Source organism: Leucoraja erinacea, chromosome 30, assembly GCF_028641065.1.
Source record: "Leucoraja erinacea ecotype New England chromosome 30, Leri_hhj_1, whole genome shotgun sequence".
In the NCBI taxonomy this organism is placed as follows: domain Eukaryota; kingdom Metazoa; phylum Chordata; class Chondrichthyes; order Rajiformes; family Rajidae; genus Leucoraja; species Leucoraja erinaceus.
This window is the reverse complement of record NC_073406.1, coordinates 21,192,970-21,312,394: the sequence shown is the minus strand read 5'-3', so window position 1 is coordinate 21,312,394 and position 119,425 is coordinate 21,192,970. Positions and strand designations below refer to the sequence as shown.

Genomic DNA, 119,425 nt, shown 5'->3' with positions numbered 1-119,425 from the left:
AAGGACATATATTTCTATTTGGGATTGGCTGTAAGGGAAAAGAAAGAGTTGTTGGCGGTGATGTTCTCACAGACCTGGTGTTGCTGTTCCTCCAGTCAGATATGGAAGGTGCTACTTGTAGATGTCGCAAACTGCAACCATACTCCACTTGAGGGAATCATGAATACCAGACACATTGTTTGTGATTGAAACCTGGTGTTTATTTTAAATATGTTTTCATTTTTTATTCAAAACCTATTAATCACTTTCCATATACAACAATTCAACATTAGATAGATTAACACCTAGAACACTTAGATTTAAATGAATCCTGGATAACTGGGTGATATAAATCATTTTCTTTCAATTAATGCTAGAAGCCTGGATAGTTACTGAAGAACTTCTCAACATTTAAACAAACATCTGGTTTAAAACAAAGATAGACACAAAAAGCTGGAGTAACTCAGCGGGTCAGGCAACATCTCTGGAGAGATGGAATGGGTGATATTTCGGGTTGAGATCCTGCTTCAACTTTTCCACTATGACATCAACCATCACAACTTTTCCACTCCCCTTACCTACTTTAACCTCAGTCTGAAGAAGTCACGACCCAAAACATCACCCATTCCTTCTCTCCAGAGATGCTGCCTGTCCTGCTGAGTTACTTAAGCTTTTTGTGTCTACTTTCTAGATCTCTTTGAGTGACTCCATAGACAAATTGAAGAGGGAATTTACATCCATTTGAAGTTCAGATTAAAATGAAAACCAGTTAAATGAAGTATTGACAAAAGCTTAATAAACTTTCACAATGTCTTTTGTAAAATGTTCCTGCACTTGTTTGACACTTACTTGGATGACTGTTTTCCTCAATTGTGATTGGAATTTGTATGGAACTTAATCCCATTAGTAAGAGCCACTGTTTGCAAAAGGACGCCATAACATTAACCTTTGACTTGAGCACTCATACTTTCATATATATTCCAAATGCCAGCCAAATATTTCTGTGTTTAATGTTATGATGGATGAATCAGAATGATTTGGTCACATTTTAATATCTAATAACCCCAAAACAAAATACTGCAGCAGCTGGAAATCTGACATAAGCACAGAAAATGCACCTGTGGAGAGAGAAACAGAATGAACACTTCATGTCTAGAAAGGAACACAAAAATGCTGGAGAAACTCAGGGGGTGCAGCAGCATCTATGGAGCGAAGGAAATAGGCAAAACGTTTCGGGCCGAAACCCTTCTTCAGACTGATGGGGGGTGGGGGGAGCGGGGAGAAGAAAAGAAAAAGGAGGAGGAGGAGCCCGAGGGCTGAGGGAGAAGGAAGGAACCGCAGATGCTGGTTTACACTGAAAATAGACACAAAATGCTGGAGTAACTCAGCGGGACAAGCAGCATCTCTGGAGAGAAGGAATGGGTTAGGTTAGGGTCAAGACCCTTCTTCATTCTCATGTCGATGACCTTTCATCAGATTTATCTTGTTGCTATCTCTACTTGTGCTGCCTGATCCGCAGGTTATTTTCGGCATTTTCTGTCCATATTAGCAGCCAATGCTGCGATAAATCAGGTTGATAAAGACATATCACGGCACATAGTAGACGAGAAAATTCTCAACCCACACAATGCTAAAAATGGAATAAAACAAATTCTTCTTGTACCAGCAGAGAAAACAAATTAGAACATGTGTTAAGAAGTTGACATGACGTGGGGACTGTAACTGTAAAGATAAGTAACTTGACAATGTTCTCAGAATGACAATCCACCAGCTCTGGAAGGTCATAGCGTGACAACATTACAGCCTAGATACTCAGCTGTAATTACTGTGAGAACAGCCAGGAGAGTGGAGCTGACGCCACGATCAGATCAGCCCTACGTTCATTGAATTAACTAAACTATAAACTGTTTGGGTTGCACTATGGATCTTGTGCTTATTTTTGTACGAATATAGTTTTTATTAATTTTTAAACTTTTTAAAAATTATGTTATCTATGAGCACTGTGTTTACAGACCGGTTATGCAGCTGCAAGTAAGAATAATCATTGTTCTGTTTTATTCCAGAACAAATGACAATTAGGCACTCTTGACTCCTGAACGGCACAGCCGAATCAAAAGACTGAACTATTCATGCTCCTATTTTATTATACAATTGTGATTGATCGATAGAATTGAGAGTTGAGAACATATCGGCTTTGGAGTAAATCACTCTTTCCTGTGGAAAGTCTGACATGTTTTTCCACAACATGAAATTTAAAAAAACTCACTTTGTTAGGAAAAGTAGAACATGCTTCATTCCTCACTTCAGTGCTGCCTTTGTGATGTTAGAACATTCTCCTTATGAGCACGTGGATTTCCCTGGGGTGCTCCAGTTGTTTTCCATAGACAGGATGGTTGGTGAGGTAACTGGCCACCGTCAATTGCCTCTAGTTTGTAGGCTAGTGGCAGAATCTGGAAATGTGGGGATAACAAAGCATGATATTAGTATTAGATGAGTGTGAATGATGGTCGATGTTGATTCAATGAACCAAGGGGTCTGTTTCATAATGTCATAAGGAATAGTAGAATTAGGCTATTCGCCCCATCAAGTCTACTCCGCCATTCAATCATGGCTGATCTATCTCTCCTTCCTAAACTCATTCTCCTGCCTTCTCCCCATACCCTTTGACACCTGTACTAATCAAGAATCTATCTATCTCTGTCTTATAAATATCCACAACTTGGTCTCTACAAACTTATGTGTGCAAAGAATTCCACAGATTCACCATCCTCTGACTAAGGAAACTTCTCATCTCCTTCCTAAAAGAACATCCTTTAATTCTGAGGCTATGCCCTTTAGTTCTAGCCTCTCCCATTAATGGAAACATCCTCTCCACATCCACTCTATTTACTAATCTGTATGTTTCAATGAGGTCCCCCCCCTCATTCTTCTAAACTCCAGTGAGTACAGGCCCAATGCCGACAAACACTCATTATAGGTTAATCCACTCATTCCTGGGATCATTCCTGTAAACCTCCTCTGGACCCTCTCCAGAGCCAGCACATCCTCAGATATGGTGCCCAAAATTGCTCACAATATTCCAAATGCGGCCTTACCAGCGCCTTATAGAGCCTCAGCATTACATCCCTGTTTTTGTATACAAGCCCTCTTGAAATAAATGCTAGCATTGAGTTTGCTTTCTTTACTACTGATTTGACTTGCAGACTAGCTTTTTGGTGATTCTGCACCAGCACTCCCAAGTTCCTTTGCGCCTCCGGTTTCTGGATTTTCACCCCATTTAGAAAATTGTACTCACCCCCAACTTGCATGAACAACACTAGTTCTCTGTACCTCTTTCTATTCTCTACACAACCTACCAATTTTTCAATGCACTCCACAAAGCTTTGCCTCGTACAATCATAATATACATAGAAACATAGAAATTAGGTGCAGGAGTAGGCCATTCGGCCCTTCGAGCCTGCACCGCCATTCAATATGATCATGGCTGATCATCCAACTCAGTATCCCGTACCTGCCTTCTCTCCATACCCCCTGATCCCCTTAGCCACAAGGGCCACATCTAACTCCCTCTTAAATATAGCCACTGAACTGGCCTCAACTACCCTCTGTGGCAGAGAGTTCCAGAGATTCACCACTCTCTGCGTGAAAAAAGTTCTTCTCATCTCGGTTTTAAAGGATTTCCGCTTTATCCTAAAGCTGTGACCCCTTGTCCTGGACTTCCCTAACTTCGGGAACAATCTTCCTGCATCTAGCCTGTCCAACCCCTTAAGAATTTTGTAAGTTTCTATAAGATCCCCTCTCAATCTTCTAAATTCTAGAGAGTATAAACCAAGTCTATCCAGTACAACGCAGTCCTGACATCCCAGGAATCAGTCTGGTGAACCGTCTCTGCACTCCTCTATGGCAATAATGTCCTTCCTCAGATTTGGAGACCAAAACTGTACGCAATACTCCAGGTGTGGTCTCACTAAGACCCTGTACAACTGCAGTAGAACCTCTCTGCTCCTATACTCAAATCCTTTTGCAATGAAAAACATACCATTCGCTTTCTTTACTGCCTGCTGCACCTGCATGCCTACCTTCAATGACTGGTGTACCATGACACCATCCTCGCTGCATCTCCCCCTTTCCCAATCGGCCACCATTTAGATAATAGTCTGCTTTCCTTTGCCACCAAAATGGATAAACCTCACATTTATTTACAACGTGGAGTAGCAGCCCAACACTGATCCTTGTCACTAGTCACTGGCAGCCAACCAGAAAAATCTACCTTTATTGCCATACTTCCTCATTCGCCATCCTGCTATCCATGCCAATATCTGCCCTTTGATACAGTGTGCTCTCATCTTCCTAAGCAGCCTAACGTGTGGCACCTTATTAAAGGCTTTCTGAAAATCTAAGAATACAACATCTTGTGACTCTCCTTTGTCTGTCCTGCTATTTACTTCTTCAAAGAATTCCAGCAAATTTGTCAAGCGAGACCTCCCCTTCAGAAAGCCATGCTGACTTTGGCCTATTTTATCGTGAACTTCTAACGTAACATCATCCTTTATAATGGACTCTAAAACCTTACCAATCAGACTAACCAGCCTAGAGTTCCCACTATTCTGCCTTGCTCCCTTTTTGTGCAGCAGGATAATATTGTCTATTTTCCAATCATCTGGGACCACTCCTAATTCTAGTAATTCTTAAAAATATCAATTCATAGCAAAAGGATTTGAGTATAGGAGCAGGGAGGTTCTACTGCAGTTGTACAGGGTCTTGGTGAGACCACACCTGGAGTATTGCGTACAGTTTTGGTTTCCAAATCTGAGGAAGGACATTATTGCCATAGAGGGAGTGTAGAGAAGGTTCACCAGACTGATTCCTGGGATGTCAGGACTGTCTTAGGAAGAAAGACTGGATAGACTTGGTTTATACTCTCTAGAATTTAGGAGATTGAGAGGGGATCTTATAGAAACTTACAAAATTCTTAAGGGGTTGGACAGGCTAGATGCAGGAAGATTGTTCCCAATGTTGGGGAAGTCCAGGACAAGGGGTCACAGCTTAAGGATAAGGGGGAAATCCTTTAAAACCGAGATGAGAAGAACTTTTTTCACACAGAGAGTGGTGAATCTCTGGAACTCTCTGCCACAGAGGGTAGTTGAGGCCAGTTCATTGGCTATATTTAAGAGGGAGTTAGATGTGGCCCTTGTGGCTAAGGGGATCAGGGGGTATGGAGAGAAGGCAGGTACGGGATACTGAGTTGGATGATCAGCAATGATCATATTGATTGGCGGTGCAGGCTCGAAGGGCCGAATGGCCTACTCCTGCACCTAATTTATATGTTTCTATGTTTCTATCATTATCAATGCCTCCACAATCTCTAAAGCCACCTCTTTCAGAACCCTAGGGTGCAGTCCATCTGGCCCAGGTGACTTGTCCACCTTCAGCCCTTTCAGTTTCCCAAGCACCTTCTCCCTAGTAATAGCCACTCCACTAACTTCCACCTTCTAACTCTCTTGAATTTCAGGCACGTTACTGGTGTCTTCTACTGTGTAGACTGATGCAAAAACGTTATTCAACTCCTCTGCCATTTCTTTATTCTCCATTAGCACTTCTCCTGCATCATTCTCCAAGATACAAGATACAAGATACATTTATTTGTCACATGTGCCAGATGGCACAGTGAAATGAAATTCCCATACAGCCATACAATAAAAATAAAGGACACAACACACGATAGAATTTAACATAAAACATCCCCACACAGCAGAATCAGAGTTTCCCACTGTGTGGGAAGGCACCAAAGTCAGTCTCTTCCTCCACTGTTCCCCGTGGTCAGGGGCTCCCCAAGCCCTCCGCAGTTGCCGCTACGGGCGGCCCGATGTTCAGGCCCGCTCACCGGGGTGTTGTAAGTACGACGTTGGGGCTGCGGGACGTCCTCAGTGGCGTGGACACAAAGTCGGCCCCCTCCTACCAGAGTCGGTGGCTTCCAAAGTCCATAGGCTGCGCTGGGTGGAGACCTGCTGCTGTAGACCCTCTGCAAGGAGCCCCAGGTCTCCGCGATGACGGTCAGCACCGCCCGCATTGGAAGCTCTCCGCACCAGAGCTCCACGATGTTGGAGCAACGGCCCAACGCTCCGGAGCTCCAAACGGCGACCCAGGTAGGCATCGCCCGCTCTGCGGTGACTCCAGCGCTGCGCCGCCGATGTGGCAGCCCTGGTCCGGTTCCCGGTCCCCAGCATGAAAGGCTGCTCCGATCCAGCTGGTAGGCCGCGAGGTGGGGGGTGAGGACGCGACTCGGAGAAATAGTCGCGTCCCCGCCAGGAAGAGATTGGGAGACGGTTTCTCCCTTACCCTGCCCTCCCTCGCCCACATAGAAAAGTTAAAGTTTCCCCCAACACAAAACTTTAGACTAACTAAAAATAAAAAAAAAGATTTAAATAACAGACAGGCTGTAGGTAGAGGCTGCTGCCAGTGCAGCGCCCCTAGAGGTCCTAGAGACCCAGTGGTCCAATGTCCACTCTTGCCTCTTTCTTGTTCTTTATGTAACTGAAGAGACTCTTACTATCATCTTTTACCTTCATATTTCATCTTTTCTCCCTGTAATTTCTTTTTAGTTACTCTCTCTTGTTTAAAAGCTTCCCAATCCTCTGACTTCCCACTAAACTTTGCTGCGTTATACGCCTTCTCTTTTAGCTTTATACTGTCCTTGACAGCCATTGTCGCCTCTTTCCCCCCCTAGAATCTTTCTTCCACTTTGGAATGAAAAGATCCTGCATCTTCCGGATTATTCCCCGAAATTCCTGCCATTGCTGTTCCACTGTCATCCCTGCTAGGGTCCCTTTCCAGTCAACTTTGGCCAGCTCCTCTCTCATGCCTCTGTAGTAGCTTTTGCCCAGCTGCAATACCAACACATACTGTGTGACTATAAGTATTGCCTAGCCTTGCTCACCTCCTCCCCTACAGACTAAATAGCGTTTTTTATCACTCATGACATAAAGTATGTGTATGATAGAAACAGATATAAAGAGCATGGAGACAGTCTCTTCGTCCCAACAAATCAATACTAATGATCAACTACCCATTTACACTAAACCCGTTTCTTTATATTATCACCACATTTTCACCAACTCCCCTGTGCACCTGTGCTGATGGTTATCAAGGACGAAGTGTTGTTGCCGATTTGTATTGATTGTGTTCTGCTGATGAGGCAGTCAAAGATCCAAATACATAGGGATGAGCAGAGACCGAGTACTCTGAATTTGATGTTTAGCTTAGATGGGATGATGGTGTTGAACTCCAAGCTGTAATCCAGGTGTCGGCAACCTTCTTTGCATAGGGGCCAGGACCCATGTTTGTGAGCGGATGGCGGGCCACATCTATCGCCATAGTTAATAAATTGGCTGTAGCGCCCAAGTCGCTTGCGAGCCCCGGGACTAGCTGCAGTTCCCAGGTCCCTGCGAGCCCCAGGACTGGCTGTAACGCCCAGTTCGCAAAAACTATTTGAAAAAAATTACGCCTGCGGGCCGGATGATTTCGGTTTACGGGCCGGAAACGGCCCGTGTGCCGAAGGTTGCCGATCCCTGCTGTAATCCATGAACCACTGCCTGATGTGTGTGTTGTTAATGTCCAAATTATCCAGTGCAGAGTGGAGAACCAGTGAGATCATATTCCCTGCTGATTTGTTGTGGCTGTAGGTGAATTGTAATGGGTCCAGTTCCTTACTAAGATAGGAGTTGATATACGCTATATCCAACCTCTCAAAACACTTCACCAAGCTGGGCATCAGTGCCACTGGTCAGTAGTCTTTGAGGCATGTCACTTTACTCCAACTTGCTTTATGTCTTTTATCTTGCGTTGGTGATCCAGGGAAAAAAGGAGAGAAAAAAATTTGAAGGATGCTGGAATTATTACAGCACAGAGCAAGTTAATTTAGCCCATCGATTCTGTCCTGGCTCAAGGCAAGAGCAATCCAATTAGTCCAATCCCCACCTATTTTTTTTAACCCTTCTGAGACCTATCCAATTCCCTTTTAAACACCCCAATTGGATTTGCTTCCATGACTACCTTAACAGTACATTCTGGACCATAACTATAAATAACCACAACGGGACGGCACGCTGGCGCAGTGGTAGTGTTGCTGCCTTAAAGCGCCAGAGACCCGGGTTTGATCCTGATTGTCCGTATGGAGTTTGTACGTTCTCCCCGTGACCTGGTGGTTTTTCTCCGAGTGTTCGGGTTTCCTCCCACATTCCAAAGACGTGCGGGTTTGTAGATTAATTGGCTGCAGTAATAATTGTCATTTGTCTCTAGTGTGTAGGATCGAGCTATTGTCGGGGATCGCTGGTCGGCGTGGACACGTTAGACCAAAAGGCTGTTTCCCCGCTGTATCACTAAAATGAACTAAACTAAACTAACTAACGGCTATGTGAAGAAACCTTTCCTTTTGTCACCATGTATTTACTCTATGCTTCCTTGCTCTTGACACCATCACTAATGGAAACACATCTGTTTCCAGTTCCTCAACACCCTTCGTAATTTTAAATACCTTCATCAGCACTCCTCACAGCCTCCTTATTTTCAAAAAGAACTACCACAGCTTTGCCGATCGTTAAGGTCGGCCATGGCCAAGACAGCTACACATTATTATAGCTGTAGGTTATGTTATAAAATGGAGAACTGTGGGCTGAAGCATAGTTGCAGCATGCTGAATAGGGACAAAGAAATTATTTTTGGCTCAAGGAGAGATGGTAAAGTGTTTGTTAAACAACATCGGATGGCTGCGATCTGTCCAGAAACTGGTCTCAAATAGCCACAAGATACCTCATTTAACTTGGGTCGATAAGTATGTGATGCATTAATACCATGATAGGTTCATAGCCTGCCAGGATAGGCTGCACAAAATGTATAAAATGTGCACTTTGTTCTTGTTTATTGGAGCAGTTATCCAAGATGCCAGCAGTTTATCCCCACCAATGTAAAACAAATCTTTGATGATCAGCCTAGGTATCAAGTGATTCTTTGATCGTTTGATTTTCTCTAATCCGGTCAATCTGTATAACTAAAATCCCAGGAATCTTTTCAGTAATTTGCTCTGCCACTTTCAACAAACTATTCATGTATTCCCCCAGATCATTTTAATCTTGTGCCGTTTTTATAACGACACCCTCTCATTTACATTCTTCCGCCCAAAATGTAACGCTTGATGTTTCTCATCATTTCATGACATTTTTTACCTATACCAGACCAAGTGGGACCCGTTGGGCCCCGTTGCCCAAATGCAATATTCCACCACTCACCCATAGCCCCCAACTGTGCAGGCGCGTCTGATGGTTAAATTTTTTTTAATGACAATAACATGTGAACGCATCTCACTCTCCCTCTTCAGCCCCCTATTCCACGGCTCCATTATTCTCCCTCTCCCCATCCTCCACCAACCCTCCTCTGCTTCCTCCCCTCACCCCCTCCCTCCCTCCCCTCCTCTCTCTTCCCCTCCTCTCCTCCATCCATGACCTCACCATCCCTCTTCCTCCCCTCCTCTTCACTCTCCTTCTTTCTCCTCTTCTTCTCCCATCCACAACTCCCTCCCTCACCTCTCCCTTCCTCTTTTCCCCTACCCTCAGTCACTCGCTTCCTCCCTCCATAACCCCTCTCCCATCACTACCCCCTCCGCTCCCTCTATCCCCTGCTCCACCACTCCTTACCTTCCACCTATCCCGACCGCCCCACTCTCCCTCCTCACCTCCCCACTGCCCTCCTCTCCCTCTATCCCCCATTACCTAACTCCCCCACTAAACCCCCTCTCTCCCTCTATTCCCCCTCCCCTACTCTCCGTCCTCACCTCCGCCAATTTCCCCTCCCTACCCCCCCACTCCCCCATCCTCTCCCTCTATCCCCTTGCTCCCCACTTCTCACCTCCCCCTATTCTTCCCGCCACAATGAAACACGTGATGGGTATTTTTTTTAATGAATTACTCACTGAAAATCGGCTTTTTTCTTTAAAATAACCTAAACACGATGTTAGCAGTTAATGAAAACAGAATAATTTGGTTAAGAGCCGTTGTGAGTCCAGGCAAGTACAAGTGAGAAAAAAACATGGAGATTTAAAAAAAATGAAATTTGGGATCCCATTGTGACGTTGATAAGTGTTTTTTGTAAAGTTTAAAATGGAAATAACATAAAATATACCATCAATCTGAACGAAACTTGTTTCATTTACATCATAGTACAATGGTGAGTGAGGTGGGCCAAAAATTGTAGCGCTATTGGTGGGGTATTGGGATCTCATGCGTATGCGTACAAACAAACAAACAAGATGAGAGTTTTAGTAATATACTAGACTAAGTGGGACCCGTTGGGTCCCAGCATCACACGGGAGGGCTTGTCCACCAACGCAATATTCCACCTCTCTACCAATTCCAATATTGGTGGCCAGTGGGGGGGGGGGGGGGGGGGGGGGGGGGGGGGGCGGCGGGGCTTTCTGGAGCACTAGTATGGGTATTGTGCGCTGAAGGGACTGGTTTCCAGAGGGCTAGTATGGACATCGTGGGCCAAATGGATTCTTAGGCTGGCTCCTCAGTCACTCAAGCCTTTTGTGTTGGCAGCTCACTCACGGCTGGTGGGCTCGCAGTTCACTCATGGCTATTCCTTGAAATTCCATTTCAAGCAGGGTGCAAGGGCACCAAATTCAAGTGCAGTTTCATACCATTTCAAGCAGGGTGCAAGGCCACTAAAGACAGCGAGCCGTGACGTCTCCCTCCCCCATCTTGCAGAGACTGAGCCACGCCCACACTTCCGGGTTTTATACTCCCTCCCCCCTCCCACCAGAAATGGCGTTGCCTTCATGGCATGGTTGATAGTAGAGAGAATCTCAACATTTCTTAAACACTAATAACTCTTTTATTTTTAATTAATGAGAAAAATCCTTGGCATCTGATGAACGTAGGGGGACTGAGTAAGATGGCCAAATATCACATCCGTACGTGGTAGCGTTTTTACTAAAATCACTATCAAGCGCAAACAGACTTTTAATTATATAGAAGGCAAAGCAGCTCTAATTAGGCAAGGCAGCTCGCTTTAGCACTTTCAAAACCAAAGGCAAGGCAGCTCGCTTTAGCACTTTCAAAACCAAAGGCAAGGCAGCTTGCTTTAGCACTTTCAAAACCAAAGGCATTTAAAAAACTAAAGGCAACACAGTTTGCTTTAGCAGTTTCAAAACCAAAGGCAACGCAGCTTGCTTTAACACTTTCAAAACCAAAGGCAACACAACAAACCAAAACACACTTTTGCATTTTCAAACTACATTTTCAAACCACATTAAGGGCACTGTCAGGTCAGTAAAACCACTCACAGCATAGTAGACATGTGTTCAGTGTTATTCACAGCTCAGACTGAGAATTGCGACCTCCCTCTCCCCCGTCTTGCAGAGAACTGAGGCACCTCCACACTTCCGGGTTTTATAGTCCCTTTGGAAAAGGCGTGGCTTTTAGGAGAGAGAATCTCAACATTTTTTAAACACTAATAACTCTTTTATTTTTCATCGATGGGACAAATCCTCTTGTCCTGCGCAGCGGAGGGGGGCGCTGAGTAAGATGGCCAAAATTCACAGCCGTAAGTGGCAGCATTTTTTCTAAAATCAATATACAGAACAACAGGAAGTGGTCAAGATCAGACTTTTAGTAATATAGATAGATAAATGCTTGTTCTACTATCTCCTTGAAGTCTATTATAAGCCTCTTTACAGTTCATTGTCATTATGTTTTGTGTTCTTTTGGAAATTTGGAAATTATACACTCGTCAACATTATTGATGCATCTATGAAAGGTTGTGGTATGAATAACTACCCCCGGACACTATACCCTTCTCTCTACTCTGAAAAATAACCTTTCACTCCTACTTGGTAATTTTTCATCCATTTTTCCTTAGGGCCCCTTTATTCCTTCAGCTTCCATCTAGATGACAAGCCTATTATGCTGCACCTCATCAAATGTTCTTTGGATGTCCTTGTATAGCTCATCAACTGGACTTCATGGCAAAAACCCAATCAAGATAATTGGACATGATTTGCCATTTTGTCCAACTTTCCCCGGCACTGAGATTAAAGTGAACAGTCAGTACTTCATTGACTTGCGGCTACACAAAGGGTGTAACATCTGCAATGTTCCAGTCCTCAGGCACCTTCTATGAACACAGGGTTGTTTGTAAGGTTATGACTAGGACTTTTGTAATTTCCTTCCTTACTTTCTTCAGCAACCTAAACAGTAAACCAATGGCTAAATCCATTTTGTTTACATCACTTGATTAGTGCACAACTTGTATCAATAACGCTGCACCAACTAGTGTGCTAATTACATCATTTAACTTCTTCCCTTTTCAGAAAATCTACAATTGAATCATTACGACTGTTGACTTTTCTGTGAACTATTTAACTTTTCAGCAAATTCTGATGAAGTACGATTAATTTCTCTGCAAAAATCCAGTAAACCAATTGCTCTTTTATTTATATTTGAGAACTTAGAGTAGCTTGGAGCAGCATGAAATCAGGATCATATGAAAACAATAATCAAAGTAAAAATCATAGTTGGACAACAACCGAATGGAAAATATTCCACAAGGCAGAGCATTGATCTGTAGAATTAACGGATTCTGTTAGCCATATTCATGGGAATGCTAAAATTGGTTGGGGTGGAAGATTGCAACCTTCACGTGGTCCGCCCTGTTTCAACGAATGCAATCAACCCAGCGTGCACAATCAAATAAGATCAAATAGAACAAGTTGTCCTACAACTTTAATCTGTGCACGCCATACGCAAGAAGGAGAAGATTGAGTTGGATGACTATATTGAAATTAATCATTTTGCCTGTGAACAATAACAAATTTCTATATAAAATAATCCTTGGGTGGATATTACTATTTCCGTGTGAATGAACTGGAGGTGTGGATCTCAAAGAGTGAAGATAAAAAAAAGCTTGCTTATTAACGTCCAAGTCAAATCCAAAGCAAATTCCTTGTATGTTGCAAAACATACTTGGCTAATAAAGTAAATACGGGTAAAAAAAGCGTTCAGCACAGTTAAAAAAAATTCAGTCCATCGGCATTGCACAGTTTAGTTTTGTTTATTGTCACGTGTACCGAGCTACAGTTAAAAAGCTTTTGTTGCGTGCTAACCAGTCAGGACAAAGAGATAATTTTTGCATTGCCAACAACCAAATGGTTTTGTAGTATACAATAGGTGGGTGTAACAATTTTTCTGAGAGAGTGTATTCTATGGAGCAGTATTGTCTAAGACATTAGCCCCAGGTAGGTAATTCATGAATACTGAATTTAAGTTGTGATCTGATAAGAAAGTTAGCAGGGCAGCATAAAGTTTAAATAGGGGTGATCTGGCAACAATTACTCTACAATTAATTTTTTAATTTTCAATAACCTGAATTGTGCAAATTCAGCCGAATAGCACCTCTTGTTCAGAGAGACAGTATGAAAACAGGCCCTTTGGCCCACCGAGTCTGCGCCGACCAGTGATCACCCCGTACACAAACACTATCCTACACACTAGGGGTAATTTACAGAAGCCAATTAACCTACAAACCTGCACGTCTTTGGAGTGCACAAGGAAACTGGAGCACCCTGAAAAACCCATGCAGTCACAGGGAGAATGTGCAAACTCCATATAGACAACATCCGTAGTCGGGATCAAACCCGTGTCTCCGGTGCTATAAGGCAGCAGCTCTACCACTAATCCACTGTCCCACCCATCTATTCTTCAATGTCTCCCAATTTAGAGCATTCATTGATTAGACTCAATGCTTATTCCTCTTTGTCCGTAAAGATATTTATCTTTAAGTGGTTCCTTTAAGCCCTGTCCCACGGTACGAGTTCATTCCAAGAGCTCTCCCGAGTTTAAAAAAAATCAAACTCGTGGTAAGCACGGAGAATGAACGTAGCGGGTACGTCGGAGCTCGGGGACGTCTCTTAGCGCTAACGGCAGGTACTCGGGAAGACTCGCTAACGGCAGGTAAGCTCGGGAAGACTCGTGAAGATTTTTCAACATGATGAAAAATGTCCACGAGAGCCCTGAGTACCGACGAGTGGCCATTACCGTAAATCTCCGAGTTCGAATCAAGGCAAACTCGGGAGAACTCTTGGAATGAACTCGTACCGTGGGACAGGGCTTTTAGGCTTTAAAATTCACCCCTTGACTTCTTTGGCCTTGGGCTGCATTGCTTCCTGCTAAACCTCAGGTTAATGTCAGAGTCAGCAGCAAAAACCCAGTACAACCTGATATCATACTGTTAACTAGTACCCACCAACTCCAATCTACCCTATAACCATTGACAAACCTTATTTCGGATACCCACAACTGTAAGCTTCTGTGGAAAGCTTTCTGAAAGAACTGTGCGAAAGGCTTCCTGGACATCTGGGCATCGTCCATCAGTGAGTGAACTAATGTTCATTTTTGATGTTACTATCTAAGAAAGTTTGACAAGATGTCTCGCAAAGGATTAAATGAAAGGATGAAAGCCCACGTTGCTGGAGGTAATATATACAGAATGCATGGCAAGAGGATTGACAAAACTGAAAGGATGCAACAAGTAAGGGTAAGAATTATCTTTTTTGGCTTGGCGACCTGCAGCCAGCAGAATATTGGTTGGGTATTGGTTTATTATAGTCATATGTACTGAGGTACAGTAAAAAAAACGTTGTTTTGCGTGCTATCCAGGCAAGTCATATCATATGTCAGCACATCAAGTAGTGCATAAGAGAAAATAAAGAGTGCAGAATATAGTCTTAAGCCATCGAGAAAGTACATATATTTTTTAAATGCATGGGCCACAGATGGCGAGGTTGGGAATTCAACATCAGAGAGATCCAGTCAAGAAACCACAGGGATTAGTCCTGAGACTGCAGTTGTTTACGATATGTACGTTTTAACAACTTGGAGGATCGAAGTGAATACATGTTGGCAAAATTACAGATGACACAAGTACATGTGGGAAGGTAAACTATGAGGATACAAACACTTTACAGATAATGATAGATTAAGTGCTTGGATAAATGGAGTATAATGTGGGAACATGTGATGGAAGAACAGAGGGTTATATCATGAATAGAGAACATTGTACATTTCTTGATCAGTACGGTTGTCAGAGGTTACGGGGAGAAGGCAGGAGAATGGGGTTAGGAGGGAGAGATAGACCAGCCATGATTGAATGGTGGAGTTGACTTGATGGGCCGAATTGCCTAATTCTTCTCCAATCACTTATATGGGGAGAAGGCATGAAAATGGGATTAGGAGGCAGCGATCAGCCAAGATTGAATGGCGGAGTAGACTTGATGGGCCGAATGGCCTAATTCTGCTCCCATCACTTATGATCTTTTGAAAATCTGCAAATAAACTGCAGCACAAAGAGATTTGGAGGTCCCTGTGCATGGACCACGGACAGCTAGCACACAGATGCAGCAAGTAGTTAGTTGGCAAGGAATTGTTTAGAACGGGTGTCAAGGGTTATGGGGAGAAGGCAGGAAAATGGGATTAGGAGCCAGCGATCAGCCATGATTGAATGGTGGAGTAGACTCGATGGGCCGAATGGCCTATTTCTACTCCTATTACTTGTGAATGTCGGCCCTAATTTCAAGGGAGTCGGAACATAAAATTAGAAAAGTCTTATTGTAACTTTACCAGGCACTAGTGAGACATCATCTGGAGTGGTGCAAAACAATTTTGATCTCCCTATTTAGGAGAAGATATTATTTCATTGGAGACAGTTCAGAGATGGATCACAGGTCCCGAGTACAGGCTGGGACGAATTGTGGTTCAAGCAAAGGTTAAACAGGTTGGGACTCGACTCGGAATTTGGAAGAATGAGTGTTTGAACTTATTGAAAGACTTTGAAAGATTCACTGGGGCGAGAAAAGGTAAATGCCGAGAGGATATTACCTCTCGTGTGAGAGTCCAGAACCATTGTCTCAGAATGTGGGGATTAGCCAGGATGGTAGTTGTGAGTCTTTGAACTCCTTACCACAGATGGCCGTGGGACCCGAGTACTTGTGTACATGTAGATTTCCAATCAATAAGGGAATCAAGGGTTATAAGGAAAAGTCAGGAAGATAGATTTGAGAAATGTTGGATTCTATTGTAAGGTGGAGTATTCGGGAGGGGCTGAATAGCCAACTCCTTATGATCTCAGAGGGGCGGCACTGTGGTGCAGGTGGTGGAGCTGTTTCCACACAGTGCCAAATCCCCCGGTTTAATCCTAACCTCAGTTACTGTCTGCATGGAGTTTGCATGTTCTCTCTGTGACCATTTGGGTTTCCTCCCACATCCTGCATTTGTTGGTTAATTGGCCTCTGTAAATTGCCCCTAGTGCATAGAGTGGATGAGAAAGTGGGATAACATAGGGCCACTCGTTGCCTACTATGCCTGAAGGATCAAAGAACTCATCCAGATACATTTTGTATGTTGTGGGAGTAACTGCCTCCACCACCTTTTCAGGCAGTGATGCAGTAACCTTTCCAGAGTGCAACCACCCTCTGGGTGAAAAGGTTTTTCCTCAATCCCTCTAACCCTGCTTCTCCTCGGTTTAAACCTCTGATCTTTATTTTTTAGATGTTTCTATTGTGGGGGATAATTTCCCACAACCCACCCTATCTCATAATTTTGTACACCAGCAGCAGGTCCCAGCTTAGTCTTCGCCACTTCAGGGAAAACAAACCCGCATATGGATAGGAAAGGGATATACCGAGGGATATGAGCCAAATGCAGGTAAAATGGACTAGCTTAGCTGGGGCATCTTGGTTGGCATGGACGAATTGGGCCTGTTTCCATGTCATTTGACTCTATAACCAGTTTCTCCTTGTACTGAAACACTTCATCCCAAGCCACTTACTAATTAAAAGGCCTTAACAAGGAAGGAGCATGTTCTTTTAAAATTAAAAGAATCACATTATGAATCACATTATGACTACATTATGACTCCATAATAAGTGACTCCAGAAATGCCGACTTAAAATGATCTGGCAGAAATATAATTTTTCTAAAATTTATTTCGGACTCCTCCGCTGAGTTCACCCTGCTCCATGAAGTTTGCTATTTGGTAGTACAGGGCCAGCCTGGGTTATCAACGACCTGACTCACACAAAAATCAACTTCTCATAAAACGTTAAAGCATTTTTCAAAATAGTAATAAGAATAATAATAGTAAAATGATTTGTCACATTTATTAGAGGCTGATATGGTACATTAGTTCAGTTATCAGAAATATTAGGGTGCATATTCAATGCAATGGAAGAGTTATGGTAAGTGTATGTGGAATGATACGATAGGTGTAGGTATACAAAATTGACATTCCTGACTCATGGAGAAATTAGATTCCAGACAGATCCCAGGAATGGAACCCACACACTACCCGGGGGTTGCCTATTCTTGGGCATAATACGAAGGCTGGGAGCTGCAGAGAATGTCATGCTCTCCTTTTTTGTCGCATATAATGATTTTGACCTAAATTAATAACCCTGGCCAGAATCCTGTGCCTTATCTACTTGCTACACCAGTTTACATGGTGGCTCAGCGATAGAGTTTCTGCCTTACAGTGCTTATAGCACTGGAGACCTGGGTTCGATCCTGGCTACGGGTGCTGTCTGTACGGAGTTTGTACGTTCTCCCCATGACATGTGTGGGTTTTCTCCGGGTGCTCCGGTTTCCTCCCACACTCCAAAGACGTACAGGTTTGTAGGTTAATTGGCTTGGTATTAAAAAAAAAGTAAATTGTCCCTAAGTGTGTCGGATAGTGTTAATGTGTGGGGATCGCTGGTCGGTGCGGACTCAGTGGGCCGAAGGGCCTGTTTCTGCACTGTATCTCTAAACTAGGGAAAATGAGCGCGAGGAAAACTGGAAAATCTTCCCACCGATACAAAGGGTGCAGCAACGCACAGTGTGGGTCTCTGAAAATTGCACAAGAGGAGAGGTTTTGGAGTTATATATTAAAAAAAACAAAAGACACATACTGTGATGCTAATCCTTTATGATTATCAGATTCCCACATACATGTGAAACTGTTACTTCCATTCAATCAAATATCGACAGTGTGAATACATTAGTTGTTCAAGAATGTAATCCCACCACAAAATTAATCCTGGAGCAGATTGACACTGAATATCTCAGTAACATATTACCTCAATGCACAGAAGGGTAGCCACCTGTTTCCATATTTCAGTGTGGTAAGAAGTACCTTCGGATCTAAATCTGAGGGCAATGGGCAAAGTTTCCACTATTGATCACTCAATGTCCTAAAATCGCACAAATTAATAGTTTTCACATTTGGCATCTTCCTTCACTTATGCAGTGGACATTTTCTTATAAACCTGTTTGCACATCTTGTTTTCACAGTAGAGTTCCTGGAAGGAAAGAAATTATGTAGATTAATGCCACCAGCAATGATGTCAAATACTCAACGACTAGGGTTGTGAAACATTCTGTTATTTTAGCAGTGGGTGGCGCAGCTGTTGCTTCACAACACCAGAGACATGGGTTGGATCCGGATCTGGGATGCTGTCTGTGTGGAGTTTGCACGTTCTCCCTGTGACATTGTGGGTTTCCTCCCAAAGACGTGCGGGTTGGCAGGTTAATTGGCATTTAAACTGCACCTAGTGTATAGGGAGTGGACGCGCAGGTGGGATAGCATAGAACTAGCGTGAAAGGGTGACCAATGACTGGCTTGGGCCAAAGGGCCTGTTTCCATGTTGTATCTCTAAAACTATAACTAAACGGTTACCATCAACATCCCAAACTCAATCAGCTTTTGTTATCATAAAACTACTGGTAACTATTTTAAACATATTACAACCTCTTGCCTATTTACCAAATAATTATTGGGGGCGATTCACAGGGAACAATTAACCTATAACTCCGCACGGCTTTGGGATGTGGGAGGAAACCAGAGCACCCGGAGGAAACCCACGCCATCACCGGAAAAACGTGCAAACCCCACATAGACGTCAGGATCGAATCTGAGTCTCTGGTGCCATGTGGCCATAATGGTGGAGGTAACACATATGAACAGTTGCTATTGAAGAAATCTGGCAGATTACTGCAATAGAGTGTTATGGATAGTGCACCCTGCAGCCACAATACTGATGGGGTAGTAAGTGCATGATGAGGCTGGTAAATGAGATCATTCAGCTCTTGAACATCTGACAGTAACAACTTTGAAACAGTTCATTCATAACTTGTAAAGGAATCCTGTTCCAGAGAATCTAAAAGAGCATACGGTGTCTTTGGAGACTGGCAAAATAATTATTTGGATATTTAAAACAGTTTTTCAGTGTAGTCATATCGTCTTTGTGTTGGACATAATGCAATCGTTAATTTTTTGCAACAGGCCTCTTTTGGTGCAACATGAGGTCACTAAATAGACAATCGGTGCAGGACTAGGCCATTCGGCCCTTCGTGCCAGCACCGCCATTCAATGTGATATCAATGTAAAAATCTACTCCTCGGGATTGAATTAACTTTTAAATCATCAAGGCTTGTTTTAGCCTAGTACATTTGTATTGCTACCAAACCCCAGCAGTGTGAGAGAGGCGGAGAGAGGAGAGCGGGGACATAAAGAGACGAAAAGAACAAGAAAAACAAGTCCGTTTCTATATCGAAGATAGACACAAAATGCTGGAGTAACTCAGCGGGACAGGCAGCATCTCAGGGTAGAAGGAATGGGTGACGTTTTGGATCGAGACCCTTCTTCAAGTCTTCGAGTTCTTTGAGTCTGAAGAAGGGTCTCGACCCGAAAGGTCACCCATTCCTTCTATCCACAGATGCTGTCTGTCCTGCTAAGTTACTCCAGCATTTTGTGTCTATCTTCGGTTTAAACCAGCATCTGCAGTTCCTTCTCTACATCTGTTTCTATATCTCCAGCTTTGCATTCATTAAATCTTGGGGTGTGGGAGTCACTGGTAAGGGCAGCATTTAATTATCTTCTCAAATTGTCCCTGAGAAATTGATGGCTCCCCTGATTCAAAGTGGAAGCTACCGTGACAGATCTGTGAGGACAGGGAACCAGCTTGTTTAACCATGAACAGAGTAGAGAGAAGAATTAATTTGAACTAATTGGCTTTCTACTACACAATTTTAGTTTGGTTTTTAGTTTAGGTTGGAGACACAGCAAGGAAACAGGCCCTTCGGCCCATCGAGTCTGCACCGACCAGTGATCCCCACACATTAACATCATCCTACACTCACTAGGGTCAATTTACATTTACACCAAGCCAATTAACCTACAAATCTGTACGTCTTTAGAGTGTGGGAGGAAACCGAAGATCTCAGAGAAAACCCAGGGAGAATGTACAAATTATATACAGACAGCACCCGTAGTCGGGATCAAAGCCAGGTCTCCGGTGCTGTAAGGCGGCAACTCTACAGCTGCGCCACTGCGACAATAGACAATAGGTACAGGAGTAGGCCATTCGGCCCTTCAAGCCAGCACCGCCATTCAATGTGATCATGGCTGATCATCCACAATCAGTTCCTGCCTTCCCCCTTTACCCCTGACTCGGTCATCTTCAAGAGCCCTATCTAGTTCTCTCTTGAAAGCATCCAGAGAACCGGCCTCCACCGCCCTCTGAGGCAGAGAATTCCACAGACGCACAACTCTCTGTGTGAAAAAGTTTCCTCATCTCCGTTCTAAATGGCTTACCCCTTATTCTTAAACTGTGGCCCCTGGTTCTGGACTCCCCCAACGTTGGGAATATGTTGGTACACAAAAAAACTGGAGAAACTCAGCGGGTGCAGCAGCATCTATGGAGCGAAGGAAATAGGCAACGTTTCGGGCCCAAGCCCTTCTTCAGACTGATCGGGGGTGGGGAGGCGGAGAGAAGAAAGGAAAAAGCTGGAGGAGCCCGAAGGCTGGGGGATGGGAGGAGACAGCAGGAGGGTTGAGGAAGGGGAGGAGACAGCAAGGACTAACAAAATTGGGAGAATTCAATGTTCATGCCCCCAGGATGCAGACTCCCCAAGCGGAATATGAGGTGTTGTTCCTCCAATTTCCGGTGTTGCTTGCTCTGGCCATGGAGGAGACCCAGGACAGAGAGGTCGGATACGGAGTGGGAGGGGGAGTTGAAGTGCTGAGCCACCGGAGGTCAGGTTGGTTATTGCGGACCGAGCGGAGGTGTTCAGAGAAATGATCGCCCAACCTCCGCTTGGTCTCACCGATATAGATCTGCTGACATCTAGAGCAGCGGATGCAATAGATGAGGTTGGAGGAGATGCAGGTAAACCTCTGTCGCACCTGGAATGACTGCTTGGGTCCTTGAATGGAGTCGAGGGGGGAGGTAAAGGGACAAGTGTTGCATCTCTTGCGGTTGCAAGGGAAAGTTCCCGGGGAGGGGGTGGTACGAGAGGGAAGGGAAGAATTGACAAGGGAGTTATGGAGGGATCGGTCTTTGCGGAAGGCAGATATGGGGGGAGATGGGAAGATGTGGCGAGTGGTGGGGTCACGTTGGAGGTGGCGAAACTGACGGAGGATTACTTGGTGTATGTGACGGCTGGTGGGGTGAAAGGTGAGGACTAGGGGGACTCTGCCCTTGTTGCGAGTGGGGGGATGGGGAGAGAGAGCAGTGTTGCGGGGTATGGAAGAGACCCTGGTGCGAGCCTCATCTATGGTGGAGGAGGGGAACCCCGTTCCCTGAAGAATGAGGACATTTCAGATGCCCTGATTTGGAACGCCCCATCCTGGGAGTAGATGCGGCATAGATGGAGGAATTGGGAATAGGGGATGGAGTCCTTACAGGAAGTAAGGTGGGAACAAGTGTAGTCCAGATAGCCATGGAAGTCAGTAGCTTTATAGTGAATGTCAGTCAGAAGTCTATCACCTGCAATGGAGATAGTGAGGTCAAGGAATGGTAGGGAAGTGTCGGAAATGGTCCAGCTGTATTTGAGTGCCGGATGGAAGTTTGTGGTGAAGTGGATGAAGTCAGTCAGTTGTGTGCGGGTGCAGGAGGTGGCACCAAAGCAGTCATCGATGTAGCGGAGGTAGAGGTCGGGGATGGGGCCCTGGTACGTATTGAACAAGGATTGTTCGACGTAACCGACAAAGAGGCAGGCATATCTGGGGCCCATGTGTGTGCCCATAGCTACGCCTTGTATTTGGAGGTAAAGAGAGGAGTCAAACGTGAAGTTATTGAGGGTAAGGACCAGCTCCACTAGGCGGAGGAGAGTGTCAGTGGCCGGGTATAGGTTGCTTCTTTGGTCGAGGAAGAACTGGAGGGCTTTGAGACCATCCTGGTGGGGGATGGAGGTGCAGAGTGACTGGACCTCCATGGTGAAGATGAGGGGGTGAGGGCCTAGAGAATGGAATGCGCGGAGACGACGGAGAGTGTCTGAGGTGTCTTGGGAATATGTTTCCTGCCTCTAGCGTGTCCAAACCCTTATTAATCTTATATGTTTCAATAAGATCTCATCTCATCCTTCTAAATTCCAGAGTATACAAGCCCAGACGCTCCATTCTCTCAGCATATGACAGTCCCGCCATCCCGGGAATTAACTTGGTGAAATCCTAAGGAACCTGGCTGCTTAAAGGGTGATCCAGTGGTATTCTCAATCCAATAGGAAACATACCAAATGAAGGTTATCGCCTTCTATCCAGTGAGTCCACCCTCGATTCTTCTTTTCTCCCTTCTGAGTGCACACCAGTTTGTTGTTCTCCCACATGACAAGACTCTGCAAAAACAAAGTTTGCCATGGTGAAAAGAAAGATTAAGACTCACTTGGTTGAACAGACCCAGTGGATTTCACAATGTAGTTGGAGCAGCTGGTGAAGCTTATAAGAAGTGGTGCAGAAACAAGAATACTTTAGGTTCTGTAGAATTCTGACCTTGTGCAATACTGTGTGATGTCATCCCTTTACCCACTACTCAACTCTGCTCATTAATGTAATTATAGCTGAGGAGATGGTAGGTAATTAGTCTCAGGTTCGTGCAACGTGTAGATTCATATTTCACATTCAATTGACTGGAATGTGGGCATATTTACATTATGTTTATACCCCAATGATGCATTAAAATATGTCTTACACATATTTCCATGGGGTGGTAACTATTTCCTGTTGAAATCTCCACTCATTTTACTGGACTTTACCGGATTCTTAGACATGGTTCATAGTAATATATTTGGTATTGTTCTAAATTCACACACACGGGTAACAACATCATCAATGCATGCAGTGACCATCTTTGTTTTATGGAAGGGTAACTGATACACTAGGCAAGGGGAGTGATAAGAGTTGAGCAAATAGCAAGACTGAATTACATGTAGGGTCAATCAGGAGGTTGCAGGTGGTTGCCGGAGGTTGCAGGTAGTGGAAGCAGGTAGGGAGACTGACAAAAATCTCCGGGAACCTCCGTGAATCGCACGGAAACCTTGCGTGGGGCGCAAAGTCTCCAGAGGTTTCCGTTCAGGTTTCCTAAGTGGGACAGGGGCATATGTTTCAGGTCCACGACTGATCATCAGAACTAAGCAACAAAATCAGGTTTTAAGTTGCAGAAATGTTTGGGGGAGGGATGGATAGGAAAAAGGGAATAGCTGTGCTAGGGTGAGGTCAAGATTGCTGCGGAGATAGAAGGTAGTTAAGGTTACTGGGAATATTTAGCGGGAAATGATACGAACAATTGAATGTTTAATGGGGAGAAAAATAAACAAAACCATTTCACAGATGGTGACTTACGGCAGAAAAGGCCAGTTGTGAGTAATATGAAATTGAATAATTTGATATTGAGTTTTTTTATATATTAATCATTCATTGTAGATTTGTTTAATTAACCAGATGTAGATATATCATTTACCATGGTGGAATTTGGAGGCTTGTGTTTAGATCATTATTCCATGTCTCTGGATAGTGGTTGGAACATAATCCCAGTGAGGAAGTACGCCCACTGGAAAGAGTGTTTACTTGGACAGTTTTCATTGTGAGAGTGGATGAAGGAATGCTAAGAAGGTACACAAAAATGCTGGAGAAACTCAGCGTGTGCAGCAGCATCTATGGAGCGAAGGAAATAAGCAATGTTTCGGCCCGAAACGTTGCCTATCTCCTTCGCTCCATAGATGCTGCTGCACCCGCTGTGATTCTCCAGCATTTTTGTGTACCTTCGATTTTCCAGCATCTGCAGTTCCTTCTTAAAAACGTCTGGTAAGAGGTTGGTTTAAGTGCATGAAGATATAACATTTTTACTATAGATGGTTAAATGAGAATAGAGCAGAGGATTTCAGTTACGAATTGCATGAATGCTCTAGATCAATATTAGTTATGCTGAAACAAGTTAAAATCTATTGTCATATATTCAAGTAAAGTAAGGTAAAGGTGCAATGAAAAACTAGTTTGCAGCAGCATCATAGGCACATAGCCTCAGACACAAAAACATATACATGACACATAACTTGCACATACATATTAGTGATAAGAGAAGCAGAGCCAAATAAAAACAAGATATTAGTACAAAAATACACAATTAGTGAAATAAGTCCACGGTAGAGCAAGAGGTGGTCTGTAGTACTCTGTTGCTGAGGTAGGATCAGAGGTGTGCAGGTCAGTTCAAGGAGCTGAAAGTAGTTGTTTCTGAACCTGGTGATGGGGTGGAAATTGCAACCTTCACGTGGTCCGCCCTGTTTCGACTAATGCAATCAACTCGACGTGCACAAACGGAAGATCAAATAGAACAAGTTGTCCAACAACTTTAGGCTATGCATGCCACATGAAAGAAGAAGAACCTGGTGATGAGGGACTTCAGACTTCTGAAGGATGCTACATGTGTAAGACATTATATGATGAGACTTATCTCAGCGCCTCATATTTCGCTTGGGCAGCTTTTCACCCAGCGGTATGAATTTTAATTTCAAGTAACCCTTGGTTTCCATCTCTCTCCATCCCTCCCCCATTCCAGTTCTCCGACTAGTTTCACTGTCCTCCTGATTAAATTTTACTGATTGTATGCCTCATTGTCACCTTCCCATCAGCTAACAATGAACCATTCTACATTTTCCTTCCCATTGTCTCCTTTGATCTGTTTTTTCACACCTTACCCTTCCATATCTCTCTGTCTCCCGCTCCACTGACTCTCAGTCTGAAGAAGGGTCTCGACTCGAAACGTCACCCATTCCTTCTCTCTAGAGATGCTGCTTGAGTTACTCCAGCATTTTGTGTCTTATCTTCCGTGTAAACCAGCATCTATATTTCTTTCCCACACAAAAGGGTATACCTCTGGTTTACATCTGATAGTCAATAGTAATACAAGGGGAAGCAATTTAATCTTTAAAGAGTGAAAAATATATAAAACTTCAGCAATTTCTCCCAATAAAATCATAGTAATTTATCCTGAAAGTGATGTTTAAATATATATTATATGCATAAAGTGAATCAGTGATCTCCATTCTAGATTGGAAGTAACTTACCCATTGGTCTCCACTCAGTTCAGGAATAATGTTGCCAATATAGGCAACTTTTTAAAAGCTTTTTTCTAATAAAAGATCATTTAACTTCCACGACCATTGTTGAACCTCATGCAATAGATGCTGGCTTCCTACCTTGCATTTGCGATTATCCAAACATTTCACATCCTCGTCAAATTCTACTCCCACCGTAAATTGGATTTGATAATTTTTGAAGGTGCTGTTTGTTTTGACGATGAATGAATCTCCCTCCTGTTCAATAACCTTCTCAGGTTTCAGCAGAGCCGCAATCTTACGGATAGGAAAGTCAATATCTGTCGAAGGAATGTTAGACCTTAAGTCTGCGTTTAGAAGCCAGAAGAGACTGCAGATGCTTAAAATCTGGAAGAGAATCAGCAGACGCTTGAAATACGCAGCGGGTCAAGCAACATCTGGGGAGGTAAAAGGAGTAAGTTGACCTTTCAGGTTGGGACCCTGCATCAGAATGAGAGAGAGCAGATAGAGGAAGCATATTTAATTCCAATTCTGGTCCCCTCACTATCTGCAGATATTCATAAACTCTAGATAACGTGAGGATAGGAAGGGAAATTCCCATTTTTATATACATTTATGGCACAGAAGGAGGCCAAGGGTTATTCCAATTTCCTAACCTTGGGACCTTAGTCGTATGGGTTGTGGATTGATTGAAAGATACAGCATCACTGACCACACCAACCACCGATCACCCGTTCACACTCGTTCTACGTCGTCCCACTTTCTCGCCCACTCCCCACACACCAGTTGCAATCCACAGAGGCTGTTTAACTACAAGACAGCAACCTACAATATCTTTGGTAGACAAAATTGCTGGAGAAACTCAGCAGGTGCGGCAGCATCTATGGAGCGAAGGAAATAGGCAACGTTTCGGGCCGAAAGCCCTTAATGGAAATGCAATGAGCTGTTTGGCTTGAGCCTGCCCTGTGCTTGAAGTGCAATGGCAATGGAAATGAAGCTAATGCTCCAGAATGCACCTCCCCATCTCTGAGTCTTCGCGGACCAGCGATCATCCCCCACACTAACACTGTCCTACACATCTAAACCTGCAATGCAATGACAGTGTTTGCCTTTTCATGCACTCAGAGGCTGAGCTCCTAGTCATTGTCAATATTCAGGGTGACAGCGAGAACTGAGGAACTTGCATCACCAGTACACAGGAGTCCTACATATACAATGGAAGGATTGCACTCTCCTCTAAACTATGCATCTGCCCAACTCATTGGGCATCAGATGCTTTATCTGTGGACAAACCTGTGTGCCCCACACGAGCCTCGTCAAATACCTCAGAACTTACAAGACTAGAAGTTATCCTCTATCCCAAGGGGCTGCTAAAGAAGAATCACTCTGAAATGTGGTTTTACAATTAAGAGAAGTTCTCCACTCATTCACTGAAACAGCTACTCATCATACACAGCCATGTCCAATTAGGACTAATAAAAAGATCATGAGTAGGGCCTACTGCTGTTCTATTCCTGGACTTCACGCTCAGGGCCTTTTAGTACAAGTTGGTTATATCCACAACTGGCACAGCCAATCGACTGAAGATGCCACCTCTGGTCTCACTACAGCTTAGTACTACAACTAGCTTTGGTTTTCCTCGATACACAAGAGGAATGACTTGGTTCCTACATGCAAGTTTGCACATGACTCTGAACACCAACAGAAGGCTGCACCCAATGTGATTCTGATTTAAACCCGCACTATCGCCTTTAGGAAGTAATTGGGAAAAGTTGAGACTTGGACAGTACTGATGGATATTTCTATTGGTCTCACATGCACCACAGCTCATTCAGGTCGTCAGGTGTAATTACAAATTAGACATTTATTTAGGTATTCAAGTCATGGAATGGGGCTTCACCAAGTCTGCAATTCATTGCCTGCCCACAACTGGGCCTAAACTGAACAAATGAACAACTGAACAATGACGTCAAAGGGCAGTTAAGGGTCATGTTGGGGTCACAGACCAGAAAGGGCCATTAGATTTACTCCTTGAAAAACATAAGAGACAGCTGGATGAGCTGCTGCCTCACAGAACCAGAGACCCAGGTTTGAATCTGACGTTGGGTACTGTCTGTGTGGAGTTTGCACGTTCTCCCTGTGACCAAGTGGGTTTCCTCCAGGTGCTCCAGTTTCCACTTGCATCACAAATACGTCAGGTTTGTAGACTAATTGGCCTCTGCAAATTGTACCCAGTGTGTAGGGAGTGGATAAGAAAGTGGGAACAGCGTAAAACAAGTGTGAACGGGTGATCAATGGTCGGCGTGGACTCAGTGGGCTCTAGGGCCTGTTTTAGTGCTGTGTCATTCTATCAATTCAATTCAATTGATACTTGGATGTTTTGACGATTCAGCAGTTTCATAGTCACCATCATAGATCCAAGCATCTTATTCCAGATTTATTTAATCGCCCAAATTTAAATTGTCCCAGTGACATGATATAAGATCAACATATCTTTAGCTATTTGGATATTAATGCTGAAGCATAACCAGTAAGCTAGTGTATACAACATGCAGCAGACCAGGGGAACAGTGCACAAAAACATTTCCAATGTTATCATCAAACAATATCTTGAGTTAATTAATAAATTAAAAAATTGCCCTTTCTTAGAAAGAGTTTTAGTTTAGTTTAATTTAGAGATACAGTGAAGAAACAAGCCCTTCAACCCACCGAGTCTGCACCAACCAGCAATCACCGCACATTAACCCTACACACATTTGGGACCATTTTCTTAAACATTTATACCAAGCCAATTAACCTACAAACCTACAGGTACGTCTTTGGAGTGTGGGAGGAAACCGAAGATCTCGGAGAAAACCCACACAGGTCACGGGAAGAACGTACAAACTCCCTACAGACAGCACCAGTAGGTGCCAGGATCAAACCCAGGTCTCTGGCACTGTAAGGCAGCAACTCTACCACTGTACTACCGTGCCGTCCCAGTACTGTTAATACACAAATTGTCCGACGCGCCTTGATTTATTTTATTTGCCAGATTGCTATAAAGAGGATCAGGCACTAAAACAATTTATCCAGCTTCCAAACACTCCATGATAAAAGAAAACAAAAACTTATAATCCACATCAGCATAAACATTCAGCAGTCGTCAGAGCTGCAACTGACTTGCTATAAACACTTACATACTCACCCAGTGCTTGCAAGTAAGGGTCAAGATTTTCATTGCTGACCAAATGCCAGGTACCACTGAAATCTGTCGGCATTGTGTCCGTTGAGGGCCGAGGTGCAAAAAGGAACCAAGGTGGCCAAGGGAGCTGTGGATGTAAAAACCTGTCGAACGCCAAGCTCCATGTCAGCCCACAGTTTGGAAATGATTACGGACTGACCTTGACAACTAAGTACACAGAAACTGACAAACAGGACTGCAACTAAAGTCCGCTACCGGCAGACTATTAACTTGCATCATCACCCTTAACAAGTTATGAACAATGTCAGCAGGGAATTATTATAACATGCTCTGATTGAAAAAAAAATAAACGCAAAGGAGTAACTAAATATCTAAAGAGAATGTAGAAATTGCAGGGTATAGATTTTCAGAAGGCGTGTTGTATATGCTGTCGTATTGGCAGCTCGGTAGATTGATCTAAAAGTCACAAACGGCTGGAGTAACTCAACGGGTCAGACAGCGTCTCTGGAGAAAAGGAATAGGTGATGTTTCGAGTCGAGTCCCTTCTTCAGACAGAAGAAAAAGAGTTTGAAGAAGGATCTTAACCCAAAGCATCATCTATTCTTTTACTCCAAAGAGGCTGTCTGACCCGATGAGTTACTCCAGCTTTTTGTGTCTATCTTCAGTTTAAACCAGCATCTGCAGTTCCTTCCTACACATAGAATGATAGATAACCTGAATGGGGCACCACTGAACTGTTTAGTTCAGTTATATATCAGGCTTTACTCTATCCCATTATTCTAAAGGAGTGAAGAGAGCAGCCCCTGGGTGAACATACATGAACCAGTATAAAAGAGCGTCATGGTGGCATAGCGGAGACCCGTGTTCAATCCTGGCTGCGGATGCTGATGGTACGGAGTTTGCACGTTCTCTGTGTGACCACATGGGTTTTCTCCGAGATCTTCGGATTCCTCCCACATTCCAAAGACGTACAGGTTTGTAGGTTAATTGGCTAGGTATAAGTGTAAATTGTCACTAGTGTGTGTAGGATAGTGTTAGCATGCGGGGATCGCTGGTTGGTGCGGACTCAGTGGGCGAAGGGCCTGTTTCCGTGCTGTACCTCTAAACTAAACTATACTAAAATGGAGATACAAGGAACTGCAGATGCTGGTTTCCAAAAGTAACCCAGAGTGCTGTTGAATCTCAGCGCATCAGGCAGTATCTCTGGAGAACATGGATAGGTGACGTTTTGAGTCAGGATTCTTCTTGAGACTGATCGCATTGGGGGGAGGGGAAGCTGAAAGGGAGTTGGGGGTGGGACAAAGACGGCAAGTGATGGATGCATGAAGTTGAGGTGGGTTTGATTGGCAAATGAGTGGACGAAAGCTAGAGATGAAAAATAGACAAAAGGGTGTAAGATGTGAGAAGGAATGTGAAATATAACCATATAACAATTACAGCACGGAAACAGGCCATCTCGACCCTTCTAGTCCGTGCCGAACACGTATTCTCCCCTAGTCCCATATACCTGAGCTCAGACCATAACCCTCCATTCCTTTCCCGTCCATACAACTATCCAATTTATTTTTAAATGATAAAAACGAACCTGCCTCCACCACCTTCACTGGAAGCTCATTCCACACAGCCACCACTCTCTGAGTAAAGAAGTTCCACCTCATGTTACACCTAAACTTCTGTCCCTTAATTCTCAAGTCATGTCCCCTTGTTTGAATCTTCCCTACTCTCAGTGGGAAAAGCTTATCCACGTCAACTCTGTCTATCCCTCTCATCATTTTAAAGACCTCTATCAAGTCCCCCCCTAACCTTCTGCGCTCCAAAGAATAAAGCCCTAACTTGTTCAACCTTTCTCTGTAACTTAGTTGCTGAAACCCAGGCAACATTCTAGTAAATTCCCTCTGTACTCTCTCTATTTTGTTGACATCCTTCCTATAATTGGGCGACCAAAATTGTACACCATACTCCAGAATTGGCCTCACCAATGCCTTGTACAATTTTAACATTACATCCCAACTTCTATACTCAATGCTCTGATTTATAAAGGCCAGCACACCAAAAGCTTTCTTTACCACCCTATCTACATGAGATTCCACTTTCAGGAAACTGTGCACAGTTATTCCCAGATCCCTCTGTTCACCTGCATTCTTCAATTCCTTACCATTTACCATGTACGTCCTATTTTTATTTGTCCTGCCAAGATGTAGCACCTCACACTTATCAGCATTAAACTCCACCTGCCATCTTTCAGCCCACTCTTCCAACTGGCATAAATCTCTCTTTAGACTTTGAAAATCTACTTCATTATCCACAACCCCACCTATCTAAGTATCATCTGCATATTTACTAATCCAATTTACCACTCCATCATCCAGATCATTGATGTACATGACAAACAACAGTGGATCCAACACAGATCCCTGTGGAACCCCACTAATCACTGGCCTCCAACCTGACAAACAGCCATCCACCATTACTCTCTGGCATCTCCCATTCAGCCACTGTTGAATCCATCTTGCTACTCCACCATTAATACCCAACAATTGAACCTTCTTAACCAACCTTCCGTGAGGAACCTTGTCAAAGGCCTTACTGAAGTCCATATATACAACATCCACTGCTTTACCCTCATCAATTTCCCGAGTAACCTCTTCAAAAAATTCAAGAAGATTAGTCAAACATGACCTTCCAGGCACAAATCCATGTTGACTGTTCCTAATCAGACCCTGTTTATCCAGATGCTTATATATATTATCTCTAAGTATCCTTTCCATTAATTTGCCCACCACTGACGTCAAACTAACAGGTCTGTAATTGCTAGGTTTACTCTTAGACCCCTTTTTAAACAATGGAACAACATGCGCAGTACGCCAATCCTCCGGCACTATTCCCGTTTCTAATGACATTTGAAATATTTCTGTCATAGCCCCTGCTATTTCTACACTAACTTCCCTCAATGTCCTAGGGAATATCCTGTCCGGACCTGGAGACTTATCCACTTTTATATTTCTCAAAAGTGTCAGTACTTCCTCTTCTTTGAATCTCATAGTTTCCATAGCTACGCTACTTGTTTCCCTTACCTCACATAATTCAATATCCTTCTCCTTGGTGAATACCGAAGAAAAGAAATTGTTCAATATCTCCCCCATCTCTTTTGGCTCTGCAGATAGCTGTCCACTCTGACTCTCTAATGGACCAATGTTATCCCTCGTTATCCTTTTGCTATTAATATAGCTGTAGAAACCCTTTGGATTTACTTTCACCTTACTTGCCAAAGCAACCTCATATCTTCTTTTAGCTTTTCTAATTTCTTTCTTAAGATTCTTTTTACATTCTTTATACTCCTCAAGCACCTCATTTACTCCATGCTGCCTATAATTATTGTAGATCTCTCTCTTTTTCCGAACCAAGTGTCCAATTTCCCTTGAAAACCATGGCTCTTTACAATTTTTACTATTTCCTTTCAACTGAACAGGGACATAAAGATTCTGTACTCTTAAAATGTCACCTTTAAATGTCCTCCATTTCTCTTCCATATCTTTCCCATAAAACAAACTGTCCCAATTTACTCCTTTTAAATCATTTCGCATCTCCTCAAAGTTAGCCTTTCTCCAATCAAAAATCTCAACCCTAGGTCCAGTTCTGACCCTCTCCATAATTATATTGAAACTAATGGTATTGTGATCACTGGTCCCGAACTGTTCCCCAACGCATACCTCTGCCACCTGACCCGTCTCATTTCCTAACAGGAGGTCCAGCACCGCCCCTTCTCTCGTAGGTACTTCTATGTATTGCTGCAAAAAACTATCCTGCACTCATTTTACAAACTCCAACCCATCCAGCCCATTTACAGAATGTGTTTCCCAGTCTATGTGTGGAAAATTGAAATCTCCCACAATCACTACCTTGTGCTTACTACTAATATCTGCAATCTTCTTACATATTTGCTCTTCCAATTCTCGCTCCCCATTTGGCGGTCTATAATACACCCCTATAAGTGTTGCTACCCCTTTCCCATTTCTCAGTTCCACCCAAATAGCCTCCCTAGACGAGCCCTCTAATCTATCCTGCCAAAGCACTGCTGTAATATCTTCCCTGATAAGCAATGCAACACCTCCACCTCTTGCCCCTCCAATTCTATCACACCTGAAGCAACGAAATCCTGGAATATTTAGTTTCCAATCACAGCCCTCCTGCAACCATGTTTCACTGATCGCCACAACATCATACTTCCAGGTGTCAATCCAGGCTCTAAGTTCATTCACCTTTCTTACAATGCTCCTAGCATTAAAATATACACATTTAAGAAACCACCCTCTCTTATTCTCTGTTCAAGAAGGAACTGCAGATTCTCTCTTATTCTCTGTTTATTGTCTTTTTCTTCTCTCTCCCCTACATTTTGGGTCAGAGTGCTACCATTCTCTGCCTCCTGCCTCACACACTGACTGCTAGCTTTCCCAATTTGAGTCCCTCCCCCCAACCTCCCCCCAACTAGTTTAAAGTCTCCCCAGTAGCCTTTGCAAATCTCCCCGCCAGGATATTGGTGCTCGAGTTCAAGTGCAACCCGTCCTTTCTGTACAGGTCGCACCTTCCCCAAAAGAGGTCCCAATGATCCAGAAACTTGAATCCATACCCACTGCACCAGTCCCTCATCCACTCATTTATCCTCCACCTCGCTCCTGGCTATGAAGCCAGAGGACGGGATATAGGGGGAAGGGGACCGAATGAAGGGGAAAAAGGATGGGATAGTGAGAGGAATGGATGGGGCACAGTGAAGAGAGGGGGAACATGACATGGGGAGGGGGTGGTGTTACCTAAAGTTGAGAGATCATTGTTCACACCGTTGGGTTGCTGGCTACCCAAGCTGACACTGTATTTTTGTGTGACCTCGCTCTGGCAATGGAAGAGGCCCAGGGTAGAAAGAGAAGGGGACTTAAAATGTTTAACATCCGGGTTATCCAGCAGGCCGATGGGGGGATGAGCACGTGTTCAACAAAACGGTGGCCCAGTCTACGCTTGATACAACACGTTGATTCAGAAGCTTTTCACTGTAACTTGGTGCATGTGACAATAAACTAAACTGAAACTGAGCTGAAAATGAAACTGGGTCTCAGCCTATGTTGGGAGGTTAGTGTTTTGCAGTGAGGGGGTGACACAGCCATTCTTGTGACTGCGGACATCCAGACCAGACCATCCCACACATCGTGAATGACTGCTCACTGAGGCTTTTCTCTGGGGACATCAAAACCATCCACCCAGTAACTTTTAGCATGGGTGGAAATCGCTTGTAAAACATGGGGGGGGGGGGGGGGGGGGGGGGGGGGGGACAATGAGGCCTAACATCTAGGACTGGGGTCGGCAACCAACGGGCCCCGGGCCAGACCCGGCCTGTAACCCGAAATCATCCGGCCCGCAGGTGTATTTTTTTTCAATTCGTTTTCGTGAAGTCAGCACTGCAGCCAGTCCCGGGGCACACAGGCGACCTGCGAACGGCAACCATTCTTGGGGCACACAGGCGACCTGGGCACTACAGCCAGTCCTGGGGCAAGCGAGCCGACCTGGGAACTGCAGCTAGTCCTAGGCTGCTAGATTCTAGGAGCTGGCGGCCTTCGACTGGAATCGACATTGGGGGCTCCAGTGGCAGAGCCTGTGGACCGACCATTACGGACGGAGCTGGCTGATTTTGGAGGCTGCGGTGGTGGTTTTGCTGCAGCATGTTTCACAAAACATGGGGGTGACAGGTTCCCGTCCCCCCCCCTCCCCCGTCCCCAGGATTTCGGCCCATGCTGTCCTGACATGGATGTCTACCCTCGACCTACAACTTTAGGCTGTGCACGCCATACGCAAGGAGAAATGATGTGCAGTGTACAAGAGCCTGATGGTTGTTGGGAAGAAGCTACTCATGAACCTGCTGGTCATGGTTTTCAGCCCCTATAACTTTTTCCTGAAGATAAAATGAGAGCGCGGCCAGGATAATGAGTCTTTGATTACAATCCAAAGTAAAAACATTTAATTCTCGAGGCTTAGGCAACACCAACCTTCCCTTCCCTCCCTCTATTTATCTGCCCCATATGGGTGTGCACCCATTCCTCCCAATACTGCAGCCCCCCCCCACCCCCTTCTCCCCTCTGGCTTCACATTACCTCACTGACTCTTTTGTTATCTTTTCATCCCTGGCTTTTGTCCAACTTTCTTCCAATCAAACCTTCCCTCTCCCCTCCCCCCTTACCAGTATCCACGATATTCGTTATTCACGTGGATCACCTATTCAATCTAACTTAGATAGGATCCCGACCCGAAATATCACCCATCCACGCCCTCCTGAGATGCTGCCTGATCTGCGTGATCTGATGTTTTCCGTGAACAAGTGTAAAGCCGTGTCACCGTGACTGGGAAATGTTGCTGTTTGGAGAAATCTCTTCATGCAGGTTCATACACTATGCTTGGAGCTACCTCAACGATGGTAAACAATTTACACATTACTCTCATATAAACATTAATCCTTGCTAATGATATGCCCTTTAAACCATGGTGTCCAGGACTGGACGCTGGCCACTGTGGTTATGAGGCAGCAGCACTACCTGCTGCAGCACTGTGTGTAAAATTAGAATCATGAATAAGTCTAAGTTGTACTCCTTCACCTGTTACATTTTGGAGACCCATTTACTTGGTTTCTCTGTAGCTGTGACACGATATTCTTCACGCTGTTTATTCTCTCTTTAACACCGACTGACATTTATTCATGTCATGTGTGATCGCACTCATGATCTGTCTGGACAGCGTACAAAATAAAGTTTGTCCCTGTAACTCGGTACACAAGGCAATAATAAACCTATACCAATGCTTATCAGCTGTTATCATTAGGACACCTGATTAGACCTGAAGACCTGTTTACGAGTGCCTTTAACCCAGATATCAATCTCTAATGAATGGCATGGACCTCATATGGATCAGGATCTGAGACTCTCACTCCAGTCATCTCATTAGACTGTGCGACGAAGTTGGCCTGCTACAAGTAATGTCCTGACCTGCCAATCTGCTTCGGGTACCAGCGCTCAATTCTGCCCTGTACTGACCTGTTGACCCTTTCTCACCTGCGGCTGCGGGAAGATGGGCGAGGAGATTTTATAAAACAGGGGAGGGAAAAGGTTTTGGTCACCGTCCTCAAATGCCTAAGATAGGCACAAAATGCAGGGGTCACTCAGCGGGTCAGGCAGCATCTCTGGAGGGAAGGAATGGGTGACGTTTCGGGTCGAGAGCCTTCTTCAGACTGAGAGTCAGGGGAGGGGAGGGAGGAGGGGGGGATACAGAGATAAGGAAGTGTAAGGTGTGAGAACAACTTATATCTTATCGAAACATATAAAATTATAAAAGGACTGGACAAGCTAGATGCAGGAAAAATGTTCCCAATGTTGGCCAAGTCCAGAACCAGGGGCCACAGTCTTAGAATAAAGGGGAGGCCATTTAAGACTGAAGTGAGAAAAAAGCGTTTTCACCCAGAGAGTTGTGAATTTGTGGAATTCCCCGCCACAGAAGGCAATGGAGGACAAATCACTGGATGGATTTAAGAGAGAGTTAGATAGAGCTCTAGCAGCTAGTGGGATCAAGGGATATGGGGAGAAGGCAGGCACGGGTTATTGATTGGGGACGATCAGCCATGATCACAATGAATGGCGGTGCAGGCTCGAAGGGCCGAATGCTCCTCCTGCACCTATTTTCTATGTTTCTATGTCCATATTTCTAAGATATCAAAGGGGGTGGAGATCAAGGGAAATGTAGAATAGATCATTGTTAGCGTGGAGCAAGGTAACCCCAAAGCAAACAGAGATATAATGTAAGGTAGACAAAAGTTCTGGAGAAACTCAGTGGGTGCAGCAGCATCTATGGAGAAGGGTTTCATCCCGAAACGTTGCCTATTTTCTTCGCTTCATAGATGCTGCTGCACCCACTGAGTTTCTCCAGCACTTTTGTCTACCTTCGATTTTCCAGCATCTGCAGTTCCTTCTTAAACAGAGATAAAATGTAACCATGGACAGTCAGACTGGTAGGAGAACATGATTGGGTAATGTTTAGGGTCGTGACCCTTCTTCAGACCTTCACAGTCCTGACTTGTGCCTTGATAGAAAGGCCTTGGAGTGTGTGAGGGTGAGTCACCTGCTAGCTGATCCCCATCCCCTGACCAGCTCTGGTATCCATAGAATTTATGTGACTGGTCCAATTGAGTTTCTAATCAGTGGTGACTGATGATGGGGCACTTGGTGATGATAAAGCCGTGAATGTCAAGGATACATCAATAGATTTTCTGTTGATGGAGATGGTCTGTGCCTGGCATTTTGTTTGCTGAGATTGTTACATTCTACTTATCAACCCACGCATGCATGTTGTCTGATCTTGCAGTAGGCAGGCACGGACTGCTTCCTTCGCTAAGGAGTCGTGAATGGAATTTTACATCATGGGATCATCAGTGAACGACCCCACCTATGATCTTGCGATAAAAGTAACGTCATTGATGAAGCAGCTTGAGTTGTTTGCAACAATGAGACTGACTGCCCTGTGGAATTCCTGTATTATTTCCTGGAGCTGGAAGTTCAATCTTCCTTTGCGAAAAGTTTGATTCCAACAATTGGGAACTTTTCCCTTTAAAGCATACAGATTTCAGGGCACTGTGACACCACGCTAGGTTCAATTTTGCCAAGGAAGATCACTCTAACGTCACCTCCGGAAATCAGGCTGTGATGAGGTCAGAATCTGGTCTATCCCAAACTGAACATGAGTGACTACATTCAATTGTACATAAGTGCCACTTCATAGCATTGGTGCCAACCCCTTCCATCATTTTGCTGATGATTTAGATGAGATTGATTAGATGGTAATTAAATAGGTTGGATTTATCCTGCTTTTTTGTGAATGGGACGTACCTGGTCAATGTTCCAAAGTGCTGGGTAGATTGCACCATTGTAACTACTGACATAGTTTGGAGACACAGCTAGCCTGGAGAATGACTGAATGACTAAACAGTGCACCTTGTAAGTCAGAATCAAGTTATTATCTATTAATAAAACATTTATTTTTAATTTTGGCATACACAATGGCATGACAACTTTGTTGTCAACTTCTCCTTGTTAGCAACGATCTTTCCTACATTTTCCTAGAACCTCATCTCTTTTGATGTCTCGTTTTCACACCTTACACTTCCTTATCTCTGTATCTCCCTCCCCCCCAATTCTCAGTCTGAAGAAGGGTCCTTGACCCGAAATGTCACCCATTCCTTCCATCCAGAGATGCCGCCTGTCCCGCTGAGTTAACCCCAGCATTTTGTGTCGATCAGACAAATATTGAATTGATTAAATCAATACCATCACAAACCTTATTTGAAATGTTGCAATTCTATCAGAAGACTGAGCAAGGCAGTAAAACTGAGCCTGAACTTGTTTGACCATCAAAATATTCGACAATAATTTACAGACCCTCTATTAGTTGCATCGCACTCTCGTTCATAGACTGTAGAACGGGACATTTGTGCAACGTGGATTTGGAAAGCATAACCTGGGTGTTAAACTAGACACAAGTGACCCAGAGGCCCAACAAAGACCTCGTGAGATGCCAATTTATACCCAGCCATTCTGAACTACAGCTGAAAATCTAATTCAACTGTGTGTCTTGTGTCTCAACATCGTGTTAAAATTCATATATATATGTATATATATACTAGACGAAGTGGGATCCGTTGGATCCCTGTCACATGGGAGGCCTGGTCCCCAACGCAACTCGTTTCCCCATCGCGATATTCCACCACTCACGCATAGCCCCCAATTGCAAGGGCATGGCTCATTTCCCCTAATCCTCCAGCACTCCCTCCCCCTCCTCTTCACCCTCCCTCTTCTTTCTCCTCTCCTCCTCCCCTCCATCACCTCTCCCTCCCTCTCCTTTCCCCAACTCTGTCACTCCCTCCCATCCTCCATAACTCCTCTCCCCTCCCCTCCCTACCCCCTCCTATCCCTCTATCCCCTCTCTCACCTCCCCCTACCCCACCACTATCCCTCCTCACTGCCCTCACTGCCCTCCTCTCCCTCTATTCCCCCTCCTCCCCACCTCACCTCCCCCACTTTCCCCCCTCTCCCTCCTTACCCGCTCATCTCCCTTAATCCCCCCCACTATCCCTCCTCACCTCCCCAGAATCTTTCCTCTCTCCTCCTCCCCTCCCCGAATCCCTCCCTCACCTTTCGCCTACCCTCAGTCACTCCCTCCATCACTCCTCTCCCCTCCCTACCCCCTCCTATTCCTCTATCCCCCACCCTCCCCACCCCGCTATCCCTCCTCACCTCCCCAATTGCCCTCCTCTCCATCTATTCCCCCTCCTCCCCCGCCAGACACGATCACGTGATTACAATTGTGCCATTTATAGTGATAAGGGAATAATGTTTAGTGCTAGGTAAAGCCAGTAAAATCCGATCAAAGATAGTCCAGGGGTCACCAATAAGGTAGATAGTAGTTCAGGACTGCTCTCTAGTTATATATCTATATCTATACGGATTTCTCTCACTCGCTGGATTATTTGGACATACTTGTTGGGGGGGCTGTGGCTGTGTTCAAGGTCTGGAGACGGAGGAGGACCCGTGGGAAGCGCTCTGGAGCACTCACCCGACACCGGCGACAAGGATCACGCACACCGCAAACGTAAGCTCTCACAACAACAAAGTGGACGAACTGCAAGTCCCACACCGGACAAACAAGGACTTCTCTCGAACCGCTGCCCTGCGCTTCGCCGAGACCTGGCTGTGTTAGTCAACTCCGGACAACACGCTGCAACTGGCTGGCTTCCAACCACACAGAGCGGACCGCGAAGCCGATGCAGCGGGGAAATCAAGAGCGGTGGAATATGCTTCTATATTAACCAGGACTGGTGCAGGGACATCACGGTACTGTCAAACTACTGCTCTCCCAATGGAGAATCTTTCTTTATAAACTGCAAACCCTTTTATTCTCCGAGGGAATTTGCCTCTTTTATTGTCGCTGGAGTTTACATCAAGCCTGCGTACGTGAGGCGCAAACGCAACTCACTGACCAGGTAGTGAGGGTAGAGAGTGACTTCCCGGACTTCGTGGTCACTGTTTTGGGGGACTTTAACAAGGCTAACCTCAGCCGTGAGCTTCCAAAGTACAGACTTCATGTTACCTGCCCCACCAGACGGGAGAGAACACTCGATCACTGTTACACTTCAATCAAGAACGCATATCGATCTGTTCATCGGGCGGCTCTGGGTCTCTCTGATCATTGTCTAGTTCACCTTATTCCGACCTACTGGCAGAAACTAAACTCTGCTAAGCCTGTGGTCAGAACAATGAAAAAGTGGACAAGCGAGGGCATTGAAAACCTAGTCCTGCTTTGACTGCACTGATTGGAATGGGTTCAGGGAAGCAACCACAAGTCTCGATGAATATACAGACACTGTGGCATCATATGTCAGCTTTTGTGAGGACAGTTGCATTCCCACTAGCACCCGGATCAGGTTCAACAACAAGCCCTGGTTTACAGCAGAACTCAGACAGCTCTGCCAGCCTGAAGATGCGGCCTACAGGAGCGGGGATGTAGACCTCTACAGGCAGGCCAAGTACAAGCTGAGAAGAGGATTCAGAACTGCCAAGGAAAGGTACTCTGAGAAGATGAGGAGCAAGTTCTCAGCTAATGACTCTTCTTCAGTTTGGAACAAAGATCTTATAGCGGAGCAAGATGGCCTACTCCTACACAAAACACGTAGTACGGTCATGGACAGATTCATGGGTGATTATAGGACCCATTTTAGTAACCAGCCTCCGCCATCTTGTTCCACCATTTTGCTTCCGGCCAAAGATCGGATCTTTGCTTCCGCCTCCGCTCTGGTATCTTCACTTTGGTCTTTGACTTTGACCATGCCGTCCACATCGACCAGTGTTGCCTACTGCTCTGCGGTAAATTGTTCCAATCGCCAATGTGGGCGACCCGACATATCTTTCTTCAGGTTCCCCGTTAAGGAGGAAAGGTAAGAAAAGACAAATAAATCACAATAAAAGCGAAAAGATGCCTATGTTCCTTCCACAGCGTGCGGGGAGCCTGGCCCGGATCAGCACAGCCAAGACACCAAAGTGAAGTTGCGGGGAGGTTTACAATGTTTATTATTTAATGTCCCTTGTCTAGTCTGAAATAAAGTTCATCATTGGAAGTAAAAATCAGAAGAAATATAATTGTGTGTGTTATATGATTATATACATCTATATCACATTCATGTATGTGTGTTCTTTCCAGCACAATCTAGTTAGTTGTATGCTCATGGAATAAAACCATCCTTAAGTTATACATATTTTGTAAATCTTGCTCAAAACAAATTTAATTTTGTGAAATTCTTCAATTAGATAACCCCACCATTACAGGCAGATCTCATTCCACTCTCTGGCTATTGGGAAGACCAGACCCCTTTTTATTTGTGGAGAAACAACTCCATAGAAAATAGAAAATAAGCACAAAAACATTAAGTAACATTCCAGGGCTAGAGCAACTGGAATCTTCATATTGCTATTATTTTCCCAAATGTGGCAATTGTGAACAGTGTGTGATTAGATGAATGAATTACAGAGTGCAAGTGTAATGCAAAATCAACTCAAACACAGCTTATGAGCCATTTAAAAAGAAATGATTTAAAATATATTAAAAAAGAAAATTACCAGTCAAAATTTATAAACATTTTTCTTTAACAAGAATTAACAGAATTATGAACTAACAGAATTATGAATCTAACCCTATATCACACACCCAAACTGTTCCCCCGCAACGTTGATTACACTGCGAGTCGGGTCGGGTCGGGTAGGTTCCGGTTACTAAAATGGGCGGAAAAAATGCCCAGGATCCCCTCCGTAGTTTACTACACGTCAGCCCATTGCATTTCGCAGGAGTGGCCTATAAGATCTTTGTTCAGAACTGCCAAGGAAAGGTACTCTGAGAAGTTGAGGAGCAGGTTCTCAGCTAATGACTCTTCTTCAGTTTGGAAGGGCTTGCAAGAAATCACCAACTACAAGAGGACCTTTAGATATCTAGATAAAATATCCCTTCTATCCAGAGACGCTGTCTGTCCCGCTGAGTTACTCCAGCATTTTGTGTCTATCTCAAGATACCTCTCAGGAAGATCGGTGATAAAAGGGCAAGTCTTGAACAACGAGATGCAAAGAGCATGGTTTTGTGGAGTGGAAGAGAAGGGATTGCTTACCAAGGGTGTAGCAATTAGATTCATATTTGTTTACACTAAATGGAAGATTTCACCAAGATTCCCCCTTCTTAACCAAAACCAACAAGACTTGGCACAAAATATTTTTTATTCAGACCATTGCAGAATCACAGAGGCCCCACAGCAGAAGCGTCCATATCATAAGCAGTAAATAATCTTCAAGTCTTTCTAAGAATACTTAAACATATAAAACTTTCTAGCTTCATCAATGTCACCGGTCTCTGCATGCACTTTGTTTGCCCATCACTTGACGCGTGCTATCCACAAGAGATGTTATCCTTTTTGTCTGGGCAAGCAGCAAGCGTGCTCTATCTCTGATGCAGCACTCTAACTCCCTCCAGCTCGAGTTATTGGAGCTACTCTACAGAACACCTTGGTGCCGCCCAGCAGAGGTTCAATTCCTGAGGGGGTGACAATTACACATGGTGCACTTCTTCACCTCGTTATAAACCAAACCGTTTCTCAGCGGCATTAAGAGAATGTTCACCCTGGTCGCATATCAAACGGAACAACCAATTCTGGGCGGTCGGGCAGAATTACACTTCCAAATGAGATTTGTTTTTGTCTCACAGATCGGCCGTTCATGACCTTTCATTCGGCCAACGGGTGAAATGTTCTGCGAGAGTAATAATTGGATGAATGATTGAGAAAGAACTGCAGATGCTGGAAAAATCGATTATGCCTTCTCTCCATAGATCAAGCTGCCTCACCCGCTGAATTTCTTCAACATTTTTGTCTACATTAGATGAATGGTATCGGTTTGGATGTAACAGTGCTTTTTTTCCCCCCCAATGTGTCACAGGTATCGTGGTAGTGCACAAATAAAATCTTTGGCGGACGAAAGATATTGGAGTAATTATGTGAGATTAGTACTAGCGTTTGTAATAAACACTAGTTGTGCCAATAACCTCTAATCGTGCCCTAGAAGAGCGGGTAACACAAGAGTGAGTTGCACCGTGGTCAACCTTGTGGAGGACAAGAGTAGAAACAAGGAACTGCAGATGCTAGCTACAAAATGATGGAGCAACTCCGCGGGTCAGGCAGTATCTCTGGAGAACATGGATAGATTGATTAGTAGGGGTGTCAGGGGTTAAGGGGGGAGGCAAGGAGAATGGGGTCTGGAGGGAGAGATAGACCAGCCATGATTGAACAGCCTAGTAGACTTGATGGGCCGAATGGCTTAATTACGCTCCTATCACTTATGGACTGCTGATAGATGATGTTTCAGGTCAGGACCGCCAGCGTCTGAAGAATGCTCCCGGCCTGTCACCTATCCATATTCTCCAGAGATGCTGACTGACCCACTGAGCTACTCCAGCACTTTGTGTCTTTTTGTTTATATAAAAATGGAAAACAAGGTTCTTACTCACCAAGTCACTGCCCTGAGAAGAGTTTATGCTTCGGTGCAGGGACGTTATCAACAACAGCTAAGGGTAACTGAAAGGAATCCTGTGAAAAGGGTAGATTGGGAGGTGGAGGATTGTTGGGATAAAGGGAATTCTCTCCCAATCGGTGCAATGTGACATTGTATCAAAAGTTCCACACTGACGTGTCAATTTTCCACCATTTTAATAAATTGGACGAGGGCATTACTGCACATCCACTTTTGTGAATGACACTAAGCTAGGAGGCTGTGTAGCATGATGCATGCCCCTGTCCCACTTAGGAAAGCTGAACGGAAACCTCTGGAGACTTTGCACCCCACCCAAGGTTTCCGTGCAGTTCCCGGAGGTTTTTGTCAGTCTCACTACCTGCTTCCACAACCTGCAACCTCCGGCAACCTCCGGGAACCGCATGGAAACCTTGGGTGGGGCGCTAAGTCTCCAGAGGTTTCCGTTCAGGTTTCCTAAGTGGGACAGGGGCATAACTCACAGGCAATTGAACCTTCACAGCAGTAGAGAGGGATCTCCTAGGGAGAAGGCAGGAACGGGGTACTGATTGGGGATGACCAGCCATGATCACATTGAATGGCGGTGCTGGCTCGAAGGGCCAAATGGCCTCTACTCCTGCACCTATTGTCTATTGTCTGTTGTCCTACGATAGACACAAAAAAGCTGGTGTAACTCAGCGGGTCAGGCAGCATCTCTGGAGAAAAGGAAGAGGGGAAGTTTTGGTTCGAGACCCTTCTTCAGAAGTTATGAACTTATAAACTCTGAAGGCTTTTTGGGTCTCAACCCGAAAAACGTCACCTATTCCTTTTCGCCAGAGATGCTGCTGCACCTGCTGAGTTACTCCAACTTTTTGTGTCTAATATCTTCGGTTTAAACCAGTGTCCGCAATTCCTCCTGACACGGAGGGTTCTATGCACTGGTTTTTGTTTAAGTAAATCAGTTCAATAATTATATCCAATTCAAATCACCAACAGTACCTAACATTGCAGAATATTCTTCTCCATGGTAGACAAAAATGCTGGAGAAACTCAGCGGGTGCAGCAGCATCTATGGAGCGAAGGAAATAGGCAACGTTTCGTCCCGAAACGTTGCCTATTTCCTTCGCTCCATAGATGCTGCTGCACCCGCTGAGTTTCTCCAGCATTTTTGTCTACCTTCGATTTTCCAGCATCTGCAGTTCCTTCTTAAATCCTTCTCCAGGGCCCACTCTATGCGGACGAAACCGTTTCCCACCTGTTACATCCTGTTCCTCCAACCATAGGAGTCCAACATGGGCCTTGGTAGCAATGGAAAAATATTTGCTATCTTTATTCAAACAGCCAAATGTAAAAGCAACAAAGGAGTATTAAAGAGCAGGTGGAAAGCCATCCATGATTTAATATCCCAGACAAAGCATTCAAGAGAGATTCTGTTGCCCAGCCTAAACACTATACTGCGTTCCTGCTCGATTCTTCTTTGTAACGCTGAAAAGGTGCTAAAACCACACCGGAATTCCTGTCCTCGCTGTGCTGGTCGTACAGCTGATGCCATAGAATATAGTCAATGACCGGATCGGGAACCACGTACTTAATGCTGTGTCCCCTCCGCAAGGCGCGGCGCACCTTGGTGGCCGAGATGTCGTTGTCGATCCACTCGGTCACAAGGTGAATCTTGTTCCTGCACTGCCAGAGGATGTCGGACTCGAAGATGCATTTTTGAAGATTGCACGCATGTCGGCTGATGCAGACCATCCCGAAGGTGCCCAAAATCTCCTCGATGTCCTCCTTTTTCCACAGGTCCGGAACTCCAAATGACTCCAACACGTCTCCTCCACAGAGCAGCATCAGCTGCGGTATATCTGTGAATGGAGGAAGGAGCCAGGCCGTGAGACCCAAGAGGCCACGCAAATATTGTTGAAGACAAAACGTGACAGTCTCAAGATGCATTTACAAAGACAAAAGCAATTTTAAAACTCTCTCCTGAGGTTAGTAACTCTCTTTAGACTGAAGAGATACATAGGAAACAAGTTATTCCCTACCGAGTCCGGGGGCAACCAGTGATCATTGTGTACACTAGCACTATCCTACATACTGGGGACAATTTACCAAAGCCAATTAATCTACAAATCTATACGTCTTTACAAGGACAAGGCTGGAAACTTGTAGCCATATGGAAAGATTGTACAGGCTGCGGTTGTTACCTTTAGAACATGGGAGGGGGAGGTATGTTTTCAATTAAGTTTGTTACGTTATAAGGGGCTAAGAGTAACTAGGGGGGGGGCTAATTCCCACAGAAGGGCCCAAAGCATTGCAATGCGTGCATGGATTTAAAGTAGGTGTTAGAAGAATTATGTGGGGGGAGGGGGGGGATGAGGAAATAACATCACCCATGAAGGGTGTAGGTGCAGACTCTCACTGTGGATAAAGAGTCTGTGGGAAGCTATATCCCACAGCGCTACAGACATTGCCACAAAGTTGGATTAAACCAGCGAGCTCTTCTTCATCCGACATAGACATGATGGATCAAATAGCCTCCTTCTGCGCTATACATATTCCTGGGCTTGGAAACTGACACTGTTCCATCTGATGGACAAGGATCCCACCCAGGTCACCTATGGCAACCTTCTTATCAGGCTCCAGTTCAGTTGTTTAGAGATACAGCGCAGAAACAGGCCCTTCGGCCCCTCCGAATCTGCACCGACCAGCAATTCCCGGCACATTAAGACTATCCTACACACTCTCGGGACAATTTACACTTTTACCAAAGCCAATTAACCTACAAACCTGTACGTCTTTGGAGTGTGAGAGAAAACCGAAGATCTCGGAGAAAACCCACGCAGGTAACAGGGAGAACGTACAAACTCCGGACAGTCAGTCAGGATCAGGATCGGGATCGAACCCGCGTCTCTAGTGCTGAAAGGCAGCAACTCTACGGCTACGCCACCGTGCCGTCGCTCCTGGGCTTATAGCGTGAAATACTGAAGGAAAAAGTCTTCCACCTTTCCTCCTCCTCTCGCTCTGGCTATCCCACCTCCTGCTGATCAAGGTTTTATACGAGGATAATATTAAGCTAACATGTGATATATTTAATCTGAGTGTTTATTACTGTCAGAGGGCTTACAATCAGAAAACCTAGAGTTCTTGCATGGGGGATTTTTTTTTTAGCCACACATTTACTTGGTATAAATAAGAATATAAATAAGCACAGATAACAACACATGATCCATCAGCACCTCTTTCATCTATCACACAGACGTCTTTCTCTTCGATCTTCCGTTTCTTTCCCTTCCGGCATTGAGTGGCGCTCTTTTTATCGATGACGAATTGGTTCTTCAGATTCTCGCAATGATGCCTGTTCAAGAATCAACATTAAATAATTGATAGTCTTCCTTCCAACACATTTTTGCTGAATATCAATCACAACGCGTTCAGAGTACTGTGTTCAGTTCTGGGCACCAAGTCATAGGAAAGATGTTGTCAAGCTGGAACGGGTACAGAGAAGATCTACGAGGATGTTGCCAGGACTAGAGGGTCTGAGCCATATAGGCAGTAGGCTAGGAGGAGCACAGGAGGATGAGGGGGGATTTATTTATTTATTTTATTATTTATTTCGAACAGAATAAAATAAAAAGCAAGTGTGAAACTGGTGTATAAGGTCATGAGAGGAATGGATCGGGTCGATGCCCAGAGTAGGTGAATCGAGGACCAGAGGACATAGGTTTAAGGTGAAGGGGAAAAGATTGAATAGGAATCTGAGGGGTCACTTTTTCACACAAAGGGTGGAGCGAGCTGCCAGAGGGGGCAGTTGAGGCTGGGACTATCCCTACGTTTAAGAAACAGTACGCATGGTACATGTATAGGACAGATTTGGAGGGATATGGGCAGGTGGGACTACTATAGTTGGGACATGTTGGCTAGTGTGGACAAGTTGGGTTGCATGAGTCAATGACTCTATAACTGTTATGGCACGGAGTTAGCCATTCAGCCCATCAATGCTGTGCCTGCTGCAGGTAAAAAATGGTTCCATTTTCTGCTTGTATCCCAGCAATTAATTATCTCCCAAGTGTCTGCCCAGTTCTCTTTCCAAAGCCCGGTCATTGCTTTCTCCACCCTAATAGGGAATTAATTCCAGACTCTAACCTTGCTCAGCATAAAATAAAACTTTCCATTGCACCCCACGTATATCTTTGGTACTGAATGTTAAACCTGCCTCTCTCCGTCTCTGAAGCAGCCACAAAGGAGAACTGTTTCCGTCCAGTTATACTCCCTAAACCACGCATGACCTTGCGTAACAGTCAAGTTCCCTTCCGTCTTGCTCAATCTGTATATATTTTCTCCAAAGGAATTATATAACACACTTGGTTCCTGAAACAATCCTCTGCACATCCCTGACCACTATCCAGCCAGTAAAGTGGCCACACAGAGACACCAGCAAGGACAGATTCAAATTCTCACTGAAGATGTACGCTGTGGAAAGCCCAATTGCAGTCATGTATTGCCTTTCCACCTGCTGGTTAGCTCACGACAGAAGCTTTTCACTGTATGCCATTAGGACTGTAAACTCTTATCTCACCAGGGACTAACTTTACTGTACCATTCTACTGTTTTCCTTTTTCTTCCTCCCACACTATGTAATATGTAAAAGAATACGTGATTCTTTTCCATTTTGCTTATAGTTTGTTTGTTTGTTTGTTTTTTGCACAAAGTCCGCGAGCATTGCCACTTTTCATTTCACTACACATCTCGTATGTGTATGTGACGAATAAACTTGACTTGACTTGACTTGACTGTACCTCAGTGCACGTGACAATAAACTAAATTGACTGAATTGTTGACTTGTATTTGGTGCTCATCTCTAGCCATCCTTGGGCGGAGAGCTGTACTCTTGAGCATCTGAGCGAAGGATGCTCCCTCATTTTCCCACGCTTTGAAGCCACATTTTGGAATACCATTGGAAAATCAGGAGCTATCAACCTCGGGTCACAAGAAGCTGCGGAGGCTGAAATCCAGTGCAAAACACAAAGACTCAGCAGGTCAGGCAGCATCTGTGGAGGGATTGGACAGATGACGTTTCAAGTCAGGACACTTTGTCGGACTGCCCCTTTCTACGACAGATGCAGTCCTTTTCCAGGGAGATTCCTTCGCTCCATAGATGCGGCCTCACCCGCTGAGTTTCTCCAGCATTTTTGCCTCCCGTCGATTTTCCAGCATCTGCAGTTCCTTCTTAAACATTGATCGAAACAATGTGTTCTGACAAAAGGATAGAAGGATTATCTACAAGTTGACTCACCTCAGCACTTTGACAGTCTCCACCCATTCGTTCTGCTTACTTTCCCAGGTGTCCAGCGTCAACCAGTCAGACAACTGGATGGCTTTTTCTATCATAGCCACACGATGGTTTGCCTCCACAAGGCCCTTCTTTTTGTACGCATCACCCACCGGGGATATAATGCCCCTTAGCACCAGGTATCTCCCTGGAAAAGATACAAGCGCTGGGTAAAATTAAATGCCAGAATATACTGCATACATTTTATGTATAAATTAAGCGGCAGAATATATTCCATTCAATACAGCCAGGAAACAGGCCCTTCGGCCCAACCTGTCAGTGCCGACCCAGTTGCCTAATCGAACTCATCTCACTTTCCCATTTCCGTCCTATACATGTACCTTCTTCTTCTTCTTGCGTATGGCGTGCACAGCCTAAAGTTGTCGGACAACTTGTTCCGTTTGATCTTATTTGATTGTGCACACCCGGGTTGATTGCATTTGTCGAAACAGGGCGGACCACGTGAAGGTTGCAATCTCCCACCCCCTCCATGTACCTGTGTAGGAAGGAATTGCAGGTGCTGGTATAAAACGAAGATAGACACAAAAAGCTGGAGTAACTCAGTGGGACCCTCAGAATTTCGGGTCAAGACCCTTCTTCAGACGGGTCCCTTCGGAAGAAGGGTCTCGACCCGAAACGTTAGCCTTCCCTTCTCTCCAGAGATGCTGCCTGTCCCGCTGAGTTAGTCCAGCGTATTGTGTCTATCTTCTATCCATGTACCTGCATGAGTATCTTTTCAATGTTGTAATTGTACCTGCCTCTGCCACTTCCTATGGCAGCTCGTTCTATATACACAGCACCCTCTGAGTGAGACGCTTGTGGCTCGGGTCCCTTTTAAATCTTTCCCCTCTCATCTTAAACCTATGCCCTCTACTTTTTGACTCCCCTACCCTGGGGAAAAGGCCATGACCATTCACCTTATCTATGCCCTTCATGTTATAAACCGTCTCTCCTTTATGTGGTAACATCTTTTCAAATCTCCTGTGGAGTTGAAATGGCTGAACTGAGCTGAAGTACATGCAGCACCGCTGGAACAGCGCCAGAGACCCAGATTCCATTCTGCCCTTGAGCGCTGTCTGTGTGGAGCAAGCACGTTCTGCCTGTGACCGCGTGGGTTTCCTCTGGGTGCCCTGGTTTCGTCCCACATCCCAAAGACGTGCAGATTTCTAGTTTAATTGGCCTCTGTAAATTGCCCCGAGTGAGGGGAGTGGATGAGAAAGTGGGGTCAAAGTGAATGAGTGTGAACGGGTCAATGATGGCCGGCGTGGACCTGGTTGGCCAAAGGGGCCTTTCTCTGTGCTGAATCTTTCAATTTCACTGGTTCAATTATACTTTATTGTTGCATGTATCATGTACAGTGAAAACCCTTTTTTGACTTTGACACAGTTCAGTAACAATCTTACTGCAGGTGCACAACCGTTTATCTGAAATTCCGGAAACCGAAAAGCTCCGAAAATCGGACATTTTCGGTCCTGAAAAAAAGGGAGGGTATATTGCCCGGGAGGGTAGGAATCCCTAGACCTAGTACCGTGAGTGTCCACCGTGGGTCGCCCGGAGATGTTCCGCGCTCACCTCTCCGGGTGACCCTTGGTGGACACTCACTGAACTAGGTCTAGGGATTCACAAAAATGCTGGAGAAACTCCGCGGGTGCAGCAGCATCTATGGAGCGAAGGAAATAGGTAACGCCTCGGGCCGAAACCCTTCCTCAGACTGCCCTATCAGTCCCCCTATCAGTCTGAGGAAGGGTTTCGGCGAAGGGAGGGGAAGAAAGGAAAAGAGAGAGGAAGGATCTGCCGGACTGCTGTGTTGTGTATTTGTTTGTTTGGCGGAGTCTGAGGGGAGCAGGAGAGAAGGGAGAGAAGACGGGAAGGGAGGGAAAGGTCCAGCGGCGGGAACGGATGCCTGGGTCCGGGCGTGAGCTGAGTCCGAGGTTTGTAAACGTTGCTGCAACCCCCGGCCCGGCCCTCTGTGTATTGTTCACCGCGTCTTCCTGGAGAGAGGGGGGAGGGCGGGAGCCGGGGCTGTGTGCGTGAAGCACGGCGACTAGAGGGACGGGAGAGCTGCCCTGGGAGCGTGAGGGCACCTCCCCCTTCTCCATTCCACCTCACACCCCCCTCCCCATCTACCCCTTTCTTCCCCCTCTACCGCTCTACTCTCGGGCTCAGTCGGCCGGACGCAGCGTGTGTGCCGGTGTGTGTGTGTGTGTGTGTGTGTGTGTGTGTGTGTGTGTGTGTGTGTGTGTGTGGTGGAGTCTGAGGAGGGAAAATGCCGGCACTAAGAGCGAGCGAACGCGCGGACAGAACGGACAAAAGCAACGATCATAGGTCGGAATAGGTGACCAAAGATCTTTGTAGGTGACATTTCGGGTCGAGACCCCTCTTCTGACTGACTCAGGGGAAAGAGGAGCAAGAGCTATGGACGGTACTAAGGACAAGTGAATGGAAGATATGCCGATATCTCCCGTTTCCCTTTCCCTTGACTATCAGTCTGAAGAAGGGTCTCGACCCGAAATGTCTACCAACGCCGCTCTATGAACGTTGCTTTCGTCCGTCTGTCCACGCTTTCGCTCGCTCTTGGTGCCCGCTCTCCCCTCATGGCAGCTATTGAAAAAGTCGACCCGAAATATCACCTATTTCCTCCTATTATCACGTATTCCTCATCAGAGATGCAGCCTGATCCGCTGATTTACTCCAGCCTTTTGTGTCTGTCTTCGGTTTAATCAGCATCTGCAGTATGTGCCGTTTAAAAAGTACAAGGCATGTGCCGTTTAAAAAGGAAGTGATAAAAACATTTAAAACATTTAACAACACCTAAACTGTTCCCCCGCAACGCTGCGAGAGGCATAACTGAAGTCGGGTCAGGGTTACTGAAATGACGGAGGTTACGCTCCGGTGCAGACTACGCGTCAGTTCATTGTATTTCGCAGGAGTGGACCATCTTGCGCTATAAGATCTTTGCTCCAATTGATTTGATTACTCTAGCGCGGGGCCCCCTTAGGCGCGGGGCCCAATTGGGAGAAATAGGTCCTATCGGCTAAAGGCCGGCCCTGACCGGGTAACTGCCGGGATCGAGGCGCAAACTCGCGACCTTGCGGCCACGAGCCGAACACTCTACCACTGAGCCACATGTTAAAATTTACGCTATAAACCTTCCGTTCGGAAAACCGAAAAATCCCGAAATCCGAGAAGTGTCTGGTCCCAAGGCTTTCGGATAAAAGGTTGTGCACCCGTATAAATAAGCTTCATACTTAAGCACAAGAGTGTAAGTGTGGTAGATTACACTGGGACAGTGCACAGGATATGCCATGTTTCCAGCGCCATCTTGTACCCTTCCAGTTCAATCTTTTAATATACACAAAAAATGTCCAATAAACACAGTGCAGTCACATCACTGATGAAGCACGGCACGCATTGAAAAATCCCTTCACAGTGCATGGGTGGCAAGCCTACATCGTGAAAGGTGCACGTGGCTCCTCTTGAACCCATGCCACCCAGCAGCAGAACAGCAGAACCCACCCACAACAATTAGCACCAGTGCAAAGATCAAAATGGCGCATCTCCCTGACGCACAACTGACATGGAGACAAAGGAGCAGAGATTCCTCTGGTTGCCATTGCCATAACCTGGTACCAAACCAGATGGTAATAGCCTGCGACCATCCCTTTGCGTGATGTCAACGGAATTAATGTTGGAAGGGAAGTGGCAGCCGACACACACACACGCATTGAAGGGTGCTAACCAACAGTGAACTTCTATTCTTTAAGTTAGGAGTGGCACGGTGGTGCAGCGGTAGAGTTGCTGCATTACAGCGCCAGAGACCCAGGTTCAATCCCGACCACGGGTGCTGTCTTTATGGTGTTCGCACGTTCACCCCATGACCGCGTGGGTTTTCTCCGTATACTCTGCTTTCCTCCCACGCTCCAAAGACATGCAGGTTTTCTAGGTTAATTGGCTTCGGCAAAAAAAGTTGTAAATCGTAAAACAGGAAAATTGTACTGTTCCCTCGTGTGTAAGATAGCGTTAATGTGCAGGGATCGCTGGTCGGCACGGACTCGGTGGGCCGAAGGGCCTGTTTCCGTGCTGTATCTCGACCCCGAAACGAAAAAGTTGTAGCTTTCAAAGAGAGGGGAAAGCGAGTGAGTCAAACCTGTTTCATGAAGGTGATCGCGGGCCAATTCAAACATCCTCAGGTGCATATTTGTGATTGGGTTGAATGAGCCGCAAGCCAGCAACACCACCTCTGTACAGGTGTTCCGGTTCGCCATAGCGCTTCTGCTGCAAAACACAGACCAACGTGAGAAAAAATATAACCGAGGAAAGGTTCTGCTTTCAAATCTGCAGAGTAAAAATCTGGATCAACATTCTATTCTTTCCATTAGTTTAGTTCGGAGATACAGCGTAGAAACATGTCTTTCAGCCCGTGTGGGAGTGTGGGAGGAAACTGGAGCACCTGGGAGGGGAAACAGGGAGAACATGCAAACTCCATACAGACAGCACCCATAGTCAGGATTGAACCCGGGGTCCCTGTATCTGGCAGTATAAGGCAGCAACTCTACCGCTGGTACACAAAAATGCTGGAGAAACTCAGCGGGAGAGGCAGTTTAGGCAACGTCACCTATTTCCTTCACTCCATAGATGCTGCCTCACCCGCTGAGTTTCTCCAGCATTTTTGTCGACCTTCGATTTTTCCAGCATCTGCAGTTCTTTCTTAAGCAACTCTACCGCTGTGTCACTGTGCCTATTCTGAAGGATGGAATTCATGTTTCCCTGGACTTCACCAACAAATCTGCTAATTCTTTAAGCGTGAGTCCAGATTATGGTTGCGGGTCGTCTATTCCAACATGATTAGCAGAACAGGCAGAAGCAGCTCCACCCTCAGCCGCGGACTGCAGTCCCGCAGAGTTTCCCCACTGGTGCTGAAATCCCGGCTGATACCTTTCCCCTTTAGCTGTGGGCTTCAACGGCAATGCCCCAGGCTGACAGCGACGGAGGAGTGAAGTACAAGAATCGACCTCAGTGCCCTCTGCTCCGTGTGTGAACTGGGCTGAATCCTTCCCGATTGGGCAACGTGAGACCTCACTTTCAACAGCTGAGCACCCATTACTCACGCCTCAGCAAAATCCACAAGCTTTTAAGGAACGCTGCAATACTGACACATGGGCCGCCACCCCTGCTAAAGTACAACCTGTAACGGTTTCGCAACAAAAAATAAAACAAAACACTACAGATCCTGGAAATCTGTGGCAAACCCATCGCCACAGACACCCGTGGAGGCCAAGTCCATGGATATTTTCATGGCAGAGATAGATAGATCCTTGATTTGTGCGGGTGTCAGGGGTTATGGGGTAATGGGCAGGATAATGGTGTTAGGAGGGAGAGATAGATCAGCCGTGGTTGATGGAATGGCAGACTGGGCCTGATGGGCCGAATGGCCTAATTCCTATCACTTATGAAACCTGAGGCATCGGCAAACATTGAAGACATTCAGCAGGTCAGGTGGAAGAGAGACGGTTAACGTTTCAGATACAGAATCTCCCCTCAGAACTCAACCCCTGACAAATAAGTTTTCAAATCATAATTTTTAAACAGCCTTAAGCTGATCTAGCACTCTGGTGCCAGGAGAACAGCCTCCTCTTGAACATCAAAAAAACGAAGGAGCTGATCATGGAATTTAGGAGGGCATATCATCCGAGGACGTACACTCCATTGAGTATAAATGGGGATCCTGTGGATAGGGTGAACTGTTTTAAATATCTGGGAGTCCACATCTCTGAGGATATGACATGGTCATCACACGCCTCAGCACTGGTGAGTAAGGCAAGGCAGCGCCTTTACCACCTCAGGCAATTGAGGAAATTCAGAGTGTCTCCGAGGATCCTCCAGTGCTTCTACGCAGCGGCGGTGGAAAGCATCTTGTCCGGGAACATTACCATCTGGTTCGGGAATTGCTCTGCCAAGGACAAGAAGGCTCTGCAGAGAGTAGTGCGTTCGGCCGAACGCACTATGGGAACTTCACTCACCCCCCTGCAGGAACTATACAACAGGAGGTGCAACTCCAGAGCAAACAAAATCATGAGACCCCTTCCACCCCTGCAACAGACTGTTCCAGCCGCTACGGTCAGGCAGACGCCTCCGTTGCCATGCAGTGAGAACGGAGAGGTTGAGAAGGAGTTTCTTCCCAGAGGCAATTCGGACATTAAACGCCTTTCTCACCAGGGACTAACTGTACAGAACGTTTTTCCTTCTATTATTTATTATGTAAAATAATATGTGTGTTATGATTGTGTTTATAATTTGTTTGGTTGTTTTGTTGTTCCGCGAGCATTGCCACTTTCATTTCACTGCACATCTCGTATGTGTATGTGACAAATAAACTTGACTTGACTTGACTTGAGCAACGCTGAACTGGCAGTATTTTCACCGTATGTTGGGGTGACATTAAACTAAGTCGACTCTGTGGTCAAGCAGCAGCTCTGTCAGCTGCCCTAGTCACACAACCACAGCACAAGCACAGCACAGGAACGGGCCCTTCAGCCCACCATGTTTGTGCCTGACATTGTGCCAAGCTGCAGATGGACGCAAAAAGCTGGAGTAAACCAGCGGGTCAGGCAGCATCTCTGGAGGAAATGGATCGGTGAAGTTTCGGGTCGAGACCCTTCACGTCACCCATTCCTTTTCTCCAAAGATGCTGCTTGGCCCGCTGAGTTACTCCAGCATTTTGTGTTTTTCGTCGGTGTAAACCAGCATCTGCAGTTCCTTCTTACATATTATGCCTGGCTGAACTGATCTTAATCCATATCCCTCCATATCCACGTGTCTTCTTAAATGCCACTGTTGTATTTGCCTGCACCACCATCCCTCGTCATCACTAATTATCTGTTGCCTATTCACTAATGATCTATGTCAGCTAATTGGCTGCTACATTTCCAACACGACAGAACGGTAATTTAAAGTTACTTCACTGCTTGTAAAATGGATCTAAAAGATAGTGTTGAAATATATACTGAGAAATGGCAGTGGCATAGCGGTAGAACTGCCGTCTTACAACACCTAGGACCCGGGTTCAATCCTGCCTATGGGTGCTGTTTGTAAGGAGTTTGTGCGTTCTCCCCGTGACCTGCGTGGGTTTTCTCTCAGATCTCCGGTTTCCTCCCACATTCTAAAGACGTACAGGTTTGTAGGTTAATTGGCTTCACTAAAATAGTAAATTGTCCCTAGGGTGTGCAGGGTAGTGTTAGTGTGCGGGGATCACTGGTCGGTGCGGACGGTGAGCCACAGGGCCTGTTCCGCTATGTATCTCTAAACTAAACTAAAGATGTCTTATTTCTTAAATTATAAACCACAAGGAATTTCAGAAATGTTACAACTGACTATTCCAGACTATTACAAGCCAGACAGAGCTGGTATGAGGCTCTGGTCCCAGCAAATATCTCCAGCAGAAAACAGCACATTCTGTGGCTGGACCTTTACAAACTAGGAACACATTTTAAAACAGCGTTAAACGATGCTTAGATCTGATGATTTTCTACTCTGAAGATTTTCATCTCTGAGTCTGAAGAAGGGTCCCGACTGAAGTGTTTGAAGATGGGTCCTGTCCTGAAACTTCACCTATTCCTTTTCCTCCAGCGATGCTGCCTGTCCTGCTGAGTTACTCCAGCACTTTGTGTCTGTCTTTGGTATGAACCAGCATCTGCAGGTCTTTGTTTCTACAACACATGTAGCTTGTCCGAGGAAGTGTCTCGACCCGAAACATCACCTATTCCTTTACTCAGAGCTGCTGCCTGACCCGCTGAGTTACTCCAGCTTTTTGTGTCTGTTTTTAGCTTGTCCATTAGCTGATCTCTGCTCGGTGGTTGTGTGGTCCTAATGTGGGTATCAGAATTAACCTCAGTCAATCTGAGAAGGGAGAAACATTAGCCTGAACTCTTGGCACAAAGTACCAGTTCACAGGCCTGATTTAGATTAGGAGGCAGCTCCACACATAGTAAGGCCCAATCGTCACCTGAAGAATGCCCATCACAGCAAGGGCTTCTCTAGGAGAATCCAACCATTAGGAATGAAGGGGCGCAGAGATAGAGTTGTTGTCTTATAGCGCTTACTGCACCAGAGACCCGGGTTCGATTCCAACTACGGGTGCTGTCTGTACAGAGTTTGAACGTTCTCCCCATGATCGCGTGGGTTTTCTCCGAGATTTTCCGTTTCTTCCAGCACTCCAAAGACGTGCAGGTTTGAAGGTTAATTGGCTCGGTATAAATGTAAATTGTCCCTAGTGCGTGTAGGATAGTGTTAATGTCGCTGGTCGGCGCAGACTCGGTGGGCCAATGGGCCAGTTTCCACTCTGTATCTACAAACTAAACTAAAACTAAGAGCAAGCCAGGGAAGGGATTCACAACCACGAATGTAAGCTTTGGTCAAGAGCTCGGGATTCCCTGGCGATGCAACTGCGCAGATTTACCATCCTCCTCTGAGCAAACTTTGAGCTGTCATCAGGTAAAGACAGGCCTTCCAGTTCTATGTTCAAACAGCACGGAAATAGCAGACAGCGTCTACACTAACCCTACTGTCCAGCACTTGGACCATAGCTTTACATACCACGGTGATTCAAATGCACATCTAAATACTGTGAGAGAACCTTATTCGCACTCCAGATTTCAAACACCATCCAAGTGAAATTATTTAAATCTCCTCTAAATCTTCTGCCCATACCTTGTGCACTGACGATGGCTTGGATGCATTCATGTATAGGCTTTTATTTGACTGGATAACACGCAAACAAAAGCTTATCTCGCTGCACATGACAAGAATGAACTAAACTAAAATGATGCACTCTCATCATCGATCCCCGTGCCATTAGAAAGGTTTTTCATCCATTTCCATTTCCATGTGGGTCTTTGATGATACAGGTCCGCCACTGATTTTCCGGTATCCTTGGTTCCAGAGCCTTTTTGCCGGAGCAGCAGAGGTCACGGACTGCGAGAGGAGTCCAACGGTACTGGAATGGTCTGCCTAGGCTGTCGATGGGCTGAGATAACGGCCCGCAAAGTCGGCCTTGGAAGTCGGCTATGGGAACGGATCTGCCGGCTCCGGCTGGGCTGGAGTTCCGGAGCCCCGGCCACAGGCGGCAAATTCGATCCTCCGATCAGCCACGTATGTACCGATCTGGCTGCGATTGGACGCATCACCCGGCCTAGGCGCCACTTTTTCAGGGGGAATTTCAGGATGTGCGCTCTCGTAGTTTTGTCCGGATTAAAGGAAGTGCCGGACCATCAGTTGCCAGAGAATGGGTGGTGGACTGGTAATAACTGTTTTCTTTATGCAACCCTTCCTGTAGTTCCCTTCGATAGTTTGGCCATATTCATGTTTTATGCCAAAAAAAAGACACAAAGTGCTGGAGTAACTCAGCCGATCAGGCAGCATCCATGGAGATGCTGAGATTCCACTTTGTGTCTTTTTTTGTAAACTAGCACCTGCAGTTCCTTGTTTCTTCATCTTCTCTATAATGTAATATCTCTGGTCTTGTATCATGTATTCCTCTGATAATGAGGGATAGTATCCCATGTCATTTTGTTAACCACTTTATCTATTTGTGCTCTTGCATTCAGGGACCCTTGAACAGTCCCTCTGCTCCTTGGTACTTCCGAGAGTCATACAGCATGGAAACAGGCCCTTCGGCCCAACTTGCCCATGCTGACCAGGATGCGTGGTCCTGCCATTTTTGTTTATATCCTAGCCTAATCAATTCTCCCAAAACGATACTCTTTCATTTTCAGGATTACATTTTATGAGCTGCTGTTCTTCCTATTTCACTAATTGAACAGTATAATCCATTAGTCAAAGACAACCCTCCTCACCATCAACGCCTGCATTGATTTTTGTTTCATCTCTGAATTTGCTATTCATAACTCCTACAACCATGGCCAGATTATCAATGTACGCAACAAGGGTCCCATCACCGACCGCTGTGCTGCTACTCCACTGGGCACGGCCTTACGATCACAATCGCCACCCTTGACCCTCACTCTCCACTGCCCTTCACATCATTTGCCAAGTCATTTTCAGATCCAATTTGCCAACTTGCCCTGGATTCCACGGGCTCTCTCTTACCTCGTTGACTTGTCTCCCAAGTGGGACCTTGTCAAAGGCCTTGCCGGAGTCCATGCAGACCTCACCAACCGTGCTATCCTCAGCGACATACTCCTCGAAAAATTCAATCAAAGTAGTCAGACAGGACCTTCCTTAACAAAGCCATGCTAACTATCCACGACTAACCCCACTGCCAGGCTACGCTGAGGGACGGGCCTCATCAGCAAGGAGAGGGATCTGAATCAGGAGAGCAAACCACCCAGGCCCAGCTGATGTGCTCAGGGCAGGGAGCTGCCGTAGCAATGCTCCACGCAACATAAACAGTTGGCACAATAACAACTGACTCCCTGTGCTAGGGGCTCATAATTAGATATGTGCTTGTTTAGAGATCCAGCATAGAAACAGGCCCATGGCCCACCCAGTGGTATGAGTATTGATTTCTCTAACTGTATCCCCTCTCTCCATCCCTCCCCGCCCAAGTTGTACCCGTTTCACAGTCATTTTGTTGAGTCTCGTTGTCTGTACTCGTTCTCACCCAGCAAACAGCTAATGGCCAGATTCCTTTATCATCATCACTTTTTTGCATATCTTTCATTCATTTGTTCTACATCTCCGTCTATCTCTCTCGTTTCCCTTTCCCTTGACTCTCAGTCTGAAGAAGGGTCTCGACCTGAAACGTCACCTATTCCTTTTCTCCAGAGATGCTTTCTGACCCGCTGAGTGACTCCAGCTTTTTGTGTCTATCGTGAAGTGCACCCTGACCATTAATGACCCGATCGCACTACTTCCATGTTTCTCATCCACTCCCTACACACTAGGGGGCAATTTACGGAGGACCAATTAACCTACAAACCCGCACGTCTTTGGCCATGTGGGAGGAAAATGAAGCAAGCAGAGGAAACCAGAGAGAACTCAGAGGGAACGTGCAAACTCTATGCAGACAGCACCCGAGGTCAGGGTCGAACTAGCGTCTCTGGCGCTGTGAAGCAGCTGCTCTGCATATAAGTAATAGACTAGAGGGTGGCAAATGTTGTGCCTCCTTTCAAGAAGAGCTGCAGGGAAAATACTGGGAACTATAGGCCGGTGAGCATAACATCTGTAGTTGGTAAGTTACTGGAGTGTATTGTGAGGGATAGGATATACAGGCATTTGGATGGACAAGGGCTAATCAGGGATAGACAGCATGGTTTTGTACGTGTAAGGTTGTGTCTCACAAATATGATTGATTTTTTTGAAGACGTGACCAAAAAGTTTGATGAGGGCAGAGCTGTAGATGTTGTGTACATGGACTTCAGTAAGGCATTCGCCAAGGTTCCACATGGTAGGATGCTCTGGAAGGTTAGATCGCGTGAGATCCAAGGAGAGATAGCTGGCTGGAAAGCAAATTGGCTCCATGGAAAGAAGCAGGGTGATGGTGGACTGCTTCTTGGACTGGAGGCCTGTGACTAGTGGTGTGCCTCAGGGTTTGGTGCTGGGTCCATTACTGTTTGTCATCCACATCAATGATTTGGATGAGGACATACAGGGCAAGATTAGCAAGTTTGCTGATGATACAAAGTTAGTGGTTTTGCAGATAGTGAAGATGGTTGTGAAAGACAGGGTTTGTACACTTAGAACAGCTATAAATTCAAGGACCTTTTCAAGGACATTCAAGGTCCAAAAATCCATTTTCAAGGACCGAAATCTAGCAAACGTTGATGGTATAATGGAGACATATATACATTGCTTGGTATTGGATGATTTGATTCTGTACCAAATAAAAGTAAATAAAAGTAAATAAAAGTAAGTAAGAAAGTAAGTAAAGCTGGTCACCATCTCAGATTTGATTGAAAATTGTGTTTTGCACACCTCTGGTACAAAGAACACAGCAGAAAAATCAACTTTCAACTCAAAGTTCCTTTGAAGTTATGAACTATTGATATAGCTCGAATTATTGCCAAATTGCCCATTGGAATTTGGAGATGAGAGTTTGTTTTCTATTGTGATACTTGTGTGCTCTGATGTACAGATACTGATTTTCAGGGAACTCTGAGGTGATCAGTCAATCCATTAGGTAGACAAAAGTGTTGGAGAAACTCAGCGGGTGCGGCAGCGTCTATGGAGCGAACGAAATAGGCAACGTTTCGGGCCGAAACCCTTCTTCTGAGTCTGAAGAAGGGGTTTGGCCCGAAACAGTGCCTATTTCCTTCGCTCCATAGATGCTGCCGCACCTGCTGAGTTTCTCCAGCACTTTTGTCTACCTTCGATTTTCCAGCATCTGCAGTTCTTTCTTGAACAGTCAATCCATTAGCCCAGGTTGCACAGAACAACACGAAACGACATAACAATTACACACAAGATGGTCAACTTATCTATATCCGTACATCAATAGAGCACTGATGGTCCATTTTCTCATCTCTTAGTCGTTCAATCTGAAACCATGATAATGGAAAACTTTGCTTTCCAACCAGTCACTGCAAACCTGTACTGTCCCTGCCTGCTTCAAAATCTCCACTATTGTCCCTGTTCCCAAAAAGACAAGGAGTTACTAGTCTTAATGACTACAGGGCCATGCCCCATCAACTGAGATCCTTGGCAATGGGAAACAATTCTGCCCCCATGCCACAGTCAGACATATTTGTCCATCTGCTTGCTGTGCGTTTTGGAGTTTAGCGACTCGTCGAAAAAGGCTGACATAACGATCTTGTTCTTTTACACGCGATGTCAACAAATCTTTCACGTGTGGCGCCAGCCCGAAGACTGATAAATAGGAGGGTTTTTTTTTTCTCACCACACTGAAACCTGCAGGCTATCTCGCTATCAGGAAACATCATCCTGAACAGTTCATCGCATCCTCGGTTGATTTGTAACTATTGTGTGCTGCCACTTGTCTCAATACCCACCGTAAATCCGCTTTTAATGCATCCGTGTTGTTCGCAAATGACGCTGGAGCTGATTGCGCCGGGGGCGTGCTACTCGCTGATGTAGTCCCAAGGTCAGAAGAGAATGGAGGCGGTGCATCTGGTGGTTCATGGTCAGTTGCGGCAACGGCTGCAAACAAAGGTGGTGCATCTGGTGGTCTATGATCAGTTGTGGTAGTGGCTGAGAACAAAGGTGGTGCAACTGGCGGCTTATGGTCGGTTGCAGTAGTGGCTGCAGACGAAGGTGGTGCATCTGGTATTTTACGGTCAGTTGCGGCAGCGGCTGAGAACGAAGGCAGTGCATCGGGTGGTTTACGGTCAGTTGCAGCAGCGACTGAGCCCGAGGCAGACTTACTACTCGAGTCGTTTGCGAAGATTGATGTCACGATCGTCTTGCTCCAGTTTTTTTCACGTTGGTAAGCTAATAACTTTTGGTGTTTAGCTCCTTTTCCGTGACTAGTGAGCGCCGATTCACCCATGCTGGCCAAGTTTATTGTCTTATGACAGAGTCGACATCTGGCATGACGTCTGTCAGCTTCAGCGATCCACTCTTGATACTTTGGATCATGGATCCATCTAGTGTTAAATATACAATTTCCCGGCATTGCTGTTTAACTGAATGCCTATATTACCAGAAATGTATCCCTGTACTCTTGAACCTTGCACACCCCTGTAAGAGAAAATGAAATTGTCCGGTGTTCATAGACATACATACACACACACATAAATAGTACATGCATACAGCACAGTGCGTGCTGGGAGCTAGAAATTTCTAGAGAGAGAGTGAGAGAGAGAGAAGTACTGCAGAAGTGCAGTTAATGTTTTCCATACACTTACAGCAGGCATGTTCCAGCCACGTGGTTCTACCCAGCTACTCAGACTTGCCCCAGGAAACTTCACACAGTTGAAGTCACACCCCTTCTTTATTGGAACCACCTACATGAGCTTGAAGCTTAGATTTCACTCTTCATTATTCTACGATACATGGTGATACAAATCTGTGAGCAGTGTTGCAGTGTTAATTGTTTATGTGCCGGAGCTGTCAAACAGGGGCATCAGTTCAGGTTTTGCTGGGGGGAGGGGGCAACTGGTCTCCCAAGAGGGTCAAACAAGATTATAGCCTATCACTACATCCCAGTGTATAGTTAGTACAATGAAACATATAATATTTAATTTAATAATATGACAAAATATTGCACGCTTGCCCTAACTGATTATCATGAAATATAATTATCAAGCAGGTAAAGAAAAATACGGTGATCATGTGTTTTTACAGAGGTGGCGGCCCGGCACCAACTCGCCCCGAGTCTCCCGCAGCTCTGGGCCTTCACACACATGCGCACTCACTCACGCTCACTCACACACACACACACCCAATCATGCTCACTCACACACGCACTCACTCACACACACACTCACACACACTAACACACACTCACACACACACACACTCACGTACACTCACTCACTCATGCTCACTCACACACGCACTCACGCACCACTCACACTCACGCTCACCCACACACGCACACTCACACACGCACTCACACACACTCACTCTCACACCCACTCACACACCCACTCACTCACTCACTCACTCATGCTCATTTACACACGCACACACACACGCCACCTCACACTCACACACTCACTCTCACACACACTAACACCACCTCACACTCTCTCACACACTCAACACACACTCACTCTCACACACACACGCACACTCACTCATGCTCACTCACACACACTCACACACACTAACACCACCTCACACTCACTCACACACACACTCACTACGCTCACTCACACACGCACTCACACTCACACACAAACACACACTCACTCACCTACTCACCTGCAATGGACCACAATTGTACTTCATTCGACGCCAGATCCACACCCTCAACAAATGCTTCCTCTCCTATCCGGACTCGACCAAGGATCACTCTACCGCCTCCAGACCGGTCCCTCCACCGACACTCCTCAACTTGCCCGCGGCTCCACCCTCACCGCCTTCCCGGCCAAACCCAGGCCTGGACCAGCGAAACTGCCGCGGCTGCCGACTCTCACCACCTCCCCGGGGCAACCGATGCTGCTGCCGCCGACCCGTATCTCTACTCCAGCCCCCCCACGGGCGTCCACCAGCGACTCCGCCGACCCTCGCCTCCCCACCGGCCACCAGCGGGCCAGAGCCATCACCTCACCAGAGTTCCAGGCTCAGCACCAGGCCCATAACCTCGTCTGACTCTGCTGGGTCCTAGTGCTGCTCCCCATCTACAGGGAACCTCAGTAGCGATGGGTCTTCCCCGTCCCCCTCTTTTAACCAGGTTACCCCGACCACACACCCGCTAGTTAAAATTCCCCGCTGTATATAATGGCTTTTTCTTTTCCAGAGGCACTGCACCCCTGCAACTACCCAATCTATTCCTCTCATGATTTTGTACACCTCTATAAGATCTCCCCACAACCTCCTCCGCTCCATTGAATAGAGACCCAGCCTACTCAACCTCTCCTTGTAGCTCACACCCTCTAGTCCTGGCAACATCCTTGTAAATCTTTTCCGAACCCTTTCAAGCTTGACAATATCTTTCCTATAACATGGTGTCCAGAACTGAACACAATATTCTAAATGTGGTCTCACCAACATCTTGTACAACTGCAACATGACCTCCCAACATCTATACTCAATACACTGACTGATGAAGGCCAAAGTGCCAAAGGCCTTTTTGACCACCTTATCCACCTGCGACTCGACCTTCAAGGAACCACGCACCTGTACACCTAGATCCCTTACTGTGTAGGTCCTACCCTTGTTTGACATCCCAAAATGCAACACCTCACACTGTTCTATATTAAATTCCATCAACCAATCCTCTGCCCACTTGGCCAATTGATCCAGATCCTGCTGCAATCTTTACAGGGCTCGTATGGCCCTTGAAAGTCCTTGAATTTGAGACTATTTTTCAAGGCCTTGAAAGTCCTTGGAAATTCTTTTTTTATGATAAAAGTATTGATTCATGCAGAGTAAAGTGCCGTTTTTTCATCGTTTATAATACCTATTTTTTAATTAAAAGTCGGGAAACATTGTTAGATATGTTTGCTAACAATGTTCCCTGTAGGAGAGGCGGGGGGGAGCAGTAGGACCCAGCAGAGTCAGACCACGTGGTGCCTGCATCATGGTGGTCGTAGGCCTGGTGCTGAGCCGGGAACTCTGGTGAGGTGACGGCTCTGGCCTGCTGGTGGCTGGTGGCCGGTGGAGAGGCGAGGATTGGCAGAGTCGCTGGTGGACGCCCGTGAGTAGAGATACGGGTCTGTGGCAGCGGCTCGGTGTCCGGGGAGACAGTGAAGGTCAGTGACAGCGGAGGTGGCCCCGCCTGGGGAGGTGGTGAGAGTCGGCAGCCGCGGCAGTTTGGGTGGTCAAGGCCTGGGTTTGGCTGGGAAGGCGGTGAAGGTCGGAGAGGCGGTGGATGTTGTTGCTGCTCCTCGTGGTGGCCATCTCGGCCTCGTGGTGGTCGGGCAGGTGGCGCCGCGGTCCAGCGGTGGAGCTCCGGGCCTGCGGGCGGTCGGTCGAGTCGAGGAGTGTCGGTGGAGGTACCGGTCTGGAGTGGGTGTGTGTGAGTGGGTGGGTGAGTGGGTGAGTGAGTGGGTGTGAATGTGAGTGTGTCAGTGTGTGTGTGTATTAAAATTAAGTATGTTTATTGTACTAGTTATACACTGGGATGTAGTGATGGGCTATAATCTTGTTTGACCCTCTTGGGAGACTAGCTTGCCCCCCCCTCCCGCAAACAAAACCTGAAATTACGCCCCTGTTTGACACTTCCAGCACCTAAAAAATCAGCACTGGGTAGATGCCCAGAGTAGGGGGATCGAGGATCAGAGGACATAGGTTCAAGTTGAAGGGGAAAAGATTCAATAGGAATCCGAGGGGTAACTTTTTCCACACAAAGGGTGGTGGGTGCATGGAACAAGCTGCCAGAGGAGGTAATTAAGGCTGGGACTATCCCTTTGTTTAAGAAACAGTTAGACAGGTACATGGATAGGACCGGTTTGGAGGGATATGGACCAAGCGCAGGCAAGTGGGACTAGTGTAGCTGCGACACTGTTGGCGGTGTGGGTGAGTTGGCCTATTTCCTATGACTCTATGTGTTAGAAAAGTGGTATTCATCCCAAAAGTGGTGCAGAGAGTAAGGGTTTGCTCAGTAATCTCTTCAAAGAAGTTGCCCAATAACAGACTGAACACCATCCCAGCCACCCAGCAACATCTACCAACAACAGCGGGTCAGAAGGATTTTTGGAAGACCAGTTTCACTGACTCGGAGAAGCACTGGACACAGATCTATAAATATTATCTGGAATCATTTGTCATCTATTTTAATGCAATTTTTTTCTTACGTTGAATCTCCCTCCATGTATTTCCTAACATTGCCTCACTCAGGGGCGAAAATAAATGACGTTTCTTTCTGGTGCCACTTCTTTGGTTTGTCCACTTTCTTGCTATACTGCCCTTGACACCTCTAGAAACATTTACATTTATGAAAACCATAAACATGTCAAACAAAAAGAAAATTGCCCGTGTGATAATTTACCAGAATTACAACATTGTAAACTTTTCCAACCAACAGATATAGAAAATCCACATTTTTAATTCATTTTTAATATACACTTTGTATATCTCACTTGATTTTCTCACGTTCTAGTCTGCTCTTTATTCTAGTTTGTTCCTGCTTCAAAAATGTTACTTGAGCTTTTTTCCCATTATTAGCCAGTAATTGAGTAAATTCTTCTGAAACACGTTTAGTTCAGGGTTACCTTCCGATATTCCAAAAATGATCCATTCTGGTTTTGGTACCAGTTTTATTTTGATTAATTTTGTAAAGATGTCGAATATTTCATTCCAGAATGTTTGGATTTTTGTACAAAAAACAAAAGAATGCGCTATGGTAGCTTCTTGACACAGACATTTATCACAGATGGGTGAGACATTAGGGAAGAGTTTATTTATTTTAGTTTTTGAATAATATAGTCTATATAATGTTTTGAATTGGATGAGAGTATGTCGTACGTTGATCGAACATTTATGCACCTGTAGTAAGTGATTATCCCAGCTCTCTTTTGAAATGTTTATAGCTAATTCTTGTTCCCAGTCTCTTCTAATTCCATCAGTTGTGGGTATTTCTATGTTTAAGATGATGTTATATAGGTACGATATTAGATTAGCTGATTCCGCCTTTGTCTTCATTGCTTCCTTAAATTCTGGAAAAATGCGCCCACACCAACAATAAAAATGTGGATATCAAATATGTTTGAAACACTACATCTGGAAGAGATGAGATTCCTCTTAGCAGGTAAAGCAGACCAATTCCAAAAGACGTGGTCTACGTTTTTGGAACTATTACAAGCATGAGGCGCAATAGTAATTTAATAAATAAATAAATAAATAAATAGATAAATAAATGGTATCAGGATCTGGCAACGGGGGGTAAAACAACAAAACAGACTTGGTTGGTAGTCCCCTTTCTGCGGAGTTTAATGTTATAATAGAGCGATTGTTTCTACTTTCTTTTTCCTTCTTTTCTAGGGTCTACTTTCTTTCTTTACTTCCTTCTCTAACTTCTTTTCTAAGGGGCTTTCTTTTCCCAACACTCTCCTGCACCTCCACGACTCTTGCGCACTTTCCTTACTTCCTTTACTTCTATCTTTTTCTTAAAGCTCAAAAAATGAAGCGGTACAAAAAATGTATTAAGACATATGTGTTGTGTATTATTGTAACTTACCGTACTTCTAATAATTTTTTTTAAATAAATAAATAAATAAATAAATAAATAAATGTTACTTGAAGCAGCGTAGGCTAAGCTGATCTCACAAAAATCACTGCTCCACTCCATGCCAAATTCACTGATAATTTGAACTATTTTCCGAACAAGAGTGGATTTGTTTAAGGGAGTTAGCATGTTGGAAACACAATGTGAACCATTTTACAACTCTTGTAGACTCGGGGTTAGATTTCTTAAGACTTTTATTCAAACATTCGTATTGGAGAGGAGGCCTTGAATTTCACACCAGGCTAAATTTAAAGAGTGTTCCAGATGAGGTTCATTTTCCCTGGGGGACTGCTCACATTAGTGACTGACTGTGCCAGACAGTGACTTGACTGTGATTCTGGATATGAGTTTTGAACAAAGGAAAATGGTCAAAATTAAATCTTGGTCAAATATTAATATGATCACAAAGTAAAAAGTTTCAATTGAGATGATATTCGTTCCCAGCCGCAGAATTTTGAACAGTCTCAACTGTTAACCCTGGTTTAAAAATGTACTGTTGTCATTGAGTTTGGTAAAAGGCTACAAGTCTTCAAACCATTTAACCCAAAACATTTAAGGCCTACCTTTTTTTATTCTGTTTCTTCCTCGTTTGTTGCCGATTCCAAACACCACATGAAGTAATTACTTTTGACCTGCAAGGTTTTTGGCTCCCAGTGTAATGCTTATGCCTGCAAGAAAGTACGGCAGTCCATCAATGTGGAAATGAAAAAGCTACTTTTATAACTACTAAACCAGGTTCGCTTCTTAATAAACAGACACCACACAAACTGTTTGGTAGACCAGTTCAAAACTTTACTTAACATTGGCCGATGGAAGGGAGCGAGCATTCCAGCTAAGTGACCAATGTAGACACTCAACTGCCCTCGGTGCCCTTCTCTGAACAACAGAATTACATTGCCTTAAATAGGGTTTTTTTGTCCCCTTAGCACATTCCACAGACATTAGTCAAGGTCAGAGGTACAGGAAAAGTTTTCCACAGAATGCATCACATCAAAGGCCTTTTGTTTACATGGTACAAGATATACTAAAAACATTGGCCATTTGCTTTAGGTCATTTTATCTCCAAAGAGATCACCCTAGCTCTTTTCGCTGCTTCCTCTCTGTCACTTGGTCCCTCATAAACATAGGCCATTTGTTTACAAAGATGTGACTAGTTATTTCTCTCTTCCTTTATTGCCTCCTCCCCCATAAACATTGGTCATTTGCTTTATGGCATCTTACTTCAAAGATGTAGCTATGTCTCTCTTCCTCTCTGTCACTTCCTCACTTGGGAGACAATGTTATAGGATTTATTATCTCACACACACCGCAACCTAAGGCAAGCCGAATTTGACACTAAATATAAGCTGTAAGCTAGCCCAGAAGCCAATTTAATATCTTCTTATATTTTTAACTAAAATTCGGCTTCATCAGAAACAAGGAATATGCACTCCGAGTTTCTGCTGTCCTTTCCAATGCAGTAGGCCCTTGCTCCCAGATGACCTGGAAGTGAAGCTAGAAGGGCATCATTCTGAAAAACAGATCAGGTTGCTGCTGGCAACTCACCATCGTTCTATCAGGCACTGAAAATAGTTCTGCAATAGCAGCTGCCATCCTGCTAAAGGTTCTCGTTTAGCGCTACAGCTAAGAAACAGGCCCTTCGGCCCACCGAGCCCGCGACGACCAGCGATCCCCGCACACCAACACTATCCTGCAACCACTAGGGACAATTTACAATTTTACCAAGCCAATTAACCTGCAAACCTGTGCATCTTTGGAGGGTGGGAGGAAACAGAAAATCTCGGAGAAAACCAACGCAGGAAACCTACGTACAGACGGCACCCGTAGTCAGGATCAAACCCAGCTCTCTGGCGCTGTGAGGCAGCAACTCTACCGCGGAGTCACCGTGCCAAGCTGGGATATTGACATTTCCCAGGCTAATTCATACAGATAGAACACAAAGTGCTGGAGTAACCCAGCAGGTCAGGCAGCATCTCAGGTAAACATGAGTGACCTCAGGTGACCTATCGGGTCAGGATCCCACAGATGCCAAACATACCCTATCCATGAGATCCAGAGAGTTGCCTGGCTCTGAGTTACTCCAGCACTTTGCGTTCTAGACAAGATTCCAGCATATGCAGTTCCTTATGTCCGAGTCTTCATTTAAACGGGCATCTGACAACAGGAGTGGGCGATCTGCCACCTTAATATCAATGTGGAATTTTCTCCAAAGGTTTACAACCTAAAAAATAGTCATATATAATGGAAAGAAGCCCTCATCCATATCAACCATACCCATATTTGCTCAACCCATTACCCGTGTTTGGCTCATATCTCCCAAAAGCTTTCCTATCCATGTACCAGTCCAAATGACTTTTGAATGTTGTTATAGTACTTGCCTCAACTACCTCTTCAGTCAGCACATTCCATATAGCCACCACCCTCTGTGAAAAAGTTGCCCCTCATGTTCCTATTAAATCTTTCCCCTCATACCTCAAACCTATGACCACTAGTTTCTGATTCCCCTAAGGGTAAAAGACCGACAGATGGAGGGAGAAAGTGAGGGAGGGAGAGTGGGAGAGAGAGGGAGGTTGGGGGGGAGAGAGGGAAAGAGGGAGAGAGGGTGGCAGAGAGAGAAAGAAGGACAGGGAAAGTGAGAAAGAGAGAGGGAGGGAGAGGGAACACAGAAAGAGAGGAGGAGAGGGAGGGAGGGAGAGAGGGAAAAGAGGGAGAGGGAGAAGGAGGGTGGGAGAGGCAGAGAGTGGGAGGCAGAGAAAGTGAGATACAGAGAGAGAGGGAGGGAGAGAGGGAGGGAGAGAGTGGGAGAGTGTGAGTGCGTGTCACCTTTAACACTGAAGTGCAAGAGTTTCCGACCAGTGGCACGATACCAGCACCAGTAGTTCCGTCTGCAAGGACAGGCTCCCGTGCAGTCTGCAAACCACTGGATTAAACAGCTTCGGTAATGCTTCACATTTCACAAGGGGCGGACTGTTGCCAGCATTTGCACCTTACCCACATCAGCTTCCGCCGCAGCCGCTCTTGTTTGACTTCCTGGTGTTTTCAGGCAGGGAGATCTTTAAGGGGAATCTGGGGCTGGAAATATCCAAGTGGCAGCGTTCACATCCTCCAGAAGTGGCTGCAAAACACAAAATGGTGTTGGGGACATTCCTCATCTCTGATATTTATGCACATCCCCTGACTTCGGAATCTGTCTGTCTACAATAAAGCAGAAACAAAGAACTGCAGATCTGGTTAATGTACAAAAGGGACACAATGTCTGAACATAGAAACATAGAAATTAGGTGCAGGAGTAGGCCATTCGGCCCTTCGAGCCTGCACCGCCATTTAATATGATCATGGCTGATCATCCAACTCAGTATCCCGTACCTGCCTTTTCTCCATACCCTCTGATCCTCTTGGCCACAAGGGCCACATCTAACTCCCTCTTAAATATAGCCAATGAACTGGCCTCAACTACCCTCTGTGGCAGAGAGTTCCAGAGATTCACCACTCTCTGTCTGAAAAAAGTTCTCCTCATCTCGGTTTTAAAGGATTTCCCCCTTATCCTTAAGCTGTGACCCCTTGTCTTGGACTTCCCCAACATCGGAAACAATCTTCCTGCATCTAGCCTGTCCAACCCCTTAAGAATTTTATAAGTTTCTATAAGATCCCCTCTCAATCTCCTAAACTCTAGAGAGTATAAACCAAGTCTATCTAGTCTTTCTTCATAAGACAGTCCTGACATCCCAGGAATCAGTCTGGTGAACCTTCTCTGCACTCCCTCTATGGCAATAATGTCCTTCCTCAGATTTGGAGACCAAAACTGCACGCAATACTCCAGGTGTGGTCTCACCAAGACCCTATACAACTGCAGTAGAACCTCCCTGCTCCTATACTCAAATCCTCTTGCTATGAAGGCCAACATGCCATTCGCTTTCTTTACTGCCTGCTGCACCTGCATGCCTACCTTCAATGACTGGTGTACCATGACACCCAGGTCTCGCTGCATCTCCCCGTTTCCCAATCGGCCACCGTTTAGATAATAATCTGCTTTCCCGTTTTTGCCACCAAAATGGATAACCTCACATTTATCCACATTAAACTGCATCTGCCAAACATTTGCCCACTCACCCAGCCTATCCAAGTCACCTTGCAGTCTCCTAGCATCCTCCTCACACCTAACACTGCCCCCCAGCTTAGTGTCATCCGCAAACTTGGAGATATTGCCTTCAATTCCCTCCTCCAGATCATTAATATATATTGTAAATAGCTGGGGTCCCAGTACTGAGCCTTGCGGTACCCCACTAGTCACTGCCTGCCATTGTGAAAAGGACCCGTTTACTCCTACTCTTTGCTTCCTGTTTGCCAGCCAGTTCTCTATCCACATCAATACTGAACCCCCAATGCCATGTGCTTTAAGTTTGTATACTAATCTCTTATGTGGGACCTTGTCGAAAGCCTTCTGGAAGTCCAGATACACCACATCCACTGGTTCTCCCCTATCCACGCTACTAGTTACATCCTTGAAAAATTTTATAAGATTCGTCAGACATGATTTACCTTTCGTAAATCCATGCTGACTTTGTCCAATGATTTCACCACTTTCTAAATGTGCTGCTATCCCATCTTTAATAACTGACTCTAGCAGTTTCCCCACTACCGATGTTAGGCTAACTGGTCTGTAATTCCCCGTTTTCTCTCTCCCTCCCTTCTTAAAAAGTGGGGTTACGTTTGCTACCCGCCAATCCTCTGGAACTACTCCAGAATCTAAGGAGTTTTGAAAGATTATTACTAATGCATCCACTATTTCTGGAGCTACTTCCTTAAGTACTCTGGGATGCAGCCTATCTGGCCCTGGGGATTTATCGGCCTTTAATCCATTCAATTTACCCAACACCACTTCCCGACTAACCTGGATTTCACTCAATTCCTCGCGGGCCCCTGCTATTTCCGGCAGATCATTTATGTCTTCCTTAGTGAAGACGGAACCAAAGTAGTTATTCAATTGGTCCGCCATATCCTGGTTCCCCATGATCAACTCACCTGTTTCTGACTGCAAGGGACCTACATTTGTTTTTACTAATCTCTTTCTTTTCACATATCTATAAAAACTTTTGCAGTCAGATTTTATGTTCACTGCCAGTTTTCTTTCATAATCCATTTTTCCTTTTCTAATTAAGCCCTTCGTCCTCCTCTGCTGGTCTCTGAATTTCTCCCAGTCCTCCGGTATGCTGCTTTTTCTGGCTAGTTTGTACGCATCATCCTTTGCTTTGATACTATCCCTGATTTCCCTTGTTATCCATGGATGCACTACCTTCCCTGATTTATTCTTTTGCCAAACTGGGATGAACAATTTTTGTAGTTCATCCATGCAGTCTTTAAATGCCTTCCATTGCATATCCACCGTCAACCCTTTTAGAATTAATTGCCAGTCAATCTTGGCCAATTCACGTCTCATACCCTCAAAGTTACCTTTCTTTAAGTTCAAAACCATTGTTTCTGAATTAACAATGTCACTCTCCATCCTAATGAAGAACTCAACCATATTATGGTCACTCTTGCCCAAGGGGCCACGCACAACAAGACTACTAACTAACCCTTCCTCATTACTCAATACCCAGTCTAAAGTAATGAGGAAGGGTTAGTTAGTAGTCTTGTTGTGCGTGCCCCCTTGGGCAAGAGTGACCATAATATGGTTGAGTTCTTCATTAGGATGGAGAGTGACATTGTTAATTCAGAAACAATGGTTTTGACCCTGAAGAAGGGTCAAGCCCCAAAATGTCACCTATCCATGTCCTCCAGAGATGCTACCTGACCTGCTAAGTTACTCCAGCACTTTGTGTCTTTTTGGATACAGTAAAGGCCAACCATGTTATCCAGTGGATAGACACAAAAAGCTGGGATGCCTCAACGGGACAGGCAGCATCTCTGGAGAACATTTGGAAACGTCACCCATTCCTTCTTTCCAGAGATGCTGCTGCCTGTCCCACTGAGTTACTCCAGCTTTTTCCTTGCTACACATGTTATCCAGTAGTTGCATTTAAAACCACTTTTTTTTTTTTAAACTGCGGATAATGGAAATCTAAAAATCTAGAAAATGCAGTATCTCTGCCAACTCTCTGAGAAATGTGACAGAACCAGTCAGTAGGCATTTCAAGTGCAGGTTTATTGCGACTGACTGCAATATTAACAAGAATAAAACGAGGGAATTTTGTAAATTCTCACTGGCCAGGCATCATCTGCAGAAAGAGACGGAGAGATGTTTAACACTTACAACCTTTCATCGGGAATACCTGCATTTTTACCTTACTACAGCCCTTCACACATCAGAGAGTTATACAGCATAGAAAGAGGCCCTTTGGCCCAACTGATCTATGCCAACCAATGTGCCCCATCCAAGCCAGTCTCATTTGTATGTGCTTGACCCACATCCTTCGAAACCTTTCCTATCCAAGCAACTGTCCAAATGTCTTTTAATTGTTGTTAGAGTACCTGCCTCTAATTCCTCTGCAGCTCGTTCCATATACCCACCTCCCTGAGTGAAAATGGTACCCCTAAATTTCTATTTAAATCTTTCCACTGCGCCCTCTTTTCCTTGAAAGACTGTGAAAAAGTCTGTGTATTTACCCTACTTACTCCCCTCTTGATATTATACACCTCTATAAGACCACAGTCTCCTGCACGCCAAGAAATAAAGTCCTAAACTTCCAAATCTCTCCCTATAGCAGAGGCCCTTAAGACTTGGCAACACCTTCTTTGCAAAAGGGGGCAAGTGAGTTTTTTTCAAAATCCTGCAGAGAACATATGCTCTTAAACTGGTGCCCCTAATTGTAAAGGAAAGGCAGACATTTTGCGCACAGCAAGATCCCACCAACAGCAACGTGGTGTCTGTGAGGTGTTCTGCTGAGTGGGGAGTAATGATCAGCGGGGAGTAATGATGAGCGGGGAGTAATGATGAGCAGGGAGTAATGATGAGCGGGGAGTAATGATGAGTGGGGAGTAATGATGAGTGGGGAGTAATGCTGAGTCGGGAGTAAATCTGAGCCTGGAGTAATAATGGGCGGGGAGTAATGATGAGCAGGGAGTAATGATGAGCAGGGAGTAATGATGAGCGGGGAGTAATGATGAGTGGGGAGTAATGATGAGTGGGGAGTAATGATGAGTGGGGAGTAATGATGAGCGGGGAGTAATGCTGAGCGGGGAGTAATGATGAGCAGGGAGTAATGATGAGCGGGGAGCATTCCCTCCACAAAGGCTGCCTGGCCCGCTGAGTTCCTCCAGCACTCGGTGTTTTCTTCAAAATTCCAGCATCTACAGTTCTTTGTGTCTCTGACAGAGAAGCAATTGGTTGACCAAAGTAGACAAGAAAAGTTATAAAATAGACAATGATCATAATTGAAACGATTTCTTAATAGTTTTCTGTCTCCAGTAATTATCCAAATGCACTGATTTATGTATTGGTCGCAACCGAAAGCGAAATACATGCTGGCTCCAACAATATGAGATGCAGAACGCAGGGATAATAAACTTTAAGAAGGAACTTCAGATGCTGGAAAATCGAAGGTGGACAAAAATGCTAGAGAAACTCAGCGGGTGAGGCAGCATCTATGGAGCGAAGGAAATAGGCAACGTTTCGGGCCGAAACGTTGCCTATTTCCTTCGCTCCATAGATGTTGCCTCACCCGCTGAGTTTCTCCAGCATTTTTGTCTACCTATAATAAAGTTTAAATCTATTTACACTTCCTTTCCTCCAATTACACCACCCAAAGGATATTTATGAATAAATATCATGGGCTATCTGGGATAAATGCACAAGTGCAGAAAGTCGCAGAAAGTGCAGAAAGTCACAAAGTGTTTTGTCGAAGAGTTTGTCAAACAGGTATCTCGGGCAGAAACACAATGCTGGAGTAACTCAGCGGGGCAGGCAGCATCTCTGGAGAGAAGGAATGGGTGACATTTCGTGTCGAGACCCTTCTTCCGTCTTCAGAGATGCTGCCTGTCCCACTGAGTTTTGTGACTATCTTCGATTTAAACCAGCATTTGCAGTTCTTTCGTACACAGCTATCTCGGGCGGTCTTGATCATAAACTTGTGTTTGAAGAACATCTTTTAAGAAGGAAAGAGATGGAGAGGTTTGGGGGGGGGGATAATTCTAGATCTTCGGCTCTTGTTGAAAAATTGTCTCATCAGGCTGTTGCATAACTTAAAGGCAAAAATGTTGCAATAATATTTTCCTTTTCTATTTAAGTAAAGAATAGCACTTTTGCATGTGTAGTTTCTATCTTCGATTTAAACCAGCATCTGCAGTTCCTTCCTACACACAGCAATTTAGTCTTTTGCTTTCGTTCCCCCTCCACCTCTCCCTCTCTCTCCCTCCCTCCCTCCCTCTCCCACACATGCACAAGGACTTTTGTTCTGCTTGAAAAGCCTAACCAGACTAAAACTACTGAAGCAATCTTGCAGTGTTTGCATTTCAAGCTGAAGCAATAACCACCCCCATTTCAAATGATTAGAGTGAAATCATGAACCTTTTTCCCGATGAGCTCCTCTGCCTACAGCGCCATGTTGGAACTAGTTGCAGGAAGTGAAAGAGTGAGGGAGAGAGAAACTGTGGACTGGAGCACTTAAGAAAATGGATCTGAAGCAATAAGAAGCATCATCAGAAGTCTCACTTCACAAGACACCCTTTTCTTCAGAATAACACATCATGAGATAACTTGCCCCCATGTTAAAGAGCAGGTAAAGTCTCAGTTTAATATCTCATCTGCTCCACTATGCTGCAGCGAACTATCTCTGCTGCACTTTCAGGTGAGATTTGTTTATTGATCGGGTTTATTATACTAGTCGTGTGTACCGAGGTACAGTGAAAAGCTTTGTTTTGCATGTTAACCCGATTAGATCAGATCATATTGTACATAAATACAGTCAAATCAATAGGTAGAATAAAGACTTACAGGTTTATTGGTTAATTAGCTTGCTAAATGTGAAAACTGTTCCCAGTGTGTATAGTCAATGTGTGGGGGTCGCTGGTCAGAGCGGACCCGGTGGGCCAAAGGTCCTGTTTCCGCACTGTATCTCTAAACTATACTAAACAAAGGGGATGATATAACTTTTCACTGTACCTCGGTACACGTGACAATAAACTGCACTATAATACCTCTCCAAGACAGACGGGAAGCTCACCGTTTGACCTGTTTTTACAAAATGTTAAATGGTCAGCTCGACATTGTAGACTACAAGGCCTACACCAAACCCAAACCAATTAGGAGCAGACGAGGGCATTCGATCCAATTTGTGATCCCAGCTACAAAGACAGATGTATACAGCAATTCATTCTTCCCCCGCACAATTAAAGCATGGAATAATCTCCACCCAACTATAGTTACCCAACCAGATGCAACTAAATTTAAAGTAGCTCTTTCTTCCCAATAACCCTTTCTGGCTTAAGCCCCTCCCTTCACCACCTCCAGTTTAAATTCCATTTGGAATATTTTGGAGGACCAAGAAACCAAGAACCAAGAATACAAAGTGCAGAACCCAGCATTGTAGAGTGAGAGTTGTATTTTGGCGAGTCAAGTCAAGTTTATTCGTCACATACACATACGAGATGTGCAGTGAAATGAAAAGTGGCAATGCTCGCGGACTTTGTGCAAAAAACAAACAAACAAACAAACAAACTACAAGCAGAATGGAACAGAATCACATATTCTTTTACATATTACATATTGTGGGTGGAAAGAAAAAGGAAAAAGAAAACAACAGCGATTTGAAAAAAAACAGTAGAATGGTACAGTAAAGTTAGTCCCTGGTGAGATAGGAGTTTACAGTCCTAATGGCCTCTGGGAAGAGTCGAGACAGTGAGTGAATTCAAATGGTTTTATTTTGTAACTGTAAAACAACGAATAAACTCAGGTCGGTAAGACGGCCAAAAACACGATGTTACTTCCACAAGTGTGGAGCTAGAACGATACAACTCGGTAAAAAGCGCACGCGAATATCGCCCCTCCCCCCTCCCCCGCGCCCAGTGCAGCCAATCCGAGGGTCTGACTACCCAAAGCCACCACCAGGTGTCGCTACACTATGTAGCCCAGGTGATTCGGCCTGTACTCGAGCCTACAGGAGACTGTTCGGGAAGCCTGATAATGGAAGGGAGGAAGCTGTCCCAGAGCTCAAATATGGAGTGACATTAAACTCACAGTTTTAGGTCCCAAGGCAACATCTGAAGCTTAACACCAGGATAGGAATTGAAATAAACACAAAGGGTCTCACTCCGAATTAGTACCACTTAATTGATCTGGAACAGCAAACATATTGGAGATGCGTAACTGAGGATAGTATATATGAGCTGTTGTGGGTGTCCTCCAATTTGTATCTGGAGACCCTTTCTGGAAAGGGCATGTGTGCTGACAGGTTTAAAGTCAAAGGGTGAAAGGTTGAACTCCTTGCCAAGGCTGACTTGCGATGCTAGACACTCCGGGTGAACGACTCTCTTCCCCCACCAAGGGTCAACCCAATTGCTTTCTATTGGGGAGAGCCAACTGAAGCAGGTTGATTTGCCAGTCTCTGGAGTTTGTGCTACAAAATCTGAGGCTGTGTACAGAACAACCCCAACACGGTGGCACAGCGCTAGAGTTGCTGCTTTGCAGCACTTGCAGCCCCGGAGACCCAGATTCGATCCCAACTACGGGTGCTGTCTGTACGGAGTTTGTACGTTCTCCCCGTAATCTGGGTTGATTTTCTCCGAGATCCTCGGTTTCCTCCCACACTCCAAAGGCGTACAGGTTTTTAGGGTAATTAACTTGTTACAAATGTAAATTGTCCATAGTGTGTGTAGAGTAGTGTTAATGTGCGGGGATCGCTGGTTGGTGCAGACTCAGTGGGCTGAAAGGCCTGTTTCCACATTGTATTTTTAACTAAAACTAAACATTCAGCTGGGCTATTCAATATGACCACTACACATAGACTGACAGTGGACTGGACATTTATGAGAAAAATAATTGTGGTTTAAGAGGCATTTGGAAGTGCAGGGAATCTAGGAACATGGATCATGTACAGGCATCATGTTAGGCACAAACATTGTGGGCTGAAGGGCCTATTCCTGTGCTGAGCTGTACTGTTCTATACTCTATCCACCTTTTCCTTACTCCGTTTACCCAAAAGGGTCTTGGCTCCGAGTGGGAGAGTTTAGGGCCATTTACCAGAGAAAGGTTGAACAAGTTAGGGCTTTATTCTTTGGAGCGCAGAAGGTTAAGGGGGGACTTGATAGAGGTTTTTAAAATGATGAGAGGGATAGACAGAGTTGACGTGGAAAAGCTTTTCCCACTGAGAGTAGGGAAGATTCAAACAAGGGGACATGACATGAGAATTAAGGGACTGAAGTTTAGGGGTAACATGAGGGGGTATTTCTTTACTCAGAAAGTGGTAGCTGTGTGGAATGAGCTTCCAGTGAAGGTGGTGGAGGCAGGTTCGTTTTTATCATTTAAAAATAAATTGGATAGTTATATGGATGGGAAGGGAATGGAGGGTTATGGTCTGAGCGCAGGTATATGGGACTAGGGGAGATTATGTGTTCGGCACGGACTAGAAGGGTCGAGATGGCCTGTTTCCGTGCTGTAATTGTTATATGCTTATATGGTTATACCAGAGCATCAGAATAAATGGATGTGGCTTTAGAATGGATGTGAGGAAGAATTTTTGGAGGGTGGTGAATCTGTGGAATTCTTTGCCACGACCAAGTCAATGGCGGAAATTGATCTACTCTTCATTCCTGATTAATAACGGTGTTGGAGTTATGGTGTGAATGCAGGAGTATGAGGTTGAGAGTGAAAGATAGATCAGCCATGATTGAATGGCAGAGTAGACTTAATTGACCAAATTCTGCTCCAATAACATATAAACTTATGAACTCCCTTCCTGCCCTGTACTTGGGATAGAGAGAGAGGAAAATTGGGAGAAATCTTTGCTGGGTCAGAAGAGATCACGATTGTGCGACATTTGCTCCCTTCCCTCAGCAGTGATGAGTGACTGGTCTGCCTGACTATCTACGTACACAGGGGCATAAATCACTATCAGATCAATGAGGCTATAAAAAAAAAAGCAAATAGAGTATCAGGTTTATTTTTAGAAGCAGGGATTGAGATGAGGAATAGAAACGTTTTGCCACGTGTAATGCTCGGTTAGATCACATTTGATGCATTGTGTGAAATTCCAGATGCCTTGTTAACAAAAAAAGTGCATAAAAGATTACTGTGAAACATGGTAATGGTCACATGTTTGGAATTACTGGATGACTAACATTCACAATTGGAAAAAACCTGGGCTCAAATCGCAATATTTATTGCAAATGTAGAATGACTCTGAACATTAATAGCCCATTATCTGTTATTTGCACTTTATCAGTTTATTTATTCATGTGTGTATATATTTATATAATGGTACTAGACCAAGTGCAGACCCGTTGGGTCTGTTCCTCCAACGTGCGGGGGGAGGTGGCATGCAGCGTCACACACACTAACTATCACCCCCCCCCCAACTCACGCTAATTACCCCCCCTTGATATTATATTATTATTAATTTGCTCCTTTTACCCCATAACCACCCTATCTACTGACGCATAGCCCCCAACTTGCAGTCAAACCTAGAGAGGGGGGGTGGGTAGAGAGTGAGAGCAGAGAGAGAAGGGGCAGAGACACAGATAGAGGGGCAAGAGGTAGAGGGGGGTGGCGAGGAGGAGAAGGGGGAGGGTGGGTGAGAGGGGAAAGGTGGGGTGGAGGGGGGGGAGGAGGGGAGGAGAGAGAGAGGGTGAGAGTGAGGGGGAGAGAGGTGAGGGGAGGGGGGGTGAGGGGAGGGGGAGAGGGGGAGAGGGGAGGGGAGAGGTGGGGAGCAGGAAGGGGGAGAGGTGGGGAGCAGGGCAGTGGAGGGAAGGGGGTAGGGGTGTGTGGGGGAGGGGAGGGGGTTTTTAGGGGAGGGACGGTGGGGGAGGGGATGGAGGGGAGGAGGGGGAGAAAAAAAAGGGGGAGAGAAAGAGAGGGGGGAGAGAGAGAGGGGGCGTAGTGGAGAGGAGAGGAGGGGGGGAAGGAGGGGGGGGGGAGGAGGAGGGGGGGGGAGAGGAGGAGAGGGGGAGGGATTGGAAGAGGAGAGGGGGGGGGGAGAGGGGGGGGGGGGGAAGAGGAGAGGAGGGGGGAGAGAGAGTGCCTTTTTATTTCAACCCAAACCCCCCCAAACAAACCATTTCCAGGCAGTGCTTTTTTACTTTAACCCATATTTTCATATTTCATTTTCAAACAACATTAAGGGTACTTACTCACAGTTGTGTGCACATGTGTTCAGTGTTATTCACAGCACAGAGAAACGTGACCCTCTGCCTTCCTCCAGCTTGCAGACTAATTGAGGCACACCACTTCCTGGTTTTATAGTCCATTCCCCCTGCCGCCAGCGGGGACAGCAGAGAGAATGGGGAATTTAGTAAAATCATTAATATCTCTGTCATTTTTCATCGACTGGAAAAATACTCAGCACACATGCGGCGGAGGGGGGCTCCGAGCGAGGTGGCCAAAAATGACGGCCATAGGTGGCGGCGTTCTCTCGGAAATCGCAGCACAGATCGCCAAAACCGGTCAAGAACAGACTTTTAGTAATATAGATAGAAGATAGAAGATCTAAACAGACACACTGGTCTGTTTTGTAGTCAATGCCTACTATGTTTTGTTGTGCTGAAGCAAAGCAAGAATTTCATTGTCCTATCAGGGACACATGACAATAAACTCTCTTGAATCTTGACTACTGGATTCATGTGGATTTGCTGGTTTAGGGGAACAAATGTGCCTCTCTTAACTGGAAAAAAATACACAAAGTGCCGGAGTCACTCAGCAGGTCAGACAGCATTCCTGGAGAACATGGATAGGTGACGTTTCAGGTTGGGACTCATCGAGGTAGCTCTGATCAAGTCTGGGTGATATCTGAGTCCAGACCCACAGCTATGTATTTGTCTTTGAAATGGCAGAGCAAGCCAATCTTTTCAAAGATAGGTGATCAATCTGGCCTTGTTGGCAATGCTCAAAAAACCCCCAATAAATAAAATTTACAAGGATGATATCAGGAACGTGAGACAAGATCATTGCGCCATCAATGGATATTTTTAAGGCAGAGATAGATGGATTCTTGGTTAGTACGGGTGTCAGGGGTTATGGGGGAAAAGGCAGGAGAATGGGGTCAGGAGGGAGAGATAGATCAGCCGTGATTGATTGACGGAGTAGACTTGATGGGCCAAATGGCCTAATTTTTCTCCTAACACTTATGAAGACTGAGGCGTTGTGTAATAGACTTGAAAAATGTTGTAGGTTTTGATGCTGAGGTAGAGAGTGCTTCTTGTTATGAAAATAAAAAAATGGTGGTAAAGTGTTGCAGCAGGTAGAGCTGCTGCCTCACAGTGACAGGGAGGGACCCAGGTTCGATCCTGACCTCCTAAGACTACATTTTTTAAGAACTTTGGACTTGGATCATACAAAATGAGCCGGAAACAGGGCGCCTTGATAGGGCGGTACAGTGACGTGCAGTAGTTGCTGCCTCACAGCGCCAGACACCCGGATTTGATCCTGACTACGGGTGCTGTCTGTGAGGAGTTTGCACGTTCTCCCTGTGATCTAATTCGGTTTTTTCCATGGTCTCCAATTTCCACCCTCCTCCCTAACAGCCGCAGGTTTGAAAGTTAATTGGCCTCTGTAAAATGTTGTAGGGAGTGGATGAAAAAGTGGGACAACATAGAAGTAGTGTGAATGGGTGATCAATGGTCAGTGTGAACTCGGTGGGCCGAATGGCCTGTTTCCATGCTGTATCTCTAAAGATAAACATAAAAGGCCAGTAAAATAAGACAGGTGTCAGGAAATCTCATAATGATCTTTGATGATAAATTTATTTCATCAGAGTGTGGTGAATCTGTGGAATACTTTGCCACAGAAGGCTGTGGAGGCCGTCAGTGGATATTTTTAAGATAGAGACTAGACTAAGTTCACACGGGAGGGCTGGTCCCCCAACGCAATATTCCACCTCTCCACCAATTCCCATATTGCTGGCCAGTGGGGGGGGGAGGTGGGGGCGGCTTTCTGGAACACTAGTATGGGTGTTGTGGGCCAAAGGGACGGGTTTCCAGAGTGCTAGTATGGACATTGTGGGCCGAATGGATCCTTGTGCTGACAGCTTAGTCACTCAGGCCTGGTGGGCTTGCAGCTCAGTCACTCAGGCCTGGTGGGTTGGCAGCTCAGTCACTCAGGTCTGGTGGGCTGGCAGCTCAGTCACTCAGGCCTGGTGGGTTGGCAGCTCAGAAACTGCCAGAAATTCTGCCCAAAACAGGTGAGAGACTCTGTGAGAGAGAAGGGGGAGAGGGTGGAGAACCAATTTTAGACATTTTTCATCTTTTTCTGCAGATCACAGCAATGAAGGAGGAAAGTGTATCCTGGCCTGGATCTCACAGGGAGCAAATGAAGGGAGGGAGAAATATACTGGGGTGAGATTTAATACTTGCAGGGGGAATATTTACTTATGGGCCGAAGGGACTCCTGGGCTAGTACAGGCCTGATGGGCCGAAGGGGATCTTTAAAAAAAAATCTTAGTGAAATCTCAGTGAAAGGCACTTTTTCTGGACTTTTCCTGGCCTGGCACGGGCCTTTTGGGCCAAAATGCTCCTCCTGGGCTAATACGGGCATTTTGAGTAAGGGGGGCTGGTTTCTCGGCTAATAAGGGCCTAGTGGGCCGAAATTAGTGGTATCAGCCAGGCCAAACAACTCATTTCATTTAATTTCCAATTGCATTGTAGTTTCAAGCACAGGTCATGCCGAATAGCTCATTGCATTTTCATTTCACTTCCATTGCCATTGCAGTTTCAAGCACAGGGCAGGCTCAAGCCAAACAGCTCATTGCATTTTCACTACATTTCCATTGCCATTGCCATTGCTTTCAAGCACATGGCAGGCTCAAGCCAAACAGCTCATTGCATTTTCACTTCATTTCCATTGCCATTGCAGTTTCAAGCACAGGGCAGGCCAAACAACTCATTTCATTTTCATTAAGGGCTAACAAATCATTTATTCGAGTACATTGCATACTCACAGTGTTCTGTAGTTTCCCAACTCAGACAGAGAGTCGTGACCTCTCCCTCGCCATCTTGCAGACAGACTGAGCCACGCCCACACTTCTGGGTTTTATAGTCCCTCCCCCCCTCCCACCAGAAGGGAAGTGACCTTTATGGCAGTGATTGACAGGAGAGAGGATCTCAAGATTTCTAAAACGCTAATAAGTCTTTTATTTTTCATCAATGGGAAAAATACTCGGGGCCTGCGCAGCGGAGGAGGACTCTGAGTAAGATGGCCAAAAAAATCACAGCCATATGTGGTAGTATTTTTTCTAAAATCAAAGCACAGTGCAAACAGGAAGTGGTCAAGATGAGACTTTTAATTATATAGATAGATAGATTCTTGCTTAGTAAAGGTGTCAGAGGTTATGGGGAGAAGGAAGGAGAATGGGGTTAGGATGGAGAGATAGGTGAGCCATGATTGAAAAGCGGAGTAGACTTGATGGGCCGAATGGGCGGTTTGTGCTGAACATGACGCCAAAACCAACTCTTATTTACCTGTACATAATCCATATCCCTCCACTCCCTGCATATCCAAAAGCCTCTTAAACACCACTATCATATTTGCCACCACCACCATGTTCCAGGCACCCATCACCCTCTGTGTCAACAACATACTCCGCACATCTCCTTTAAGCTTTTTCCCCCTCTCACCTTAAAGCTATGCCCTCCCTCCAATATTTGCTTTTTCCATCCTGGGAGAAAGGTTCTGACTATCTACCCTTTCTGTAGGAGCAAATGGAAGGACCACGCCGAGTTGGTGTTCAAAGTAACGGGCGATTTATTAAAACTGGTGCACACCAGAAGACCTTGTTGAAGCTGATCTCCTGAGCATGAGTTTTGGTGCAGCTTTTACATTCTCAGATGATAAGATTACACAGAAACTTGATAAACTGTAACACGAGGTCTTGATTACAGAATGGATTGTACAGAAAGGTAACCCGCTGGGTCTTAATTGCAGAATAAAATCATTATTCACAAGTCTAACTGAGTTGACAGTAGATCCAATTTTCTATTACAAGATGGGTGCACGCAATAACATAATCAATGAAGTTTGTGAACTTTGGGTGTCGTCACTGCTGCATTCCATGCCTCTACTTTTAGGCTTTGTCTGCAGTTCCCCATCACTACGTTAGCATGACCCACATCCCTATTTGTGGAGGAAGGAATTACAGATTCTGGTTTACATCGTAGACACAAAATGCTGGAGCAACTCAGCGGGACAGGCAGCATCTCTGGATGGATGGAATGGGTGACGTTTCGGGTTGAGACCCTTCCTCAGACGGATATAGTTAGGGGAGAGGGAAGGTGAAAAGATATGGTGGAGGGGGTCTTTGCAAGGCAGCAGTGGAAGCATTCACCAAGAGTGAAGATGATAACATTGATGAAGTATCTCAAAGTGTCTGCACTGTGTTGATGTGGCCCAACCGTGGCAATAGGGGCAGCACCTCGTCATCTTCCTTGATGTTGCAGCCTTCCAGGCTCAGTCTCAAATTCAACCATTACGGGTTTGTATCAGTACTGGCCAACTTTGGGTACCTGTTCCATCTCTGGGTATCTGTTCCAGGACTGTTCTCCTGGCCAATTTCTGTGTCCTGGATCTTCCATATCAAAGCAATGGCCAAGAAAGCACAGCAACGCCTCTACTTCCTTAGACAGCTTTGGAAGTTCGTCAAGTCCCCAACAACTCTCAACTACGCCACTTCTGTAGGAAGCATTTTCTCGGGATGCATCGCAGCATGGTTTGGGAACAGTTCCAACCAGGACTTGAAATTGCAAAGAATTGTAGAAGTAGCCCAGACCAGCACACAAACCAGCCTCCCTTCCATCTACATTTCATGCTGCCTCGGCAAGGCCACCAGCTTAATCAAGGACACTCCCTCTTTTCCCCTCTCCCATCTGGAGACAGAAGGCTGATAAATCCCCAGGGCCTGATGGTCTGCATCCCAGGGAACTTAAGAAAGTGGCTCAAGAAATCGTTGATGCATTGGTGATCATTTTCCAATGTTCAGTAGATTCAGGATCAGTTCCTGTGGATTGGAGGGTAGCTAATGTTATCCCACATTTTAAGAAAGGCGGGAGAGAGAAAACAGGGAATTATAGATCGGTTAGCCTGACATCGGTGGTGGGGAGGATAGAAACATAGAAACATAGAAATTAGGCCAGGAGTAGGCCATTCGGCCCTTCGAGCCTGCACCGCCATTCAATATGATCATGGCTGATCATCCAACTCAGTATCCCGTACCTGCCTTCTCTCCATACCCCCTGATCCCTTTAGCCACAAGGGCCACATCTAACTCCCCCTTAAATATAGCCAATGAAGTGGCCTCAACTACCCTCTGTGGCAGAGAGTTCCAGAGATTCACCACTCTCTGCGTGAAAAAAGTTCTTCTCATCTCGGTCTTAAAGGATTTCCCCTTTAGCCTTAAGCTGTGACCCCTTGTCCTGGACTTCCCCAACATCGGGAACAATCTTCCTGCATCTAGCCTGTCCAACCCTTAAGAATTTTGTAAGTTTCTATAAGATCCCCTCTCAATCTTCTAAATTCTAGAGAGTATAAACCAAGTCTATCCAGTCTTTCTTCATAAGACAGTCCTGACATCCCAGGAATCAGTCTGGTGAACCGTCTCTGCACTCCCTCTATGGCAATAATGTCCTTCCTCAGATTTGGAGACCAAAACTGTACGCAATACTCCAGGTGTGGTCTCACCAAGACCCTGTACAACTGCAGTAGAACCTCTCTGCTCCTATACTCAAATCCTTTTGCAATGAAAGCTAACATACCATTCGCTTTCTTTACTGCCTGCTGCACCTGCATGCCTACCTTCAATGACTGGTGTACCATGACACCCAGGTCTCGCTGCATCTCCCCCTTTCCCAATCGGCCACCATTTAGATAATAGTCTGCTTTCCTGTTTTTGTCACCAAAATGGATAACCTCACATTTATCCACATTATACTGCATCTGCCAAACATTTGCCCACTCACCCAGCCTATCCAAGTCACCCTGCAGTCTCCTAGCATCCTCCTCACAGCTAACACTGCCCCCCAGCTTAGTGTCATCCGCAAACTTGGAGATATTGCCTTCAATTCCCTCATCCAGATCATTAATATATATTGTAAATAGCTGGGGTCCCAGTACTGAGCCTTGGGGTACCCCACTAGTCACTGCCTGCCATTGTGAAAAGGACCCGTTTACTCCTACTCTTTGCTTCCTGTTTGCCAGCCAGTTCTCTATCCACATCAATACTGAACCCCCAATGCCTTGTGCTTTAAGTTTGTATACTAATTTTTTATGTGGGACCTTGTCGAAAGCCTTCTGGAAGTCCAGATACACCACATCCACTGGTTCTCCCCTATCCACGCTACTAGTTACATCCTCGAAAAATTCTATAAGATTCGTCAGACATGATTTACCTTTCATAAATCCATGCTGACTTTGTCCAATGATTTCACCACTTTCCAAATGTGCTGCTATCCCATCTTTAATAACTGACTCTAGCAGTTTCCCCACTACCGATGTTAGACTAACTGGTCTGTAATTCCCCATTTTCTCTCTCCCTCCCTTCTTAAAAAGTGGGGTTACGTTTGCTACCCGTTGGAGTCAATCATAAAAGATGAAATAGCGGCACGTTTGGATAGCAGTAATGGGATCGGTCCGAGTTAGCATGGATTTACGAAGGGAAATCATGCTTGACTAATCTTCTGGAATTTGTTGAGGATGTAACTAGGGAAATGGCCAAGGGAGAGCTAGTGGATGTAGTCTACCTGGACTTTCAGAAAGCATTGATAAGGCCCCACACAGGAGATTAGTGGGCAAAATTAGGTCACATGGTATTGTGCAGTTTTGGTCCATAATATGAGGAAGGACATTCTTGCTATTGAGGGAGTAAAGAGTAAGTTTACAAGGTTAATTCCCAGGATGGCTGGACTGTCATATGCTGAGAGAATGGTGCGGCTGGGCTTGTATACTCTAGAATTTAGAAGGATGAGAGGGTATCTTATTGAAACATATAAGATTATTAAGGGTTTGGACACGCTCGAGGCAGGAAGAATGTTCCCGATGTTATAGGAGTCTGGAACCAGGGGCCACAGTTTAAGAATAAGGAGTAGGCTATTTAGAACAGAGGTGAGGAAACTTTTTCACACAGAGTTGTGAGTCTGTGGAATTCTCTGCCTCAAAGGGCGGTGGAGGCCGGTTCTCTGGATACTTTCAAGAGAGAGCTAGAAAGGGCTCTTAAAGATAGCAGTCAGGGGATATGGGGAGAAGGCAGGAACGGGTTACTGATTGGGGATAAACAAAAGTGCTGGAGAAACTCAGCGGGTGCGGCAGCATCTATGGAGCGAAGGAAATAGGCAACATTTCGGGCCAAAACCCTTCTTCAAACTGATGTAGGGTGGGAGGGGGGGAGGAAGAAAGGAAGAGGTGGAGCCAGAGGGCTGAGGGAGAGCTGAGAAGGGGGAGGAGACAATAAGGGCTACCGGAAATTGGAGAAGTCAATGTTCATGCCGCTGGGGTATAAACTGCTGAAAAAGCTACTTTTCTTAACAACTAAACAGGTTCGCTTCTTAATAAACAGACACCACACAAACTGTTTGGTAGACCAGTTCAAAACTTTACTTATTATCGGCCGATGGAAGGGAGGGAGAACTCCAGTCAAGTGACCAATACAGGCACTTGACCGTCCTCCATCCACTTCTCTGAACAACAGAATTACATTGCATTAAATAGGGTTTTTTTGTCCCCTTAGCACATTCCACAGACATTAGTCATGGTCAGAGGTACAGGAAAAGGTTTCCACAGAATGCATCACATCAAAGGCATTTTGTTTACATGGTACAAGATATACTAAAAACATTGGCCATTTGGTTTACGACATTTTATCTTTCTACTTCCCTGGTTCCTCTGTCACTTGGTCCCTCATAAACATTGGCCATTTGGTTTATGACATCTTACATCAAAGAGATCTCTCTAGCTTCTCCTCTCTGCTTGTCACTTGGGAGACAATGTTATAGGATTTATTATCTCACACACCGCAACCTGAGGCAAGCCTAATTTGAGACTAAATACAAGCTGTAAGCTAGCCCAGAAGCCAATTTAATATCTTCTTATATTTTTAACTAAAATTCGGCTTCATCATTCCATCCTTTTATCAAAATTTTGATAACAACTACAGTCCTTGCTGAGTACATACGAAAGACCATAAGCATCTCATCAGACAAATTAATAGTACACTAGTAGCACAATCAATTCATAGTGGACACAAGTTCCACAAGTCCCTCCAAACATTTTAAATGGCCACCAACCTCCCCCGGACGTGACACTAATATACTACCATAGGACAAGAAAAGGATCATAAAAATTGCTCAGCCTTTATTCGGCTTCGCTTGGAATTCCCCGTGTGCTGGTGTAACTGGTTCATGCTTCTCTTGTGTGGCACTGCATTTGCAACATAACAATGCCCTGTCACAAATATACTGTTTCCTAAAAATACACCAGTGCCTTGGTTGTGGCAAAAACAGGTAGATTTAACTGGCCTTTGCAGACCTCTTACTGTCTGTAGTCAGGGTATCTTTGCTGCGCTTGTCATGTTTGACTTCAATCTTGTTTAACAGGAGGTGTGTACCTCCAACCTGGGAATGTAGATCTGGCAAAGCTCATCTGGGAAAGCTCCTCCAACCTGGGAATGTAGATCTGGCAAGACATGGGTTAATTGCCGACCATACATAATTAGTTAATTGCCCAGGGCCTGTAGGTGGCTTCCCCCCACTCTCCAGGGGGTGGACGCAGCAGCTTTTCCTGTATCAATAAAAAGTTGTAAATCTTGTTCACCAGCTGAGTTTCTCCAGCACTTTTGTCTACCTTTGATCCTTCAGTATCTCCAGTTCCTTCTTAACACTTCCCTGTGAACTTATTCTTTAATCCGATTATATCCGAAGAGGCTCTCCCCACCTAAATATTCAATTCTCCAAATATGTTCTCTTCCCCAATCTACTTTATCTTCTCACCTTTCAGCGCTCATTGTGAGTTCCCTCAAACCCCCTTTGGTAAGTCATAAGACCATTTTTCATCTACCTTCATTTCCCTCACACAGCACATGCTTCAACATCTTTTTGTTTGCTTGAAAACAGTAATCTTGCTTCATTTGCATTTTAAAAAGACAACCTCTGTTAGCATATCAAAACAATCTTTCCCAAAAGAACTCACTCAGAATCAGTAATCAATAATACATTTTCTTTTTCTCTGTAATTTTGACATTTCCAATCTCATTTAACACTTTAATCAGTATGAGTCTTTTTTAAACTTGGTTCAAAAGATTTATAATCAACCAACACATTTTATCATTCGAGTATAGCTCCGCCCCCCCCACATTCATGACTGTTTCTTAACACACCATAACCTGTCTGACTATTTGCATTTTAAAGGACAAACTGTTCTTAAAGCGACACACACGTTTGCTCATTGCTTCTAATTTTACACATTCCATATACAAAAAACATTGTTTTACCAGCAGTACATATACAAAATATTGTTTAACCAGCAATATATAATATTTCATCTTCAAAGACGTCTCTGTAATTTACTTTCCCTTTTTCTGACAAGACTTCTGTTTACCAGATCCTATCCTCATTTCTCCATTGAATTTTCCTTCATCCTCATTTCTCCATTGAATTTTCCTTCATAACATAGTTGCTTGTCAGAAAAAGGATTTACCTCCGGGGTAATTTTGTTTTGCAATCCCCATTGACTCTTTCCACCATCCCAGATGCCTGTGGGTGGTGTACACAGTGAAATTGCTGTTGGATATTACAATGTGCACATTTTTCCTTATTAATAGTGGCAATAAAATGAGGACCATTGTCTGAGCTTATGACAGTAGGTAGGCCAAAGCTGGGATTAACAACAATGTTACTGTCGTTTCAGCAGTATTATTAGTGGTTGGTAGAGCTTCACTCCATCTACTAAATAAATCAAAAATCACTAAGCAATATTTATAACACTGGGCCCTTGGCATTTCAATAAAATGAATCTGTATGCATTCAAACGATCGTGATGGCATTGGCGTCACCCCTGAGGGTATCTTAATTGGTTTGCCTGGATTACATCGTTGGCAAATTTTACATTCAGAGGCCTGCCACCACATTTCCTTTGTTATCCTATCATTCCCTCCTTACCAGCATGGGTAAGACGGGTAAAAATGTATCGTATACACCAACTTGTCCAAGCGGGGTGTGCTGAATCAATGGCACAGCCCTCTTGTTTCCATAGTTATTTTTATATATAAGAGGCGTCCCTCTGTAATGTACATACCTCTCTCATGTTTGGCAGGACCTTTCTATTTGCTAGCATCTGTTTAGATGCTGTCACTACGCATTTGGATGTACAGGCTGCACTGTTTGGATACACTATCGGCAACTCATTGCCTTTTGCTATAGGGTCCCCAGCACCAGTGTGTGCAGTACATTTAACAATGGCCAGCTGTTCTGGTAGCATCAATGCCTTAAACAAATTACGCACAGAAAGGCATTTCCGTGCTCCCAATACTGGGGAGCTTTGTAAGGTCAGAACTTCGAGGTATATGGATATTACTAACGGAGCTGCCAAAGGTAAGGATGCCTACCTTCCCAGCAAGGTGTTTGTTGCAAGAGGCTGATGATGGTAACAAATATAACACATTTTTTGTCATTATAAATCAGTGGGCTAGGAAGCTGGGTTTGGAACAAGGGGGTATTATAGAGCATACAATAAGGCTACCTGTGTCCTATTGGGTTCTTCCTGAACTATTTATTGAGCTTGCTTTTCTTCAGGAAAAAGATAAGCGCGAGGTGACTCCAAGAATAGTGGAATATCTTAATTCAATCAGTGAGAGCACTTTGATTGTTTTTACAGATGGATCTAAAGATCCAGTTAGTGGGAGAGCTGGGTTTGGAGTGTATGTGGAGCAGCTTGGGTTGAAGATTGGCCGGTGCATTTCTGATGCTATATCTGTTCTCTGTTCTCACGACTGAATTAATGGCAATTCAATGGGCTCTATGATGGATTGAGGAAGCCAGTTTTAGAGAAGTAATTATCTGTTCTGATTCTGCAGCTGCTTTTGAAACTTTAAGAGTAGGGAAATCTAAAGCTCATCCTGACATTCTAAATGAAATCTTGAGTGTGTTTTCTAGATTTGGGTTTGCGAGTAACGTCACTTTTTGATGGGTTCCCGGGCATGCTGGGGTGAGGGGGAATGAGCAGGTGGACCTCATAGCAAAGGAGAGTTTAAGAAGAGAAATAGATATCCATGTATCATTGGGGAGAGTGGAACTGAGAGAAATAATTAAAGAGGGCTTAACAAAAGAATGGCAGAGAGGATGGGAAATGGAAGTCAGGGGTAGACACTACTTTTATATACAATCTGAAGTTAGGAAAATATGTTTCTGTACATCTCTGTCCCGTAGGGACTCAGTTAAACTGTGTAGATTGAGGTTGGGACACTGTGGGTTAAATTACTATTTGTGCATTGTAGGGAAACATGTTTCTGGCTTGTGTGAATGTGGGAGCAATGAGACAGTTAAGCATGTTTTCCTAGAATGTAAAAAGTACAGGGTAGAAAGAAAAGTATTGTTTGTTAGACTGACAGGACTTGGAGTTGAGGCTTTTTCTGTTTCATCTTTGTTTGGACACAGTGAGAAACATCAACTGATATCCAGGGCTGTTCTTCAATTCCTGCAAGTTACAGGACTGTATGTAAGAATTTAGTTCAAACTTTGACCTGTGGAGGGCAGTAAAACGCTCAGCAGCGTCTACACTGCCGGAATCCTATAAGAAGAAGAAGAAGAAGAAGGTGGTAAGGATGTCATTGCTACTGGTAGGACGTAGGGAGATGGACGTCTCCCAGGATTATCTAACTCCTCATCTTCACTACCAAACAGGGTCGTCGTGCCAGACATGAAGTCTCCTCCAGAGGATTTACCAGTACTGGGTTTATTTTTACTAACCATCACCTGTTTCTCACCTCCTGTCTGTCTTTTAATTATATTCTCTTGTTCCTCAGCCCACTGGCATTCTAGTTGCAATACTTTCCATCCTTTCCGAGTGCTATCCTTGTTTCTTAACTCTATCCCCTTCTTACATGCAGTATCCATCCAACTTGGAACTCTATACTCTCCTCATGCTTCTCTTCTCTGCTTCTGCATTCCATGTTTTAATTCCTTTCTTCCATTTCTTTCCTGCCTTCCTTTCCCATATAATTGTCTCTACATTCCATGTGCCCCCTACTGGCCAGGCTTCATCCCCCAACCATTTGGTCAACTTGTAACTTAACATTCTAAATTTCTTATACTTAGGATTCAAATAACACATATATTGGACTGGTATCCAGAGCATTCCCCATAGATAGATAGAGAGAAAGAGAGAGAGAGAGAAAACAGACTTCTTAATTCCGAATTGTTCCAAATATATCAACCAGGCCGACCCGCTAAATGAGACCCCAGTTTCTCAATTTGGCTGACTTTTTAATTCCGAATTGTTCCAAATATATCAACCAGGCCGACTCGCTACTCGAGACCCCAGTTTCTCAATTTGGCTGACTTTTTAACTCTTTAATATACGACCCAAGTGTCTCAACGAGGCCGACTCGCTAACCGAGACTCCAGTTTCTCAACTTGGCAGACGTTTTAACTCTTTAATATACAACGTCACTTATTTCTCAATCCGACAACTCTTCGGATGTCTCAATAAGCCAGACGCACACCTCACCCCCCATTTAACCCGACAAATCACGGATGTCTCAACGAGGCCGATGAGCCCTTAGTAGAGATAGAGAAAAAGAGAAAACAAAGAGAGATAGACAGAGAGAGAGAAAGAGAAACCACCACGTCCTTCTTAACAATATACACAAGCCCTTCTTAAAAATACATCCACAATTCTGTCTTAAAAATACATACACAATCCCTACTTAAAAAAAACCCATACAAAGCCAACTGGTCTCACCTTTGTCTGCTTCTAAGAACCTCGGCAGGGAACCAATGCAATGTCTGATGAAGGATCACAGATGTTCCCGGGAGTTTCTAGGGAGTCGGTCTTACAAGGGGGCCGATAGAGCTCAGTTATCTCCCTTCCAATCCCGGCAACCTCTGCAACCTCTTGCACAGTCAGCCATTGATTTGGTCCCAGCGAGGCCTGCATAACTACGCCAATGAAAAAGCTACTTTTCTTAACAACTAAACAGGTTCGCTTCTTAATAAACAGACACCACACAAACTGTTTGGTAGGCCAGTTCAAAACTTTACTTATTATCAGCCGATGGAAGGGAGGGAGAACGCCAGTCAAGTGACCAATACAGGCTGTCCCCCATCCACTGTCCTCCATCCACTTCTCTGAACAACAGAATTACATTGCATTAAATAGGGTTTTTTTTTTGTCCCCTTAGCACATTCCACAGACATCAGTCATGGTCAGAGGTACAGGAAAAGGTTTCCACAGAATGCATCACATCAAAGGCATTTTGTTTACATGGTACAAGATATACTAAAAACATTGGCCATTTGGTTTATGACATTTTATCTTTCTACTTCCCTGGTTCCTCTCTCGGCACTTCGTCCCTCATAAACATTGGCCATTTGGTTTATGACATCTTACATCAAAGAGATCTCTCTAGCTTCTCCTCTCTGCTTGTCACTTGGGAGACAATGTTATAGGATTTATTATCTCACACACCGCAACCTGAGGCAAACCTAATTTGAGACTAAATATAAGCTGTAAACTAGCCCAGAAGCCAATTTAATATCTTCTTATATTTTTAACTAAAATTCGGCTTCATCACTGCCCAAGTGAAATATGAGTTGCTGCTCCTCCAATTTCCGGTGGTGCTCACTTTGGCCATGGAGGAGGCCTAGGACAGAAAAGTCAGTTTCGGAATGGGAGGGGGAGTTGAAGTGCTGAGCCACCGGGAGATCAGGTAGGTTATTGCGGTGGTGTTCGGCGAAACGATCGCCAAGCCTACGCTTGGTCTCACCGATGTAGATCAGCTGACATCTAGAGCAGCGGATACAATAGATGAGGTTGGAGGAGGTGCAGGTGAACCTTTGTCGCACCTGGAACGACTGCTTGGGTCCTTGAATGGAGTCGAGGGGGAAGGTAAAGCGACAAGTGCAGCATTTCTTGCGGCTGCAAGGGAAAGTGCCCGGGAAGGGGGTGGTATGGGTGGGAAGGGAAGAATTGACCAGGGAGTTAAGGATGGAGCGGTCTTTGCGGAAAGCAGACAGGGGGGGGGGGGGGGGGGGGGGAGATGGGAAAATGTGGCGAGTGGTGGGGTCACGTTGGAGGTGGCGAAACTGACGGACTATTTGTTGTATGTGACGGCTGGTAGGGTGGAAGGTGAGGACTAGGGCGGATTGGAGATGATCAGCCATGATCACATTGAATGGCGGTGCTGGCTCGAAGGGCCTACTCCTGCACCTATTGTCTATTGTCCATCAGGCAAGAAGTACAGAAGTGTAGAAACGCACACCTCTGGATTCAGGGACAGTTTCTTCCCATCACACGACTGAACCATTCCCTCAACAACTAGAAAGCAGTCCCGACCTACCATCTACCTCATTGGAGACCCTCGGACTATCTTTAATCAGACTTTACTAGACTTCATCTTGCACCATACATTTTTTCCCTTTATCCTGTAATGTACACTGTGGATGTCTCTGTTGTAATCATGTAGTCTTTCCGCTGACTTGTCAGCACGCAAGAAAAAAAGCTTTTCACTGTACCTCGGTCGGTCGTACACTAAATTAAACATCCCTGTGCTGAATTTCACAGATGTTTGTACATGTTTGTTCGAATTACATAGACTTAGATGACTACTTGGAGACACAAACGCTGGGAAATAGGGCGAGTATAGGGGCGTTTGATGGTCAGCATAGCCGTGGCGGGCCAAAGGGCCAATGTCCATGGTGTATGACTCCTTGACTATGAGCAATAACTTGGGGAAGCGCACACAAGAAAATAGACTATGGATGATCCCAAAGCCTGAAGTGTCCCGACTTGAAACATCACCAATCCATGTTCTCCACACTTGCTGCCTGACCCGCTAAGTTACTCCAGCACTTTGTTTCTTATTTTGTAAACCAGCTTCTGCAGTTCCTTGCTTGATCTCAAAGCCATTTTGTTTCCAATTTGCACGTGTTGGCAGAATAGCCTTAGTTTGTGTTAAACTCAGAGGGCAGGTAGGAGGCACAAAGAAAATATATAGGAACACGAGCGACCTGGGAGGATGGGATAACAGAGAGGGAGAGGGTAGAATTTAAGGGCGAACGAAAATGTGGTAGAGGCGACGGTGAATAAGAGGAAGGCGAGAGATCTGCGTTACAAATGGAGAGTGGGAGGGGTAAGGGAGGGATTTGAGGGCGGGCGAAAATGTGGCAGAGGAGGTGGTAAATTCTGTCCTATCTTATCGAGAGAACGGGGAGTAAAGCCTGGATCGGGGAGTACATGGATCAGGGAGAGGGAAGCAGAGCGTGAGCAGAGCGCCGGCTTGGAACGCGGGCAAACACAATGTTGAGGCTGTTCGTCCAGTCTCTGGCGATTCTACTTCTCGTTCTGCTCCTCCTCGCCAACTTCGTGGTCGTGAAGAGCGCGGAGGCTGTGACCGTTCTCTACAGGAAGATCAGCAGGCAATGAAGGTGAGCCCGGTTTTTAAAAAATATTTCGGGGCGTCAAACTTTGAACTACCGCGGGAAAATGTGACCCAGAGTTGCCGCTTTGCAGGCGAAGAAGAGGATTTATTGTGCCAGTCGGAGTTTTCTACAACAAACATTTTTTTTTTTAACGAACGCGCTAAAGTTTTTTTTGAGCAATTTTAAGGAACGTTTATCCCAACCGTTTAATTCCCTCTGCCTTTTGTGCATTTGAGGAATTTGAGGCATGTTGCAGCCCCGGCCCCGAAATGCGAGCCCCGGGGGTTCAGAGAACGTTGATACATCGTGGAACGTTGCGACAGGGGGTTGAGTTTCACTTTGTCCGCGTTGCCAGGCGACACCGCATTGATACTTACCTCCGGGTTCCAAGACTTTGCTACATCGTTCGCACAGGTACAGGTGAGCGAGGGACCCGGTCCCCGGCCGCCTGTCTGGGCTCCGTTTAGCGTGTCCATTCGGCACACAGTGCATGGTATTTCAGTGCTGCGGAATGTGTGCCCTCCGGGCATGGGATCTGTGGCTTTTCTTTTGAGGCATCGGAGTTTTCTCCGCTTTCAAGCCCTCCAAGTTAGTTAGTTTTCTTGCCTCACTTCGCCGCCTCCTCCACCTTCCCTCCCCATCTTCTCTCCTCATCTTCTCTCCCCCCTCCCCTCCCCTCCCTTTCCGCCTTCTCATTCCCATACTTACCTCCCCTCACTTCCCGCCTTCTTTCCCCTCCCTATCGCTCCTCATCGTCAATCCTCCCCTTCCTTCCAATCATTTCCCCCCCCTCCCCTCTCTCCTCCCCCTCCCCCTCCCCCTCCTTCCCGGCTCTCCTCCCCCCCCCCCCCCTCCTTCTCTCCCTTGCCCTGCCCTGCCCTGAATAGGGTGATTTCACGAAAGGTCACTGGAGCGTAGATCCGCACCCACGTGACCGAAAATCTCAAGTGGAGGACATGATAGACATCCGGTACATGTTAGTGGATGGGAAAAGACGCACTTTCCCACCCGTTAAAAACATAGAAAACGGCCAGGTTTTGGTCTGCAATTTATTGTGCCAGTCGGGGTGACCGTGAGGCACAGCTACCTAGATTTACAGTAAAAAAAAAGATAGAAACTAAGGTAAATTAAAGAGGGAGCTGAAGGTGCCAATCCAGCGGAAGTGAACAGCGGGCATTTGCCGTGGAGATTTAAAGGTCCAAAACATCGGGAATTATCGCGTTTGCTCGCTGAATTTCAACAAAAGTAAGGCATTATTGACATTATTGAAAGTGCGTGTTTTCCCATCCACTAACATGTACCGGATGTCTAGCATGTCCTCCACTTGAGATTTTCGGTCACGTGGGTGCGGATCTACGCTCAGTGACCTTTCGTGAAATCACCCTATTCCCCAAGTTTATCTCAGCCAGATCCTGCAGGACCCTGTGGATTGAATCTGTATCTACCCCGGAGCCGCTGTGTCCACGTACTCTGAGGATGAATCTCAGAGACCATGCGCTTGTAACTGTTGGGTGGGGTTGCCACAGTCTCGGTTGATGCCTCTGCTAGAAAGATGAATTGTCGTCACCCATGCCCACGTCTGACGTGCCCCTGGAAACGGTTCGCTCATGGACCTGTCTCATACAATGCCAAGGCCATGCAATAAGACAACCTTCTCACGTGTGATTGAGAGTTTCCCACCAGTGTAGCCTGTGTCAGACAGGTAAATCTTAATATTGGATATCGTTGTCTCTTGAGGAAGCACAACCAGCACCTGCCATGGTTTACTTTAGTTTAGTTCAGTATAGAGACGTTCGTATAGTACAGTACGCAGAGATATGCTGATAAACTATTCAGCATGGCAGCAGGCCCTTCGGCCCACCAAGGCAACGCCAACCAATGATCACCCATTCACACAAGTTCTATGTTATCCCACTTTCCCACCCACTCCCTACACACCGAGGGCAATTTACAGAGTCAATTGACCTACAAACCCGCAGAGTTTGGGATGTGAGAGGAAACCGGAGCATCCGGAGGAAACTCACACGGTCACAGGGAGAACGTACAAGCTCCACACAAGACAGCACCTGATGTCAGGATCGAACCCGGGTCTCTGGCGCTGTGCAGCAATGGCTCTGCCCACTGAGCCACCGTAACCACCGTGAGGTGGCGCCATGTTGTATGGTGCGTGCGGCCTCCACGGGCAACTCGACTGCCACGGTTGCACCAGCGAATGTTTTTATTCTGCGGGGGCCATAGATGGCTGCAGGGGAGAAGCAGGAAGTTTGTGTATGAGGGGGCGTCCCCCGAAGAAGTGTATAAGAGCAGGTAATACCAAAAATGAAAGCTAGCACCTACTTCTTAATCCGTGCATAGGTTCTTTCACGGGGGGGTGGGGAGGGGTGAAGATTCAGCAGGCGGGGTGCGGCCTGACTATCACATGGCTGATCGCTGGATCCCCAGCCTGCTCGGGGGTGTCACACAAGAGCCCCAGTAGCCCCCTGATGTCACAATGGCCAAGAAAGGAGGCACTACCTGGGCAAGCCTACACTGCTGGTGTGCTTCACATTGCCCACCACATCTGTTCCAAGGCTCATCCTTCTGTAATAACTTGTGGAGCAGGGTTCGGGTACCAGAGGGATCGGGCAAAATGGAGTCAATGATTCATTGTCACGTGTAGGTAGAGTGAAATTCCATTTTCGTATCCAGGTCAGTAAAATTGATTAGTACGGGTGTCGGGGGTTATGGGGCAAGTAAGTAAGTTTATTAGCCAAGTATTCACATACAAGGAATTTGCCTTGGTGCTCGGCCCACAAGTAAAGTAAAGTATCCGTTATTGTCATTCAGACATTTCAGTCTGAACGAAATTGTATACCTTGCAGTCATAACATAGAATATAATAACAAAACACACACTTAACATAGTTTAACATCCATCACAGTAAGTCTACCAGACACCACCTCACTGTGGTGGAAGGCAAAAGTCTTAAAGTCCTTAAAGTAACAACATGACATACAGTGACAGTTACGAATGACTCAGAAAACACTAAACATTAATAATAATAATAAACCCATTAATGATAAGACACCATTGATCAAGCATGTGAACCAACAAAATACCAGATCAAAGTCCGGAGAATGGGGTTGAGAGGGAGAGATAGATCATCCACGATTGAATGGCGGAGTAGACTTGATGGGCTGAATGTCCTAATTCTGCTCCTATCACATATACGGAGTACAAGAGTGTAGGAAGAGTAGATTACACAATACTGAGGCAGTGCACAAGAGTCGCCACGTTTAGGGTTTAGTTTTAGAGATGCAGCACGGAAACAGGCCCTTCGGCCCACCCGGTCAATGCCAGCCATCGATCACCCGTTCACTTCGCATCCTGCTGCCCACTAGGGGTAACTTACAGAAGCCAATTAACCTGCAAACCTTGCATGCCTTTGGAGTGTGGGAGAAAACCGGAGCACCCGGAGGAAACCCAGGCGGTCACAGAGAGGACGTGCAAACTCCGTACAGAGAGCACCCATAGTCAAGATCGAAGCTCTGAACAAGGAACGGCTACTGCTAATAATTAGGAAGGCAATAGAATTACTTGGTTCCATTGCAAGAAGGATGAAGCAGGAAAGTGGGGAACCCTTGCTGGTGAGACCATACCTGGTGTTATGCACAATTACAGTGTGGAAACAGGCCATAGGGCCCAACTTGCCAACACCAGCCAATATGTCCCATCTACTTTATTCCCACCTGCCTGCATTTGGCCCATATCCAAACCTGTCCTATCCATGTATCTGTCTAAATGTTTCTTAAACGTTGTGGTAGTCCCTGCCTCAACACATCTTCGGCAGTTCGTTCCATACACCCTACCACCCTTTGCATGAAAAAGTTACCCTTCGGGTTCCTATTAAATCTTCCCCCCTCACCTTAAACCTATGTCCTCTGGTTCTTGATTCGCCTATGGGCAAGAGACTCTACCTGATCTATTCCTCTCATGATTTTGTACACCCCTATAAGATCACCCCTCATCCTCCTGCGCTCCAAGGAATAGGGTCCCAGCCTGCTCAACCTGTCCCTAGAGTTAAGGCCCTCGAGTCCTGGCAACATCCTCGTAGATCTCTGCTGGTCCGATAGCGTAACCACGTGGCCCTTGTACCTGGACGTCATTGTGTTGTCTGTTGAGTCCTCCTCCTTTCTTTCAGATGCCGGGGACGGGACTGGACAGGAGATGCTGCATTACTGCCTGCCTCACATCGCCCACCACTTCAGCAGACAGCTGCCGAAACGCAACAGAGCAAAATTGTAAGCATGGCCTGGAGATGTTTGAGCATTTTCTGCACCCGTGTTGTTGCAATCGTGGGTTGGGAGGTTGATGGGCCAGAGCAACTGTCCTTGAGGGCGTGTAACGGAAGGGCAGTTGGTGGGGAAGTGAGGAGAATAAATTGTAACCTGACTCCGCTATTTTTAAGAGCCCTATCTAGATCTCTCTTGAAAGCATCCAGAGAACCTGCCCTCTGAGGCAGAGAATTCCACAGACTCACCGCTCTCTGTGAGAAAAAGTGTTTCCTTGTCTCCGTTCTAAATGGCTTACTCCTTATTCTTAAACTGTGGCCCCTGGTCCTGGACTCCCCCAACATCGGGAATATGTTTCCTGCCTCTAGCATGTCCAAGCCCTTAACAATCTTATATGTTTCAATGTGATCCCTTCTCATCCTTCTAAACTCCAGAGTGTACAAGCCCAGCTGCTCCATTCTCTCAGCATATAGAGAGCAGCCCTGAACTACTCTCCACTTCAGTGGAGACCCTCAGACTATGATTGCACTTTACTGGACATTATCTTGCACTAAAGGTTATTCATGCTATTCCCTTTGTCATGTATCTGCACACTGTGACTTGCTCAATTCCAATCATGTATTGTCTTTCCGCCGACTGGTTAACACGCAACAAAGGCTTTGTACCTCGGTACACGTGACAATAAATTAAACTCAAACTCCTTACTAATCAAGTACCTACCGATCTCCACATTAAAAATACCCAATGTCTTGGCCTCCACAGCCACCTGTGTCTATGAATTACACCCTCTGGTTCCTTCTGAAGTAATGTCAGGGATAGGCAATTAGTGCTGGACTAACTAGAGACACCCATATCGTGAAAGCTGGCTTCTTTCAAAGATATGTGTCGGGGGCAGCATGCTGAGGGCATGTAGACCACACCATTATATTGCATAACTGGTCTAAATTTCTTAACTTTGTGCATAAAATATATTCCTGTCACAGTGTATATGACAATTTTCACACAGAGTTGTGAGTCTGTGGAATTCTCTGCCTCTGAGGGCAGCGGAGGAAGGTTCTCTGGATACTTTCAAGGATACTTTCTAGATAGGGCTCTTAAAGGTAGCAGAGTCGGGGGTTATGGGGAGAAGGCAGGAACGGGGTACTGATTGTGAATGATCAGCCATGATCACATTGAATGGTGGTGCTGCCTGGAAGGGCTGAATGGCCTACTCCTGCACCCATTGTCTATTGTCTGATTAAACAACTACTGATTATTGACCACCAAGCTACCCCACGTTCTCCCTACATCCACGTGGGTTCCCCTGGGTGCTCTGGTTTCCTCCCACATCCCAAAGACATGCAGGTCATTATGTTATATGGCCACAATAAGTAACCTCTAGTGTGTGGGCACATGTTAGCATCTGGGGCAGGTTGATGGAAATATGGGGAGAATAACATTGGCAATATTGTAAACAGGTGCCCGAAGACTAGCATGGACATGGTGGGCCAAAGGGCCACAGGACTTTACAATTCTTGTATGCTGAGCAAATTTTCCTTCTCACCCAATTGTTTCCTTTCTCCTCATTATTAATCCACACACACACACACACTAGTTGCACAGTAAGCTACTGGAGCCTTGGTTACACTGTGTGTCCACAGTGTTGGCAGTCAAGGCATGTGTTCAGCAGCTTCTTTAGAGAACTGATTAACTTTATTTTCATGAGATAAATCAAGATGATCCTCAGACCACAGAATCATCATCACATTTGTAGCATGTGATCTGAGCACCTTAATCACTTCTACAATTCTTAAAAGTGAGAGTTAATCTAGACAGTATCTACGTACATTCTATGTGCTTACCACGAGTTTGATTTTTTTTTTAAACTCGGGAGAGCTCTTGAATGACCTCATACAGTGGGACAGACCCTTAACACTATCTTGCACACACTGGGGACAATGTACAATTCTACCAAGCCAATTAACCTACAATCCTGTATGTCTTTGGAGTGTGGGCGGAAACCGGAGAAAACCCATGCAGGTCACAGGGAGACCGTGCAAACTCCAAACAGACAGCACCCGTAATCAGGATTGAACCCGAGTCTCTGGTGCTGTAAAGCAGCAACTCTACCGCTGCGCCAGCGTGCTGCTGAGCCTTCCCCTGCCGAGATATGTTTGGGTGATGGACGTTGCTTGGGGACAGAGCTTCCACCACACCCTGGGGGAATTTGTTGTCTCACACCACCCTACATTGATGAATGACCCCCCCGAATGATGGTACCATAGGAATTGCCAGGTCTGCAAAATTGTGACCATGAGGAAAAATTGGTATCAGCTGGCATAACTTCTCATGGAGCAGAAGAGGGTAAGGGTGGTGAATAACATCATGAGTGGCTTGGATGCGTATCCTTCAATGGGCTCAAACACCAGGAGATAAGTGTTAAAGTCATTGGGAGAATTATTTTCATTTCGATGCTTGTTAGGGTCTAGAGCTCGCTGCCTGCGAGAGAAGGAAAGGCAGAAGTCTGCGTCACATTTCAAGTACATATTCAAGTAGAGTTGAACTCTGATAACCCACCACCTGGTTAATCAGAATTTTTAAATTTAGTTTAAAGATACAGCACGGAAACTGGTCCTTTAGCCCACCGAGTCCGCACCGACCAACAATCCCCGCACATTAACACTATGCCACACACACTAGTAACAGATTTACATTTATAACCAAGCCATTTAAACTACAAACCTGTACGTCTTTAGAAACCAGAGAACCCGGAGAATGCCCACGCAGGTCACAGGAAGAACGTATAAGCTCTGTACAGACAAGCACCCATAGTCAGGATCATACCCGGGTCCCTGGCGCTGTAAGGCAGTCACGCCACCATGCCGCCCCATCCTGATGGTTTGCATTTGGCTCATCTGGAGCGCCAGTTCCCACCATCCAGTGAAATCCAGCAGATTCACTGGAAGATTTATATTATTTATTAACCATATAATATAACCATATAACAATTACAGCACGGAAACAGGCCATCTCGACCCTTCTAGTCCGTGCCGAACACATAATCTCCCCTAGTCCCATATACCTGCGCTCAGACCATAACCCTCCATTCCCTTCCCATCCATATAACTATCCAATTTATTTTTAAATGATAAAAACGAACCTGCCTCCACCACCTTCACTGGAAGCTCATTCCACACAGTTACCACTCTCTGAGTAAAGAAGTTCCCCCTCATGTTACCCCTAAACTTCAGTCCCTTAATTCTCATGTCATGTCCCCTTGTTTGAATCTTCCCTACTCTCAGTGGGAAAAGCTTTTCCACGTCAACTCTGTCTATCCCTCTCATCATTTTAAAAACCTCTATCAAGTCCCCCCTTAACCTTCTGCGCTCCAAAGAATAAAGCCCTAACTTGTTCAACCTTTCTCTGTAACTTAGTTGCTGAAACCCAGGCAACATTCTAGTAAATCTCCTCTGTACTCTCTCTATTTTGTTGACATCCTTCCTATAATTAGGCGACCAAAATTGTACACCATACTCCAGAATTGGCCTCACCAATGCCTTGTACAATTTTAACATTACATCCCAACCATTATTGGTTTATTGTTGCCGCGTGCACCGGGATACAGTGGAAAACATTGTTTTGCGTGTGATCCAGGCAAATCGTCCCCATACACGAGCACCGTGCCTTGCAGTTGTGGACATCTCTACACACAATAAGCAGAATTACAGGACTGCACACATTTAGAAGATTCCATTAAATCTGTACATGAAAGCAGGAGCCCGTTTAATAAGGGAGTTTTTACCCGCAGGGACGCTGCCGTCCATTTTAAAACATTCCTAATTGAAGGGACATAATCCTATAATCCTGGCATCTTCCTGCTCGTTGCTTTTTTTTTACCATGAGTTCTCTGGTCTCCTGACACCTATCCAATCCAGTTTTGAGTTAGTCGGGGTTACAGTCATTCACTCATTTAAGAGGAGTCATTAGAGGCCAGTACAGTGGCGCAGCGGTAGAGTCTCTGCCTTACAGCTCCAGGGTCCCGGGTTCGATCCCGACTACGGGTGCTGTCTTTAAGGAGTTTGTGCATTCTCCCTGTGACTTGCGTGGGTTTTCTCCGGGTGCTCCGGTTTCCTCCCATGTAAGCCGGGGAGCGCCTGTACAATTAACGACCAGTTATTCTAGGGAAACAAATTGCTGGAGTAACTCTAGGCAGCATCTCTGGAGAGAAGGAATGCACGACGTTTCGGGTCGAGACCCTTCTTCAGGCTGTTAGTCAGGAGAGGGGGAGATACAGAAATGAGGAAGTGTAAGGTGTGAGAATGAGACATCAAAGTGGGTGGAGATCAAGGGAAATGTAGAATAGATCATTGTTAGTGTGGAGAAGGTAACAACAAAGCAAACAGAGATAAAATGTAATCAGGGATAGTCAGACTGGTCGGAGAACTGTGAAGGAGGGGGGGGGGATGGAGAAGGAAAAACAAGGGCTACTTGAAGTCAGAGAAGTCAATGTCCATACCGCTGGGGGGTGTAAGCTGCCCAAGCGAAATATGAGTTGCTGTTCCTCCAATTTGCACTGGGCCTCACTGAAGAGTGGAGGGACCGGCTAAAGCCTGGAATGTCATGGGTCATATAGGTTATAGAGCTGGAAGACAAATTTCCAGAGTGAGGGTTAGGCTGTTTAATGACACTATGTTGCCTCATGCAGACTTTTAAATATTGGTTTGCAGTTTAATTCTGTACAACATACGACGTTTATTAACTATGTCCCAATTTTTGTATTTGCTTCTAGCCAAGTGCTGTTGGCCCTGTTTGTGAGCGGCTTCCTCTTGCCACAGTTGTCCGTGCTCGCTCGGTAAGTGGAGTCGTTGATGTGCGGGGTTGTTGAGAGTGGCGCAGTGGCGCAGCTGGCAGAGTTGCTGCCTCACTGTGCCAGAGATCCCGGCTTCGATCTTGGCATGGGATGCTGCATGGGTGGAGGTTTTGCTCAGCGTTCTCTCCCGTGACCACGGTGGGTTGCATCCGGGTACTCCGGTTTCCTCAAAGACATGCGGGTTTGTAGGTTAATTGGCCTCGGTAAAGTTGCTCCTAGTGTGTCGGGAGTGGATGGGAAAGTGGGATAACATGGAGCGGGTGATGGATGGACAGCATGAACTCGATGGGCTGAAGGGCCTGCTTTCACGCTGACTAAAAGTGATCACCTCAAAAGCTCTTGCCAGCAATGGATGCTCTGCCCCCGAGAAGGGCCACATGGAGAAGAAACTTCACAGTCGGTCCTCTGCTGCTTTCCATTCCATGCAGTTACAGTTCAAGGAATATTATTGCATGCACAGTGGCCATTTGGCCCATCGTGTGTCTGGTAGAGTACTCCCAATTGACCACGGCCACTCACTGTGTTTAAGGAAAGGTTTTCTCTTGGCGTCACTAGTTCTCTTGTTGATCAATCTGAACCTTGGGCTGGGAATTATCAGCCCAATGGCAGGCAGCCACTTGAGGCCTGTTCCACCATTTAGACCGAGACACAAGGAACTGCAGATGCTGGAATCTTGAGAAAAACACAAAGTGCTGGAGCAACTCAGCGGGTCAGGCAGCATCCTTGGAGGGAATGGGCAGGTGACATTTCAGGTCTGAAGTGAGGTCCAGACCCGAAAGGTTGCCTGTTCATTCTCTCCCTCTGATGCTGCCTGAACCACTTAGTTCCTCCAGCGCTTTGTGTTTTGCTCAAGATTCAGACAGTGACGTGTTTGTGACTTAGTTCCATTCATCAGCCATTGGGTAAAAATGATCAATTACTCAGAATTTTCTGTTGACTTCACACTTGCAGCAGATCCGAACCTCTGCAAACTTCCCCGTAGTCGGTTTGGTTTTGTTGTGAACCTCCAACGATGACACACAAGGAGGCCACTCATCCATCAGGTCCATGCCAGCAGACCAGTCCCATCTCCTTGGTAATCTCACTGTAACCTAACTCTCCATTCCCATCAATTTGCTTTCCTTTTGTTTTAAACCACTTACCCGCACCGGAGGTATTCAACAAACCTACTAACCATCTAATCTGCTGCTTAGAATACAACGCTTCCATATCTCTAGACTCCCTCTAGCCCTGACTCTCAGTTGGAAGAAGGGTCTCGACCCGAAACATCAACCATTCCTTCTCTCCAGAGATGCTGCCCAAAGATCTTAGAGCAGAGCAAGATGGGCTACTCCTGCGAAATACAATGGGCTGACGTGTAGTACGCTACGGAGGGGATCCTGGGCATTTTTCCCCGCCCATTTTAGAAAAACGGAGTCTACCCAACCCGACTCGCAGTGTGGGTTAGATTCATAATTCTGTCAGTTCATACTTCTTGTCAAGAATAAAATTTGACTCTGGTAATTGTCTTTTTTAATGTTTTTTAAATTGTTTCTTTTTAAATGGCTCACAAACAGTGTTTGAGTTGATTTTGTAGTAACCGGAACCGACCCGACTCGTAGGGTAATTGACATTGCGGGGGGAGTTTTTGTGTGTGATATAGGGTTAGATTCATAATTCTGTTAGTTCATAATTCTGTTAATTCTTGTTAAAGAATAAAATGTTTATAAACACATATACATGAATGTGATATAAATGTATATAATCATATAACACACACAATTATATTTCTTCCGATCCAATGATGAACTCTATTTCAGACTAGACAACGGACATTAAATAAGAAACATTGTAAACCTCCCCACAACTTCACACGCACTAGGCCTTATCCCCCACCCCTCAACTCTCCCCCCCCCCCCTCAACTCTCCCCGTCCCCCCCCCCCCCGCACTCCCTCGTCTCCCCCCCCACTACAATGTCCCCCCCCCTCCTATGCCCCTCTCCCCACACCCCACACTCCCCACTCCCCCCGGGCCCCACACTCCCTCTCCCTGGCTGCCCCACACTCCCTCTCCCTCGCTGCCCCGGGCCCCACACTCCCTCTCTCCGGGCCCCACACTCTCCCTCTCTCCGCTGCCCCGAGCCCCAAACACCCTCTCCCCGCTGCCCCGGGCCCCACACTCCCTCTCCCTGGGCCCCACACTGCCTCTCCCCGGGCCCCACACTCCCTCCTCCCTCTCCCTGCCCCCCGGGCCCCGCACTCCCTCTCCCGGGCCCCCACACTCCCTCTCTCTGCTGCCCCGGGCCCAAACACCCTCTCCCCGCTGTCCCGGGCCCCACACTCCCTCCCCTGGCCCCACACTCCCTCTCCCTGCTGCCCCGAGCCCCACACTCCCTCTCCCCCTCTCCCTGTTGCCCCGGCCCCACACTCCCTCTCCCCGCTGCCCCGGGCCCCACACTCCCTCTCCCCACACTGCCCTCCCCGGGCCCCACACTTCCTCTCTCCCGCTGCCCCGACCCCAAACTCCCTCTCCCCGCTGCCCCGGGCCCCACACTCCCTCTCCCTGCTGTCCTGGGCCCCACACTCCCTCTCCCCGCTGCGGAAACAAAGATCTTTGGCCGGAAGCAAGATGGCGGAACAAGATGGCGGGGACTGGTCGCTAAAATGGGTCCTATGAATCCGCCCATGAGCGTACTACACATTTGCGTGAGAGTAACCCATCTTGCTCTGCTCTAAGATCTTTGATGCTGCCTGTCCCGCTGAGTTTTTCCAGCATTTTGTGTCTATTTTCGATAAAAACCAGCATCTGCAGTTCCTTTTTACAAATTACCTAACTTGTTGAAATCAGTCTTTAATGCAAATTCGCCCAAAAAATGGAAATTTGAACTCTAAAGAAGGGTCTGGACCCAAAACATCACCCATTCCTTTTCCCCAGAGATGCTGCCTGGCCCGCTGAGTTGCTTCAGCGATGTGTGTCTATCTTCGGTGAAAACCAGCAGCTCCAGTTGATTCCTGCACAATCTTTTTCCCAGTTTAGCGGAGCCTAAAATATCAAGGCAAAAATTTAAGGAGAACAGGGATTTGAGGGGCAAATTCTTCCACACAGCGTGCGGTAGGTACGTGGAACAAGCTGCCAGAGGCAGTGGGAGAAGCAGGTACAATTGCCACGTTTAAAAGACAACTGGACAGGTTCGTGGATAGGAAAGGTTGGGAACGATATGGGCCAAATGCAGGCCTATGGGACTAGCAATGGTAGACATCTTGGCCAGCATGGACAGGATGGGCTGAGGGACCAGTTTTCATGCTGTGTGACGCTGTCTAATGTTGCTCACAAGGAGGGACTGGGGATGATTTCCTACTGGCAGGTTTGTAATCTTTTGCTTATCTTTCAGACCGAGGTCATCGAGATATTGTAACCAGCCCCTCCTCCACAATCTGACCACTTACATCATCTTCACTTTCCTGATGACAGGTAGGATTCTGCTGCTCTTTTAGCACCGACCTTACAATCCACCGTGCAATCCACCGATACATTTGTGTGGCTGCAGCTCCCATTCGCTCTCTCATAGAAACATAGAAAATAGGTGCAGGAGTAGGCCATTCGGCCCTTCGAGCCAGCACCTCCATTCAATATGATCATGGCTAATCATTCAAAATCAGTACCATTCATTTTTAATTAATGAAGGATTTAGATAGTGTAAATAAGGAAAGTATTTCCTCAATGGGAATGAGTGAGTAGACAAGTCTGTTTCCGTTCAGTGTGGCTCTCTGTCCCAACTCGAAACGTTGTCTGTCCATTTCCTCCACAGATGCTGCCTGACCTGCTGTGTTCTTCCAGCACTTTGTGTTTTGCTCCTGAGAGTTCTTGACAGGGTGGATGTGGGGAGGATTTGTCCCACCGTAGAATCTAGAGGCGGGGGTTATCCATTTAAAACAGAACGAGACCAAGAAAGTTAGTTTAGTTAAGGATCACGACCCGAAACATCACCCATTCCTTCTCTACAGATATGCTGCCTGACTCTCTGAGTTACTCCAGCATTTTGTGTCTATCTTTGGTGCAAACCAGCATCTGCAGTTCTTTCCGACACACAGTTTAGTTTATTGTCACGTGTGCCGAGGTACAGTGCAAAGCTTCTGTCACCTGCTCACCAGTCAGCGGAAAGACAACACATGATTACAATCGAGCCGTGCACAGTGTACAGATACATTATTTTTCTCTGAGAGTCTGAATCTTGGTTCTTCAAAAGGCAATGGAAGCAGAACCTTTGAATATTTCCAAGATGAAGTGGATGCATAACCTGATAAAGAAAGGGTGGAAGTCAGACATGAATGCGGTGTCGAGGTGAATCTTGAGGAACCGAATGGCATCCTCTTGCTCCTGAATCACACGCGGGCAGGTTTATCAGGTCGTAAGCGATAGGAGCAGAATTAGGCCATTGGGGCCCATCAATTCTACTCCGCCATTCAATCATGCATGATCTATCTCTCCTTCCTAACCCCAATCTCTCCCCCCCCCCCCCCCTCCCCCATAACCACTAACACCCGTACTAATCAAGAATCATTCTATCTAAGCCTTAAAAATATCCATTGACTTGGCCTCCACGGCTTTCTGTGGCAAAGACGTCCACAGATTCACCACCCGTGGGTCACTTGACTTCAGCTTCGAAGATCAGCAGTGTGGTCTCCATGGGAACTCTGCTCTGCCTGTGTCAAATAATTGGGCCCAGGAACTGTGGATGCTGGAATCATGGGGTCAGGCAACATCTGTGGACGGAAATGGACTGATCGAGGACCAGAGGACATAGTTTTAAGGTGAAGGGGAAAAGATTTGATAGGAATCTGAGGGGTAACTTTTTTCACACAAAGAGTGGTGGGTGTATGGAACGAGCCGCCAGAGGAGGTAGTTGAGGCCGGGACTATCGCAACGTTTAAGAAACATGGGTAGGACAGGTTTGGAGGGATATGGGCCAAACGCAGGCAGGTGGGACTAGTGTAGCTGGGAGATGTGGGCAAGTTGGGCCGAAGGGCCTGTTTCCACACTTTATGAAGAAGGGTCCCGACCCGAAGCATCATCTGTCTCTTTCCCTCCACAGATGTTGCCTGGCCCGCTGAGTTCCTCCAGCAGTTTGTTTTTTTAGTAAAATGACTGGTTGTTGCAACAATTTGTTATTAAGTATACAAATAGATCTAATTCTCACGAAACTCTTTGTAGGATTCACTTTCCTTTTGACGCTGATGGATCCGATTCCCTGCAAGCTGAGAGCGGCCTTTCATACATTTGGAGTTGGATCATTTCTACAAGGTGCCTTAACCACCTCATTCACCATTGCTGCCCCTCAGTGTGTGAGTTTATCTTCCTTGTTCTGTGATCATCTCAAGTGCTGTGTTAGGTTTTCACAGTTAGCCAGAAACCTGACCTTGTTGTGGCTGCAGCCTTGATAATCTCGTGGGAATGAGACTCCCCCCTGTAGCAGATCGAGTACAGAGGATAAAGTTTGACTTTGTGCAAAATGAGCAGATCTCAGTTAAGTGGGTGACGTTTGCTACTTTGCTACTTTAGATGGGGGCGCAGCGATAGAGTCACTGCCTCACAACGCCAGAGACCCGGGTTCGATCCTGACTGCAGGTGCTGTCTGTATGGAGTTTCTACACTCTCCCCGTGACCACGAGGGTTTTCTCCGGGTGCTCTGATATACTCCCACGTTCCAAAGGCGCGCGGGTTTGTAGGCGAATTGGCTTCGGTAAAATTGGAAATATTCCCCTAGTGTGTTTAGGATAGAATTAGTGTTCGGGGATCGCTGGTCGATGCGGACTCGGTGGATCGACGGGCCTGTTTCCACGCTGTATCTCTAAACTAATATGAGCTAGAGCAAATCTGATTATTAAAGAACAGTTTACGTAGATTTTCAGTATTAATCCTTACAGGATTTCCTTTATTTCTCTGTGTTAGGCAATCACCACTCCAGAGCTCTACTACCTGTCCCTTGTGCTGTCTGTACTGAGTGTGCTCGCTACAGGTTTGTACTCTCTTAGTTTTACGTTGCTTCCTTTGCCCGTTTCAGTAGCGGCACGGTGGCGCGGCCGTTAGAGCCGCTGTCTCACCGACCTTGGATGCTGTCTGTGTGGAGTTTGCACGTTCTCCCTGTGAACGTGTGGGTTTCCTCTGGGTGCTTCGGTTTCCTCCCACGCGCCAAAGACATGCGGGTTTGTAGAGTAATTGGCCTCGGTAAATTGCCCCTAGTGTGTGGGGAGCAAGATGACAGGACTAGGGTGGACGGGTGATCGATGGTCAGCATGGACACTGTGGGCCGAAGGGCCTTTCTCCATGTGTATCTGTCTAAACTGGTCAGTGCAGGAAAGAACTGCAGATGCTGGAATTAAGTCTGAAGAAGGGTCTCGACCCGAAACATCACCCGTTCCTTCTCTCCAGAGGTACTCCAGCATTTTGTGTCTATGTTCTCTCTAAATTGGTCAGTTCTGCCCTAAGGCACCCAGTGTTTCTCTCCTTCACTACCGCCCGACCAGCTGGACACATCCTCCAGCCCAAAGCTTCACAGCCTTTACACTCCTTTGTTTTTACCCTCACTCTAACTATAGTTTAGTTTATTGCCATGTGTACCGGGTACAGTGAGAAGCTTTTTGTTGAGTGCTATCCAGTCAGCGGAAAGACGATGCATGATTATAGTCAAGCAGTCCACAGTGTAGATACAGGATAATGGGAATCATTTTCAGTGCAAGGTAAAGTGGAGTAAGGTCGGATTAAAGATAGTCCGAGGGTCTCCAATTAGGTCGAGGGTAGCTCAGTTGTTGGTAGGATGGTTTAGTTGCCTGGTAACAGCTGGGAAAAAACTGGCCCTGAATCTGGAGGTGTGCATTTTCACACTTCTGTACCTCTTGCCTGATGGGAGAGGGGAGGAGAGGTAGACCAGTCGCACCCGGGTCACTCCCTCTTCTCCCCTCTCCCATTAGGCAAATACAGCTGTTATCAGGCAAATGAACCATCCTACCACAACTAGAGAGCAGTCATGAGCTACTATCTACCTAGACAGCATACAGCACATAATCCTCCAACACTCTCTCCACCTCCAACGGGATCCCACTACTGGCCACATCTTCCCATCTCCACATCTTTCTGCTTTCCGCAGAGACCGTTCCCTCTGCAACTCGTCCCTTCCCACCCAAGCCACTCCCCCCCCCAGGTACTATCCCCTGCAACCGCAGGAGAACTGCAACTCCTGTCCCTTTGCCCCCCCCCCCCCCCCCCCCCCCCCCCCCCCCCCCCCCCCCCCCCCCCCCCCCCCCCCTCGACTCCATTCAAGGACCCAAACAGTCTTTTCAGGTGAAGCAGAGGTTCACTTGCACCTCCTCCAACCTTATCTACTGTATCCACTGTTCCAGGTGTCAACTCCTGTATATCGGCGAGACCAAGCGCAGGCTCGGCGATTGTTTCGCTGAACCCTCCGCTCAGTCCGCCTTAACCTACCTGATCTCCTGGCTGCTCAGCACTTTAACTCCCCCTCCCATTCCCAACCTGACCTTTCTGTACTGGGCCTCCTCCATTGTCAGAGTGAGGCCTAGCACAAATTGGAGGAACAGCACCTTATATTTCGCTTGGGTAGCTTACACCCCAGCGGTATGTACATTGACTTCTCTAACTTCAAATAACCCTTGCTTTTTCTCTCTCTCTCTCTCTCTCTCTCTCTCTCTCTCTCTCTCTCTCTCTCCATCCCCTCCCCCATCGCAGTTCTCCCACTGGTCTTACTGTCTCTGACTGCTTTCTATCTCTGTCCCGCCCATTCCCCTGACATCAGTCTGAAGAAGGGTCTCGACCGGAAACGTCACCCATTCCTTCTCTCCAGAGATGCTGCCTGTCCCGCTGGGTTACTCCAGCATTTTGTGTCTGTCTACCATCTAGCTTAGTGGTTCCCAACCTTTTTTTGGCCATGCCCCACCTAATCACCTCTAAAATCCTGATGCCCCCCCGCTTGCTTTCCCTTGAGAGAAAACGGAGGAAATAGATATTATAAGGGTAACTTAGCAAAAGCTCTTTGAATCGCATTTCTAAATCCAATTCAATAAATACGGTTCTCCCATGACCTCGCGTGCTTCATGCGATGTGCATGAAGAGCGATGGCGTGGTGATTATGTAATAACTACTCAATAAAGACCTTTTTTATCCCCCAAAAAAAATTATTTACTCAAAATAACATCTGAAACATAAACTACATATGTTTACCTGATGGAAAATCCAAAAAAATAAAAATCGAAAATTTGGGCCCAGACCTCCTCAGTCGCGCTCTATTGCCCCCCTTAAAAATCAAATTGCCCCCCTGTGGGGCGTACGCCCAACGTTGGGAACCACTGATCTAGCTCATTGGAGATTATCTTTAATCGGACTTGATTCGACTTTATCTTGCATTAAACGTTATTCCCTTTATCCTGTACACTGTAGACGGCTTGAATGTAATCATGTATAGTCTTTCCCATGACTGGACAGCACGCAACAAAAAAGCAATTCACTGTACCTCTGTACACATGACAATAAACTAAACTAAACAGTTTGCGGCCCTCACACAGAGCACAACAAGACAATCTGACTGCGAATTAAACAAGAGGTTACATTCAGTACATCGCTGTGTGCAGACACAAGAAACTGCAGATGCTGGATTACAAATAAAGACCCAGAGTGCTGGAGTAACTCAGGCAGTATCTGTGGAGGACATGGATAGGTCATAAGTGATAGGAGCAGAATTAGGCCTTTCGGACCATCAAGTCTACTCCGGATTCAATCATGGCTGATCTAACACTCCCTCCTAACCCCGTTCTCCTGCCTTCTCCCCATAACCCCTGACACCCGTACTGATCACGTTTAGGGTCTGAAGAAGCACCCCAAAACGAAACATCACCTAGTCATCTTCTCTAGAAATGCTGCCTGACCTGCAGAGTTACGCCAGCACTTTGTGTCTTTGCTTAGTAGTGTGAGTGGTTTTAATGCTCAGTCCAGCACAACAAACAACTGAAATTTACTGGGTGGCACGGAGGCGTAGCAGTAGAGCTGCTGCCTTACAGCGGCAGAGACCCGGGTTCGATCCCGACTACGGGTGCTGTCTGTACGGAATTTGTACGTTCGCCCCATGACCTGCGTGGGTTTTCTCCGAGAGCTTCGGTTTCCTCCCACACTCCAAAGACGTGCAGATTTGCAGGTTAATTGGCTTGGTGTAAATGTGAAAATTATCCCTAGTGTGAGTAGGATGGTGTTAATGTGCAGGGATTGGTGTCGGCACGGACTCGGTGGGCCGAAGGGCCTGTTTCCACGCCGTCTCTCTAAACAAAAAAACAACCTAAGACTTCTTTTATTATTTCTTTTAAACAGTGTTCATCGTGTTCCTGATCCCATTCCGGATGATCAACGGTTTCCATCCTGGAACGCTTTTAACTCCAGGATCACGCGCTGGAAACCGCCACAAACCGGTCGCGGGCTGCCCGTGCTGCTGGTACATTTAACGAAGGCATTGGTGAATCCCACACATGAATGAATAATGCATTTGGTTGCTGTGCAACAGAAGCTTCTGGAACATTCCGCTGCACGAGTTCACACGCTATTCCAGTGGAAACAGCCCGAGCTGAGTTGGTCAAAAGACTGAAATGGATTTGTTGTCAGTATTTGCTTTGTAGGTTTAACGTGGTGGACGGCTTAGAACAGTTCTGTTGGTAGACTGTTGGTTCCCTGCATTAGACAGCGTGGAGGGCATTTCTAATCCATTTAATTGTACAGCAGCAGTCGACATGAATTGTTGCTGTGTTCTCTTATGTAAAGTGGAACAGGACATTTATTTACTGATAGGTTTTATACACAGCTGTTTAACCCTTTGTGACCTTTACACATAACGTGATGTGCTGAGTACGGAGGCCAATGCAAGTCCCAAGGCTAGACCGAGACCGACCCCGACCCCCCAACCCTGCAAAACACCTGCATTTTACAGCAAAGATAGACACCAAATGCTGGAGTAAAGGGCAACACGGTGGCGCAGCGGTACAGTTGCAGCCCTACAGCACTTGCAGAGCTGGAGACCCAGGTTCGATCCCGACTACGGGTGCTGTCTGTACGGAGTGTGTATGCTCTCCCCGTGACCTGCGAGGGTTTTCTCCGAGATCTTCGGTTTCCTCCCACACTTCAAAGACACACAGATTTATAGGTGAATTGGCTTGGTATAAATGTAAATTGTCCCTAGTGTGTGCAGGATAGCGTCCATATGTGGGATCGCTGGTCGGCGCGGACTATGTGGGCCGAAGGACCTGTTTCCACGCTGAATCTCTAAACTAAACTTAGCGGGTCAGGCAGGATCTCTGGAGAGAAGGAACAGGTGACGTTTCGGGTCGAGACCCTTGTGCGTTCTTCAAATGAGTCTGAAGAAGGGTCTCGACCCGAAATGTCACTTATTCCTTTTCTCCTGCCGAGTTACTCCAGCGTTTTGTGCCTTATCTTTGGTGTAAACCAGCACCTGCAGTTCCTTCCTACATTGCATTTATACAGAGCCTTTCAAGAAATGCTGAAGCATTTTCCGACCAATGAGGACCATGCTTCTCATACATGGAAACAGGCCATTCGGCCCACTGAGGCCTTGCCGACCAGTGAGCTCCCTTCTTTCAGCACCTGGCCCATTGCCTTCAATGCCTAGGTGATTGAAGTGCGCGGATAGACATCTTGTGAATGTCGTCAGCGACTAGGCTATCACTGTTCTCCACAGTTGTATGTTCCACTTACTCGTCCCCCTCGAGTGGAAATTACCCACTTCCGACCCACCTCCCTCCCCCCCCTCCCCCTCCCTCCCCCCCCCCCCCCCCCCTCCAAATCTCTTACCCCCAACCTTAAATCTACGTCCTCCAGTATATCCTTCTCTGCTGTGGGGAATTGTTTCTTATCTACACCCCTCATCACTCTATTTACCTCAATCATAAATTCATAACTAATAGGCGCAGAATTAGGCCATTCGGCCCATCATGTCTACTCCGCCATTTAATCATGGCTGATCTATTTCTCCCTCCTAACCCCATACACCTGCCATCTCCCCATAACCTTTGACTCCTGTACTAATCAAGAATCTATCCTTCTCTACCTTAAAAATATCCACGACTTGGCCTCCACAGCCGCCTGTGGCACTGAATTCCACAGATTCACTACCCTCTGATCAAAGGGCCTGTCGTGGGAGGATTATATGCTGTCGCCGCATGGTTGCCGGGGTGTCGCCTGTATGGTCGTGAGTAGTTTCCTCAGTCGCCCAAACAGTCGTAGAGATCTGCTACGACTATGACAGTCGCCTAAAAATAACCTAAGTGGGACAGGCCCTTAAGGAAACTTTCCCCTCATCTCCTCCCTAAAAGAACGTCCTTTAATTCTGAGGCTATGACCTTTAGTTCTAGACTCTCCCATTAATGGAAACATCCTCTCCACATCCACTCCATTCACTAATCTAATACAGACCCAGCCTCTTCAGTCTCTCTTCCCAACTGAAACTCTGGCCTTGCTCCGTTCAAAACTTTCCTGAGCAGCCTCTGTGGACTCGAGCTCATCCAAACTGCTGTCAACTCTCTCTCCCTAACTCTCTTCCCACAACTCTCTCTTCCCCTTTATCTTCATGCCCTCGCTTCCTTTTCCCCTCCCCTTCCCTTTTTTCCTTCCCTTTTTTATCTCTCTCCTTCCCTCACCCTCAGCTGTACCCTTGTCTCCGAGATACAATAATAAACCAATGGCAACATTTGCCCAGACTCTGTTTCTTTTTTTACCCACCTATTAAAAGTTCTAGTTGCTCTACATTCAGATTTTATCTTTCCTTCATCAATTTCTTGACCGTCATTTGCTGATCCCAAAAGTTTATTATTGTTGTGTACCGAGGTACAGTGTAAAGCTTTTGTTTGCGTGTTATACAGTCAGCGAAAAGTCTAGACATGATTACAATCAAGCCGTCTACAGTGCACAGATAAAGGTACAACATTTAGTGCAAAGATATAATATTGGGGTCTGTTAAAGTCCTATTCATGATAATTCAAAGGTCTCCAATGAGGTAGTGGGGACATCAAGACCACACGAGAGCTGGTGAGAAGACTTCAGTTGCCTCACAGCAACTGGGAAGAAACAGCCCCTGAAACTGGAGGTGTGCGTTTTCAAACGTCTGTACCGCTTGTCTGATGGGAGAGGGAGTGACCGGGGTGAGACGGGTCCTTGATTGTGCTGGTGGCCTTGAGGCAGCGGGAAGTACAGATGGAGTCAGTGGAAGGAAGGCTGGGTTGTGATGATCTGGGCCACGTCTATAACTTGCAGCAATTCCTTGTCACCTTGGATGAAGTTGATCACTTTCCCTGTGCAGGACGATAGCTCAGCTTATAGCGGCCACAATATCATTCCACACTAGTGTCAGAACATCCTTCCGCAGCATACCCGAGGCAAACATTGCCACGAACTTTAACTCGACAATATATTGGCTGAGAATCATCAGCTATGAACGTGTACACAAAACCTCCGGTGCAAATGGGTCATTACAGGAAATATTGCTCCATCTAGTGATCAAAGGAAAAACTCCACAAGCAGTCCAATTACTCCATTCATAGCAAAAGACACCCTGTGCCAGAGTAACTCAGCGGGTCAGACAGCATCTCTGAGGGTCCCAACCTGTAACATCACCACTCCATGTATTTTGCTCCAGATTCCAGCATCTGCAGTTCCTTGTGTCTACCAATTGGTACCATTTCTATTTTCAGATCTTGATTTTCTATAAATGGATCCCTGGGTATCTTCAGCTCTCCCGAGCAGACTCAAGCTGCATTTGGTGAGGTACATGGATTGGAAAGGTTCAGAGCCACATGGGTCAAATGCGGGTAAATGGGACTAGCTTAGATGGGGCATCTGACATAGATGGGACATCTTGTGTTGGAAGGAACTGCAGATGGTGGTTAAAACCGAAGAAAGACACAGGAAGCTGGAATAACTCAATGGGTCAGACAGCACCTCTGGAGAAAAGGAATAGGTGACTTTTCGGGTTGAGGCCCCTCGTTGACTGAGATATGTGACTGAGGGAAACGAGATATCTGTGGTAGCAAGTCTGGGTTAAAATGTAAAGCCAGAGAGCAGGAGGAATCACAGAGACAGAGCAGCGAGAGAGGGCATTGCAGAACTTTATATCTTGAGGAGATTTCACAGTGGCGCCGCATGATGAGTTGGGCCGAAGGGCCTCTTTCACGTTGTATGATTTTATGACTAAACAGAATCCAAGAACAAATCACTTTGTCAGCGACTGCTTCAAGTGTAGTTTTCTTAACCCAGATATTGGATGCCATGCATAAGGTCAACACTTTTTTTAAAGTGCAACATCAAATTTGTAATTAAGCTTTCTTGAATTCTTTTGTGTATAGAACATTGCAGCACCTGATCCTTTGATCCACAATGTTTGCGCCGTATATGATGTCAAATTAAACCAATTCCTTCCGCCTACACGTGATCTGTATTCCTATATTCCAGATAAGTCCGTTTTATTCGTCACGTGCACACAACATGCAGTGAAATGAATTTGCCAGCAGCGGCACAATAAAAAAAACACACAATAAAATTTAACACAAACATCCACCACAGCATTCATCACGGTGGTGGAAGGCACAAAAATTGGCCAGTCCTCCATTTCCCCCCGTGGTCGGGACGTCAACCCTCCGCAAACCTCGCTGCGGGCGTCCAGATGTGCAGACAAGGTAAGTCCAGTGTCCACCTCGGACTACTCTCCGTCGTCTCCGCGCATTCAATCCTCTAGGCCCTCATCCCCTCATCTTCATCATGGACGTCCAATCACTATACACCTCCATCTCCCACCACGATGGTCTCACAGCCCTCCGGTTCTTCCTCGACCAGAGAAGCAACCCATACCCAGCCACTGACACTCTCCTCCGCCTAGCGGAGCTGGTCCTTACCTTCAATAACTTCACGTTCGACTCCTCCCACTTCCTCCAAATACAAGGCGTAGCTATGGGCACACGCATGGGCCCCAGCTATGCCTGCCTATTTGTAGGTTACGTCGAGCAATCCTTGTTCAATACATACCAGGGCCCCATCCCCGACCTCTACCTCCGCTACATCGACGACTGCTTTGGTGCCACCTCCTGCACCCGCACACAACTGACTGACTTCATCCACTTCACCACTAACTTCCATCCGGCACTCAAATACACCTGGACCATTTCCGACACTTCCCTACCATTCCT

At 45.8% G+C, this 119,425-nt stretch overlaps 2 protein-coding genes across 5 annotated transcripts; one reads left to right on the top strand and one right to left on the bottom strand.

Moving 5' to 3' along the window:
- Positions 1–17,970: 17,970 nt before the first annotated feature.
- nmnat1 (nicotinamide nucleotide adenylyltransferase 1) lies at positions 17,971–75,947 on the bottom strand. The gene is made up of 14 exons (XM_055659020.1): positions 75,831–75,947; positions 70,316–70,439; positions 67,888–67,992; positions 61,482–62,169; positions 58,621–58,713; positions 52,664–52,791; positions 48,481–48,664; positions 46,424–46,542; positions 44,641–45,049; positions 35,661–35,666; positions 28,576–28,715; positions 25,530–25,708; positions 22,572–22,673; positions 17,971–18,358 (listed from the first exon to the last, which is right to left on the bottom strand). The coding sequence occupies exons 4-14, from the start codon at positions 62,102–62,104 to the stop codon at positions 18,299–18,301; spliced, it is 2,043 nt and encodes a 680-aa protein (XP_055514995.1). The 5' UTR covers positions 62,105–62,169; positions 67,888–67,992; positions 70,316–70,439; positions 75,831–75,947; the 3' UTR covers positions 17,971–18,298.
- On the top strand, positions 75,919–115,988 carry LOC129711738 (uncharacterized). Of its 4 annotated transcripts, none has more exons than XM_055659640.1 (7): positions 75,919–76,041; positions 100,263–100,362; positions 105,122–105,184; positions 108,574–108,653; positions 110,394–110,524; positions 111,132–111,198; positions 114,555–115,987. In XM_055659640.1, the coding sequence occupies exons 2-7, from the start codon at positions 100,289–100,291 to the stop codon at positions 114,683–114,685; spliced, it is 546 nt and encodes a 181-aa protein (XP_055515615.1). In that variant the 5' UTR covers positions 75,919–76,041; positions 100,263–100,288; the 3' UTR covers positions 114,686–115,987. The 4 variants fall into 4 exon arrangements, with proteins under 4 accessions (XP_055515615.1, XP_055515613.1, XP_055515612.1 ...); XM_055659638.1 differs by lacking the exon at positions 75,919–76,041 and adding an exon at positions 76,062–76,110 and having other exon boundaries at positions 110,394–110,483; positions 114,555–115,988; XM_055659637.1 differs by lacking the exon at positions 75,919–76,041 and adding an exon at positions 76,062–76,110 and having other exon boundaries at positions 114,555–115,988.
- The last annotated feature ends 3,437 nt before the right edge of the window (positions 115,989–119,425 follow it).

Excerpts from the sequence above, each read along its gene's own strand:
- nmnat1 (XM_055659020.1), bottom strand. The coding sequence starts at position 62,104 with ATGCCGGGAAATTGTATATTTAACACTAGATGGATCCATGATCCAAAG. Across the intron at positions 58,714-61,481 it reads GCATTAAAAGCGGATTTACG|GAGTATGTCGCTGAGGATAG; the intron begins GTGGGTATTGAG and ends GAATTTTTCGAG. Across the intron at positions 18,359-22,571 it reads AAGGCGATAACCTTCATTTG|GAACTCTACTGTGAAAACAA; the intron begins GTATGTTTCCTA and ends CTTTCCTTCCAG.
- LOC129711738 (XM_055659637.1), top strand. The coding sequence starts at position 76,077 with ATGCTGCAGCGAACTATCTCTGCTGCACTTTCAG. Across the intron at positions 76,111-100,262 it reads TATCTCTGCTGCACTTTCAG|ATGCCGGGGACGGGACTGGA; the intron begins GTGAGATTTGTT and ends CCTTTCTTTCAG. Across the intron at positions 110,525-111,131 it reads CCATTGCTGCCCCTCAGTGT|GCAATCACCACTCCAGAGCT; the intron begins GTGAGTTTATCT and ends TCTCTGTGTTAG.